We start from the raw sequence: 134,321 nt of genomic DNA, 5'->3' as shown, positions 1-134,321 counted from the left end.
AGATATCGCCATGCCAAATGGTTTTAATTTATCGTATCCGTTTACATACAACAAATAATTGGGACCCATGGAATGGTACGAACCTACGGCCTGTCCGTGACAAGGTTCCGCATGATTTGAGTTTGCAAAGCATCCGCATTACCGTGTCCCCTTTGACACACAGGCCATGTTTCTGTTTTAAGGTCAGCCACATTGTTCTGCACCCAAACAGCTGTCCAGCTCTGATGCAATGACCCTCCTGACTTCAGTTGGTGATGAGCAGCGGCCCCTAAATCTTTCAGTCGTGCCTTCAGAGTTCCACGGGACATTTTATTGTCATGATGGGTCGAGAGCATATCACGAATTACATCATATGTATGTCCTTTGTTAAAATACTCTCTTATTAATTCAAGCTCCTTTTCCATCGTTTCAAACTGGGTTTAAAATTCACACAAGGATGCTGCTGAGAGTAACAGGAAATGACATGTCGCCAGACTTTGGTTCATTCAATCACAAACAAGAAGTGTTGTCCCTATGGTCCCTACTCTTTCCGCAATCTGAAATGTTTTCTGTTTTCTGAAATGTTTTTGTGCTTTCTGAAATGTTGTTGTGCTTTGACCCTAAGGGCCACCGTAGATAAGGAATGTTTTCTGTGAAAATTTATTAAAATAATTTTTTTAAGTAGTGGCATGGGGGAGGTGGACTTGGGTTAGGGATTGTGGTCCTGTGACCTTTAGGGTAAGGGCAAATGAAATGAGGAGGTATATAAAGGAAGAAATGGTAAATCTGTTTGGGATGAAAAAGTGTTTTCATAAAGAATTATGAGAATTATTGCAAGCAATTTTTCTTATTAAGGCTTATAAAATTGTTGAATTGGAGCCTTGTTGTCTTATCTAGTTTGGCTGCAAATCAGTGGAAAGATCTGTTCAGCTTCTTAATAATCTCTGGTGTAAATACTTAGTTGATCCACAAGTGTAAAAAGTAATAACTATCTTGTAAAAGTGAATTATTTGAACTGAAATTACACTCAACGGTAATCAAGGAGTACATCTCAAATACTGAACAAATATTGTTCTGAGCATGGTACTTGAAAGATAGTAATCCAGTCTTTTAAAAAATAATACTTTTTTTTTTTTATTAAAAAAATATGAAGAATTATGAAAGTGGAAAAGTAATGTTCAAGTAAGGTCAAGATGTTAGAAATGTGTATGGCAAATAATACCTCTAAAACACTTAAGCGCTTTATTAAATGTTATTTCTTTAGTTGGGAAATAATGGCCATTTTAGGATCGAAGTTAAGTGACCATTTAGGAAAAATTGCTTTTAAAGCTGACACGCTAATTATTAACATGCACTGCCAATGCTTTAAATGCAATATATTGAAGGCAATGCAATGGAATCTAAATAAAATTTACATCTGTAACTAAAGTGTTTTCAACAATGACAAGTGTAAATAATTAATACTAAATGAACTCATCTAACATTTCCACATGGAAATTATTATTTTTTCTTTCTTGTGAGTATTACCTTTGTCGGCAGACAAATTGCACTTCTTTCTGGCGACGAACAATATATCAGTGCTGTTTGTGATTTTGTGTATGGCAAATAATACCTCTAAAACACTTAAGTTGGCTTTATTAAACAGTCTTAATGAATGATTTTATCACTGAGCACACCCTGGATTTTATGTTTTTAACTGAAACTTGGTTGGAACAAAATAACAGTGCTGCTGTTCTCATTGAGTCGACCCCTCCTGGTTACAGTTTTATCAGCGAGGCCAGAGTGAGCAGGAGAGGAGGAGGGGTCGCAGTCTTATTCAATGAATCATTTCAATGTAAGCAGTTATCTCCTGGAAGTTTTCAGTCCTTTGAATATACGGCTATACAGCTGAAGGCCTCACCCAGAGTCCTGTTTCTGAATGTTTACAGGCCCCCCCAAAAGCTGTGCAGATTTTTCTGATGACCTCAGTGAACTGCTGTCTCTGATCTGTCTTGATTTTGACTGTGTAATTATTGTTAGTGATTTTAACATCCATATGGACAACCCTCAGGACAGAGGGACTAAAGACCTGAGTATCACTCTGGACAACTTTAGGCTGACTCAGCATGTAACAGAGCCCACGCACAATAGGGGGCACACTCTGGACTTACTGATCTCTAAGGGTCTGAGCATTTCAAAGATTACTGTCTCTTATGTGGGCCTGTCTGACCATTCCTGTGTTTTCTTTGAGAGAACAATTTCAGTGCACACAAATGTCTCAACAGCAGTGGTCTCAAAACAGTGTATAACTGTAAACAGTAGTGAGCGCTTTAACCAGGTCTTCTCTTTAACACCTGCTCTGTCCGGGGGTTCAGTCAGTGAGCTCGTCAGTAGCTTCAATACTAAAATGTTAAATGTTGTGGATACTATTGCTCCCATTAAGGTGAAGGTTATCTCTGGAAGGAAGAAGTCTTGTCATGTCAGTTAACGATCAGTACGGTCTGCTGGTTCTTGTATAGTAACTATTTAGTAATAAAACAAAAATGGGAAAGTGATATCCAAGTAAAATCTGAATGGTATAAAAGGACATGAGCCTAATAAGTGTTCATATCTGACAAAATGGTACCTAAGTATTAAAAAGTCTACCCATTGTTAAGGCGAAAAGTACTATTCAAGTCTACAAAATATATATTTAGGGTACAGGGTTATTACCTTAGGGTAAGTAAGGTAATAAAAAGTGTAAATAACTGCCCAGATTCTTGCAAGTATAAGGTGCAGTGACCCAGTTGATCCACTAGTGTGCAAAGTAGTAGAGTGATTTTATTAAACTTAATTCTTCAACTTCAAATAAATTTTTCAGTCAGTAAATCAGAATCAGAATGGTCTTTATTCACATTGCACTGTGGAAGCAAAAAGGAAGTTGAAGGTGTTAGAGTCAACCCTAACCCCAGTGAACCCCTGTGAAGTTGCTGTGCTGAATGTCTTTTCATTTAGAAAGTATGTTGGATTTGTGGACATGGGGTGTGACGCAGGCTTACGCTCCACTTTCAGCCAATGATATGCCTGAGTTTGATAAAGCAAAGAAAACTCAATTTCTCCTTTATTTTGTCTTAACACACATTTGTCTAGAGGACTCTGAAACCACAACTTGTTAAGATATGAAGGTTAAAGAGATGACATCAACGTATGATATAAAGAACTCTATCTATCTAATAATAATATCCATCCATCCATTTTCTATACCGTCAATCCGTCGGTCGGGTAGCGGGTGGGCTGGAGCCTATCCCAGCAGTCATCGGGCGAAAGGTGGGGTACACCCTGGACAGGTCGCCAGTCCATCACAGGGCCACATAAAGACAAACGAGACAAACAACCATGCACGCTCACACTCACTCCTACGGAAAATTTAGGGTCACCAATTAACCTGACATGCATGTTTTTGGACGGTGGGAGGAAGCCGGAGTACCCGGAGAGAACCCACGCATACACAGGGAGAACATGCAGACTCCACACAGAAAGGCCCCAGGCAGGGATCGAACCTGGAACCCTCTTGCTCTAATAATAATATCTATCTAATAATAATATAACATAGATAATGATTGTGGATCTCAAATTCAGGTGGATATCTGTAAAGTTATGACATATGAATAACAAACCAAACAATGTTATCTTCCTGTGTTAAACATGGAATACAAGGAGAAACATCAGGAAACATCGGTTAACAGTTGCATTACTTCATAATGTCCAGTTACTGAATTAATTTAGATTTAACTATTCAATACCACAGACCACTAGGGGGCAATGTGGATCCATAGGCAGGTTTATCATTTTCCTAAATAATGGTTTCTTTGTTATTTTACCAAGTACTATCGTGAAAAAGGTCTTAAAATGCAGCTCGTGATTTTACTGAGAACCTGAAATAAAATGTACAAAGGTATAAAGCACATTTAATACAGTTTTAAGATTCAACTGAAAGTGGATCTGAGAAAAGTAATTTCCATGAGAGTTCCATGAGGAATGAGCAGGTGTCACCTTTGATTTACTTTAGCCAGATAAGGAAGGAAGCCCAGTTAGTTTAGTGATTCTCCAATTGTCTCCAAAAAAGGGTTCTTTGTTCGTTCAACTTAGTTAGCTTTATCCAAAGCTCAGGTAAGCTGGCTGCCACTTGTTAGCTCTCCATCAATGACGACTGCATGTTGCAACACACCAGATCTGAGACCTGCCAGACCATGCAATGACTTATTAACACTTCAAAAATATTTTTCATTTGATGTATGATAAATATAAGCTGATCTGAGCTCAGAAGTCTATGATGATTTAGAACCATCAATGTCTTATTCAACATGAGAGAACCACATTTAACAAGTATATTGTGAATCCTGAGGACAGTCTCAAATACATTCTGTTAGGCTAAATCAAAAGTCAGCTATGTGCTAAAATCAGGGCTTTTTTCATTTTTGGATTTTAATATTTTTAATCATGTTTAATATCATGAAATATGCTTACATCTGCTCAGATGACTGTGGCGCCCACTGTCCGACAACTCCATAGCACCAAGTACCATATGAGGATGATGATTCAGAGGAGCTCATAATAAAGAAGAAATGCACACAAAGTCGTTCATTTTGGGACTGTGAGCTTAGTTAAGAATTTCAAATGATGAACTATGAGCATGGACTATATTTATTATGGGTGCCCAATGCCAAAGGCAGGGCACACATATTACTATTGCTCATTATGGGTGCCAATGCCAAAGGCAGGGCACACATATTACTATTGCTCATACTTATTATTCTCCCGCTTCCGTCACGTTTTTCGGCGCGCTACTCCTCCCGCAGCGAAGGTCCGACTAAAATAAAATACACATGGCTGCGTGCACGTCGATGGGGAGAGGTGTGCTATTACTTTTCTCTCTCATTACTCGAAAGGAATAGCGGATAAATGGGAAAAAGCGGGCAAATTGTCAATGGGAAAATGAATGGAGAAGGCCCCTTGGAGGCCTCATAACTCAGCCATACAGCGTCACACACACATCATTCAAAGTTTGTGTGTGTCAGGAAAGACTCAGCTTTAACTGTGGTAAAGGGCTTGTCAATAGCTTATACAGCTTTGACACAACGGCAGTTTACGTTTTATGGAGCCAGAGGACCGCGTCTCATGAGGCGCACACTCTAATCCTCACTCTAAAAATCTTTTCAAACAAATTTCTCGAACAAATTCCTCTCACGTCCAAAATATCTGCCTGATGTGGATAAATTATACATCAATACGTAGGTATTTTAGTTGTCTTTCACCCAATGTGACTGTCATTGAGCTTGGCCTCACAGATTTCTCACAAATCCCCTCTGAGCGAAGAGATGGAACATTCCATCCCATTATAAAACGGCCGAGCCCTGAAATCAGTCGGAAAAATCATTTTAAAACTGCCATAATAAAGGAGCCACGGGGGGTAGAAGAATAAAAATGACACCGCTGGCTTCCCCCGTCCCTTCTGGCACTCACGGTGAAAGAATTATTTGGATACGACTTCTACTTTTCGAACAGCGACCGTTTGTTCCAGACTTGCCTCAATATGAAAACCCCATGATTTTAAGGGGACAAAGTGAGGTGCAGATTTGGCAGTTGGCAGTTGGCAGGCACAGCTGTTGCCCATAGCAACTAATGCTGACCACACCCAAGATGGCTGCCCTGTTCTATCACAGCTGATTAGGGCAGAGCCAAGATGGCGGATGAGGGCAGAGCCAAGATGGCTGATGAGGGCAGAGTAAACATAGCAGCAGGAGGGCAGCAGGAGGGCAGGAGCAGGAGGGCAGGAGGAGGGCAGCAGGAGGGCAGCATTAGGGCAGGAGCAAGGCAGGAGGGCAGCATTAGGGCAGCAGGAGGGCAGCAGGAGGGCAGGAACAGGGCAGGAGCAGGGCAGCATTAGGGCAGCAGGAGGGCAGCATTAGGGCAGCATTAGGGCAGGAGGAGGGCAGCAAGAGGGCAGGAGCAAGGCAGGAGGTCAGCATTAGGGCAGCAGGAGGGCAACATTAGGGCAGTATTAGGGCAGTATTAGGGCAGGAGCAGGGAAGGAGGGCAGCAGGAGGGAAGCATTAGGGCAGGAGCAGGGCAGGAGGGCAGCATTAGGGCAGCATTAGGGCAGCATTAGGGCAGCATTAGGGCAGGAGCAGGGCAGGAGCAGGAGGGCAGCAGGAGCAAGGCAGGAGCAGGAGGGCAGGAGCAGAAGAGCAGGGCAGGAGCAGAAGAGCAGGAGGGCAGGAGCAGGGCAGAAGAAGGGCAGGAGCAGGGCAGGAGCATCAGGGCAGCATTAGGGCAGCAGAAGGGCAGGAGCAGGGCAGGAGCAGAAGGGCAGCAGAAGGGTAGGAGCAGGGCAGCAGAAGGGCAGCATAAGGGCAGCAGCAGAAGGGCAGCAGCTGGAGGGCAGCAGCGGGGCAGCAGCAGGGCAGCAGCAGGGCAGCCAACATGGTTAAACAGCTTCATGCCAGCTGCTCGTGAGACAAATGCGCGCGATAGCGCGCACTAACTCATAAATTTCCATTAATCTGAACAGATTAACAGGTTCATGGCAGCTGTTGACGAGACAAATGCGCGCGATTGCGCGCACTAACTCATAAATTTCCATTAATCTGAACAGATTAACAGGTTCATGCCAGCTGCTGACGAGAAAAATGCGCGCGACAGCGCGCACTAACTCATAAATTTTCATTAATCTGAACAGATTAACAGGTTCATGGCAGCTGTTGACGAGACAAATGCGCGCGATTGCGCGCACTAACTCATAAATTTCCATTAATCTGAACAGATTAACAGGTTCATGCCAGCTGCTGAGGAGACAAATGCGCGCGATAGCGCACACTAACTCATGTTTCCATTACTTTCAACACATCAGTTGTGATAATAGGTTCATGCCAGCCGCTGACTCATATGTTTTCCATTATTCTGAACAGATCAACTGGGCCTTATGTGTCGAAAGCAGGCAGATTTCACCAGAACAAGCCACAATCTCATATTTAAGACTGGATTTGAAGTATCTGGCAACTAGCAGCTCTCTCAGTCTCTCTGTGTCTGTGTGTGGACGGGCAGAGGACGGGCAGCAGCTTGGCACCCATCAAAATTTCTTCAGAAATTTTCTAGTTTTATTTTAATCTGTGTTTATTTTTATCTATCTGTATGAACTATTATTTGCTGCTTGGGGCATTTTTTCATAGATAAAGCACAAGACAAAGATACTATAGAGGGCCTAAAAAACAAAACACTTAAATCATGATCATAGAGAATGGGTTGTAGTGAAATGCTACAGACAATATTTCACTTACACAATAGGACTGGAGGCATCATTCAGTTCAGTGGACATGAGAGCAATATTTATCTATCTACTATACAGTGCGACAGCAGAGGAATCAGTGTGGATGGATGAAAAAAAAATAAATGCACTTTGTACACATCTCTCTATCTCAGCTGACTGTATAAGAATTCCCAGAAGAACATCAAATGTCGGTCATGTCCAGTTGAGCACCATGAAAACGAAGACAATCCTCATACCAAGCAGCCGACATTAAGTCCCCTGTTATGTTCTCTGGTGTGTTCTCATGTGAATACCACACATTAATCTGGCCTTTCAAAGATGATTTTTTTGTGAAATTTCTGCTTCATTATTAGTTATTTGCATAACAGGGCAGAGTTAGGTTATGTATACAACTACAACTTAAAGCATTTAGCATTAGAATTATTGTGTGCCTGGACAGCCTGGTACAATACAGACTCCTGACATTGAGTGAGCAGCTGAACTCTTCTGAATCCGCCTTTCTATTTTAGTATTTTATGACATGTTTCATTTCAAACATTTGCAGAGCACAAAGGTGAAATATTTTCCCATGTTCAAAGTAAGTAATCTTCTTATTACTTATGAGAATTAAATGTGTAATATATTACATATATTTTATGAACAGTAATAAAATAATTGTTTTTAATTAGAAGTACTGCAGCAAGCAGTTAATCATTCTCATAATCTACAGAACTGCAATAAAATATGGTTGCAAGCTAACATTTTTTAATTAGTTTTTCAAGGGGATCCCTGGTTTACATCGTCATCTAAAATTGTTGTTAAACACTTAGAATTGCATTGCTGACTGTAGGACATATTTACTGTACTTAGGTTTTTAAAGCTCTAATGATTTCTGCAAAATGTGGTCAAATAGATTTAGATTACCCTAAAAATGCAGCATGTGAAGCTGTGCTTGGTATGCAGATTTGAAGTTTTAGCACTGAGTTTAGAAGAAACGTTAACTTTGAGAGAGCAAGGGTGCAATGATCTGAATTAGTTAAGCAAGAAATGGAGAAGCAATTAATTGATTTGAAATATTTCTATATGCACATTTACTAACAAGTAGGTAACAACATGACAACAAAACTATACACTACAAAAAAAATAATCGACATGATAAAAGACCAGGATGCAGTTGTAGTCTTATACACTTCTTCACACCTGCTGCTACCCCCCAAAACCCCATAATGACTGTCTGCTCGCACACCACCCAACTTAAATAAATCAATAAACACAAAAGGAAAAAATCCTAAAAATCTAGAAAAATGAAAACTAAAACTTTAACTGAACAAAAACAAAAACTATTAAATGTGGTTTGCTGAATATTAGATCTCTCCTTTCAAAGTCTCTGTTAGTGAATGATTTGATCTGTGATCATCATATTGATATATTTTGTCTTCCAGAAACCTGGCTGCAGCAGGAGGATCATGTTAGCATTAATGAATCAACTCCCTCTGACTATTTAAATGTTCACGTTCCTCCAACCACAGGCAGAGGAGGAGGAGTGGCAGCTATCTTCAGAACAGGGTTACTAATCAGTCCTTGACCCAAGATTAGTTTTTGTTAAGGGCTGGAGAGGACTTGATCCAAAAGCGAACAGGAGACAGAAGGTAGAGGTCAAAAGCATTTATTCAGGGAGGGGGAAATAAGGATTTCAGGAAGCGAGGAGAATGAACCAGGGTCCGAGGCACCGTGTCTGGGTGACTCTGCGCAAGGCTCGTGAGATGAGTAGTTCCCATGTTCCGATGATCTTGTGTAGGAGCTTGTGAAGACAGGCTCGGATACGGGCTGCGGGATGGCTCAGTGGCAGGCTGGGCTGGGTACAGATCTCTGGCTGGGCGTATACAACTGGCATGCATGTTCGTCCGACGTGAGACAATAATCCGACACCGCGGGCCAGGAGTGAGCAGGCTTTAACTGGTGCCAGATTGGTAACAGGACACAGGTGGGAAGGGTGAGAGCGCTCCTCCCAGCCGTCCAGCCCAGCCTGAAAAAACAACACAAGACGACCAGCCAGCACCCAGGTACAAACATAACTTAAGGAAGGCAACAAAGATAATAATCACCACAGTACCCCTCTCTCAACGGACGCCTCCTGGCGTTCTCCCGGGTCTGCCCGGATTAGCCTCGTTAAAATCCCGGAGGAGCGTCGGGTCCAGGATTAGGCGGCGCGAGAACCAGGAGCGCTCCTCAGGACCATATCCCTCCCTATCAACCAGATACTGGAAACCCCGCCCTCGGGGCCTGACGTCCAGTATCCTGGAAACCATAAATGCTGGGTGATTGTCGATGAGCCGGGGGGGTGTGGGGGTAACGACCGGAGGGCTGAGGCACTGGTGGAGACAGGCTTGAGCAGGGAAACATGGAATGTGGGATGAATCTTCATTGAATCCGGGAGGATAAGACGGACAGAGGAAGGGTTTATTAGTCAGGAAATTGTGAAGGGCCCCACATAACGGGGAGCCAGCTTACGTGACTCCATTTGGAGTTGAAGATCTCGGGAACAGAGCCACACTTTTTGCCTGACCTCATACTCAGGGGCCGGAGGGGCCTGCTAGCCGCTTGTTGTTCTCAGCGTAGCGATTGAGCGCTGCCCTCACGTTCCTCCAAACCTCCCGAATCCTCCGGAGATGCTCCTCCACGGAAGGAACTGCCACCTCCTCTTGGACTGGGAACAATGGGGGTTGAAAGCCGTAACAAGCCATGAATGGGGACATACCTGTGGCGGAGCATGAGAGGGAGTTGTGTGCGTACTCAATCCAGGGCAGGAAGGAGCTCCAGGAGACCGGGTGATGAGCGGTCACACAGTGTACTGCTGCTTCCAGGTCCTAATTGGCTCGTTCTGTCTGGCTGTTTGTCTGGGGATGATAACCTGAGGAAAGACTGGCTGCTGCGCCCACCGCTTTACAGAAAGCGCTCCACACTCGGGAGGCAAACTGCGGTCCGCGATCAGACACAGTATCAATGGGAATCCCGTGGAGCTTAAACACATGCTTGGACAGAAGATCTGCAGTCTCCAAGGCAGTGGGTAATTTGGGGAGGGGAACATAATGCACAGCTTTGGAGAAACGATCAATGATGGTGACTGTGTTACCTTCAGATGGGGGTAACCCGGTGACGAAATCCATGGCAATATGTGACCAAGGGCGGCTGGGGATGGGTAAAGGACGCAGCAGACCTGCAGGAGGCCGATGGGAAGCTTTTCTTCTGGCACAGACAGAACATGCAGCCACAAACTCACAAATATCCCTGGCCATCCCCGGCCACCAGAAGCGATGGTGGAGAAAGACTAAGGTACGGTGGGTTCCTGGATGACACGTCAGTTTAGACGAATGTCCCCACTGAAGAAACTGTGACCAGACTGCTGGGGGAACAAACAAACGATTAGGAGGACCACAGCCAGGGTCCGGAACGTTCCTCTGAGCTTCCTTCACCACCGACTCAATCTCCCACGATGCCGCCCCCACCACACAGGTGGAGGGAATAATAGGATCCATATCCTGGGGACTTGAGGGTGAATAAATGCGGGAGAGCGAGTCCAGTTTTCCATTACGACTGCCGGGACGATAAGACAGCATATAATTGAACCTGCTGAGGAACAGCAACCAGCGGGCTTGACGTGGATTGAGCCGGCGAGCAGAGCGGAGGTAAGAGAGGTTCTTGTGGTCTGTCCATATAAGAAATGCTTGCTTGCAGCCCTCGAGCCAGTGCCTCCACTCCTGAAGAGCCAGAACCACTGCCAGCAACTCACGGTTACCCATGTCGTAGTTACTTTCGGCTGGGCTGAGTTGACGGGAGAAGAAAGCACAAGGGTGCAGTTTATGAGTGGAAGGATCTCTTTGTGACAGCACCGCTCCCACTCCTGTATCAGAGGCGTCAACCTCCACCACAAACTGGAGGGAAGGATCTGGATGCTTAAGGATGGGAGCACTCGTGAACAGAGACTTAAGCTTGGAGAAGGCGCAGTTGGACTCAGGGGTCCACTGGAAGGTGATCTTGGTGGAGGTCAGACGAGTAAGTGGGGCGGCTACTTTAGTGTAATCCCTGATGAAGCGGCGGTAGAAGTTGGCGAAACCCAGGAAGCACTGTAGCTCCTTGAGGTTGTCGGGAGGAGGCCAGTCGGCGACGGCTCTTATTTTGACAGGGTCAGGCTCCAGCTGGCCTTGAGCGATGATGTAACCAAGGAAGTTGACGAAGGGGGCGTGGAACTCGCTTATTTTGAACCAGACGCTGGAGAACTAACCTCACATGCTGACGGTGTTCCTTGAGAGACCGAGAGAAGATGAGGATGTCATCTAAGTAGATGAAAACAAAATGGTTCAGCATATCCCGGAAGAGGTCGTTCATGAGGGTCTGGAAAACGGCGGGGGCATTAGTGAGTCCAAAGGTCATGACAAGGTATTCAAACTGTCCAAGGGATGTGTTGAACGCGGTCTTCCATTCATCTCCTTCTCAAATCCTGATGAGGTGATAGGCGTTCTGGAGGTCCAATTTGGAAAAGACTTGGCCGTGGCATAACGGCTCGAATGAGGGATCGATGAGTGGCAGAGTCTTATTCTTAGCGGTGATCTGATTGAGACCCCGGTAATCAATGCAGGGGTGTAAAGATTCATCCTTTTTCTCGACAAAAAAGAAGCCCGTCCACAGAGGGGAAGGTATCGCATACAGCTGTATAGCCTAGTAGCTAAAGCAATCAACTGCTCGAGAGAGGTCGAGTCATCTCGGTAGGCCAGTTCATCCTTTAATTCTTTGGACAAATTCCTGGCAAACAAGGTCATAAGTGCAGACTCATACCATCCACATTCTGCAGCCAAAATACGAAACTCAACGGAAAAGCTGGCTACTGATCCAGACCCTTGTTTTAACGAAAATAGCCGGAGCCACTTTATTTCTTAATAAATTAACACAAAACGCTATCTTGGCTTTGTCAGTGGAGTAACTAGAGGTCTGAAGGTCAAAGACTAAAGTGCAATTTACCAAAAATCTACTGCATGAACCTGGTTCACCAGCGTAAGGTTCTGGAGAGGGAACCATGGGTTCCTGTACAAGAGCCGAGGGTAAGGTGACAGGTGGGTTGTTAACTGGTGGAGGCGGAACGGAGCTAGCCGCTGACAGCTGAGAAACTTGAGCGGCTAACTGCTGCACGTTCTGGGAAAGCGATTGCAATGTTCCCATAACTCCACTCAACAGCTGATTATGTTTATCGATCAGAATGCCTTGTGTGCTGGCTTCCTGGAGGGCGTCTGGATTCGCTGGATCCATATTTCTTGGTCGGATTATTCTGTTAAGGGCTGGAGAGGACTTGATCCAAAAGTGAACGGGAGACAGAAGGTAGAGGTCAAAAGGATTTATTCAGGGAGGGGGAAATAAGGATTTCAGGAAGCGAGGAGAATGAACCAGGGTCCGAGTTAGGTGGAAGGAGACTGGGTGTCTGGGTGTCTGGGTGACTCCGTGCAAGGCTCGTGAGATGAGTAGTTCCCGTGTTCCGATGATCTTGTGTAGGAGCTCGTGAAGACAGAATCGGATACGGGGCTGCGGGATGGCTCAGTGGCAGGCTGGGCTGGGTACAGATCTCTGGCTGGGCGTATACAACTGGCATGCATGTTCGTCCGACGTGAGACAATAATCCGACACCGCGGGCCAGGAGTGAGCAGGCTTTAACTGGTGCCAGATTGGTAACAGGACACAGGTGGGAATGGTGAGAGCGCTTCTCCCAGCCGTCCAGCCCAGCCTGAAAAACAACACAAGACAACCAGCCAGCACCCAGGTACAAACATAACTTAAGGAAGTCAACAAAGGTAATAATCACCACAGTTTTAGCTCTTTTGAATCTCTGATTCTCAGTTTAACCCACCCAAGGTGGAAATCACAAAAACCTCTTGTGTTTGTTGCTGTGTATCGTCCACCTGGCCCATATTCTGAGTTTCTGTCTGAATTCTCAGAGTTTTTATCCCAGTTAGTGCTGAGTACAGATAAAGTCATTGTAGTGGGTGACTTTAATATTCATGTAGATGTTGAAAATGACAGCCTAAATATTAACTTTAATTCTATATTAGACTCAATTGGATTTTCTCAAAGTGTTCACAGACCTACTCACTGCCTTAATCATACCCTTGACCTTGTGCTGACTTATGGCATTGAGAGTGAACAGTTAACAGTGTTCCCTCTGTCTTGTCTGACCATTTGTTAATAACTTTTGAATTTACATTACTTGACTACACGGTTTCTGAGAAGAATTCTACATATAGAAGGTGTCTATCAGAGAATGCTGTAACCAGATTTAAAGAGTTGATTTCATCATCCTTTTCTTCACTGCCATGTGCAGATATGACAGAGGACGGCTACCTAAATTTTACTCCAGTAGAACTTGACTCTCTTGTTGACAGCACTATAGCTTCAATGCGTACAACACTGGACAACGTTGCCCCTCTGAAAAGAAAGGTAATCAGTCAGAAGAGGTTGGCTCCTTGGTATAATTCACAGCTGCGTGCGTTAAAGCAGACTGCAAGAAAGCTGGAGAGACAGTGGCGTTCCTCTAATTTAGAAGAGTCTCAATTAGTCTGGAAAGATAGTTTAATAACGTATAAGAAAGCCCTTCGTAAAGCTAGAACTGCTTATTACTCAATATTGATAGAAGAGAATAAGAATAATCCCAGGTTTCTTTTCAGCACTGTTGCCAGGCTGACAAAGAGTCCGAGCTCTGTTGAGCCATGTATTCCTTTAACTCTCAGCAGTGATGATTTCATGAGATTCTTTATCAATAAAATAGTTTCTATCAGAGAGAAGATTAATGGAATCCTTCCCACTATTATCACTGATGTATCATCAAGTAGAGCAGCTTTAGAAGTATCTTTAGAACCTGATTTGTATTTAGACGGCTTCTGCCCAGTTGATGTCTCTGAGCTAACAACACCAATAGTCTCTTCTAAACCATCAACTCGTATTTTAGACCCAATCCCAACCAGACTGTTCAAGGAGGTTTTCCCCTTAATTGACACTTCCATATTGGATTTGATCAATCAGTCTTTGTTGACAGGATATAGAATCGAATCGAATCGAATAGAATAGAATAGAATAGAATAGAATAGAATAGAATAGAATAGAAAAATACTTTCTTCATCCCCCTGTGAGGGAAATTCAAATTAGTCAAGTAGCTCAATTTTTTTGCTATTTACAATGATTGTATATTAGACAACAACAAAAAAAAATAAAACAATAATAATAAATGACTAAATACATAAATAAATTTGAGAAGAACATGTCAGCAGTCACTGTTAAAAAGCCTTATGGCTGTGGGGACAAAGGACCTCCTGAACCTCTCAGTCCTGCAGCCTCTCACTGCAGCTGCTCCTCTGACCTGCCAGGATGCTGTGGAGAGGATGTCTATTATTCTCAGAATAGCATAGAACAGTGCACAGTGAACAGTGTCTTTTTTTTTTTTTTACAATAAACCTAATTTGTTCACTTCAACTGAGACTCATTTGATTTACTGGTTGTCGTGTTATTGTCTGCCAACTGGTTTCACCAAGTGGGCGTAACATGTGATAAAACATACATATCATATCACTACAGACATTAAAGGACCTGAGCCGTCTCAGGAAGAAGAGACGGCTCTGGCCCCTCCTGTACACTGCTTCTATGTTGGCAGACCACTCCAGTTTATTATCCAGCACCACCCCCAGGTATTTGGCCTGAACAGTCTATCTCCCCTCCATCAATGCAGACTAACTGGTATGGAGTTTTAGATCTCCTGAAGTCCACCACCAGCTCTTTGGTCTTGGTAGTGTTCAGGTGCAAAAAAGTTACCAAGAAGCTTGAACCCATATCTGATTAAAAAACAGGATAATACCCCCGCCTTTCCGTTCGTACTCCGGTCACGATCTGCTCGTATGGCTGTGAAGCCGGGTATGCCCACACATGAGTCTGGTGTGTTGTCGTTCAGCCAGGACTCAGACAGACAGATCAAACTGCTTTCCTTTCCGCACAGGCGCATCTAGCTCATCACAGAATTAATATTTCCCATAATCACCGAGGGCAGAAAAGGCTTGTTTTTGCTCCAGCTCTGCAGCTTTCTTAGCTCAGTCAGAATTGGATGATCCTTGACAGGGCCAACAGTTCTTTTCTACTGGTAGCAGTGCACATCCATCCATTTTCTATACCCACTCAATCCGTCGGTCAGATCACGGGGGGTCCGGAGCCTATTGCAGCGGCAAGAGGCGGGGTACACAGGTCCATCACAGGACCACACAGAGACAAACAACAATTTTAGAGACACCAATTAACCTAACTTTTTTGGACAGTGGGAAGAAGCTGGAGTACCCACCATGCAGCCCTGGTAGCAGTGCACATTGTCAAATAAAATAAAAATGAAAGAAAATGTAAATAAAAAGTAAATCACTAAAAATGTTTTGATAAAAGAAATGACATATAATTCTAAAAACGACAAACAAAATTGAGAGCTACACAGACTTGCTGCCAATAAGGCTAGTGCATTGCAATCATTTGTACCTCAGACTTTTAACGTTTCTGTAATTAAACCTTCACTTAAAAACCTACTCTTGATTATGAAATGTTGGCTGTTTATCAACCTATATCCAATCTCCCTTTTTTGTCTAAAGTTCTTGAAAAAATAGTTGCAGTTCAACTTTGTGATCATTTACACACAAATAATCTGTTTGAAGAGTTTCAGTCAGGATTCAGAGTGCATCATAGCACAGAAACAGCACTGGTGAAAGTTACCAATGATCTCCGCTTAGCCTCTGATAGCGGACTTGTTTCTGTGCTTGTCCTGTTGGATCTCAGTGCTGCATTTGATACGATCGATCACAGCATTCTGTTACAGAGACTTGAACATGTTACTGGGATTAAAGGAACTGCATTAGGCTGGTTTAAGTCATATTTATCTGATAGATTCCAGTTTGTTCTTGTAAATGAAGAATCTTCCTCACACACCAGAGTAAGTCATGAAGTTCCTCAGGGTTCTGTGCTTGGACCGATTCTTTTTACTTTGTACATGCTTCCATTAGGTGACATTATTAGACAGCATGGCATAACTTTCCAGTGTTATGCTGATGATACTCAGCTGTACTAATCTATGAAACCAGATGAAACCAATGGGTTGGTCAGACTACAAGCCTGTCTTAAAGACATAAAGACCTGGATGACTCAGAACTGTCTGCTTCTAAATTCAGACAAAACTGAAGTTGTTCTCTTTGGACCTGAGCGCTTCAGGGAGAAATTGTCTAGTAATATAGTTACTCTATATGGTATTTCCTTGGCTTCTAGTTCTACAGTGGGGAACCTTGGAGTTATTTTTGACCAGAATTTATAATTTGACGCACATATAAAACTGGTTTCTAGGACTGCCTTCTTTCACCTTCGTAATATTACTAAAATCAGGAACATCCTGTCTCAGGGTGATGCAGATAAACTGCTGCATGCATTTGTTACTTCAGGATTAGACTACTGTAATTCCTTATTATTGGGCTGTCCCACATATTCTCTGAAAAGCCTCCAGCTGATCCAAAATGCTGCAGCCAGAGTTCTGATGAGAACTAACAGGAGAGATCATGTTTCTCCAGTTTTAGCTTCTCTTTATTTACTCCCTGTTAAATTCAGAATAGAATTTAAGATTATTCTCCTCACATATAAAGCTCTTAATGACGAGCTCCATCATATCTTAAAGATGTCATAGTTGGATATTTTCCCAACAGAGCACTTTGCTCGCAAACTGCAGGTTTGCTTGTGGTTCCCAGAGTTTCTAAAAGTAGAATGGGAGGCAGAGCCTTCAGTTATCAGGCCCCTCTCTGTGGAACCTGCTGCCAGCTTGGATTCAGGAAGCAGACACCCTCTCTACCTTTAAGATTTGGCTTAAACCTTTCCTTTTTAATAAAGGTTATAGTCAGAGGTGGGACCAAGTTTTTGCAAATTACAAGAAAGTCTCAGGTCTCTATAGTCAAGTCTAGAGTCAAGTTCCGAGTCAAGTCACAAATCAAGACTGAGAAGTCCAGCTTAATTCAAGTCCTAAACATTGAGTTTCAAGTCACAGCCAAGTCATCACAAGCTCTTCATCAAATACAGTTTTCTTTTTAAATAAATATTGAAATATTACGTTTATTGCCATTCATTCCATTTATGCAATTTATTATTTCACCAGTTAACATATAAAAAGCTGATATTTTGTTACTAAATTAATGGCCAACAACTTATACAAATCATACCTATAATAGTTCAGATTTGTACAAATAAGCAATCAAAAGATTCATTTTTGATCAAGATTACTAGTAGCATTACTGGCATTGGCTTTGAGGTGCGATACACTCTTGATCTGCAAACAGAGCCAAACAACCATTGGCACTCCGCCTGCAGCAATTGAAATCACATATCAACCTAACATGCATGTCTTTGGGGTTCAATATATTTGTAACGTTAAGTTACTGTCAGCAGTGACCGTGTTAACCATCAAGTGACAAGTGGTAAACTAACTGCTAGACATTTCTGATTAGTGTATAGAATAAAATAATTTCTGCTGTCAACTTTTAAGGAGCGTTATCAAGTACTTCGAAGTGAATAGGCTGAAGTCAAAGTAAAGTCACGAGTCATTTCAGTGAAAGTCAACGTCGAGTTACAAGTCTTTTATCATTTTGTCAAGTCAATTCTGAAGTCATTAAATTCATGACTTGAGTCTAACACGAGTCTAAGTCATTTGACTTGAGTCCACAGCCGTGGGATGAGTTAGGGATGGTTCAGGTAATCCTGAAACATCCCATAGTTAAGATTCTATAGGCTTAGACTGCTGGGGGACAACATCTGTCACACCTTTCCTCATTTTGCTCTCTTTTTCCCCCTGTTTTCTGTCTTCTCAAACTCCAGCTGGTCGAGGCAGATGGCCACCCTTCTGAGTCTGGTTCTGCCAGATGTTTCTTCCTGGTTCTGGTTCTGCCAGAGATTTCTTCCTGTTAAAAGGGAGTCGTTCCTTTCCACAGTCGCCTCAGGCTCAGGACGGGAGATTGGACTGAAGACAAGTTTCAGAGAAATCTGTTGTTTTCTTTAGCTAGGAAATTGTTTTTTAATTGAATCTATATGAATGAACTGAATTAATTATTTTGAATTGAACTAACTAAATTTTATTGGATTATGATTTCAATGAATTGGACTCTAATTGGCTAGAATTGGACTGTATCATTGAAGTGCCTTGAGATGACATTTGTTTTAATTTGGTGCTATACAGATCAAACTGAATTCAATTGAATTTAAAAGAAAGAGAGAGAAAGCATGAGAGACAAAAAATAAATTGTCAAAAACATTTTAAATTTTTTAAATTTCTTTTAAAGTTTTTAATTTTTCTGGGGTATTTCAGTGACAATGACAGATGCAGTAAGGGGTCTGGTGGTATATGGATGTGTTAAGAGGCCTTCTGGAGCAGGTCAAAAGATTGAATAACTAGAGAGGAGCCTTTTCTATCAGCCACATAAAACTTCACTGATCTTTAAAGGAATTTTGCAGGCGTTCCAGTTATTCAGAAACATGTAGATACCTTAATTGAATTATACATATGGTGCTTTCAAATATCTTTTTCAAATATCAGTTGTTTTTTCATATACTTCCGAGAGTCTTAATCTCAGTGAGACAATTTCTGGCTCTATAAATATCTATGCAAATTTATGGATCTAAATTCCTAAATTGTTTTTGTTTTTGCATTTTTGTGATTTATATATTGCTTGTTACCACAAACAGCTAATCAGCCAGTCGCTTGGCAGCGACTCACTGCATTTAGGCATATAGAGGTGGTCAAGACAACACGTTGAAGTTCAAACCGAGCATCAGAATGGGGAAGAAAGAGGATTTAAGTGACATTGAACGTGACATGGTTGTTGGTGCCAGACGGGCTGGTCTGAGTATTTCAGAAACAGCTGATCTGCTGGGATTTTCACCCACAACCATCTCTGGGTTTATAGAGAAAGGTCGGAAAAAGAGAAAATATCCAGTCAAAATGCCTTGTTGGTGTGAGAGGTCAGAGGAGAATGGGCAGAATGGTTCCAGATCGGAAGGCAACAGGAACTCAAATAAGCACTCGTTACAACCAAGGAATGCAGAATACCATCTCTGAACGCACAACATGTGGAACCTTGAGTAGGATTTGGGCTACAGCAGCAGAAGACTACACCGGGTGCCACTCCTGTCAGCTAACAACAAGAAACAGACTACAATTCACACAGGCTCGCCAAAACTGGACAATAGAAGATTGGAAAAAGGTTGCCTGGTCTGATTTCTCGATTTCAGCTGCGACATTCAGACGGTTGGGTCAAAATTTGGCGTAAACAACATGAAAGCAAGGTTCCATCCTGCTTTGTATCATTGGTTCAGGCTGTTGGTGGTGGTGTAATGGTGTGGGGGATATTTTCTTGGCACACTTTGGGCCCCTTAGTACCAATTGATCATTGTTTGAATCTGAATTTGAGGTATTCAAGATCCACACCCGTTATCCATATTATTTTAGTCAGAGTATGTTGTTTATTTTATGCCTTCTTATTTTATATATTTATTCCATGTCTTTACCTTTATATCCTAACAAGGTGTGGTGTTTTCAAAATCCTCTGAAAAAAATGTGTGTAAAGGCAAAATAATGGAGGGAATTGAGTTTTTTTTAGCTTTTAGTTTTTTAAAACCAAAATCACAACTTCTACTTTACACGCTCACAACACCATAATGGTTTCAGGCATATTATTGGCTGAAAGTTGGAAACTTGGAAAACTGCCAGATAGTAAAAAAGAGTAAGAAAGAGAAAAGAGAGCGAAAGAAAGCAGAATGAAGTAGTATATACATTTTTTCTTCTTTTTCGCTTGTCCGTCGTTTTATCTTGTCTCCATGTCTTTCGTTGTTCGTTACACATTTTACCCTTTGCTTCTGCATAAGTTACTACATTCCAATAAATGTCTGTACTCAAATGTACAAAATGCCCCAGAAAATTTACTGAGAAACTGGGCAAGTATGAAATTTTGTGTTGGAACTAAAATTTGTTGGAACCCAGGAGGTCTCTCCTTTAATTTGACAATAACTCTGTGCCCAGGTATGAAATTGCTGTCATGAGAATTGTAGCGTACTCAAGGACACCTGAAAAGGGGGGAGACCCAGAAAACCGTTTTGGTCTCTGCTATTGGTTTCAAAAACACAGAACACCTAATTTACAGTCGTGAGAAAGGGGGTGGAAAAGCATTCTCACCCAACCTTTCACCTTTGCTGCTCGCCCGGCAATAGCTCGGTTTGAACACACAAAGACTCACCTTTTGGTACCAAGCGGGGGAGAGGAATTCATACCAAGAAAGGACTAAAAATTAGACGTGACACCTACCAGACAGGTAAAAAACGCAGGCTTGGCCAAACCATTTCCATACTCCTGGAAAATAAGAAAACCTTCAGAGTCCAACTTCAGACGGATTAATGTAACTCTGATAAACATGTTTCTTACCTGCCTACCAGTTGTGAAACATAATCACGGACAGCTCAAGCTTCATTTTAAGACTTTTCACAACGTTGTACATGGTACACCAGGAAAGTGATAATTCCGTTTTGGTCTCGGCTGAGTGCCGTGGAGCCACAGTGCCATCTAGAGGTCGGTGGTACCGAACCTTTGAATTAGAATCACTGTATTTAAATACTCCGATAACACATGGACTCAATTCTATGACTTTGAATCACCCAAATACATATATATATATATATATATATATATACACACACACACATACATACAGCATGCAAGCAACTGCAGCAACTATTAGTATATATATATATATATATATATATATATATATATATAAGGTAAGCCTGACTTAAGGTAAGAATGACTTAAATTCATAAGTTTTGTCAGAAAATAATTTTATTATATATATATAATAAAAGTATTTTCTGACTTATGAAACTTATGAATTTAAGTCATTCTTACCTTCTCTTTAATTGGTATTTCTACAGTCAGAAAATTTATTTAACCAAGACATTCAACAAGGTTGAAATTCTTTTGAAATGTTGATAGTGCAGTGATTTAAAGTAATTTTGAGGCAGAAAATGTGTTAGGTTACAAAGAAGGAGCTGTGACCACGTTTTGGCAAGTGGAAATGTAAATTTTATGGGTTGTGTTAGTCATAACTTCAAAAAGTTGAGTGGTTGAGGTGGTGATCTGTCACATTAGAATCAGATCAGAATAGTGTTTATTGCTTACTTTGCAGTCACAACGAAATTGTGGAGTTGTTGGAAGTAAAAGCCAGTGTGAGGTGTAATGTGAGGTGATAATCTGTCACATATGATACTTCAGGATCAAGACCAGTCATTTTAAGGCAGAATACATCGAAGGAAGGAGCTGCAATCAATTTTTGGCAGGTGAAAATGCCAAATTTGTATTGTAATGGACCTTTAAAAGAATTTCAAGCTGTCTTGTGAGCTCAGATCGTTATATTATGAAGCTTATGAATGAGATCAAGTTACATATAGGTAGAAAACACCTTTCATTAACAGTATTTGGCCTTCAATCAACATTTGGCAGGTGAAAAAGCCCATTGTCTATTGTAATGGTCCTTTAAATGAATTTCAAACTGTCCTGTGAGCTCTACTGTTATATTATGAAGCTCTAGAATGAGATCAAGTCATATTCAGGCAGAAATAACCTCTCAGTGACTATACTATGCCTTCAATCAGTTTTTGACAGGTGAAACTGATTGAAAACTGCAAAACACATCCAAACATGGCAAGCAAATACTATGAAGGGCCCAGATTAGATAAAAACAATGCAGAATCGCAAGGATCTTTATTGAAAACCCACCAATACATCAGATCCATTGTAGTCTAATTTCCAAAGACAGGGCTGCACAAAGTCATCAGACATATCAAGCACATAGAGACATATCACATAATTGCTGTTACGTGATAAACGGTAAACTTTCGAAGTTTGCTGTAATTAGGCCTAAATTATAATGCAGTTGCATGTATCTGCATATTATGACCATCTAATCCAGAGAAAAGCAGACCGCTCAACGGGCTGCTGTGCACGCTCCCACGGGCAGAAATCAGATTCTGGCAGACAATCACTTTTTGGCACGACACCGGGTTAAAATAACCAATACTTTATCCACCATAACAAACTCCTACCTGTATTTAGCCAGAGACCGTGATAAGGATTAAAACTCAGACCAAAACTAAGTCCCCATATTGCTCTAGTCCCTGTCCTTTGCTATAAGTCCGACACTGTGGTATTAAATCATTATCACTATATGTCCTGAGCGAATATATGTCCTACTATATATGTCCACTATATGTCTCTTAAGGTTTAATGTTTAATGTCAAATAAATAACCCATATTTAGTCACTAGCCGTGTTTCATATTTTTTGTGGTAATTACGGTCACTTCAGATGAAAACTCTACTTCAGTAACAAACTCCCTAGTTTGCAACTTCTGATCCTGTTTCCTCTCAAAATTGTGCCTCCACAAAGATAATTGAATATTAAATTAATTTAATGTTCATGGTTACCCCAGCTGGCCTGTGGGAAATTGTTTGGAGCACCAGTTTAAACAGTTCACCAGCACTCGAATGAGATCTTCAGCAGTAGTACTGAAGCCGATCTTCGTGGCCAGCGTTCTAAAATTGTCTGAAACGGAAATTATTATGATCTCATTTACGGATATTAAAAATTCTACTTGTTGAACCACTGAATTCTCGTATTTATTTCACAGGATAGTGTTTGCAAGGCTCGACCAAGAGACTGATGGGAACAATGTGGGTCAATGTGACAAACAGAAAATAGTGATGTTGTGTGCTTATACTGTATGTTCACAATATAGCTGTAAAGAGATTCAATGACTTACACATACTGCCCCTCTGTAAGTCCTCCACTCACATAAAAATAACCAGGCTATCTAAATATGAAAAATAAACACTATAAGATTTGAACTTGAAACAAATAATCTACCAGTGAGGAAGTTTCCTCATAAAGACATGGTCATCATGGTGACTTCTGTTCCTGACAAGATCATTGTTTCTTCCAGAATTGTCTCTGAGGTCACAGAAAAGGAAAGTCCCCAAAAGCTCTTTTACAATATAAACCCAAATACAGGTATTCTTCATTCTTGAATTCAACGTCCAGCTTATGAGCTCATCCAAAATCCATGCCAAATAATGGTGTAAAGATTAACTGGTATGAATCAAAACCTGGTTTTATCAATAAAAATGTAATTACATCATCGTACGAACCCCTGGGCCAAACAAGATGTACCATAAACTGGTCAATGGCCCAGCTCTACAGTTTAAACTTGTCCGACGAAGGTTTTGCTGCAGATCTTGCAGAGTCAGTGTCAGGTTATTGTATCAATGTAAATCACATTTACCACACCAGTGCACATCCTTGAAACAGCTGTCCACGCGCTGAATGACACACTCATTGTATATGTCCATCATCATTGCTTGCGAGTATAAAGCAAATATAAAACAAATCCCAACATCTAAGTATTAATGTAAATACACATACCACCCATCCACCAACAGATGGTGACACAGTTTACAACACACCATTAAATCTATTTTCTATTATTATCTATCTATCAACACTGAGCAACGGCAAACCTAAACACTCACCTGATGAGAAATCATGGTGAATCTTTGGATGCTACTATAGCAAGCTCAATAACACATGAAGAAAAGTCATAGATTAAGATCAAGAGAATTTATTGTCATGTTGATGCATGTAAATACACAAAATTACTCCTCCTCTTAACCCATCCAGGTTGGCGCTGTCACGGTTTATGTTCTGTTTCATGTCTTGTCTTGTCATTTCCTGTTTTATTTTGAAAGCACTAACTGTCTCCTCTTGTTTCAGGTATCTTGCCCTTCCTCCCGTGTTAAGTGTCTGATTGTCTTCCCTGATTCTCAAGTGTTTCCACCTGTTCCCCTTGGTCCTTCATATGTTCAAATAGTTTCCCTTGTCTTGTGCCAGTATGTTGTCTCTCCCCATGAGCATCATTGCCAGCCATTTGTCTAGAACCTCGATCCACAGTTCCACGAGCCTGCAGTGAGTGATCCTCCTGCAGTGCTTTCTTGATTTGTAATTTATTCTTATTCATAGCCTTAGTTTATTTATTCTAAACGGTAAGTTTCATAGCTTTGTTTTTTTCCTCTGTTTTCAAGGAGTGATTTTTGTTGTAACCATTCATAGTCGCCTAGTTTTAAGTTAATCGTTAAAGGTCATAGAGCCTCTGTTCTGTAAAGAGTGCGTCTTTTGTTTTATTCCGCCTCGTTAGGAGAGCGTGTCTTTGTTTAGTTAAGTGTTCATAGCTTTTTGTTTTCCTCCCAGTTTGGAGAGATTTGTTTCTTAACTTTCATAGCTGCGCTCCTCCTCCGCCATAGTTACAGAGAAGAGCGCTGAGGTTTTTTCATAGCCATTACTTTGCTCTGCCGGGAGATCGCCCTGCCTTGCTGTGTGGTTCGTTAAATAATAAAAACCCTCTTGGAATCCAAAACGACCCTGCGTCTGTGTCCTGAGCCCCCTGGTACCTGACAGGCGCCTGTTGAATGCACACGGTCACACACTCAGAGACAGATGCTACACAGTGAAGCGGTGGGCAGCCATTCACAGTGGGAGCATGGGGGTATGGTGCCTTTGCTCAAGGGCACCTCGAACCGCCAACCGTCCAGTTATTGGATGACCTACTCTAACCACTGAGCGACGGCTGCCTCGGAGGGTTTTTATTAGGATTTTTTTTTTCAACCGAAATATGGATACAAGTCAGTAATGTCAAAGGTAATCGCAGAATCTATTGTCGTATTTACTGCTAAAGATTTTTTATCTCTCTGTGTGGTTGAAAGTGACTGCTGTCATGACTCGATACTTGCAGCTTTGGTAAAAGATACCAATTGAATTTCATCAACAAATCTGTGTCAAATGTTGAATATCAAAGTCAAGAACTACCAAATGTATTTTTCCTATGCTATGAAGTAACAAAAATGCTGTGATTACCTGGTCTTTCCATCTACTTGATGGCAGATGTGATGGTAAATTTGGTCTCGGGACTAACAGACTCTCCAATCCACATGGACCATTTGTCTCACCCAGACACACTAATGATTTTAAACCATTTGTCTCTTGATCAACACCCAGACAAGATAATTCTTTTAACCACCTGTCTCTGAAGCATCAACAGGAGCACATCCTGCATCCTGCCCACCCTTGCAGGTGTGGTTACACACCAAAAGAACAAAGTCCCCTCCTCAGGTATAAATGCTCTGTATTCCTTTTGTTTGTATCTTTTCATACCATTACCACTGAATGGTGTGGACTGATCTTTTCCCTTGCAACGAAAAATTCAACTTAGCCGGCCGGCAGAAATAAGAAAAGTTCTCTATTTCATTGCTCATCAGAGGTATTAGGAAGGAAGCGTGAAAAACTTCCATAACAACGATTACCTGGCAGGGTCCATGGTATTTGTTGTCCCTCTTCCCCCTTTTTGCCTCTTCTATGTTTTGTTCCTGCTTCCCTGTGGGTGTGGAAAATGGTGGTGCCCTGATTATTAGTCCAACTCACCTGTGGCTGATACTGCTGTTCCATTTGGAGGCTTCAGTGTTCTCTCCTCTCGTTGCCAGTTTGTCTGTCCACCTAAGTGGTACAGCTCCAGCCAAGATTATGTGTTTCAAGTTCAGTAAAGTCAGTATTAATTCTTGTTACGAATTGCCTTTGTCTATATTCAGGAAATCAGTCACCCAGACCAATTAACCCAACCATCATTATCTTCCAGGAATATTGCCATACATTGTGTCACAGTAGTCTCATGTCAGGTCATCACTATACTACAATTCATATCAGTTTGCCAAGTGCACTGTGGTTGTGTAAAACATAGTGTTGGTGGATGGAAACAACTAAGAACATTTTTCAACGTGTTAAAACTTTTTGAGTGGTCAATTTTATTCTGTGAGGGTTTCACTGTCTCACAACCCGGAATTAGATTTAGCGGGTTTAGAAAACGGATAGATGGAAGGGTTTCACTGCACAACAGAAACAGCTTACCACAATCATTGACTCAACCAAATGTCAATATTACTGTCACTGCTGTTAGTCACATTGGTCATACTGAGAATAAAATAGACAAAGGGATTGTGATTGACAAGTGGTTAACATACAATAATTGGTCTGCACTTATGTAGCATCTTTTAACCTTAGCTTAGGTTAACAAAGTGGTTCAAAATAGGTTTCACAGTTACCAGTTTACAGATAACAGCCATCCAATATCCCAGCCATGCAAATTACTGCCGTTGGGAATAACTTGGAGCTCAGTAACTTCTCCAAATGGAAGGGTTGCAGACTTTGCAATTAGTGGTCAACCTGCTCATACACCTGAGTCAAAGCTACCCACATTGGGGGTATTTATAAGAGAGGCGGGGGCAGAGTACATGGCAGAGTTTTCTTATTTTAGTTTGTTATGTTAGTTTGAATCGGAAACCGTCAGTAGTCCTGTTTTGTCGTTTTTGTTTTCGGTTATATTCGGTTTTCCTCAGTAAGCGGGGAAAACGCAGGGTGCCACGGCTGGCCCTGTGTTTCCACTTTTTGTTCCTTTTGGCCAGGGTCTCTTTTTGGTTCATAACTTTATGGGTTAATCTTTAACTTTTTTCCCCTTTTCCCTTCCAAATGGTAATTTTTCAATAAAGAATTTTTTTTCTTTTGCAGACCTTGTGTGGCATCCTTACATGTTGTGGTCTCATTGAGCCGATGTGTTAATTTAATTTTATGAGGCAGTAACAATTTTTCAAAGAGTAGAAGAAGGGGAAATAGTCTGGAAACAAATCCATCCATCCATTTTCTATACCTGCTTTGTCTCATTTAGTTTTTTAGAGGGGCAGCCTATCCCCGCTGCTACTGGGCAAAAGGCGGGGTACACCCTGGACGGGGTCCATGGCAGGGCCACACAGAGACAAACAAAAAAAACCTTGCGCACTCACATTCCCTCCCTACAGTCAATTTGGAATTATTAATCTCACATGCATATTTTTGGACTGTGAGAGGAAGATGGAATACCCAGATAGAAATCAGCATACAGAAAGGCTCCAGTTGAGATTCAAAGCTCATCTTATTGCTGTAAGGTGACAGTATTCCACCACAACACTGTTCAGCCGTCAGGAAAATGCTTGTCTTTCTAAATTATTTTAATTTAGCCACACATGGAAACATTCCATACCTTTTTACAAACTTGGAAAATCCAAAAAGTAGGTACCCTAGAACTTGTTGAATCAATAATGGCCCACCTCTATTTCAAATGTAATTAAAAATTCAACAATTTAAGATGCAAAATTCTTTTTAAAAAGTTTCTGTACTTCAGTGTGTGCTTCTGTGTTGCAAATCAGTGCTTCCATGGTTGGATCCATCCTGCAATGTTTGTGAAAACCCCTTATAAATACATTTACTTGCAGAAAATATGGTCAAGGAGAACTTACTCCATCCTATCATCCATCCATCCATAACTTATTTAAATCAAGTACACCTTCCTACCTTCACAAAAAGGAAGAAGGAGCAAGTGGTAGAACCAAAGAAGATAATTGGAATTTTGGGCCAATCTCTCCACAAAAACGACTCCAGGGTATAAATGTATATTGACAAAATAATGAATTGCATAGTCTTCTAGGCTTAGTTTTCTCTTCATCACAACAGACACTGTCTGTCAGTGCAAATCTTGCATTCATCCACCTGATAGTGTCCAATGACATTATTCCTTCGCTTGTAAACAAGACCCTGACATATTCACATTCTTCCTCTTGAGACAATAACTTTTTCCCAACTAAGAGCAGTTAATCCTTTTTCGACAAGAAGAGACACCGTTGCCCAGTTTTAATGCTGTAATGCAAAGATGTGCCAAACAGAACATCCCAAATACATCCCAGTACGTTAAAGAAGTCACCTCATCTACCCAAGGGCCCTGTGACTGAAGAGATTTTAACCACCTCAGCCCAAGAGATGGTTAGGTCCCACAAACTGTCCACTTTATTAAAGCCATTACAATAATTAAATGATTGTGACTAAGATTACCAAAGTCTTCAAGTCACCTGAAATCAACCAATTGCATTTATCATTGATAAAGTCATCTTAAATTAGATTCAAGGGCATAGTCCAAATATATAAAAGGTTGCTAATTAGCATAGGCCCTTGTTTGGGATGAAATTGTTTTACTCAAACCAGATACTCCAGAAAACAAAGAAACATGGTGTTCAGGAGGGCTTACAGACATAAAAAATAATTAATTAGATAATGGATAATGATGAAAGACATTTGGACAAGAACTATTTTCTTTTCTTGTGAGAACTGATGTGAAAAGTTTAAGATAAGAAAATACGCCCAAAAATATTTAGTTTGGCTTCCTCCCCCTACCTGTGCTGCTTTGGATGGTCCTGACAGTGGTGGCAGATGTGCGTGGTGGTGAGGATGGTAGCAGCAGCAATGGTCTCCCTCCTTCTCCTTCTTCCTCCCCAGCACAGCCCTGGTCAATCGCCCTCACATAACTATGGCTTCGCATACGAAAGCATCCTGGCATGGGCAGGGTGTCCATTGTATCCAAACTGTCCATGGCAGCTTCCATAGCCTGAGACTGCATCTCACTATAGACCTGTTCGCACACTTGTTCAATCTGCCCATTCACCTCCACCTCACTTAGCTGCAGAACAGGACATCAGATGGGGAACAGGCAGACAAAGGGAAACAAAGAATTAAGAATGAAAAGGAGGGGAAAACTCCGGACTATAAATGAAATTATCTCACTTTTTGAAGTAACACAGTTCTGTATGCAGGTAAACAGTGTAATATTGAGTTTTTTTCTTCATGTCAGAACATCTTTCTTGCAGAAAGTTTGTGTGACTTATGACGGATGTTTTGAAAGGGTTTATTTTAATCCAAACAATATTTTCCAGAAACTAACCAGGTAGTTTTTGTGCCAAACCCTAACCAAAGAGCAATTTAGAATAAAAAATAATGAATTAAGATTTTAGCCATGGTCTACCAGACAGGTAACAAACTGCTGTTGTCACTGGTTGAGGTTAATAACTCAAATAAATAATTTGCCATAGCTGGCAAAGGCTGAGCAACAAACCATCATCGCAGGGTTGTTGTCACATGGAGTGGGAGATCTGGCGACCACAGTTGATCACTTTAAAAGTAGAATGGGAGGCAGAGCCTTCAGTTATCAGGCCCCTCTCTTGTGGAATAAGCTGCCAGTAAATGTCCAGGAAGCAGACACCCCTTCCACTTATAAGATTAGGCTTAAAACTTTCCTTTTTGATAAAGCTTATAGTTAGGGATGTCTCAGGTGAGCCTGAAACATCCCATAGTTCTGCTGCTATAGGCCCAGCCTGCTGGGGGAGCTCCCATGATGCACCTCTCCTCCCTCCATGTACATATGACATCATTGTTGTCATTAACTTGTGTTTCTCTCTCTCAGCAGGTATCTCTGGCCTGGTGTTACGGTGCTTATTGTCCCCTCTTTCCTGTCCTCTCAGCCCCCAGCTGGTTGAGGCAGATGGACCCTTCCTGGTTCTGGTTCTGATGGAGGTTTCTTCCTGTTAAAAGAGTTTTTTCTCTCCACAGTACACACTCAGGACCGGAGATTGGATCAAAGTGAAGTTTCGATGAAATCAGTTGGATTCCTTAACTAGGCTACTTTTATTTTTAAATTGGCTTTGTGTGAATCGGATCTTAATTTAAATCTTTGGATTATGATTGCATTACAGTGAATTGTATTCTAATTGTCTTTAACTGGACTGTTTTCAAGTGACTTGAGATGAAATTTGTTGTGATTTGGAGCTTTATGAATAAAACTTTACAGAATTTTATTTAATCAAGCTTGCTCCTGCTACAATGGCTCAGGGATTAAACCAATACAGGGCTGTGACAACCACTCTGAGTGAAGCTGCAGCCTTTGTTACTAAATTTGTATGTGGTGCTGATGGGGATGAATTCTGCCCATTTGGAGGACTCGATGTGTAGTGCCACCCAAAGTTTCTGTTACTGGGGGCCTAAAGGCCAAAACACACCACATGTTATAATACACACTCCTATTATTTTTTTAAATCACAGTTAAGGTCATCTCACGGCACTTCAAAGAACAGTCAAATTAAAGACAATTAAAATCAAATTAATTCTAATCCAATCAAATCCTATTAATTCAATTCCAAATTAGTCCAATTCATACAGAGCCAATTAAAAAAATGGCTAGTTAAGGAAACCAACAGATTGCACCAAAACTTCTCTTTGATCCAATCCCCCTGTCTTGAGCGCGCACGAGGTGACTGTGGAGTGAAAAACTTTTAACAAGAAGAAACCTCCATCAGAACTCGAACCAGGAAGGGCAGCCATCTGCCTTGACCAGCTGGGGGCTGAGAGGACAGGAAAGAGGGGAACACAAGCTCCAGGCGCTTCCAGTCACAGGCACCTCTGATTTGAATTTGTCCCCTACGTCTTTGTGACTCTGAATATTCTGACTTTATGGGCTCAACATCTCAAACTCATTCATCTTGGTTAGAGGGCTGCACTCCTTTGGTTAGTGTGGGCTGAATCCAGTTGGATTGTTGTTGGCTCACCGTCTGACACTGCAGCTACACCAACATTCAACATGATGAATGATCTGCTCTTGTGGGTGCATGATGGTTCATATGATATCAAACGAGTTAAACACAGCTTTGCACAGTGATAACGTCTGGGTCATGTTAATTGTCTCAGATGACAAAATTGGAAAAATACTAAATGTAATCGAAGATGTTGTCAGATTTTCCATTTTTGATCTGGATACAAAATCAGGAAACAGATGTCAGTTCATTAACAGATTTTTCATTTTGGTTTAGGAATGAAAATTGAAAATACAAGTGTTAATCTATTTCTTGTTTAATTTTGAAACAGGATTGAATAAATGATACACAGATTTGCACAAAAAATAAATGAATCACCAAGGAGACGATGCTGGAACTTTAGTTTGGTCCAATGAAACAGAGAAAGATGACTGGCTGAAGAAAACCAGCGCATTTCCACCATCTCTGATGATACAGGGCTGATGTCAGGTAAAGGACCAGCAGAGATAACCGTCATTCCCTCTACAGGAGAATGACACTGATATTTTGGACACCTTTTTTTATTCCATCAATTGAAAGGGGTTTTGGGGACCTTGGGGTTTTCAGCTGTCTCAGATAACACTTTCTTTTCATATTAAAAGATGAGAAACAGCAAAGACTTGCAGATTAGGATTTTAAATGAGCTATACAATAAATCTTCCTATAATCAGAGAGCAGGAGGATTTAAACACACATAACCTTCCCTGTACATACAGCACAGGCATAAGAACAACTGGTCATTTTGTAAATCCTGCCCTTGATTGGTTATGTGGTCTTAGAGTACAGAGCTAAATAAGATGTAACGGTATCAAATCAGTGAGGGATCTTTGCTGCCACCCACAAAATCCACTTCAAAAGTAAATCCATCCAAACCTTAGCCTCTCTTTGGTGGCAATATATATATATATATATATATATATATATATATATATATATATATGGTGTGATATTATAAATATAAATGCAGCTGTTTTGGCAACCAACCTGACTGATGGTGCTCATGGCTCTCATGTAGCTTTCATTGCGTGAACGGTATTGGGGTGAGGACAGCAGCGATTTGGGGTTGAGCAGGGTTTTCGGGTCCAGGGTATCCAGGCTTCTATTGATTGACACCTCACTCACTGCACGCAGGTAACTGTGACTCCTGATCTGCAGTTTGGGGGAGTGCTCCGTGGAAATCCTGACAGATAGATAACAAAGATGTAGAGTTGTACATCAGGTTATCTCTGAAACATTTTCATTCACATTTAGTTATTCAGCAGATGCTTTGTCCAAAAAAACCTACTGATGAGAAAACAACGTTTAAGATTTAATGCTGTAAAAGATTCTGGACTAATCATTGAGTGCTAAATTCAATTAAATCAATATAAATGACAGAATATAAGTAGAACAAGTACAGAAGTGCAAGTAAAAGCAGGCTAGGTGTTTCAGGATGTTAGAGGTATTAGGAGAGGAAGTGTTCTCTGAAGGTATGAGTCTTCAAGAGATTCTTGAAGGTAAAGAGCCCCTGCTTTGAAAGAATCATGTTGCTAGTTCCACCATTGTGGAACCACAAATAAGGACAATCTTAATCTGAATGAAGCTGTTAGGATTTCTGGATTTTGGTTTAGTTTTTTTTCTGGTATCTGTTATTTAGTCATTTGTTTTTTTCTGTTTGCATTTCTCTAGTCTTAATTTGTGTTTTTGTTCATAGTCTCCCTGGTTGCTACTTGGTTTTTGTTTTAGCTCATTTTTTTGTGTTGAAATATTGGTTTGTTTTCAGGTTTTGGCCATCTGTTGTAGTCCAGTCTTTAGTTGTCTTTTACAGTTGCATTCATGCATGTTTGGTCTTAGTTACTTTTGGCCAGTTAGTTTTGTCCTCTCAGTTCCATTTTGTTTCTTGTTTCATATACTCACTCACAGTTTCCACAGTATTCATGCTTAGGTCACTCGCTCCACTACTCACCTGTGTTAAATTGTCTCAGCTTGTCTCTATTCACCAATCGGTTCTCCTCTGTGTTTAAGATCCCTTGGTTTCCATAGTTGTTGTCAGAGCCTCGCTGTCGCTTGTTCCAGTTCTTGTTTCTGATAGGTCTTGTCTCTTCATGTTTTGTCAGAATTTTTCTTTTTGTTTCATCTCCAGTTTGTTTTTATGTATTTCCGGTTTGGCTGCACTTTTTCTTTGTTAAGGATTAAATTAGTTCACTTCATCTTGAACCTCCTGTTGTCATTTGGTCATCTGCTGGTCTGCATTTGGGTCCTTCATCAACGCTCTTCATAGCAAACCATAAAACAAGCCACCACATTCTGGTCCATTTGTAGGAATTTCGCTGTGCAGGCAGGGAGAACTCCTTAAAGAGCACAACAGTAGTCAAGGCAAGAGGCAACCATGGTCTGTACCAAGAGCTGGGTCAGATATGGCCTCACCTTTCTGTTGCAGTGAAAAGTGACATGATCAAGAGACCAATGCAGCATGGTCAGAGACGGATAGCTGTTCATCCATCATGACAACCAGGTTTCTTACAGTCTTTCTTGGAGGAATAGTTGATGAATTTGATGTTGATATTCTTGGCTGGAATGTTGGCTGAGATGACCAATAGCTCAGTCTCAAAGAGGTTTACTTTAAGATGGAATTCCTTTATTCATACATATATCAAAGAGACAGCCTGAGATTCATGCTGAAGCCATCGCCTGGTGTGAATGAAAGGCACAAGGACTTTTTCTAGCTAATCTGACCACTAAAAACACTTTCATATTCACCCTTTCACTCACACAGCACGCTACACAGACAGAGGCATCTCAGTTGAGCGACCACTCTCAAAGCCAGAATAATTTAGATACAGATAACATAAGATAAGATAACGCTTTATTAGTCCCACAGCCAGGAAATTAACATTATTACAGCAGCAACATACAGTATAGCAGGCAATGGGAATCAAGAGAAAAAACCATAAGGGCACAATAATATATTCAAGGGCTATCAACAACAAAAATATAAATCAAACAGTAGCATATTACGACGGAGTATTAGGGCCATATTAAAAAAATTGGGGAATTAATTATGAGAATAACATCTTAGATATTCTATCAGGGAGCAGAACCGTTTAAATAACGTTTAACGTGTAGCCTATAGCATTACATTAACCTTATATGCTAACTGTTGCACTCTCGCCTTTTCCGTTTTAAGTAGAACAACCTACTAAATACAACTTTATTCTCGCCATATTTAATGACTTTAATATCGTAATAAATTCCAAAAATAATTTTTCTAATTTTTTTTTTAATATGGCCCTAATACTCCGTCGTAGCATATAGACAATATGTACTATATATATATATACACTGCTCAAAAAATAAAGGGAACACTAAAATAACACTTTCTAGATCTCAATGGACGAAATATTCCAGTTGGAAATTATTATTCACTACTAGTGGAATGCGTTGAGAACAAAATAACAAAAATGATTATCCCATGGAGGTCAGGATTTGGAATCCTACTCAAAATAAAAGTGGAAAATCACATTACAGGCTGATCCAACTTGAGTGGAAATTCCTCAAGACATGTCAAAATGAGGCTCAGTAGTGTGTGTGGCCTCCACCTGCCTGTAGGACCTCCCTACAACGCCTGGGCATGCTCCTTATGAGGCGGCGGATGTTCTCCTGAGGGATCTCCTCCCAGACCTGGATTAAAGCGTCAGTCAACTCCTGGACAGTCCGTGGTGTTGGTGGATGGAACGAGTCAGGTCTGGGGAACAGGCAGGCCAGTCCATAGCATCAGTGCCTTCATCATGCAGGAACTGCTGACACACTTCAGCCACATGAAGGTTAGCATTGTCATGCATCAGAAGGAACCCAGGGCCCACTGCACCAGCATATGGTCTCACAACGGGTCTGAGGATCTCATCCCGGTACCTAATGGCAGTCAGGGTACCTCACATGGAGGGCTGTGCAGCCCTCCAAAGAAATGCCTCCCCACACCATTACTGACCCACTGCCAAACCAGTCATGCTGGGGGATGTTGCAGGCAGCAGAACCTTCTCCACGGCGTCTCCAGACTCTGTCACATCTGTCACATGTGCTCAGTGTGAACCTGCTCTCATCCATGAACAGCACAGGCCAATGGCGAATCTGCCAATCTTTGTGCTCTCTGGCAAATGCCAGTCGCCCTGCATGGTGTTGGGCTGTCAGCACAAGCCTCACTTATGGACGTCGGGTCCTCATACCACCCCCCTTGGAGTCTGTTTCTGACAGTTTGAACAGAAACATGCATATTTGTGGCCTGCTGGAGGTCATTTTGCAGGGCTCTGGCAGAGCTCCTCCTGTTCCTCCTTACACAAAGGAGGAGGTAGCTGCTGCTGGATTGTTGCCCTCCTACGGCCCCCTCCATGTCTCCTGGTGTACTTGCCTGTCTCCTGGTGTACTGGCCTGTCTCCTGGTGTTCTTGCCTGTCTCCTGGTGTACTGGCCTGTCTCCTGGTGTACTGGCCTGTCTCCTGGTGTTCTTGCCTGTCTCCTGGTGTTCTTGCCTGTCTCCTGGTGTACTTGCCTGTCTCCTGGTGTACTGGCCTGTCTCCTGGTGTACTGGCCTGTCTCCTGGTGTACTGGCCTGTCTCCTGGTGTTCTTGCCCGTCTCCTGGTGTACTGGCCCGTCTCCTGGTGTACTGGCCCGTCTCCTGGTGTACTGGCCCGTCTCCTGGTGTACTGGCCCGTCTCCTGGTGCACTGGCCTGTCTCCTGGTGTACTGGCCTGTCTCTAGGTGTAATGGCCTGTCTCCTGGTATCTCCTCCATGCTCTGGACTCTGTGGTGGGACACAGCAAACCTTCTTGCCACAGATGCATTGATGTGCCATCCTGGATGAGCTGCACTACCTGAGCAACTTCTGTGGGTTGTAGACACCGCCTCATGCTACGTCTAGGGGTGAGGGCACTGACAAAATGCTAAAGTGACCAAAACATCAGCCAGAAAGGATGAGAACAGAGAAATGGTTTTTGATCACCACCTGCAAAACTAGTCCTTTATAGGGTTGTCTTGCTAATTGTCTCTCATTTCCACCTGTTGTCTGTTCCATTTGCACAACAGCAGGTGAAACTGATTCACAATCTGTGTTGCTTCATAACTGGATAGGTTGATTTCACAGAAGTGTGATTGACTTGGAGCTACATTGTGACCACAGCAGGGACAAAGGACAATACCTCTCCTTCACAGACTTGAGGTGATGGAGCCTATCACTGAAGGACCTGGGGCCTCATGTAAAAAGGGTACGTACGCACAAAAAAGTGGCGTACACACTTTTTCACGTCAACGATCAGATATATCAAGAGCGAAATGACCGTGGAAATTTGCGTGCCTCACGCAAATTGCAGGGCTGTCGTACACACTTTTCCACAGCTGTTGATTCTTTGGCGACACTTAGAGGTGATGTTGGGAAACTGTTATAATAAATAAATGTGAACACAATTTGTCCTCAGACTGAGTGATGTGCACATCTGAGACACATGAACAATTAATACACGTGTCTGCAATTACACAAGTGGATATAAAAGCATGCGCAAAGTGTTGCAATACATACCATTAAAAACAATGGCAGCTTTAGCGGTATTAGAAGAAGTGCAATTAGAAAATATCGTGTTTTAAGAGACTGAGAGGATTTGCTGGCACATGATGACAACTGGCTCATCAGCCGTTTTGAGGACAATCCTCCTGGAACTGTGAGCAGAGCTGCGGCCGGTGTTCCGTCGAGCCGCGTTTCCCCGTCAGATACGGTTTCCCCTGCATCTCTTCGCCGCTCCGCGCTGCACACGCGGCAAATAGCGCGCGTGCCTGTTCAGCGCTCGTAACCAGCGAGACGTGCTTGCGCGCTCGTACTTTTTTGCACTTGCGCTGTCATCCAAAACATTCAAACACATACATATATATTCATATAAGCTATTTTTTATATATATCCTTCATATGTGTGTATATACGATAGATAGATGGATGGATAGATAGATAGATAGATAGATAGATAGATAGATAGATAGATAGATAGATAGATAGATAGATAGACAGATAGATAGATAGATAGATAGATAGATGGCCTGATGACCAAATAACAACCGTCAGATACTGTTCCCCTTGTGATAAAGTGAGGAAACGCATCCTGATGGCCAAATAACACCCATCAGATACTGTTCCCCCTGTGATAAAGTGGGGGAACGGTATCTGACAGCCAAATAACACCCGTCAGATACTGTTCCCCCTGTGATAAAGTGGGGGAACGGTATCTGATGGCTTTATTTCACCCGTCAGATACTGTTCCCCCCGTGTTAAAGTGGGGGAACACATCCTGACAGCCAAATAAAACCCATCAGATACTGTTCCCCCTGTGATAAAGTGGGGGAACGGTATCTGACAGCCAAATAACACCCGTCAGAAACTGTTCCCCCTGTGATAAAGTGGGGGAACGGTATCTGATGGCTTTATTTCACCCGTCAGATACTGTTCCCCCCGTGTTAAAGTGGGGGAACACATCCTGACAGCCAAATAACACCCATCAGATACCGTTCCCCCTGTGATAAAGTGGGGGAACGGTATCTGACAGCCAAATAACACCCGTCAGATACTGTTCCCTCTGTGATAAAGTGGGGGAACGGTATCTGACAGCCAAATAACACCCGTCAGATACTGTTCCCTCTGTGATAAAGTGGGGGAACGGTATCCGATGGCTTTATTTCACCCGTCAGATACTGTTCCCCCCGTGTTAAAGTTGGGGAACACATCCTGACAGCCAAATAACACCCATCAGATACTGTTCCCCCTGTGATAAAGTGGGGGAACGGTATCTGACAGCCAAATAACACCCGTCAGATACTGTTCCCTCTGTGATAAAGTGGGGGAACGGTATCCGATGGCTTTATTTCACCCGTCAGATACTGTTCCCCCTGTGTTAAAGTGGGGGAACGCATCCTGACAGCCAAATAACACCCGTCAGATACTGTTCCCCCTGTGTTAAAGTGGGAGAACGCATCCTGACGGCCAAATAACACCCGTCAGATACTGTTCCCCCTGTGATAAAGTGAGGGAACGGTATCTGATGGCCAAATAACACCCGTCAGATACTGTTCCCCCTGTGTTAAAGTAGGGGAACGGTATATGACGCGCACGTCCAGTTTGTTGCAAATAAAATACGCTGAGATCCACATATATGTTTTCGTGGCTTTATTGCATGTAACATCGCGAATAAAGGAGATGATCCTTAACCAGAAATCGGCATTTTCTTTTGTTTTGACCATATAGCTGTGTGAAAAAAGGCATTTTTCGATATCAGAATGTTCAATTGTTAACATAGAGTTAATTTTACAAATTAACAAAAGTGTTTATTCTCCTTTGAAAGTACCCAGTATATTACATTTTCAAACAGTAACTTTGTTATGCGTGACCTTAGGAGTCATAGTTCATTACTTTTCATTTCTCAATTAGAATATAAAACGTTTATAGCCCCTCTGTTTTTCAGAGGAAAGGAGAAACAAGAGCCTAACCAGTACAAACGGAGCTAAAAAGTAGACCACTTTGATTTGTTTTGGAGCAAGAAAGATCTATCTTTGGGATGGTGACGTCATGCATGACCGACATTATCGGCCGAAATTATAATTCATATCTCAGAAACCAAAGCAGCACAAACGACAGTTTTAACGGCACAAACCTGCACAAACGGAGCACTAACCATTTAATCTATTTGCTGGAATTTTTCACGTGAGTGGGGTGTCAGCTTCACTCAGCTGTGCCACAGGTGAGGGCAAGCCTTTACTCTCACACGCCTAATCCACGTGATCCCCTGCCTCAGCACCAACCACAAACAATCAAGCGCCACATGCACCTCATTAATACACACCGTGGCCCATGTCCCCTACATAGATAGGCCCCACAGATATCGAGGTACAGATACTGATAGACAGATGGTAGAAAAATGGACCCGTTAACATTTAGCAATATTAGGAGATATCTATCCCTTGGAAGCTACCCCGAAGGCTCTTCTAAGAGTCAAAAATATACCATAAGGCGGACTTTGCCGTTGATGGTGAGTATATGTTTTCAAAGGCCTCTAGTCTTTCCCCTACCTAATATATATAGCGATAAGTAATTTCTGGTATATAGAATTGTATCGTTCCTATAGCCGTATTTCCTTTTTTTTTTTTACACTACATTGGAATTATCAGCAAGACCATTTAGCCACAATAATATACCAATTGAATAATTACTTCAAGGTATTTAGCCTGTCGCACTAAGCAATTAAGAAATTAATGGCATTTAAAATCTGTATGTGGGTTAGAAAATTACTAACCACATCACGACCTCCCCATTAACATACATTCATATTGAAAATGGTAGTTCCTTATGTTTTTAATTATTTTTGTTTAATTAAGCAATGTATAAGCTTTGTTTTAATTTTTATTATCAACTTGTGATATTTTGACAGATGGAGTATTATATTACTGCAAAGGAAGCAGCCAGTCAAACTGCAAAGTTGTGACTGCAAAAGAGGAAGCCCAACAAATCTTTAAGGAGTTTCATGCCAGTGCTTTTGGTGCCCACTGTGGCATAGTTAAAACCAGAGACGCTATAACCAGAAGGTTTTACTGGCCAGGCATGTCCAAAGACATTGATAAGTGGGTATGTATTTCTTATAAATCAAGGAAACCATTGTGTCTGGTACATTATTATAGTACAGTATTTTACAGGGTACATTGTTCTTTAAAAATGTAATTGTCAAGTTAATAGATGGTGTGGTACACCAAAGCTATGGGTTGAAGCGACAAGTAGTTATTTGGTGGAATTTTTACCATAAATGATAACTTGCATACCAGGAGATGACAGCGAGAACAAGGAGCAAACAGGGACTGGTTACATGGAGAATAACTGGAGGGTTATGTGAGAATCGAATCAAGGAGAGTTGCTTAAATACTGGAGGTTGAATGCTGATACAATGGACCAGTGATACTAAGAAAAGAAGGTGCAGGTGTGAGGGGAGAGCTGAGGGAGAAAGAGATTGAACAGTGGAGCAAGGAGGACCAACACTAGCAGGGAAATAGGAAACATAAATGCAAATGTAACTAACAATAACTAAATGCAGGGAATAAATAAACATAATGAAACATAAATAAGTTTGATTTAATCAAAACAAATACTATTTTGGGCAAAACACAAATAACAAATTATGAAAACTATAAACACAGAAAAACCAGAAAACAAATTTAAATCCCATAACATATTATTGAACTTATTTATATTATGTCCAAAAGGGATGTTTTTTCAAAATTCAAGTTCTTTGAGTAATGCATGTATTGTATCTGTATTCATTTATGTATTGTTTTAGCTTATAACAGCTTTGTGATGGTTAAAATTTTATTTAAAGAAATTGTGGTTCTTTAGGTCAGTCAATGTGTGCAATGCCAGCAAGGTGCACTGACAATAAAGCAGGAGACAAAACCCATCCCAACTGAAGTAAGTGACACACATTTCAAAACACGACATGAAGGATATTTTATTATCCCTGGTCAAAAGTGCTATTCTCTGTTTTCTTTTCCTTTTTCAGGTGAGTCAACCATTTGAACTAGTTGGGATGGACCTTATAGGAAAGGCTGTTAAAACAGAGGCTGGGAACGAATACATTGCAGTCATGGTTGACTATTTCACAAAATGGTCCGAAGCCTATCCTCTGCCGTCCAAAACAGCAGCAAATGTTGCACAGTGTATCATAAAGTTCTTTTATCGCTTCGGGGCTCCAAAGCGAATCCTGACCGACCAGGGGAAAGAATTTGTCAATGAGGTGTGTTCCTAAATACTTTAGTGTTATGGACTGGAGTGTGATGCTATATAAAACAGTTCAGTTAAGTTAGAAATTTAGTGATAAAAATGTTTTCTTTTTGATAATTATCTGTTAAAGCTTTTATTTGTTTTTGACTTACAGTTGAACAGGGAGCTTTGCCAAAGGCTGGACATTGAGCGCAGCCTTTGTGCTCCCTATCATCCTCAAACCAATGGGCTGGTAGAAAAGCTCAGTGGGACAATTCAAAGGTAATTACAATTTTAGAATTCATATGTAATTATTCAAAGTTTTTTTTTTTTTTTTTTTACTTTAGTGCAGGCTTTTCAACATTCTGCATGAACATTACGCCAGTACAAACTTTGTCCTCTTTGACAATGTGGTACTAATCAGCCTGTGTGCTGGGAGTGACAGATGTCATCCATCATGTACAGAAACATAGAATGGCTTTTGATACGTTTCTCTCCAGCAAGTGTTGATGCCATTATTTTCTGTGCTGTTGCAAATTTTCATATTATCATGGTGTGATCTTGTGCTGCCCTGGAGTTAATGGCCAGCTGCATTGGAATCCCTTTTGTGTGCCCCTGCCCCTTTTTGTGACACGGAATTGGTTATCAATATCTTTTGGTCGAATACTCCCAGCACTGGCTTGGTAAATTTGTTCACATTTATGTAGTGGCTGGCAGCTTCTTTCAGTTAATTTAGCAAGAAAATGATGAGATATTTCTTTTCAGAGCACTTTGCAAACTTGTGAGTGAGCGACCAAACACTTGGGACACCTATTTGGATGCGGTGATGTTTGGACTTAGAACAAAAAAACAGTACACCACCAAGTTTTCACCGTACTTCCTCCTCTTTGGAACAGAGGCTCGTCTGCCATGTCAGGTTCCAGAGAACATGATGGTGAGACATGATTTAATCTGTCTTTATTACATTCTACATGAAGAGCCCTGTAGATGGAAAGACATTACTTTAGGTCATGTTTATTCTTGACTCTTGATCGAAATTTTTAGATATTTGAAATTAACACTGCAGTATCTCTGGTGGTAAAACATTACATTACGAATGGACAAGAAAATTGCTATTATGATTTAGATTTTAGTAAAAGAAATTTCCAATAATTCACACTTCGTGTACCAAGTTCATCCACCTGTTTATAATGCTTCCTTCAGTCCTAAAAAACATGAAATGTTATTCTAATTTGTTGTGGTTATGGATTACCACCATGTTTTCACTTCAGAAAAAACTAATATTTGAGAGTGAACACCTTCTTAAGGTATTTGAAATTTACACATCTTTTTTTTTTCTTTTGCCCCAGATTGACAGCAAGATTGAGGACACTCTGGGGCAGGAGTCGGTGGGACACCATTTACAAAATCGTTCAAGAAAACATGAAGAAAGCTCATAACAAATACAAGAGCCCAAATAAAAAATCACAAACTTTCAAGGTTGGAGACAAAGTTGTACGGCTCAACATAAGAAGCCAACAGCGCAAAGGTGGAAAAATGGAAAGAAACTGGACCAGACCTTACAATATAGTTCACCTTGTCGGCAAAAGCGCAGATCTACAATCCCCAACCGCTTTTTTCCCCAAAGTTAACACAGACCAGCTTCAAATTTTTAAGAACAACCCATTATCCCTCAGAACATTAAAAAAGTTGAAAAACCTGCTTCCACCCTTCCACCTGCTGAGGAGCCATCCTCCACCCTTCCACCTGCTGAGGAGCCAGCCCCCACCCTTCCACCTGCTGAGGAGCCAGCCTCCACCCCTCCACCTGCTGAGGAGCCAGTCCCCACCCTTCCACTTGCAGAGGAGCCAGCCTCCACCCCTCCACCTGCCGAGGAGCCAGCCTCCACCCTTCAAGGTGTTAAAGCTGAAAGGGATACTGCTGTGCCACCATTTTCAGGCTCTACAAAAGTAGAGAAGTGTATGTTTTGGAAACTTTTCTTAGTAAATATAATGAACGTGTATTGTAAGACTTTCACATCCAAAAACTCTTAATTCTTTTCTTTTTTATTTTAGATATCCAGAAAGTCTGGGATGGCACGACATCAGCTGTTATTCTTTCAAAAATTGGGCCTTATAAGCTCTTTTACCAAGACATTTTCCGTACAGCACCAGGAAGGGAACTCGAGAGCGAGGTGAAACACAGTGTTTCTGTAAACAATTTAGAAATGTTATTGCAATGGATGGGCATTACAATAATTTAACAAGCAAAGATCTTTTTTGCTTTGGCACAGAAAAATGTTTGCCTGTGATGAAGCGTTATAGATGGGTAGGGTCTGAAAGTGTATTGTAGTAAGCTTACATCAACTCTGATGTTGTCAGGGTACATAATCTCCAGATATGTCTTGAAGAAAACAATAAACACACAAGTAAGTTGCTGTGACCGGGACTTTCTCCCAAAGGGCCACAAAGGAGCTCTTGTAGAAGATACAGATCTTTATGGGTGAGGCCTTGCATCAGTCAACTACGAGAGGAAGTAAACTGATGATTAACTGACTTGACCTATTATTACATGTCCATTATCATCATTTTTATATTTAGGAATGATAATAGCAATCCTAAAGAAAGTGCAGAAAAAAGTATCCTACAGGGGAGGGGCAAAATAACAATTTAAGAATGATACTTGTAAAAATTTTGGGTACAATAGAAATCTGTCTGCCTTTATACAATAGGCACACTAGAATTAAACCTTGTTAAACACTGTTCATCTTGCATATAGATCCTAAGATCAAATGTTTTACACTCTTAGGCAATAATAATTTTTAAAACATACGCTATGTGTTATCGACATGAAAGATGAAATTGTACAATAAATCTAGATCTTTTTGTTCTGCAGATATCCTGTGATGTGTGTGGGAGGTGGTTTCACCATGTCTGCTCTGGATGTCCAGACACATCAGATGATTTTATTTGTGTAGCCTGTTGAGGGAAGAGGAGATGTGGAAATTTTACGATTGTAATAATGCAAATTGTTGTTATTGTTTTATTTATTTTAGATTTCAAAAGAAGCATATTTTTATTTATGTGACATTGTTATGTTACTTGATATACCTATGTTTACACCTGTTAAGTTTTAAAATCACTATTGTTCCTGTCATTTTGTTTTAAGTTTGTTTTAATTGTTGTCCAGCCAATATGTCTTTCAATGTTGTTATGTTGTTATAGTACACATATATAATATCTGGACCAAATTAAAGTATGTTCAAAAGCTTTACTCTTCTCGTAAAAGGTGTGATCATTCATTTCTAATAGGAAAGAAGGGAGAAGAAACGTAATGTTAAATTAGGGGACATTAATAGTAAAAAACTGCGACGTTTCTATGAAATAATATTACGGTCCAAGTGATGGTGCTACTACTTCAAAGTGATGGCGCCATCAACAAGTTTAACACAGGGAGAACAGTATCTGACGGGTGTTATTTGGCTGTCAGGATGCGTTTCCTCACTTTATCACAGGGGGAACAGTATCTTACGGGTGAAATAAAGCCATCAGATACCGTTTCCTCACTTTATCACAGGGGGAACAGTATCTGACGGGTGTTATTTGGCCATCAGGATGCGTTTCCTCACTTTAACACAGGGGGAACAGTATCTGATGGGTGTTATTTGGCTGTCAGGATGCGTTCCCTCACTTTAACACAGGGAGAACAGTATCTGATGGGTGAAATAAAGCCATCGGATACCGTTTCCTCACTTTAACACAGGGGGAACGGTATCTGACGGGTGAAATAAAGCCATCAGATACCGTTTCCTCACTTTATCACAGGGGGAATAGTATCTGATGGGTGTTATTTGGCCGTCAGGATGCGTTTCCTCACTTTATCACAGGGGGAACAGTATCTTACAGGTGAAATAGAGCCATGAGATACCGTTCCCTCACTTTATCACAGGGGGAACAGTATCTGATGGTTGTTATTTAGCCATCCATCCATCCATCCATCCATCTATCTATCTATCGTATATACACACATATGAAGGCTGTATATAAAAATAACCTATATGAATATCTATGTATGTGTTTGAATGTTTTGGATGACAGCGCAAGTGCAAAAAAGTACGACAACTACACTGAAAGACGTTGTTTTAGCTTTCACGGTGTCTGTAGTTGTCTAGCGCGCAAGCACGTCTCGCTGGTTACGAGCGCTGAACAGGCACGCGCGCTATTTGCCGCGTGTGCAGCGCGGAGCGGCGAAGAGATGCAAGGGAAACCGTATCTGACGGGGAAACGCGGCTTGACGGAACACCGGCGTTGGAGCGCAACACAGCGAGGAGCCATGCGCTGCTTGTGTCACAGGTGACGTGCACACTGGGGTTTAAGCAACCGGCGCATTCCAGAGGGAGCTGGCCAACCGATTGGGACTGTGCCAGTCGACCCTGAGCCGAGCCATGCCAGCGGAGTGGGATGGGATTATCTGCATCTCAGCAGGTATATCAAATTCCCACAATGCAGTTGAACAGGCCAACATTGAAGCGCAATTTGAAGCGAGAGCCGGTTTTCCTAATGTAATCGGAGCAATCGACTGCACACACAGTGCTATAAAAGCGCCATCACATGATGAATTTGTATATCAACAGGAAACATTTTCATTCCATCAATGTGCAGATCGTATGTGATGCGCAAATGCTTTGTGGGGGTGGCCTGGTTCAACGCACGATTCATACATTCAGTAACAGAATTGTTGGGAACAGACTACAAGCTGGCACAGTGCGCGATGGGTGGCTTCTTGGTGAGTAACTTTATTCGTGTAATTGTCCTAATATTATTCCCCGTGACGTGCATTGAGCATGTGCGCCCCCAATTTCTATCCCGTCTTCACAGCATCATAGTTGGTGGTTAAAGTTAGTAACTTGTTGTTTTTTGCTGGTTAAACAACATCTTAAGATCTTTCTAACAAGCCCCTGATCGTCTCTGTGTGCAAATGTTAATAACCTCGTACGTAAAGTGTGAAGTGTCATAATTAGCTTCACCTTTTCCCCTGCCCACTTCTGCTCTGGTTACTGATGAAGATGGACCACTAAATCGAAAGTGTTGTTGGCCTCAAATTTGAAAGAGCTGACTCTCATCCCAACTGCTTCACGCTGAGCTGCAAAATGCTACAATTGACTTCTTCAAGCCATGACCTTCAGTGCGTAGGTCATGGCTTGAAGAAGTCAATAGAACCCACTCATCTGTGAAAAGCACAGCTGCAACCCTAAGGTTCCCAAACCAGACACCCTCCTTTTTCAAAACTATACCTTAAATTCTGTCCATGAAAATCACAAAAAAGGTTTAGTGACAAGGGGCAGCCTTGGCGTAGTCCAACATACACCATAAACAAGCTAGACTTTGTGCCAAGACTATGAAAAGTTCTTGCTTTGGTTACACAGGGACCGAATAGCCTGCATAAGCAACTGTGACCCCGTACGCCCATAGAATCCCCCACAGAATCCTTTGGGCGAAATGGTCATAAGTCCACAAAACATATGTAGACTGGATTGTCAAGCTCCCATGACCCACGTTCATGCTTGACTGTGGGGACGGTATTCTTCGCGTCATAAGCCTAGCATTTCCCACGCCAGACATACTGCTGATCCATATGTCCAAACAGTTCTAGTTTGGTTTTATCAGTTCATAAAACTGTCATCCAAAACTCCTCCTGGCATATTCTAGTTGACTTTTATTGTTCCTTTTGGTCAAGAGTGGAGTGTATGTTGAAGTCCTTCTGTATTCAGTGCATGTCTTACAGTTGTCACTGAAGCACTTGTACCAGCCTCCGTCAGGTCATCCTGTAGGTGTCTTGCAGTAACAAGGGTTTCTTTCAGTTGTCCTAACTAAGTTGCCAAGGGCCCTTGATGATATTTTGAGCATTCTGCCACAGTCAGGAAAGTTTGCAGCTGTTCCATAGGTTTTAAACCTCCTAATAATGCTCCCAATGGTGTCTCCTGGAGTGTTCATTTTTTTGGAAATCTTCTCATACCCAAAGCCTTTCAGGTGTGATGAAATAATCTCCTCTCTCAGCTTTTGTGGAAGCTCCTTCGTCTTTCCTATGATTGCAACTCACCTTGAATACCTTCATGGGTGGGGTTTTATTATGCATCACAGCTAAAGCAAATAAAGGATCATTATAGAGTTTCCAAAGGCCTAATTATGTTTAAACTTCACTTTAGACGATAAAAACTGTCAGAAAGCTTTCTAAACAACAATATTATGACTGTGAACATGGCTATGTTAACAAAATATACTGTTACACAAAAATACAACGTCATACCTTTTCTGTGTTAATTTCATTTATCACTCAGCTCATAAAGAAGCAATCCAAAGCAGAATCATGCTCTTTGAAAAAACTTAAACCTATGGGGAGTTGAATGTTTCTGATTACAAATGTATGTATACATATATGTGTTGATGTGTGTGTGTGTGTGCGTGTGTGTGTGAAATAAAAATCAAAATCTCACCGAGGGAAATACATTATACTTATATATACATACATATATAAAATTATTTCTATTTTATCAGAAAATATAATGAAACCTAGTTGGTCTACATCAATAATTTAAGTTATAACATGCAAACAAGGAGTTTTCTAAGAAAATAACTGACTTGCAAAATGATAAATTCTAGTGATATAAACATATGCATTTCAAATGTCTGCAACAAGATGGGTTACGTGAGCAAAAAAAACTCATAATCTCAAAATTTGCCATGCATAAAAAGTCCTCTATTGTTGACTCATTGCAAGTGGTTTAACAATGTTTGAGGAAGGAGAACTGCAGCCCAGCAGCAGATCCAAGAGGGCCACAGACTCATTTGAGTATTCATACATCTGTGCATACCAAATAAGGTAAAGGTATACATTTGCATTTAAAAGCATAAATACGAAAACAGGAACTTCTGCTCTCTAGATATAATACAAAATCGGGATTATAACGTGATCGATGCAAAGCCTTGTAAACTCCCAGAACTCCACTTTGAACTTCAACATTGGCTCTTTTTTTATTTATTATTAAGTTTTATTATTCAGTGCTAATTGCTGAGTTCACAGCTGAATCTGAGTGTTTAATGTAAAGCTGCTCTTACTATACAAGAATCAAATTGGTTGGAGTTGGCTATAAAATCATATAGAAACACTTGAAGAAAAAAATAATACATCTCAATCTTAATAATAGCTGAAGATTGAAGTTCATTGATGATGAACATCAGGATAGAATCAAATCTTACTGTAAAGTGGTCATCTCAGTCAGTGACGGCTGCGTGGCTTTCAGGTAGCTGGCCCGGCGTGCCTGGATCTTTGGCGAGGGCTTGGGACTCCCATCAGAGTCTCCGCTGTCATCTTCAGCCATGGCCTTGACATAGCTGCCACTCCTCATCCTCCGACAGGGAATATCATCCTCCTTCCCCAGAGGAGAGAAACCGCTCCACTCATCTTGAGGTACCTGATGACCAGGTGGAGAGGAAAGAGAAACACTGTCAGGTTGATCCACTTCAGTGCTCTCTGAGTCCCTGTCACCAAACTGACAAACCAAACTTCCCTCGTGATTCAAGGAACCCATGAAAAATAGAGCTGACATGCAGTACAACAATAAACACAACACAGAATAAGGTATGCTATCTGAAACACAGACCCAACTCAACCAAGATATGGCAGGCATATCTCTCACACACATGTCCATGCACAGCTGCCACACTGCAGTCAGACTGCTGGCTAATTAGCGTGGAACAGTATGTATAGGGGCCACTTGGAAATTTCTCTCTGGCTAGTTCAAGCATCTGCTTTGCAGGAGTAACTTCAGTTCACAGAAACAGAGATAAGTCCACAACAGAGAACTGCAGCATGTGTAGAAACAAACCAAATAATAAAAATAAGTTTCTGTATTTCTGCTTCATATTGCTTGTCACATGCATTTAAATTAACCTGTTAATAACAACAAAGAATAAAAGAGACAAACAGCATGAGAAATGCACCACTACCCTAATTCTTTAAGAATCAGTGAGAGAACTGATCAGCTGCGCTAAATGTCTCTCTCCTTTCCTCTGCATATGTGTGATGTCAAAGAGACACAAATGAGCAGTTTGTCTATAAAAAGAGAATGCGGGGAAAGGACCAGCTGCAGTATCATCAGCAGCGCCTCTCACCCACGCACTGGCTTCACATCCGCAGCAGCTCCTGAAAAACGGAGCACAGCTACTGTCTGCAGATATCAGGGTCATTATTTCAGATTCTTTTTGTTGGTGATTTGATGCATTTCCATCCATGTTTGAGGAGAATATGACAGTGTACGCGTCACATACACAGAAACTTTGTGTCTATCATATGTCACAAGCATCTACTGTGGATTTTACACTACAGAATGTAGACTGTTTCCTTGGCAACACTGTTTTGATGGCTTAAGGGAGCAGCATTAGAAATAACAGGTAACGTTGCAGTGAGAAGCCATGCAGCTGAGATGCTGAAGATAATCATTTTCAGACTGAGAATTTAAAGCACAGGGGAAAGAGTATAGCTGTATGTGCTGCTCACAGCTGATAGCTGTCACAATCAAAGATGCTGTGACTCCATTACTTTCCATCAAGTATCCTATTTAGCCTTCTAATTTTGTATTAATGTTCAGCTTATTATAATAATGATAATAACAATATAATAATGATTAGCCCCGATCTATCCAGGTTGTACCCTGCCTCTCAGCTGATGGTACAGGGTGTAGCCAGCCGGGATACACTCCAGTCCCACCACCCTGAACAGGATTAAGCCAGTACGGAAAACGAATGGATGGCTAAATAGACAGTGAGACCTGTCTATCGTGCTATTTTAACATTAATCAGAAAAATCACCTGTGATGTCACTCATTCAAGTACAACAGAAAATTCAGTTCAGTGCCACATCAAAAGTCATCTCAGGGCACTTCAAAGACTATTCCTTTTTTGCTGGCTTATATAAGTGAAACTCCTTTAAGATTGTTCAATAGATCTTTGTCAAGGCAACAAATATAAATAATGGCACAAAAACTATAATGTAGCAGGACAGTGGAACAAATGGAAAATGAGCCTTTAAGTCAGCTATGTGACTCAGTAATGTGAGTCAGGAGCTATATTTATCTTAAGTTTAACATGAGCCACTGTATTGGTCATATCAGACCAAGCAGTACTGAAGCAACAAAACCTTGGTGTGTGACAAAGAAGAAAAATATACCATGCTTTGCTGGACCAGTAAGGAAAAAGGCTATACCACGTGTGAAATGTTGGTGACTACATGACACATTCAGTCATTCAAATGAGGAATTTCCCGATTGGCTGCAACCTCGCTCACAACTTACAAACTCAATGAGAGGTAGAGCTCTCTTACCACATAGACCTGACTCATGATAATTATATAGGGACCTAAATTTTCAAAACTTAGGTTCTACCACACAACAGCTGAGACTGACATTGTTGTTGCCCATATTTGCTGTAATGCTGGTAAGACAATAAACAGTTCCAATCTGTGGATAACTCGAGAAAGCGCACCTCATAGAGGCTAAACTTCCGTCAAGGAGTTGCAGTGTTGAAATCTCCTCTGCTGTCACTATGGATGGATCCAACATGATTTGCACCATTACTGCCACGGAAATGGACCAGTAGTTGCCTTAATGTGACTAAGGCCTTTCCTTGATCATAATTCATCAGTGCTGTACAGCAGGTACGAAAAGTTTCCCAACTTTGTTTTTGGTATTATGCATATTCACTTCTACATCTCCTCTGATGCACTTAACTGAGTGAAGGCTGTAGGCAACTGTCAGGGAATCTCTAGCAGAAGACACGTTAAAGAGAAGGGAGAAAGATTTCGTCATATTCAAAGATTTTCTCATGTGATTTTATCTACTAAAAGTGAAACAAAACCACACGTTTAAACAGTGCACAAAATGACAGACTTCATGGCCGCAACTCAACAGGCTGACTCAACAACTTTTTAGTGTTTACGAAACCGTACTTCTACAGCTGGGATAGGCTTCAGCCTCTCCGCAACTCTAAATTGGATTAAGCGGTTACAGAAAATGGATGGATGGATGGATGGAAAACCATTGTTCTGTTGCTGAGTAAGAATTATATCAGATCAATGCATTCACAGTTGGTATGAGGTGTTTGTGCTGATATGCTGTGTTTGGTTTCCTCCAAACGTGCTGCTGTGCATTATGACCAAACATCTCCACTTTGGTCTGGTCTGTCCAAAGGACATTGTTCCAGAAGTCTTGTGCTTTGTTCAGATGCAGCTTTGCAAACCTAAGCTGTGCTGCCATGTTCTTTTTAGAGAGAAGAGGCTTTATCCTGCAGCCCTTCCAAACAAGCCATCCTTTTTCAGTCTTTTTCTAACTGTGCTGTCATGAACTTTAACCTTTAACATGCTAACTGAGGCCTGTAGAGTCTGAGATGTAGCTCTTGGCTTTTTCACCTTGGGTGAACTTGCTGGGACGTCCACTCCTGGGAAGATTGACAGCTGTCCTGAATGTTTTCCACTTGTGAATAATCTTTCTCTCTGTAGAACGATGGACTCCAGATAGTTTGGAAATGGCCTTATAACCCTTCCCAGATTAATGGGCAGCAACAGTTGCTTCTCTAAGATCATTGCTGATCTCTTTCCTCCTTGGCATCGTGTTAACACACACCTGAATGCTGCAGAGCAGCAAACTGACAGAACTTCTGCTTTTATAAAGCTGCTCACACTGACTGATGATCAGTTAATCAGAGCATTGATCAGCTGCTCCTGGCTGCTACTTACCCTCTTAGTTCCTGTGGAAGCAGGAAGGGTTCACTTAGTTTTTCACTCACTGCTTCTGTGTTTTGTCTCAGTTTCTGTTCAGTAAATGATGACACAGTGTAATATGTCATATGTTGTTGTTAATCTGAGGTGGTACTTATTAAAATGACCACAAATCCTGTAGGAGTGGGGTAAAGAAAACAGTCCGGCACAGGACTGAGGATACTAATCTGTATCCATCGATACCGAGCTGAGACAAACAAACAAAAAGACACAGCCACATGGAAAGTAATACAGAAGTGTCTGTTTCCATACCACCAAACCTGAGAGCATTTTCTTTTTTCAGAATGGAAGACAAATTGACTATATAAATGACTGTTTTGTGAACTCCAAAGGGTCTACAAAATGTCAGTGGGAAGTTTTGTCGGTAAACGTTTGTCACCCTTGACTTTTAGGTGTGTTCTGCATCTTCTTGACTGTTGGACTCCGTCTGTGTTGGCTCTGTCAGTGAAAAAGATCACTCTGATTGGGTGTTTAGCATGTTTATGTTTATGTATTTAGCAGACGCTTTTATCCAAAGCGACTTACAACTTACAAGCTAACAATAAACTACATAGAAGGAACTGGTCTCCCAGCCTGTACTATGAAACCTCTGCAGATGGTCCAGAACGCGGTGGCGCGTCTGGTCTTCGGTCAGCCTAAAAGAACACGTCACCCCTCTGTTCATTGAGCTCCACTGGCTGCCCTTAGCCGCCCGCATCAAATTCAAGTCACTAATGTTAGCTACAAAGTGCTTAATGGAACGGCTCCCATCTACTTGAATGCTCTCGCAAAGGCTTATGTCACAACTTGGTCCCTCCGTTCGTCCCAGGATTGTCGTCTAGCAGCTCCTACACCACGCCTAAGACAATCCAAACTCTTTTCATGTGTCGTCCCACGATGGTGGAATGACCTACCGAGTGCTACCAGAACAGGGGCGTCCCTGTCTGTCTTCAAGAAACTCTTGAAAACCCAGCTCTTTGCACTTTATCTTTCTGCACTTCCTTCTATGCCTGCACCCTATCTCTACTCTGTCACCTCTGACAGAGTCGGACTCGTGGGTTCCTTCTATGTAGTTTATTGTTAGCTTTTTGTATAGCTGTTATATCTTCATTTGTAAGACGCTTTGGATAAAAGCGTCTGCTAAATGCATAAACAGAAACATAAAATCACACTGCTCCACTACAGTTACAGATTCTAAAAGTGGGGTCTACCACCCCAGTCAGCTACTCCAAGGACATTATTCTACATTGACATTGAAGAGACATGCCAGCCAAGATAGACCCACAATGTAAAGAGCCTTCAGCATTCTTGAGCCAAATCTCATAAATCCCTGTCGCCCTAATGCCAAGAAACTTTTGTAAGCTTTAGAAGTTAACTGTTATTTTCTGATGCATAGAACTTAATTACCAGTCCATATGTGTTAGTTAAACTGAAACGCAGGTTTTTCTGTAGTTCTTACACATGAAACACAACTAAAACCACCAATAAGCCAATTATGCCAGTATCAGAAGAGTAATGTTGAATATTTGGCTGTTGTACATTGTGTGCTCAGCATAACTCTGCAGGACCACATGCTATTGTAGGTTAGCAACTGCTTTCAGCTTGCACCATGAAATACTAAACTAACACGCACACTCAAACTTTAATCCCACGGTACAAACTACACTCTGTTGTCTAGTATTGCAAAAAGCACGGTTTTGTGCTGACTGTGAAGGTATGACAGTGTGGTGTTTTTCCTCAAACACATGGCCCATATGAAGAAGTTAAGGTTTATTTTGCCCGCAATTTTAATGTAAAATGTCTACTAATAACATAATTTTGTGGATACGGTCATATCATTTGAAACTGCAAGAACTTTTTAAAATGTCACATAGTTGCAAGCAAATAGTAAAAACTGAGCTGACAACTGCCGAGTTTCATGCATTTTTTCCCTTATGAAGCACTAAAGTACTCCTTAATACTAAAAGCCAGAAACTTGGTTCCACTTATAAAATATGAAGCATGACAATGGGCTCTATTTAAAGAGTAAACAGTTTGGCCAAGTTCAAGTTATTGGATTTTAACAAAAATTCAGCTCAACATAGCACTTTACAACACAGCACAGCACAGCACAACAACAAACCATCAAGACAAAACAGTGAGAAAGACGATGTAACTGGAAGAGAGACAGGACGGGGGACTACTAAACCAAAAATGAGGTCTGTAAATAGGAAAGGATGTTATTCTACATGAGTTTATGTGATTACCTAGCATTTAGAGAGTAAGGCTGCTACTGACTGCACTTACTTCTCTCTTCAACTGAAAAGGAGGAAAGAGGAGGAAAAAGGGAAAGAAGAGGGAGGCTGTCCAAACTAAGGAAGTAAAGGAGGTGGGTCGGTGGGTGGCAGGATGCTGGGTGGATAAGAAGCCTGGAGGTGAAGTGGGTGACTGGAGGAAAAGCAGGGGGTCAGAGTAATAATAGATTGGTGCTGGGGAGGAATGTACCAATGTACCCTCCAGATCTGTGGACAAACTACAACATTACCTGACAGAGGACATATAGCAGTTCAAAGTGTGACCAGAATGCTTGCTTGGTGCCGTGATACACTGTTTATCAGCAGTACGGATGATTCTCAGTCCTTTTATTATCTGGAAAACATCCAAAACCGGTCTGCTCAAAATCAAGACTCTTGGTGAAGTACTTGTATAATTACCTACCCTTATCTGGTTCATGGTCTCTGGTCGGGGTGGCCATTTTGTCTTTGTTTCGAGCAAGATGGACTTTAGTCACAAAATAAATGACACTTTGATAGCGCCTTTTTAACCTTCTCAAGGTTCTAAAAGCTACTTTACATATGTTTCTCCTTCATCCATTCACACAGACCCTCACAGTTTCCTTAGCTATGTATGAATGTATGTATGAATTGGACTCATTTTGAATTTAATTAATTGGATTATGATTTCAATGAATTGGCTCCAACTCTAATTAGCTTGAATTGGACTGTATTATTTAAGTGCCTTGAGATGACATTTGTTGTGATTTGGTGCTATAGAAATAAAACTGAATTGAAGTGAATGTGATGCTTGTCACATATAGTGTTTTTTTTTCTCTACATTCACACACCAATTAATATATCTGGGGAAATGTAGTGTTCAGTGTCTTACCCAAGGACACTTCAACATGTGGACGAATCAATCGCTGACCAGCTGACCCATGGATGCCCCATGAAGATGTTTTTTTGCAATGGTGTGTACTCTTCACGGTCCATACAGAAAAGTTTCAAAACCCTAAAGTTTTCCACATTTTTTGTTTCAGACTGATCTTAAACAAGGTTCAGTATATCTATTATTATTTTAAAATCAGTCTACACACAATACTCTACATAACCCCTAGTTATGATATTCCCTACTGAGCTCTGGTGCATCCTGCTCCCATCAGATGTTTCTACATCTTGGCTGGAGCTTTCCTGCACCTTAAATTCATTAGCCATAGTCAACAGCACACACTTGTCTATAAAAAGTCTCACAACTGATTAAGTATGTCCGAGTGAATACAAGTCATGATTTCTAAAGAACTGTCTGTAGACCCACAGGAGAGGAAAATGTCAGGGCACAGATCTGGGAATGTATCCAGAAATGTTCTGCTAAGTTCAATGTGCCCAAGAGCATGATAGTCTCCATCATTTGTATTTAGTATTAAATGCTTTGCTCATAGAATCCAATTGTCATGATGAAGGAGATCCAGAGTACATTTGCAGTACCAATCCAGCCTTCATGGTAGAATGACGAGAAAGAAGCTATTTGTCACTAAATTGAAATTGATTGCTGGACAGTTGAAAGTTTAGCAAAGGGAATTATACAATAATTCACAGGATGACTAACTGTTGTTGCTGTCAAATTTGCTTTAGCCATGTACTATCAGAAAATCCAGTTTTATAAACTAATGCAAACAAAAGTCAAACAACTTGTTTTTGCCATGTCATTGTGGAGTAGTCTATTCTAATGATAAGGAAATACTCTGAATCCAGTTCAAGATGAGTCTAAAATTCCAAAAAATACCTGGTCCTATCCTGGTCTTTTTAAAAGTTAAAAAACAAAAATAAAATTACTCAAAAGTTCTGCTGATTTTCTTCTAACATATCAGTTTGACACAGGTTGCTACAGTAAATGCATTACTTACTTCTCTCCATCAAATGGTTGGTTAGCAAAATGAATTAAAATATTTATCCATTTTAACTGATTTTTTCCAAAGGCCTTGTTCGTGTTAAAGGAATTAGTTAATACATTGATTACACAGTGAATGTAAAAGATGATCAACTATTATGAGACTTGATATAAAGTTGGCTCCTTTCTTCTCTTCAACATCCAAGGGTACACTAGGTTCTATGATCCAACTTAATGTCCAGAATATGTTCATCTGGACAAAGTTAACATGTTATTGTATTTTTTAAACATTCTAAGAATGACTCAAAGTTGTATATAAATTGAGTAAATCATGGCAAAAGCCCTCATATCATAAGCTGCAGAGTGGCCCAGCCTTAGCAGGTGATATGAAAGAAGATTAATAGCAAAATGTCCCGTGAATGTCCAAATGTCTAATTTCAAAGAAGGATTTTCTGACATACAGACATCCAAAACACACTGCAGAAGCTCGCTGTAACTTGTTGCCAATTTAGAAAACCCACAGCTCATATTTGTCCTCTTACTTTATTACACCACTGTCTGTGACTATAAGAAAAGAAAACCCAATAACTTTTCATAAAGAACGAAATCTGATGTACACATAATGGAAAAATAGAAATAAGAATAAAAAATTATAGTTGCCATGAAAAAAAAATAGGGGCAATACAGGTGAATTCTTACCTGAAAGACACGATGATAAAACTTCCCTCACTGATCGGTTACATTCAAACATTTATTTGAAGTGCAAATCTTCTGAAATTCTATATTCAAATGGTGCATATTTTTAGTGTCTGACAGAAATATTGTTGAGATGTATAAAACCTTTCTAAATCTTAAAGGCCAAGCACCAATCTGTTTCTAGAAGTAAGATAATAGCCATACAATATTTCTAATGGACATTTTCTCACTTGTAAACTTGATCAGTTATTTCAATTCAAAACTCCTAAATCTGACATACATTCTACTTACTTAATCAGCTATTTTTCCTTTGCTCTTATATTTTCTATTTCATCATTCACCTTTCAAAAGAAAAAATAGAACACAATTGAAGTGTTAAACATAGACTTGACACAGCATAGCCATCATGTAAAAATATGAAATAAGCCTCTGTAGTAAGTCCAAAATTTTGTAAAGATTACTTTTTGTGAAAGTGGAAGCATAAAGAATCCAAACTGGCAACTTACTTCTTCCACAGGAACTTAAGTTACCAACCATATCTGGACATTCATTTTGTAGAAATAGAAGATCCACTGCAAAATACTTTTAACAAATTACTTCTTGAGCTCACTATCTGGTAATTATAGTAGATCATATTTGGCTGTTGTACATTGTCTGCTCAGAATCACTCTAAAGGACCAAATGGTACTATAGGTTAGTAATATCTGCCTTTAGCTTGCATCATAATCCAATGGGAGCTATCTCTATCACTGAGATCTGGGCGTTTGACAGCAGGAGGCATTTTATATAGGTTAATCTCAAATTCTATATAACGTTAAATTATGAATGACAGCTGTGGTAGTTTTTCAATTCAGGCATTTATGTCTATTCTGTGAGTGCAGCATCCTTCAATTCCTAAAGACATCTGTAATTAAATCTGGACTGGCAGAGATTTTTTTCCTACCTGACTCTAGTTCATAATTTCAATAATTCTATATTGGAAGCCTGATCAGTCTTCGATCAAGCTCTTGGTCACCTGCCTTTGATTAGGAACGATCAGTCATAAAGTGCCTGACTAACCAAGCCCATTTATCATTAATTTCATAAGAGCAATAATGCAAATTGAATTACAGCTCGTGCGAAACCATTCATAAAGAGTTTACTTACGGTGCTCAGAAATTATTTAGGTATTGGGATAAACATAAACCTTTAAATCTTGCCACACTAACACCTAATTTAGTAACTTTATACACAAACTATGCATGTCATAAAACAAGTAGCTGGACTCTTAAAAACTTTACAATGTTCCGCTGTTCACTCCAGTTTTGCCCTTCTCAAAAAGAACATTATGTCTTAGTTAAATAATAGTAGTATCTTTTTTTTTTAACAATAACTAAGTTTGAATAATCTAAAGCCTGACAAGACTGGACACCACTGACTTGGAGGGAACATTGGTGAGAAAATAAGTGGTGGAAAAAAGGGAGTCAAAAGAGGGGATAGGGGTGAACTGTCTGATTTTGGATGGGAGTCAGGGAGGAATTATTTACCTGTAAGAAATGGCAAGAGCGCTCCTGCTGCTGACTGCCCTTAGATTTGACTAGAGCTCTATCTAGGTTTAGGTTACCGGATCCTGCGCTGGCTCGTAGCTGGTTGTGGCTGGTGTTGTTGGTGTAGACCTCTTGGGCCCTGCTCACCGTTAGGCTTGATGACCATGCCCCTTTCTTCACGAGTGGCCCATCCACAAGACCCAGTGGCAGCAAGGGGCCACTTCCTCCACCGATACCGCCACCGCTGTTATTGGTGTTACCACTAACTGGCACACATGTCGACGATGCTGAGTATTTCACATCGCTGTTGCTCCGGGAGGCTTTGAGTGCTGAATTGTGGTGAGTGTGGCCATGGCGTGCATGGGTGTGTGTGTGCTCATTGAGTGTGCCATATGGGTCCATCAGGAAGTATTGCTGGGATTGTGAAGAGGAGAGACTTGGGAGGGGACTCTGGGGGAACTTGTCAGGGTTACTGTCAGGGAACCGGCCCATAGTCATGGCAATAGGTGAGGGGGATATGGAGGGGGAGGGGGAGGGAGGGGGTGGAGGTTGGTGGTGATGAGGGTGGTAGAGACACAGCTCCCGTTCCAGGTTGTCATCTGAGCTCCAATATCCAGAGCCTGGAGCAGATGCTGAGCCGTGGAGCTGGGGGTGGTGGTGGTGGTGGTAGCTTCGGTGCTTGGGCTCAGCTGATCGACAGCGCTCACGACTCTTGCTGCGCTTCTGATGGCGCACTCCCATTGGAGGAGTTGCATCATCTGGACTGGCCCTTGAACCACCACCACCTCCACCACCACCACCATTAATGCTCCCATTATTGGCCCCTTTAGTTGGCTGTGTATGGTGTGGCCCCTCCAGTGAATGTGACTTTGTGAAGAGTTTCTGGACTGAGTGGACCAGGTGTCGAATTCGCCCAGGGCTGTCGTTGTTGTCATTGGTCCCCATCCCCCCAGTGTGGGCCAGCACTCCTCGCTTGTACTGCAATGTATGATAGCCATCTCTGGAAAATGGTGGCTGATGCTCAAATGGGTCCGCAAAGTTTACTGGTACCTGAGTTTGTGTTTTAACCCCATAGCCTCCTCCACCTCTTCCTCCTCCTCCTACATATGGTACCATGGCCATACACTCATCCTTTACCTCAGGATGGTGAGATGAGGAGGTGGAGTGGCACCTCCTTGGGAAGGTTCCATATGGGACAATGCTGTTGCTGTCAGAGGGATACAAGGTACGCTGAGCATTGTAGTAGGGCAACTCAGCTGGATGTGGCATGGCAATGGGTATCGGCATGTCCATCTGACTGATTAAATATGGCTCGCGGTCAACATGGTGACCAAGTGGATCATATGTTGGTTCATAGGAGACCATATGATGGTGACTCCGACTACCTGACAGGCCTTTCATGACAGGGCAAAAGATGGATGAATGGGAAGAGGAATGAATGACTGAAAGATGCCAGGCTCCGTTATCAGAAAGAAGCTGCAGAAGACTGTCCCTGAGAGGGGAGCTGCAGACTCTGGAAGACAAAGGGAGAGGAACAATAAAACATCAGTTAATGCAAAGCAGGCCCATCATAATATAAAGAGCTAAGAAAAAATAATGAGACAGAACTGTCTTGTTGTGAATACATTTTATTGGTGTTGTGGATGTTTAGATGTTCAACTTAACTTTTAACCTTTTTAGTAGTAATCTCATGTGCCTGGCAGTCACTCTGTAGTAGAAAAAGTCTTACGTTCTTTCCTTCAGAGTTGGTCACAATAAGAGTATGCTAACATCCCTTCCTACTACAGAAAAGCAAAGTTTTCAGAATCTGTAGAAAACTGAGAGATGTATCTCAAATAAATTGTGTTAGGATAATTCTAAAGAAGATATATATTTATACACACACACACACACATACATATATATATATATATATATATATATATATATATAAGGGCTCTAAATTAACTTTTTTGATCACCAGCCTAAGTTTCTAAAGTTACCAGCCAATCGGGATTTCCACTAGCCACATTTTTCCCATGCAAAAAAAACTATGAGAGCCACTGAATTCATTTGATCATTTTATTAACTAAAGCTTTAAATTAATTTTACAGTGAAGTTGGGAATGTATATCCAATTAAAATAGTTACATTAAAATGAAACGTAAGTACATACAAAAATTATCCTAACATTTCATTACTCCGGGTCTAATTTGACCAATTTTTTGTACATTGAAATTATTAGTCCCTACCATGAAATGATTTGTTTTGTGTTTTTCTTTAGCATACATTTGGCAATCCTGACAGAACATACGTTGTTTTTGTGATCATACACAAGCCACTCACGACCAGTTAGCCATTTACAGTTAAATTTCAGTTTTTTTGTTTCGCAAGGTCCAATATCCTCCTCCTATCCTACCTCTTTGGTAGGCATATCCTTTCTCCTCACGGCCGGCAGTCCCAACCATCGCCATATCTTGTTTGTGTTTGTATTTGTACCGGCGTCTATCGTTTTTCCAACCCAAGAGTGACCTATGCCCAATCCCCTAGTACGGTAGCCTAGAAACTGTGCTCACGTGTCCCACAAAATAGTTAGTAAAGTTACTTATTTATCACCGGCCAAGCCGGTTAGTGAGTTTTTAACACTAGTTAAGTGTTAGTGGGTATTAATTTAGAGTCATGATATGTGTACATAAATATAAATATACATCTATATATAGATACATACTAGGGCTGCCATGATTAGTCGACTAGTCACGATTATGTCGACGTGTGGGTTTTTTTTTTGGTTTTTTTCAAACTTTGTTTTTCTCTCAAAACTGCTGCGGCACCTTCCACTGCTGCGTCTGCCTTTCTGTCCTTGACACACATGCACAGGAGTGCTAACCGGGGTCAGCCGTGATGTTACAGGAAGTTAAGCCAGACGGGCTCTGGTATCATGGCTCCCTGGCGGGTGGCAACACCCATTCCGACATCCCACCATTCCGACATCTCACCATTCCAACATGCAAACGTCCCACCATTCCGACATCCCGCTATTCCGACATTCAAATATCCCACCATTCCGACAAGGCTTTCCATATAAGGAAATGTACGTTACTCAACAGCTGAGTCCCTTCTTTCTGTTCATGCAATTTATATGTTTAACACATGTTTACAGATAAGCGTTATTAAAAACACAAAGTCTCGGCAACTGGAGGAGGAGAAGCAGACCGCGGTGGTTTTCAATCACACACTCCAATGCCACTTGTTTCAACTTCCGAAAATTTAATCCAGGAAAAAAAGGCTTACAAACATGGACCGAAACGGCTCCATAACACGCACAAGAATCCAAAAGAAACGAAAGTTAACCAGAAGAAAGCAAATAAACAGCATGAAGTGGTCAAAATTGGTTTTACACATGCCTATGTGCGTCTGGCACATGCGTCTTCGGGCTCTCCCACGTTGGTTTGTGGATGAAAGCTATGTGTTCAGCTGTAATGTCATGTAAAAACAATCTCTACATGACATTTACTCCCAGGTGTGACCAGTTAGGTCCTTAAGATATCAACAGGCTGTTTAAAGCCTTGCGCAACGGCTGTGTGTTTGTGCCAAATGCGCAAAGCCCGTCCGCGCTTCCCAAAATTGGAGGGAGTACTCATAAATCACGTGAATAACATGAATAAACGTTTTTACTGCATTTTGTTTTATACGTTCTATGCTGTCATTTCTCTCCTCTCCTATTGGCAAGGCAAGGCAGAGTGCTCGCAACTGTGTCCTGTGCAGTGGCCGTGATATCTGTAATTGCAATTATTACTTTTGCATATGACAACAGCGTGCAAAAGACGCATGGGCTCTGTGGAGAGCTCCGCTCCAGCTGGCTGCTGTGACAGGTCACTGATACTGTATTTCTGCTTAATCAGTTTCAGTCTCGCCAGAGTTACATTAATATCTGTATTTTTATATTTGGAATTTCAGGGGATTTTGATAATAGATTATTAAAGTTTGTTTACGAGGCTGTGGCCTCTGCATGTGCAGAGTTTGTGCGCCAAACTTTAGGGCGTATTTGCGCCGGCATATCATTAGTGCTAAATGTTTTGGGTAAAAAATAGGCTATTAAAAGGAACTGTCGGAATGGCGGTATGTTAAAAAGAAAAAAACATACCGCCATTCCGACCATAGGAGGAAAAAAGTGTCGGAATGACGGGACGTTTGATAAAAAATTAAGTGTCGCCATTCTGACAATTGGAGACCCATGTCGGAATGGCGAGATGTCGGAATGGCAGCATGTAACCCTCCCTGGCAACGAAGCTCAAAAGTGTGGGAGCATTTTAAGAAGACTAAAGACAAATGTGTGGAATGCAATATCCGTAAGGCTTGCCTTCCACAGCAGCATAGCGACGATGCACGAGCACCTGAAAAGGAAGCATGTTGTTGTGGCTGATTGTGAAGAGGGACTGTCATCTTGGTAAGCTAACTGACTAGTGTGATGGTAAATTTTATGTCTCAGGACTGACAGACCCTCCAATCCACATTAACCATTTGTATCACCCAGACACGCTAATTGTTTTAAATCATTTACTTCTTAATTAACACTCAGACAAGATAATTGTTTTAACCTCCTGTTTCTTAATCATCAAGACTGCATCCTGCCCCCCTCTAGAGATGTAGTTACACACCTAAAGAACAAAGCCCCCCATCTCAGGTATAAATGCTCTGTATTCCTTTTGTTTGTATCTTTTCATACCATTGCCGCTGAATGGTGTGGACTGATCTTTTTCCTTGCAACGAAGAATAAAAACTTAGCCGGCCGGCAGAAATAGTAAGTTTCTCTATTTCATTGCTCATCAGAGGTATTAGGAAGGAAGCGATTGAAAACTTCCATAACACTAGTTAGCTGCTAAAATTAGCGTAAACAGAGAGTTAACTTGCTACTTACTCATATTGATAGCTGTAAACGTTAACATTAGCGATGACGATTTGATTAATTAGCCTTAGCACACATATTTCATGTGTTTTCTGTAACGTTATAACAGTGATGTGTTTGAATAGGAACGCCAATGTTTTCTAACGTTCCGTTTCAGTGCTAAAAAAAGTATGTTCATCTTCAATGGACGGCTTTGTCTCAAAGTTAGCTACATGCACACCTCAGCAAGCAAATGTCCTGACTGAGTCTGTACTGAACATGTTGGTGTTATATTTGAGTCATTGAGACCAAACCTTTTTGTGAATAATTCCTTAGTTTCAGGTGCCTGCCTCATTTGATTTAAATGCAGCTATGTTTGATGCCAGAGACAAATGAACGAAAGAAAAACCAAAAAACCTTAAATATTTATTTTTGTGTGTTTGCTACACAGTTAAATAATTGTTCAACAAGCTGCATATTTCATTAAAGGGTTAATGAACTATGATATTAATTGTCTTTTTTTTGTTAGCATATACCTTAAACACTCTGATTTACATATGATCCGATTAGACGACTTATGGAAAAAAATAATCGGTGATTAGTCGACTTTTAAAATAATCGTTTGTTGCAGCCCTAATACATACACACACACTACTCATAAAAAGTTAGGGATAATTGGCTTTTGGGTGAAATTTCAGAATGAATCTAAAATGCATTATAACCTTTACAGGTAAACTTAATTTGACCTTCTGTAAACGTTTGAATGCACATGTCCAACTTTTCAATGTCTCAGTGCTTTTTGCAAAAGTTACTTTTCTCTAACAAGGAGCTTAACTGCAAAATTCACAACAGGTGTTTGATCCATGACTTGATCGATAAATTTCCTGGTTCAATTTTCTCTGGACCCCTGCCAAATCTGACCAGTGATGACATGTTTAGCCGCATGTCCTCATTCAATCGCTGGTTGTCTAGATGGTGTCCAGCAAACAACGTGGGCTACATAGATAATTGGCAATCTTTCTGGAGAAAACCTGGTCTGATGAGGAAAGACGGCATCCATCCCACTTTGGAAGGAGCGGCTCTCATTTCTAGAAATATGGACGAATTTATTAGTCATCCAAAAACATGACAACCCAGGGTTGAGACCAGGATGCAGAGTTGAAGTCTTACACACTTCTCTGTGGCTTACCACCTGATGCTGCCCCCCCCCCCTCAATCAAAAAACACAAAAGGAGCAAATCTTCTTGTGCAAAAAAAATTTAAAACAAAAACTTTAACTGGACAAAAACATCAAACTATTAAATGTGGTTTGCTGAATATTAGATCTCTCCCTTCGAAGTCTATGTTAGTGAATGATTTGATCTGTGATCATCATATTGATATATTTAATCTTACAGAAACCTGGCTGCAGCAGGAGGATCATGTTGGCATTAATGAATCAACTCCCTCTGACTATTTAAATGTTCACGTTCCTCCAACCACAGGCAGAGGAGGAGGAGTGGTAGCTATCTTCAGATCAGGGTTACTAATCAGTCCTTGACCCAAGATTAGTTTTAGCTCTTTTGAATCTCTGATTCTCAGTTTTTCCCACCCAAAGTGGAAATCACAAAAACCTTGTTTGTTGTTGTGTATCGTCCACCTGGCCCACCTGAGTTTTTATCACAGTTAGTGCTGAGTACAGATAAAGTCATTGCAGTGGGTGACTTTAATATTCATGTAGATGTTGAAAATGACAGCCTAAATATTAACTTTAATTCTATATTAGACTCTATTGGATTTTCTCAAAGTGTTCACAGACCTACTCACTGCCTTAATCATACCCTTGACCTTGTACTGACTTAGAGTTATGAGGGAACACTGTTAACTGTTCACTCAATGCCATGTCTTGTTTGACCATTTTTTAATAACTTTTGAATTTACATTACTTGACTTTACGGCTTCTAAGAAGAATTTTACATATAGAAGGTGTCTATCAGAGAATGCTGTAACCAGATTTAAAGAGTTGATTTCATGATCCTTTTCTTCACTACCATGTGCAGATATGACAGAGGACGGCTACCTACATTTTACTCCAGTAGAACTTGACTTTCTTGTTGACAGCACTATAGTTTCAATGCATACAAAACTGAATAATGTTACCCCTCTGAAAAGGAAGGTAATCAGTCAAGAAGAGGTTGGCTCCTTGGTATAATTCACAGCTGCGTGCGTTAAAGCAGACTTCAAGAAAGCTGGAGAGACAGTGGCGTTCCTCTAATTTAGAAGAGTCTCAATTAGTCTGGAAAGATAGTTTGATAACGTATAAGAAAGCCCTTCGTAAAGCTAGAACTGCTTATTATTCATCATTGATAGAAGAGAAAAAGAACAATCCCAGGTGTCTTTTCAGCACTGCAGCCAGGCTGACAAAGAGTCCAAGCTCTGTTGAGCCATGTATTCCTTTAACTCTCAGCAGTGATGATTTCATGAGATTCTTTATCAATAAAATTGTTTCTATCAGAGAGAAGATTAATGGAATCCTTCCCACTATTATCACTGATGTATCATCACTGATGTAGAGCAGCTTTAGAAGTATCTTTCGAACCTGATTTGTATTTAGACGGCTTCTGCCCAGTTGATCTCTCTGAGCTAACAACAGCAATAGTCTCTTCTAAACCATCAACTTGTATGTTAGACCCAATCCCAACCAGACTGTTCAAGGAGGTTTTCCCCTTAATTGACACTTCCATACTGGATTTGATCAATCGGTCTTTGTTGACAGGATATGTACCTCAGACTTTTAAAGTTGCTGTAATTAAACCTTTACTTAAAAAACCTACTCTTGATTTAGAAGTGTTGGCTAATTATCGACCTATATCCAATCTCCCTTTTTTGTCTAAAGTTCTTGAAAAAATAGTTGCATCTCAACTTTGTGATCATTTACATAGATTGGGATTAAATTGGGATTGGGATTAAAGGAACTGCATTAGGCTGGTTTAAGTCATATTTATCTGATAAATTCCAGTTTGTTCTTGTAAATGAAGAATCTTCCTCACCACCAGAGTAAGTCATGGAGTTCCTCAGGGTTCTGTGCTTGGACCGATTCTTTTTACTTTATACATGCTTCCATTAGGTAACATTATTAGACAGCATGGCATAAATTTCCATTGCTATGCTGATGATACTCAGCTGTACTTATCTATGAAACCAGATGAAACCAATAGGCTGGTCAGACTATAAGCCTGTCTTAAAGACATAAAGACCTGGATGACTCAGAACTGTCTGCTTCTAAATTCAGACAAAACTGAAGTTGTTCTCTTTGGACCTGAGCGTTTCAGGGAGAAATTGTCTAGTTATATAGTTACTTTAGATGGTATTTCCTTGGATTCTAGTTCTACAGTGAGGGACCTTGGAGTTATTTTTTACCAGAATTTATCATTTGACGCACATATAAAACTGGTTTCTAGGACTGCCTTTTTTCACCTTCGTAATATTGCTAAAATCAGGAACATCTTGTCTCAGGGTGATGCAGAGAAACTAGTTCATGCATTTGTTACTTCACGATTGGACTACCTTAATTCTTAAGTATTGGGCTGTCCCACATATTCTCTGAAAAGCCTCCAGCGGATCCAAAATGCTGCAGCCAGAGTTCTGATGAGAACTAACAGGAGATATCATGTTTCTCCAGTTTTAGCTTCTCTTCATTGGCTCCCTGTTGAATTCAGAATAGAATTTAAGATTCTTCTCCTCACATATAAAGCTCTTAATGACCGAGCTCCATCATATCTTAAAGATCTCATTGTAAGATATTTTCCTAACAGAGCACTTTGCTTCCAAACTGCAAGTTTACTTGTTGTTCCAGAGTTTCTAAAAGTAGAATGGGAGGTAGAGCCTTCAGTTATCAGGGCCCTCTCTGTGGAACCAGCTGCAAGTTTGGCTTCAGGAAGCCTCTCTGTCTTTAACATCAAGCTTAAAACTTTCCTTTTTAAAAAAGCTTATAGTTAGAGATGGCTCAGCTGAGGGAAATTCTGAGTGTCATTTTGAACTGAACCTACTGAATAAGAAGTTCAACTCCGACTTTCAACAATCTGATCTCCCTTTTCTATTAAGCCTGTGATGTATTTCATTCCTGACCACACATTATTGTAATCATGATATACATGATATATTGGAGCTTTTTTTGTAGCTTTTACTGTACACCCCCTTGCTCTCTTGTTTTCTTTTTCAGCCTTTTCTGAACACTCTTCAACAGTTCCTTCCTTCCTCTTTCCTAAAGGCCACTTTCACAGGTGATCCTGAAGTGATTACTGAAGAAGCGCTGATGAAGATTCTCCACACAGAAGTTGAGATGAGATGGATTAGATGATATGAGATGAGAACTTTCTTGATCTTTGACATAGTCTTTTATTTACAAATAATAACTTAAACTAAAACAACTAGATAAACCAATAGATAAACACCAACAGCCTATATACATACATACACATATATGCTTAAGTTATTCTCCAACTGAACCACATAATTCACTTCCAATACCCCAAACTAAGACAGATCTCTCTGGTTCTGAGGTAGTTTTATAGTAAGTAAATTTGACCTTCAGACACGCTGCCACAAGACCTTTGAACATAAACTCTAAGACTGTAAATCCCGTTCCCTTCATTTCATTTTGCCCTGAAAGCCAGATGTTCGTCTTTGCATGACCAAACAAACAAAAAAACTAAATGAATAGTTTTACAGTGCAGTGCAGCGTATTTGGGACCAAAAATAAAGAGACTGTCCTTTATATTGAGTCGCATGCCATGGAGCCAAACTTTAAGGGGTTTCCTCCGCTTGACAGAAGACACAATGACTTTCTGCTCTTGGAGCTGTATGTGCCACATGTTCGTAGCCACAGCCCTGTGCACCACCCCCCACTGGAGACCTGCATGTGTTTCTCTACAGGAGGTTTAAACAGGGACCTCTTGCTGCCCCTGGTCGATGAACACAGTGGCAACAAACCAAGCCACCTCGACTCATTGACACCAGCCAAAGATGGTGTATCTAAAACCTTCACAGCTACATTGTACAGGCTCTTTCTGGATGCGCCAGACAGGTCTCCAAATTCTGGCATCCGACAGGACAGCAGTGCCCGATCTTCTTCCTCTCGTTCTTCCACTGGAATGGATGGATATACACAGGAGTACTTTCGGGTCAAGAGGCTGGTCTTCATCAGATTTTCTCCACAGAATGTCTCTAAAAATGCGTTTGTACATCCCAATCAACGTGGAATTGAGCGCACATGTCGGAGTACCCGATTCCTCCCTGTCCACACCCCTACTTAAATATGCAAATCATATTTAAATGAGACCTGTCCCGCCTTTCGCTCGATGACTGCTGGGATAGGCTCCAGCCCACCCGCTACCCGATTAACGGATTGACGGTATAGAAAATGGATGGATATTTAAATGAACCCTGCACCTGCGATTCCTCTCTCTGCACGATCAGAAAATAAAGAAAAAAGAATGAGTAAGATGGGAAAAAAAGAATAACAAATAATAAAGATGGAGGTGCTACTTTCTGAAGTGGAGGCCCGCAAAAAAGTGCTCTTTGGCACGCTGTCCTACAATATAAGCAGCAAACGTAAGAGGAGTGGGTGGGAGAGAGCGAGGCCTTTAATGCTGTGGGGTCTGAGAAGCACACACAATCAGAGGTGAAGAAGAAGTGGTCCGATATTAAGGTGGATGTGAAGCAGAGACTGGCTGCCCACCACCAAAGTGTGGCCAAACAGGCGGGGGAGGCTGTTAGAACAGAGAGTCAGCACAAAAATGGGTGACACTGCTCTCTCAGGGGTGGTGGGTGTGGGAGTGTGGGTGACTCTGATTACCCCCAAGGTAAATATCTATGTATTTGTGTAACTCACAACAAACTTGTTCATACAGTAACCTATAGTGCAGAAGTGCACCGGGGAAAAGGTGAGGATGATTAAGACATTTCCCACTTTACGCACGGAGTTATTAACATTTGCAAACAGAGACGATCAGGGGCTTGTTAGAAAGATCTTAAGCTGAAGTTTAATCAACGAAAAAACGAAAGTTACAAACTTTGACCACCAACTTTAACCACCAACTATGATGCTGGGAAGACGGGATAGAAATGATAGCACATGCTCAATGCATGTCACGGGGAATGGACAATTAGGACAATTACACGAATAAAGTTACTCACCAAGAAGCCACCCATCGCGCACAGTGCCAGCTTGTAGTCTGTTCCCAACAATCAAATTCCTGAATGTATGAATCGTGCACTGAACCAGGCCACCCCAACAAAGCATTTGCGCATCACATACAATCTGTACATTGATGGAATGAAAATGTTTCCTGTTGATATTCAAATTCATCATGTGATGCACTGTGTGTGCAGTCGATAGCTCCGATTACATTAGGAAAACTGTTTTTTGCTGCAAATTGCGCTTCAATGTTGGCCTGTTTAACTGCATTGTGGGAATTTGTTATATCTGGCTGAGATGCAGATAATTTCATCCCACTCGGCTGCCATGGCTAGGCTCAGGGTCGACTGGCACAGTCCCAATCGGTTGGCCAGTTCCCTCTGGAATGCCCCGGTTGCTTAAACCCCAGTGTGCACGTCACCTGTGGCACAAGCAGCTTATGGTTCCTCGCTGTGTGGCGCTCGGGTCCTCGCTGTGTTGTGCTCCAGCGCCAGCCGCTGCTCTGCGCATAGTTCCAGGAGGATTGCCCTCAAAACAGCTGATGAGCCAGTTGTCATCATGTGCCAGCAAATCCTGTCGGTCTCTTAACACACGCTCTCTTCCAATTGCACCATTTACAATGTCTTCCAATACTGCTAAAGCAGCCATTGTATTTAATAGTATGCATTGCAACACTTTGCGCATGCTTTTATATCCACTCGTGTAAATTGCAGACATATGGGTGTGTTAATTGTTCATCAGTGTTAATTGTTCATGTGTCTCAAATGTGCACATCACTCAGTCTGAGGAAAAATTGTGTTCATATTTATTTATTATAACAGTTTCCCAACATCACCTCTAAGTGTCGCCAAAGAATCAACAGTTGTAGAAAAGTGCATACGCCAGCCCTGAAGTTGGCGTGAGGCACCACATATTTCCATGGTCATTTCGCTCTTAATACATCTGATCGTTGACGTGAAAAAGTCAACGTACATGAGGCCCCTGGAAGGCTATTTTTCAACAGTCTCTCTATGAGATGAAGAAAAGCGATTCTTGTTTCTTTGAGAGCAAGATATCTTTGCTCTCAAAACAGTACAACGAGCTGGTGCCAGAGCATAGAGGCTGCCAGTTGTTAAAAATCAAAGCCCTCCTGCTGTAGGACAATTGGGGCTGGACCCACGTATACAGAGACAATCAGGTACTAATGTTTGCACTTAGACCCTCCCAGTTCCTATTCTAGAAGTCATTATGACCCAAAAATTGAATTCCCTCTCTGTTCCACAACATCCCAGAGGGTAAAGTTGGCTGTTCTCTAGTGCCACTCAACAAGGAGAAGACCCTCATACTTTAACCAATTTACCCTTGCAGAGGAAGCTTTTTCATATTAGGTCAGTTTTTCTTTCAAGACTTGGATGGTCACTGTTCCTAGTAATGAAGGCTGTGATGTCTCTGCATTGGCTGACAAGGTGATTCTTCGCTCTACAAGGGAGAGGCCTGTAAGTCTCTATCAGAGTTGATTTAGTAAAGGCTCGATGACTATAGTATAAAGCATACCAGACAATGGAAATCCTTGTCCGATTCCTCTATTAATGGGGATTGGTCGGCTAATTCCTCCCCCTACCTTCAACAATACAGTAGCACTAGTTAACTTACAGTAACTTCACCCATGAAATAAAATTTTGTTAAAACCAAAGGCTTCAAAAGTTTTCAACAAGTATATATGGTCAACTCTATCAAAAGCTTTCTCCTGGTCAATGGTGAAAAGGCCAACATTTAGGTTTTGAGGATTTGATAAATCCAAAATGTCCCATATCAAAAACAAATTGGCCATCCTTGTACATCCAGGTACACAGTAGGTTTGGCTAGGGTATACTATGACATCCATAAAATGTTTCAGCCTATTTGGAATGCATTTAGCAAATATTTTATAATCAGTGAAAAGCAGAAAGACTGTTCTCCAGTTCTTCAACAGGCTCAAGTCTCCTTTTTCAGCAGTAGGGTCAGGACTGCTCTCACTGGAGCACAAAAACAACAACAAAAAAAACAGAATTCAAACATTCTTGGAACACTTGTTCTTGTATAGAAGTCTTCTCCTCACGTCGGAGGAGGCAAGCCTAAAGGCGCTAGCATAAACAGTGTAAAAGCCGTTTTCAAAATTTAATTTGAATGACACTTCTAACATCTGAGAGGGATTGCTCAGGTACATGAACGCCTGCCTCCGAAGAGACAGAACATGCAGCAACTTTGCATCTTTGCAACCCAGGCAAACTGTTATGAACCCGCTGGCGAATTTTCCGAAGTGAACCAGATCTTTTTCCAACAGGTCACTGGGAATATGAACAGGGGGAACACCTGACACAATGACCCGTGCAGCAGACACAAATAGTGGTGACACTTTCACATACAGATCGTCAAATACAAGACCCGTCTCAAGTGTGTGAACCAACTTTTCCTTGCTGACAAAGGCCACAATGGCTTTCTTCATTCTGGATTAATAAACAATGTTCTCATGAACAATGTGTTTGCCTATGGCCGAAAGCACCTGTTCCACACAGTACTATGGATTAGCCACCACTCTAACTCCATGTCTAATAGACAGGGGAGGCGAACCCTCAACAGGGAGGGTCGCCGTTAGTCTGTGAATTTGAATTCTGTGTTAACTATTAAAGACGTTTCTTGTATCAACTCTGAAAATTAATCAAATAAACCTCTCCTACCTTTTCATTATAGAAAAGAAGAAAAGCTTGAAATGTAGAAAATTACAGTTCAGATGTTCCCAACTCTCTCAATAGCTCCACGCACCACACAAATGCTCACATGCCAAAACTCCCAGTATGAAGGGAGGAGAGGAGAGGTTTTGGTTTGCAAAGTTCATTTATTGGACTACAACAAGGTGAAAACAAAGCCGATAACATTGCCATACAGGAAAAAAACAACCAAAAAAACATTACATGCTTTCACAACTCAAAAATTGACGATTAATTCCCCATCTTTTCCCATAGAACACAAAACTTCTCCAACAGCCCACACACATGTGAAATCTTGAATGTTTTCCATAATTTCGTAATAAGTGTGTTCATCCCTTAGATGAGCCTTTAATAGGCCCACGAAGAACCATCATCGGATTTGTGCTTCCAGAGTTTTGGTTCCTGTATCTGCATGTCAGCCAAAAATCCAACTTGGCAGACCCTGATGAAAAGTTCAGCAATGTTAAATCATATTTCTTCTTTGTAGAATACCTGGGACCAAAAATAAATAGTTCAAATAAAAAGGTCTCCCCAAGACCCTAAAGCATCTTTTTTAATAACTCGAATAAAGAAGCAAGCCCTGGACACTCAAAGATGTGAGGAATGGTTTCAGTTTTGGCACAAAACAAACAATCTACCTAAACCACAGGATCAATGTGTGCTCTGTATCTGTTTGTAGCTATTGCTCCATGTACAGTCCTCCACTGGAGGTCAGCTTGTACAGAGGCAGCCAGCTGTCACACCTCACCTCTGACACAAAAAAAATCATCCCTCTATGTAAACTCTTCGCACCACAGCAAGTTGAATCAGTACAAGCTCTTCACCGAGCGAGTACGCCATTGAGCTACAGCAGCAGAGCGATATAGTCAGTATTAGCTTGTATTTCTTTCAAATAATCGCACAATGTTCACTAAAAGGTTTACCTACAAAGAAGCGGTGGGTCTTCTGTTTGCTGATCCTGATTCTGAAGGGGAAAATCTACCTTCAGAAGATGACGGTCTGCTGTCCGCTAGTCCCGGCGCAAGTGGCAACGCGTTCCCGCCTCACGTCCCTGCCTCACCAGCAGTCGGACAAAGTGTTTCCCTACACCAAACACCAACTTCAGATCCTTTGCCCAGCAATGTAGGTGGTGAGGAAAAAGTTTCACGGGGCTCGAAGTTTGCATCGAGGAGTTAGCAGGCGTGGTAGTACTGGAGGGAACGAGGCTGGGAGTAATGTGGATGTCCAGCGCCAAGTGAACGCAGTGCTTTCTGACACGGTGCCTTTACAAAGTGAGTGTCCGGGATCAAGCAGCCAGTAGCTTGACAAATCTCAATGGATATGTCAGACGTGGTCGAAGTGTCAGTGGGAGAGCTGGGGGGAAACGTAGCGGCGCAGTTTATGCACGTAGCAGCAGCCATGCTGTGTCTGTTCACTCAGCCGGAGTGCATGTTAGCGCACTTGGTGGAGACATGAGAGGAGCGCAAGGTGGCACAAGTGGTGCATTTAGAGGCAGATGCGCTGTCACAAAGTGCAGAGCTAAGTCAGCCAACATGCGTCTCATTAAGCCAGGTTATGGAAATGCAGGCTTTGAGTATTTGACTGATGAGGTGGCGTATCAAAATTGGATAAAGTCATTTGATGAAACAGTTGGATATCAGGGGGACAGACAACGCTACAATGCTGATTCGGCCCTAGATTTTTTGTCACTTTTTGTCAATGATGATTTCTGGAATTTATTGACTGTAGAAACTAATTGTTATGCCCATCAGTTTTTAGCCTCCCATGAAATCAAGCCACATTCAAGATTTCCCAAGTGGTCTGATGTAACTGTCAGTGAAATCAAAGCCTTCATGTCTCTGCATTTGAGTATGGGTTTGGTAGAAAAGGCAGAGTTAGAAGATTATTGGGTAGATTATTGGCCAACAGCAACACCTAGATTTGGCAAGGTGATGTCCAGGAGTAGATTTGAAATGATACTGTTTTTCCTTCATTTTGCCAATGACAATTATCTTGAGAGAGGTCAGGCCGGCTATGACAGGCTATTCAAAATTCACCCAAAAATGTATTTGGTCATCCCACAGTTTTCAGCAGTGTATGGTCCATCTAAGCAGCTGTCACTGGATGAAATGACCATTGCATTCAAGGGAAAGTCAACACTCAAACAGTACAATCCAAACAAGGTATTTGTTTTAAGTGAAGCTATATCAGGCTATGTGCTGCAATGGTTCATGTACACTGGACAATATAGTGTGAACACAGAGTTTGGTGCTACACACCTTATTGTCCAGGACCTTATGGCCCAGTACACTGGGAAAGGTCATGAGGTGTACATGGACAGCTACTACACCACACCAGCCATAGCAAATGAGCTGGCAAGCAAGGACACAGGTCTGTGTGGCACTGTCAGCAGTAAGCGGAAGGGTATGCCAAAGGGCCTCACCAAAGAGGGATTGCCCTTGAGAAAGGGAGATGATCCTGTGTTCATGCAGAATGGGAAAATGTTGGCTTGTGCTTGGCATGACATAAAGCATCTCACACTGCTTTCCACACTCCATGGTAACACATGTGTCCGAAAATGCATCAGGACAAAACACACTACTTGTGGGTACAGAGGAATAAATAGACCTGTGTGTGTTGATGTTTATAATTCATTCATGGGGTGCGTTGACACTGCAGATAAAAGAATGAAGACCAACCTCTTTCCCCACACATCAAGAAAGTGGTATAACAGAATTTTCAATGCTATTCTTTGCATAGGTATGGTGAATGCTCACATAATTTACTGCAGCTGTACTCTGGCCCCTCACAAATCTCTGAAGGTCTTTGTGCAAGACGTGGTAACTGGTTACTGGAAGGCTACTCCAGGAAAGAGAGCCATAAAGAGAGGAAGAAGTAATCAGGAGAAATGCCACAGAGACTCACAGAACGTCACTTTCTGTATAAGGCTGATGACCACCCAGATTGTGTCGTATGTTCGGACCGAACCCGGCCTAAAGGCCGCCTTGAGACAAAATACAGGTGTAGGCAGTGTGGAGTGGGTCTTTGTGTGGTACCATGCAATGAGAGGTATCACACCATAAAAAACCACAAACAGTGTCACCTGGATGGATAGGCATAGGCCTATGTTGACCTCTGCAGGCAAATGTGAGGTTATCGCTCATGTGCATTTTTTCGGCCATTTATTAGAAATAATTTACAGTGTTAGTTTACTCTTTGCTATTTCCCTGAACATTTTACATTGTATAGCACATTGAATAGAGAATATTGAATATAGCACATAAATATGCCCCTATTAATATATGCCCCTATTAATATAGGGGCATATTTGGGGGAAAAGGCTGCATTTCATCATTGAAACATGAATATTTCAAAGAAATTCTATAATCCAAGATGGCCGCCACCCCATGACTTCATAATATGCAAATTAGTTGTGTAAATTTGCTTCCTACATAAACTCTGGGTCATCCTCAACATTTCTCTAATTTACAGAAAGTCTCCATCTCTTATCAGTTTTAAGATATAGCCTTTTGAAATTCATTTCTCAAAATCAAGGATTTTTTTTTAAAAACCCTGAAGGGTTAAGATGGTATTAGAAAACAAAGGTTCCTCAAAAACTCACATACCTGGAATCTCACTAGGTGTACACGAAGACTTAAGAATTTGCTATGCCTGTAGTATAGAGTGCTATAAAGATGGAAGTCCTGTAAAGTTCACATTGTCAGACTGCATCAAGAAGAGCTGCTTGTCATATCCCAAACGGCTTAAATCTACACAGCTTAGACCACATTCATAAAGGAGTCTTTGTGCTGTCTTCAGTCTGATCCATTTTTGAATGGACAGCCTTGTCTCAGTCCACGCTGTTCAGAAAATATCTGGCTCAGCCCTGCTCCCATCTTCACCAGACACTACGTTGTTATATAGTAAATCAAGCCAAGACAAAAACATCACCAAAACCAATAGTCCTGACTGCAGAAAAAAAAGGAATTATCCATCCTGTCAAATGCTTTTTCTTGATCTAAAGAAACAATCCCGGAACTTACATCATAACATTTACAGACATCAATAATGTCTCCAATGAAAAAAATCCATCCATCCATCGTCTACTGCTTCTCTGGGGATCGGGTCGCGGGGGCAGCAGCTTGAGCAAAGAAACCCAGACGTCCCTGTCCCCGGCCACATCCTCCAGCTCTCCCGGGGGGACCCCGAGGTATTCCCAGGTCAGCCAAGAGATAGTCTCTCCAACGTGTCCTGGGACTTCCCCGGGGTCTCCTCCCAGTGGGATGTGCCCGGAACACCTGACCAGGGAGGTGTCCAGGAGGCATCCTTACCAGATGTCCGAGCCACCTCATCTGACTCCTCTCAATGCGGAGGAGCAGTGGTTCTATTCTGAGCCCCTCCCGGATGACTGAGCTTCTCACCCTATCTCTAAGGGAGAGCCCAGACACCCTGCGGAGGAAACCCATTTCGGCCGCTTGTATCCGCGATCTCGTTCTTTCGGTCACTACCCACAGCTCGTGACCATAGGTGAGGATGGAAACGTAGATTGACCAGTAAATAGAGAGCTTCGCTTTCTGGCTCAGCTCCTTCTTCACAACGATGGATCAGTGCAGAGCCCGCAAAACTGCAGACGCCGCACCGATCCGCCCGTCAATCTCCCGTTCCATTCGTCCCTCACTTGTGAACAAGACCCCGAGACACTCCTCAACTTGGGGAAGGATCTCATTCCTGACCCGGAGAGAGCATTCCACCTTTTTCCGGCTGAGGACCATGGTCTCAGATTTGGAGGTGCTGATTCTCATCCCAGCTGCTTCACACTCGGCTGCGAATCGCTCCAGTGAGAGCTGAAGGTCACGGCCTGACGATGCTAACAGAACCACATCATCCGCAAAAAGCAGAGACCTGATTCTGCGGTCACCAAATCGGCCCCCCTCAATGCCCTGACTGTGCCTACAAACATAAAAATAATTAACAGAATCTGTGACAAAGGGCAGCCCTGACGGAGTCCAACCCTCACCGGAAACACGTCCGACTTACTGCCGGCAATGCAGACCAAACTCTGACACATACAGAGACCGAATAGCCCCTATCAAGGGGTCCGGCACTCGGTTGGGCACAGTCTGAAAACGTAATGTGGGTCCCCCTTCTGACAGGCTCAACACCCATGGGAGGGGCCAAGGGGGCCGGGTGCAATGCGAGCTGGGTAGCAGCCAAAGGTGGAGATTGATGGTCTGATCCCCGGCTACTGAAGCTGGCTCTTGGGAATGAAAAAAAATGTTATCCATAATAGTCCTGTCCAGAATGCCATGGCTCTGATCCCTGTGTGCAATGCTCTCAATAACTTCCTTCAGTCTATTTGCCAAAACTCTTGAGAGTATTTTATAGTCAGTACAATGTAATGCAACTGACCTCCAATTTTTTATTGAAGCCAAATCACCTTTATTAGGCAACAGAGTTAGTATTGCTCTTTGACAGGACACTGGCAGAGTTCCTGTCCTGCAACACCAACACGTCGTGCAGATCCTGACCCAGAATATTCCAGAAGTGCTTGAAGAAGTCTGTGGATAGTTCATCAATCTTAGGTGCTCGCCCTGAAGTCATAAGATTAGTCACAGTTAGTTCCTTCAGATCACGATCAAGAGAAGCTTTTTCTTCTGTGCTGAGCTAAGGAAGTTTCTCCAGGAGATTCATACTGCACGATTCTGCTCCAAATAGGTCTGCATAGAAAGTCATTGCATTGGATCTCATCTTGGCTGGATTGGTAGTTACTCTACCCCTGGAAGCTTTAGGCATGTCATCAATTTTTTTTTTGTGCTGCTGATTTCTCCAGATTGAAAAAGAATGAGCATGGAGCATCCATGTATATAAACTGAAGGAAACGACAGAACAAGGGCACCTTTCACTCTCTCCTGCAGGAAAGAGCTTAATTCTAACTTTTTCCCTTCAGAAACAGACCAGTAACGACATCAGAGTTATTATTTAATCCTTTTTCAATGTTCCTAATTTCAGACTCAAGCTTTGTGATAGCTGTTTTTACCCTGGCAGAAGAGTGGGACGTGTACTGCTGACAGAAAACATGAATCTGAGTTTTGCCAAAATCCCACCACAACTTAGGCTAACTAAAAACAGGCTAAAAACATTTGTTCCAAAAGTTTTGTCTTGCAATAACTTGTTATTGAAATGCCAGCTGGACTTGACTAATATAAGTTCTTCCAATACCAAATGATGATCTGAAAAACCAACTGGGGGTATAATACAGTGAAGTAATCTGGAGCTGAGGGTTTCTGAGATGTAAAACCTGTCTAGTCTACCTGCACGCACCTGATTATTACATATTCTGACCCATGTGACTTGTCAGGATTGTGGATGTTTTATGATATAAGATTCAAACAGATCAAAGTGTGATATGACAGTATTAACAGTTTGGGACGTTTGGGTGGGGTTTGTCACCTATCCTATCTACAGTTAAATCTAGAGTACAGCTGAAATCGCCACTAATGACAATATACTCTTGATTGTAATTTAGTAATTCATTGTTTAAAAGTGTGAAGAAAAACTACACTTTGAGATCCACTATTTGGAGCATAGATGTTAACAAAGCAGAAAATAAAATCTTTTATCTCTGCTCGAACAATTAACAACTGTCCCTGGACCACTTCAGAACAGGATCAAATATTTGCATTCAGAGATGTTGTAAAAAGAATAACTACCCCTGCACTGAAGTTTGTTCCCTGACTAAGCTTGTAAGCTCCCTCCCACCACAGACTCCAGTCTGTCTCGTCAGAACTGGTAGTATGTGTCTCTTGCAGGAACAACACACCAATCCCTTTCTGATTTGAGGTCTCAGAGATTTAAGTTTTTTTCTGTGCGTCCCTCCCACCATTTATGTTTAAACACCCTATTTTGAGAATCTTCATGGAGAGGTCAGAAAGGAGAAAAAGACAGAAAAGAGCAGAGAACAGTGGAGAGAGGAGAACACCTTGTGAAGCATAATCATTTCTTTGTTCCTCTCTTCTTTGCAGTTTGCTCTTTTAGATAGAAGTGTTTTTTCTCAACTAGAAGATCAAACCCAACATGTTACCTGACCGAGTGAATTTTTCAGTTTCACTAAAATAGTCATTCACTCTCCAGAGAATACACCCTCACAACAAGCCTGGCTACTGAACATCTGTCCTTCTATGGTGTCCACCTTTTTACAATGTGAACTTATGGAAGCCATTTTTTTATTGTTAAATAAGTGGTGAGTGCCGCAAGCTCTTCCATGTCAGGGAGAGATCTTATGCTCCCCATAATAACAGATGGATTGCTTGGCTTGTATCGTCTCTGTTTTCTTAGCATGTCGCTCCAGCTCGGCATTCTCTATGCCGCTTCTGCACAGCAAATGTGCCAGTGTTATTTTTTTAGTGTTGGTGTAAATTAACAGGGGTTACTATTCATTTTACTCAGAATTTAGCAAAATTAACTCCCCCTTCCTGATAGTGTAAAGCTTAATTTATACTCTTCCATAACGTCGACGATGTCGATGTGACGTCGTCATTGAGCATTCAAAATTCTACGCCGAGGGAACATGTTGCTCTGCAATTCACCGCCATGACGCTAGGGGGCTGTGGCTGTGTGTTTGTGTGGTTTCAGGGGTTATAGCCGAATCCTTGCTTTTTCTTCCGGTCACAGTTAACAACAGTAAACAATGGCAACCGAGGTGGAGCAGCTGTATTTGCAGTTGGAGCTTATCAATATTGAACAACAAATGCTTATATTACAAATGTTGAAGCGCAGGCGACAGAGCAGACGTTTGTGGAGGTGGTCGGTACGACCACTAAACCGGTCGAGGCTGGAAACGAGTGAATTTGCAACATTGGTTCACCCACTGAGAGACCTGGATGAACAAATGCACTTTCGAAACTTTCGGATGTCAACAGGCCAATTTAACGAGCTTCTTTGCCCTATACAGCCATTAATAACGTACCAGACGACGCACAGCATGCCTGTTGATGTCGTCCAGAGACTGGTGGTGACACTGAGAATTTTAGCCTCAGGTGGAAGCCACCAAGCTGTGGTGGCTAGCTATAAACTGGCGTTGAGCACTGTGTCCAGCATTTTGTCGGAGGTCTGCAAAGTATTGTGGACAGCGCTTCAGCACGAGTTTCTGCCATGTCCTTTCGACCAGACAATGGAAAGCCATGGCAGTAGATTACTGGCAGCTGTGGAACTTCCCAAACTGTGTTGGAAGTCTAGATGGTAAAGACGTTACCATAAAAGCACGACCAAATGCAGGAAGCGACAACTAGAACTACAAAGGGACGCACTCCATTGTGCTGATGTCAACATGCGATTCCCTGTGTTATACCTGTGTACAAACCCACAGTAAAAAAAATAACAACACTAATAACATGCATTTCATTGTCGCCTTTACAGATACAATTTCACAGTGGTGGATGTGGGAGGATATGGAAGAGAGAGCGATGGTGGCATTTTCAAGGAGAGCAAGTTAGGGTCGATGCTGCTCGTTCACAAACTCAATCTGCCCCCACCAGCTGAACTTCCAGGGACCGGAGTCCAGATCCCTCATGTTATCATTGCTGATGCTGTCTTTCCCCTGCACTGCAACTTGATGCGTCCCTTTCCAGGCATGTATCAGTATTACATACATCTATCCATCTATATATATGCAGAGCTGCAAAAGACAACAAAATAATTTGAGGATGCCATTGACAGACTTTTTCATAGTTCACAGTATGGGCAACAAATACATGTTCATAAATATATATATAGTTTACATATTATTAGAGCTGCACCGATTAATCGATTAGTTGTCAACCATTAAAGTTACACAGTACATCATGGCTTCTCAAGTGTTTGTAAAATCCATGGTATAGTAGTGTGGTCATTAATATTGTGCTTTCCTATACAGGAGTAGGCATGATCATGGACAAGCAGGTCTACAACTACCACCACTCCAGGGCCAGGCGGGTAATTGAAAATGCATTCAGCATCATGGTTGCGCGGTGGAGAATTCTTGGGAGACCAATAGAGTTTATGTCACGGTTCGGAGAGGTAGGACCCAGATGCAGTTCTTTTTGTTCACAAAAAGGGTTTATTCCACAAGTAGGGAGCAAAAGACAAGAACAAAAGGCGCGGCAGGGCCGGATCAAAATACTTAACTATGACAAAAAAACCAAGACTGTGAAATACAAAACAAGACTATGAATAAACAAAGAAACAGGACTCTGAGGCATAACCAGACTTATCTCTGTGGTGAAGCATGGAGGGATAGTGAGGTAAGGATTCTGCAATGACTGAAAGGAAACCAGAAGACTAAATACTGTGGAGGGAGTGATCAGTGAATGAGGTGCAGCTGTGAACAATGAGCCAGGTGACCTGAGTGAACCGAGGTGGCAGGGGAAAAACATGACTAGAACATAACTGAAAACATGATTAAACATAAACTGTGACAGTTTAGGCCTGAAAAAGCTGTGGATGTTGTCCAAGCCTGTGTGGTCCTACACAATTACCTCACCTACACAAATGAGGTGAGCACCCCAGACAGCAGATACATCCCACCCAATTTTGTGGACACTGACAGTTCTGGATCAGTGCAGCCTGGTGAGTGGAGAAGAGTGGTGGCCAATGATTCAAACTTTGAATCTGTGCATCCCACACAGATGTCCAGGGCTCATTCCACCAGAGCGGCATCGGCTGTTCGTAATGACCTGATGGCTGTCTTTCACTCACCTCAAGGAACCGTGCCATAGCAAAACGAGAAGTGTGCTCAATCAGTGATGTCATTGAACACAGTTCAATGTAAATGTAAATAAATAGACTATGCATGGTGTGTATGTGTGCATGTGTTGTGCGGTGTGTCTTGAAAATAAAAAGGATTCCTCTAACGTGGAAGTGGATTCGTATTTTATTTTATTCGTACATCTTTGATGAACGCTTGAAGTCATCTGGGGTGTCTTTCAAGGCCGAAGAATGTGATGGTAAAGGACTGCAGGCTTATATTTTTAATTTTTAAGAATTTGAGCCTGTTTTCTACAAAAGGTAAATTGAGCTGTAACTTTTTTCCTGTCGTGGTCAATTGTGTCATTTACAATGCAAGGCTGTGTGTTTTCTTAGGTAGCAATGTAGAGGTGGAGTTCTCAGAGGGCTCATCTTTATCAGACTGTTCACCATCACAATCACGTGGAGCCCGAGAGTCATCATCAGGTTCTGGCTCAACGCTGATACTGGAATCTACCAAAGTTTGGAAAAGACAGCTGGTTGAAGGATAGCAATGTTGCAAGAGATGTAAGTTAACCACCTGGTATTGGCCCTGATGTTAATTAGACCGATGTCAAACCATCAATCCATCCATTTTCTATACCCGCTTAATCCGTCAGTCGGGTCGCGAGGGGCTGGAGCATATCCCAGCAGTCATTGGGCTAGAGGCGGGGTACACCCTGGACAGATCACCAGTCCATCACAGGGCCACACAGAGACGAGACAAACAACCACATGCTCACGACAGTGCTAACCACCACCAATGTCAAATTGTACATTCAAATTTCACGATATAACAATAACAAAGTATATTAGTACTGGAGCTTCAGTAGGTATCGGACTGAAGACCCAGAGCTCCGTTATGTTGGCTAATTCTCATTTATCATGCAGCCCCTAACCAACTGTTACATCAGCCTGAAATACCTTTTGTACCTGCCGTGTGAATGTTATGCAATTGTCATTTCAGAACGTTTTTATTTAGCTATTCAATTTGCTTTTTTGTTTCAGTTCAGTTTTAGTTCGCTCAACAAGTGATGAAGAAGTTTAAGTTTAGTTTTTATTTTGAGGAACTGACTAGTTTTTATTTGGTCTCAATTTTAGTTTTTCAGGTTTTAGGAGAAAGCCTCTGTGAAACCTCTGAAGATGAACTTTTTCCCTTTTAGTTGCATCCCATAATGTTTCCATCAGTCACATTTCCATTCACTCTTATCTACCTGTGGGTCGTACTCTAAGTTGTACCATATTGAGGCCTTTTCTTTCTGCAACGTTAGCATTTCTAACTAGAATTAAGCTGATGTTATCTGACATTCACTTTAACTTTAGTTTTTGTGTATTATTGTAGTTTTTATTTAGTTCTCATTTTTGGAAAAAATGGCCTTTTTATTTTAAATTACTGTTTACTAAATTATTTTTTCACTCCTAGTTTTAGTTTTAGTTAATTATAATAACTCAAGTGCACACAAATAAAATTTGCAGTTTTTGGAGGAATGATCTATCTCTTTTCAGGACAGTCTCTCCGGTGAATGTGAGGATCCTCTATGCACTTGGGATTACAACACTGTTCCCTAAATTGAAGGACCCGGATTCCAAGAATGGCTATGTGAGTATAAACAGTAATGCATTCCCATACATTGTATGTTGTAAACTGTTTTTGACTGTATATAACATCTATTGCAAATCTGCCAGTCCTGGGTGAGGGATCCCTCCTCTGTTGCTTTGAGGTTTCTCCAATTTTTTCCCTGTTAAAGCGTTTTCCTGGTGTTTTTCCTCAGTTGATGTGAGTCTGTTGAGCGGAACTCTGTTCAAGACAGCAAGAAATCCAGGACCACTTTCCAAGAGGCCCCCAAGACTCCATGCAGTATCCGTTCAGATGAGAAGCAATTGACTGGTGATGAATGCAGGGAAGCCATATTGGTGATGAAACAGTCAAGTGATATGACCCTTGTCAAAGATGAAGGCAACATTCCAGCACAGGCAAAAGGTGGTTCAAGACCCGGATACTGCCTCTACTGTCCTGGATCTCTTGCCCAGATTCTTGGATACACCTGGCTTGGTAAACATAAATTGAATTACTGACGACTTTGTGATTGCCTTATTTTGCTTGACGCCCATAGTGCCATTACAATGGTGTTCTCATTCACACACACACACAAACGTTTTCTGTTTAAGATCGACCAAGACTTCACAATGATCTTTGGTGAGGAGGTGTCTGGTAAATTCCTCTCCAAGTGGCCAACATTTTTCAAACCAAGAGTCATCGTAGGTCGTTGCAAGAATCTTACCCCGAGTCGGCATGTGGCTGAGCTACTTCTGTCTACACAACAGGAGTCTGATGATGGTGGTAAGAGTTAATTGAATAGGGGACACAATATATTGCACATGCCTTTAGTGTGCACAACAAAAGAGGACATTCTTGTGTTCTTACATGTTTTTGGCCCCTATATTACAAATCACATACTGCACCTTACACCAGTGAATGTGGATCCTCCTGTGAGGGTCACTTCACATGTTCCAGTTGAAAAGAAGAATATACTGGACATGTGCAGCTCTGTTATTGCTCAGGTTCAAGTCTCAGGTATACTGGGAGTACTGTGGAGTGTTTCGTTGACTCAGTGGAGGAACTGGTTAATGTCATCCATGCTCACACAAAGGAAGCTGTTGTTAATTGTTTGTCTTCTGATGCATCTAGAAAAACTTTGGATAGAGTTGAGAGTTGTTTTGATCAACTAGAAAACCCATTTTCATGTCTTAACACAGAATCTAAAAGGATGAGGCATTTTGAAAAGAAATGGAATATAGTAGAACCTGTAGAGCATGTTCTGGGTGTCCGTAGGATAACAGGCGCGTATAGTTCCGGTCAATGATAAGTTCATGTATGTACCTATCCGGGGGTCTCTCTCATCTATGTTTAGTAACAGTGAACTCTGTAACTGTTTCCAAGAAGTAAAACCCCACCAGGAGGTATTTTACAGATATATAAGTGATGGTCCTACTTTAAAAATCATTATTATTTATTTTCTCAGAAAGAACCCGCTCTTTAAATCCAGTTCTTCTAGGACGATTTTGAAACTGCCAATCCATTGGGCTCAAAAAAGGGAGTGCACAAACGTGGATGTGTTTATTTTGGTTTTGTTGAGTCATTCAGTACGACGTACTGCTGTAGGTTATGTTTAACTGATAAAAGTGAATATCAGTAGGTTTTAAGTGAAGCTCACCCAGGTTTAACTCTAAATTCAAAAGACCTTCATGTTGAGCATGTTCATGTCATCCAGGAAAATCTTGCTTTGAAATCAACATTTGGTGTCAAACGAGACTGTCCACTCAATTCCCTCCATTTTTTACATTCGTCAAACAATTACGCTGTAGACATAATGCATGACCTGCTAGAAGGAGTGGTGCAATATGGGTTAAAGTTTATGTTTAAGTGTTTCAGTATTTGATCAAGAATTCAATATCCCTGAGTTCATTGTCTGAAAGAATTGTTATCTTTAATTATGGATACACAGAGAGAAAGAACAGGCCAGGTGGGCTTAAGCTGGATGACAACAGCAAAACATTTTGGACTTAATGCTATTCAGTCTTCGTGCCTCTTACTCAATGCCCCACTGATATTTAGAGATTTAGTGAAAAGAGAGGATACCTGTTGGCAATTGTTACTTTCAATTCAAATTGTAAACATTGTGATGTGGAACATAACCAACTATAACTTATGGTAGGACTTGTCATTTGAAACATTTAACTTTTGATCACAAACCTTTTAAATCCATCTTCCCAGAGCACAATCTCATTCCAAAACATCGCCGTATGATCCATTACCAAAGCTGTATTAGAAGAATTGGACCACTCATACGCATTTGGTGCATGCGATTTGAAGGAAAACATCATTTCTTCCAGAAATCTGTGAAAAACTTCAAAAATATTGCTAAGACTCTGGTTAAGAAACATCAGGCTCACTTAGCATTTCATTTTGGGAACTTTTGTTTCCAAAGATTACAGTTTGGTCCGATCTCCAAAGTCCTGGTCAGCTGTATAGAGGGTGGAGAGGTGCTGAATGAAGCTTTTGATGTGTCACCACTTCCTGGGTCAAAAACTATGGCACAGAGTTTCAAGTTGGGATGTATGTGTTTACTGGAGTTAAAAATTAGATGCCTTTGTTCAACAGGATTGACAGTATAATTGTTAAAGACAACAATGCCTATCTTTTGATTTGTAAAGTCTCAAATATTTGTTTTGATGATCATTTAAATGCATTTGGCTTTGAGGAGAAAAATGTGGTTTTTCACAATGATCTGTGTAAAGGACCTATTATATTACAGACATTGTGATAGGCAATTTTCACATGACACGGATGACCAAGTGTACCTTGTTCCATACTGTAATTATATTTGAGTCCATGCAGACTGCCAATTGTTAATGTGGTGTGGTGGCCATTTTATAATTCAAAATAAGTATTTGCCTTGTGTATTTTTTGTGATAGGTTTGGCGGGTGGTTGTGGTGGTTAAGGATGGGTGGGTTTATTGGCAGTCAAATTTTACACCCATTGGTCTGAATGCGTTGGTAGTAGTGTAGCATTTTCAACCACAGTCAATGTAACATTTTATTGAAATGACACCAGTGTAGAGTACTATTGATACTACACATACTAGCTAGTGTTAATTTTGAACTCGCTACAGTGTTGAAATATCTATAGCTGAGTGTAAAAGCATAAACACTAGTGTTAGTGTTAAATTAACACTGAAAAGAGTGGACGCATATACACACTTTTTTGGTGTTAAATTTAACACTCTCAGGGTTGATTTAACACTGGCTTTTTTGCTGTGTGTAGCTCCAGAGGGATTTCACGTCTCTCCATGGGGAGCACCCTCTAGTATGCAAGGCCAACAGCTGATCCCGAGTGTAATACTGTCATCATATCCATAGGCACAGTTACACAGCCAAGAGTAACTGTGAAAAAACACGCAGAAATAATGGAGCTGCTGTAACTAGCTGCCACTCGTGCAACACCATCTATGCAAAAATGTTACTTATAGCCTTTTACACACACAGTCATAGAAATGATATAATCTTCATATGGCTCACAGAGTGCATTCCAGTTTGACATCTCAAAGCACTGCCCTCTGAGTTTTTTCAGCTTCCTGTGACCACCTCCTCATAGTTCTTTTTGTCACATTACTGCTTAAAATGGGCCTGAAGGTGGAGGAGAGGAGTACCAGATTATAATCTGATTTCTTTACCAGAGGACAGACAGAGGAGCTGTCTGCATGCATGCTTGCTTTTTAGACTTTGTCTGTTTCTCAGCAGAAAAGATACTCAGTGTAGCCCATTGGGAAACCACCTATACCCACCACCCCCACCAGTCTTAGTCAGGACTTTAATTACACTCCAGAAAAAATATTCTGAGATATAATACCAATTCCACAGGGCACTACCTACTCAGAATACTATCAAAAGCACATATTTCTCAGCACCGACGAATATTCAGCTGGCCCACAATGCCAATGTCTGTAGGAGAAGTAGAAGAGGAATGAGAGTAAAGGAATTGACAGAAACAACCCTAAGAGATAATAAAGAATGAATAAAAGAGAGATAAGAGATTGACAGCTTAATCCCCTCACCAGTGTTTTATCACCAACTCCTGCTGCATATTTTAGAGCCATATGTGCTGGGCATGCTGGGTTGATGCTGTGTGTGTAGGCGGAAGGAGAAATGAAAATAGGGCTGAGATCAAGTTATTTTAGGCTAAATGGAAGCTGGCAAACCAAAAGCCTTTGAGTCACACTCTGAGGTTTGATACCAGAACTGGAGACAGACAGGATACTTTGTAGCCTGTTGGGAAAGTAATCTTATACTAACAAAATGGATGAGTATTAAGTTGTGCAAAGTAACAATAGTCTGTCTTTTTTTACAAGAATGTCTGTGCTTATTCTGATGTCCTACACTTCTTAAAAGGCTTTGTTGAGACTCCCTATCAGTCTCTCTGCTTGAGAGAAAGTGTGCAAGAGCCAAGCATAATCCAATCAAATGCACAACTTCACAGTCAGTCGACCTTTTGGTTTAACACTGCTGTTGTTTTCCTGGCTTGTATCAAAGTCTTCTACAGTATAGCCAGATCTTAGAACATGTTTTTACTAACTATTAACTCCAGTCTCTACATTTTTTCTCCTGTGGACTGTCTTGAAGAGAAAATTACAACATTGCTGACAAGCGAATGCTGGAAAAATGACATCACATGTTTAGGAGAGCCCAAACCTATCCTGTCGCAGCTATGAGCTTAGCCAACTCACAAAATGACTCAATAGCAGACAGAGATATAACAGCATTTATTTACAGGAACTTGGTGTAGGATGCTAAAGGGAGGATCCGGGTTTTGGTGGAGCGGGGCGAGCAGGCAGGTAAGGTGTCAGGAATCCAACAATGAATGCCCGTCCTGGTATGGGATACCAAAGCACGGAGAGTGGACGGCAGAAACGGTACTGCAGGAGATATAAAAGGCAAGGTGAGTACTTGAAGTTTAACTCGCTATGGAACAAAGGAGTCGGCCTAATTACCAATAAAGCAGTCAGTGCGGTCACATGCCATCGGATCAGATTAATGGCTAAATTACAATAAGATTGAGTTATTCAGCTCATGTAGACACCTTAATCTGACAAGAAATCGACTTGGATTGGGTTACTTGCGATCGAATTAAGACCCCGAGATAACTTGATCCAAATGTACAACGAACATGCAAGTAGACAGCAGTGGATCGGATCGAGCGTTCATGCTCGAGATTTTTTCCCATGATCGTCACCCGGAAGTCGAAGGAGACGATATTGCTGTTGTTGTTGCCGCCGTCGGAAACAAACAACGCGATGGAGAATGCGCCGTTGTGCATTACGTTTGTGCCATAACCAGCTCATCACAAATGTAGAGGGACGTAGCTTCATCTTGCTCTTCGTTCGCCATCTTTCTCGAATGCCTGGGTTTTTTGTTGTTGGTGGTGAAGACGTCAAAAGGAAGTGGCTCTATCAGCGATAGTTGAAATGGGTACAGCGCCACCTATCGTACCGGGTATGACATGCTTTGTGACAGTATTTCAATTAATTCGCCGCCATATATCCAAGGATAATTACCCTTGCTCAGATAAGGAGCATAACCTAACCATAGTTATAAACGAGTTAATCTCATCATATAAACCCACTGAGTAAGACAATCTGACGAAGACTGGTTGCTCATGCAGCGCCTTCAAAGAATGCCCTGATGAGGGCAGATGAGGAACAGGTGTGAAAACAGGAGCAACTCAGACTCCGCCCAAGGCTCCCAGGAAGCCTGCCCAACCAACCTAAGACTCAGAAACCAACGAAACAACACAGCCAAGCATGATCGTAACAACTTCTTTGTTTGGACTGATGATAAAAATCTCTTATATATCAAGTCAGCTAAGAGGATAATTCTCTTAAAATAACTTTGGAGTACTTAATCTTTGTCACACAGTATTCCTTTCCAAAAAGAGACCCACCATATTGGAGCAACCACTGCTGTTCCCTGAGTAAAAAACAAACTGAGGAGCTCAGCATCACATTATCAAGTTCAAGTTCTATAGCATCAATAAGTTATTATTATGCAATCAGCTGGGTGACAACAGTGTTGTTTGTAAGAATAGTTTGCTAAACCACAGTGTCTCCAGCTGAACACATGAGTAAATTCAGCTTAGTTACAACTAGCTCAATGGAATTTCAGTGGCACATCAACTTTCACCTCCAAATCCATCTTGGTACTTACAAACAGGACACTGATGCATAATGAAGGTACGCATTTCTTATGGCAGTGGTACTATTGTTGAGAGTGACTTTCTCCAGCATGAATATACGCCCTGCTCCATCATAAGACAGTTAAGGAACATATGACTTGCAAAATGAATTATGGACTTCGCCCTTATGTAACTCTATATAAATATATTTGTAAGCACTTTTCACAGATCTTGAAAATAATGATGCAAATCTTGAAAGCAAAGGGCACACAAGAATCCCTCCAGGTTTCAAAAGGAGAATGTTGTATCAGGTCTAAATAAGTTAACTTGTGGTCATTTATACTGAATGCCAACATGGAACAGAGATGGTCTGTTCCATGTTGGCATGTGTAGAGCTTTGATTTAAAATGGCAGCAAAAAGGGCCCACTGTTCACTTTTTTTCCTGATAATATTCTCCATGAGCAATACAGATTTAATACATATGAATGCAAACATGTTGATTTGTTACACTGCCATCAGACCCTACATGCATTCAAAATGCATAAACATCTTTTCATGTTTGGTCCTCATTGGTTGTCAGGTTTATCAGTTTATTGGTATTTTTCCAAAGAGAATATTTAATCACTAATTGGCTGACAGGGATGGTGTTTCCCATTCTTAGGAAAGGGGACTGGTGGGGTGCTAGTTAGCTCGATGGGTTGCGCAGGTGTACAGAGGCTTAAGCTCCTCGATGTAGCTGTCCCTGGTATGAGGCCTGGCTTGGGGCCCCAATGCTGCATGTCCATCCCCTCTCTCTCACTCTCTGCCCCATTTCCTGTCAAGCAACTTTCCAATAAAGGCCACTAATCCTTCAAAAAAGAAAGAAAAAAGAAAGGGGACCTGAGAGACTCATCCAACTACAGGGGAATCACGCTATTCAGCCTCCCTCGGAAATTTTACTCCAGGGTGTTTGTAGACCCGAGTCCCCCGGGGGACTCTGTTTGGGCTGCTATGAGAGTATGTGGCACCAGAGTTAGTTTTTCAAGCTATCCAGGCCCTGTATAACCAAAGCAAGAGCTGTGTCTGCATTCTTGACACTGACAAACTCATTTACAGTGAGTGTTGGACTCCATTGTGTAGGGCTACCCATTGTCACGATCCTGTTTGGGATTTTCAGAATCTCGTAGTAGTTGGAGAGAGGAGGACGTGTAACCTCAGGGTGAGGAGCTCAACCATCTGGAGGTAACTCTTATTAGAGTTACTCTAATAGAGTATTCACCAATTTGGCATTTTTCCTGATAAATAGAATAGAATAGAATAGAATAGAAAAGAAAAATACTTCATCTCCCAGTGGGGGAAATTCAAATTAGTCAAGTATCTCAAAAAAATGCCTTACAATGTAAACTATAAATACATTTTACTCCATAAATGATGCCTTCGACTTTGAAAATGCAAAACATTTTAAATCATGAAATAAAACAGTGCATTAAGTATTCTCAGGTTGATGAGATTGTTAGGTTTTCTTTGATGTTCCAAAAATTAACTGTTAAACTCACCTGAAAAGAGTACCTTTTTCAAATTTGGACAGTCTCCAAGATGGATTGAAATAAAGGTTTCCTTTTTATCCCTTGTTCTTCTTTAACATCAGTTTTCACTTTTCTGTACTGCTGAGATTTGTGTGTGTGTAGCTTCAAGAGGCCTAATGAACAAAAAAAAATTTCTGTGGAGTTGCGCAGCCCCTTTACCTTTGGGCTATTTCTTAACTCTCCAGTTTTTAAGTTGTTGTTGTTGTTGAAACTTTATTGTCATGCAGGGTACACAAAACTACTCCTCCGCATTTTATCTATCCAGGTTGGCACCTGTTGAACACTGTAACAAACTCAAGTGTGGAATTGAATTCAAACTTAAGACTTTGGAAATCTCCCACATTCCGGTGTGGATATGTTCCTGCGTAAAGACCAGAGATCTTCAAACTTACAACAACTTTTCCCATGAAAGCATTTTGGGGGAGTTTTCTCAGCCCCTCTTTCCACAGACCTGTGCCATAAATTTAGGTGAATGCATTAATAGCTTAGTGCTAACGAAGCTGAACAAACAACGGACCCTCTCAGGAGAGTATTGGGGAAAACCAGAACAGGACCCTTCTGACCCTGTATGGGTCAAAGTAAACAATGGTGACAGTTTGCCCTGACTCTGACTCAAGCCAGAGACAGCCGCTGCATGGACCTTTCAAAAGGATCTCACCCAGAATCACTTTCAGCTGAATCTTGAAACTGTATTAAATGTGCTTTGTATCTTTGTACAAGTTCTTTCATGTTCTCAGTGATATCACAAGCTGCATTTTAATACCTTTTTCATGATAGTACGTGGAAGGATACGGAAGATATTATTATTTTGGAAAATGACTAATCAGCTTATGGAGCCACATTGCCCCCGAGTGGTTCGTAGAACTGAATAGTTAAACCCAAAACTAAGTCAACAACTTGAATATGACATGGGACATTTATATGAAATAATGCAACTGTTAACCAATGCTTCAGCTGTTTCTTATTGTATTCTGTGTTTAACACAGGAAAATAACATTGTTTGGTTCGTTATTCATACGTCATAATTATTAATAATCATTACCTATGTTATGTTATGTTGTTTTTTATGTCTTTATATCCTAAGTTTATGCTATATCTTTACCCTTTATATCTTAACAAGTTATGGTGTTTTTATCCTCTGAACAAATTTATTGTTCAGAGTTTATGAGACGGAGGAATGCAGGAGTCGAGTTGCTTTGAGGCACCCTCGTTGCAGGTCGCCTTACAAAATACGCCCAGGCAGACGTCACAACAGTTTCAGGCATACCATTGGCTGAAAGTGTAGCGTAAGCCTACGTCATGCCCCGCCTCCGCGAATCAAACTCCGGAAACCGCAAGGAAAAGTCAGAATATTGAAAGTTCAGCTGTCCAGATCAGTAAAGAAGATGAAGAGCAGAGAGTTCTGAAATGATGGAATGAGAGTCTGGCGGAGAGTCTTTGAAAATGGCAGGAGAGGAAGATGAGATGGAAGGTGCATTACATACATTAGGTGTGAGCCCAACAAAACGAGAATTCACGAGTAGCGACTATATGAGACTGGAATTTATTAATTATTAACTAATAATTGATTATTAATTTAACATACCAGAATCGTAAGATTCTGTCTTTTTCCTTCGATTGAAGGTGGTGCCCACCAACGAGGTTAAATAAGGCTTATTCAGATAGTGAGAACTTTTGGATAAATCCTTATATCTGATCACATCACGCTACGTATGTCCGCTATATCTATCTATCTATATATATATAGATATATATATATATCTATATATATATCTATATATATATATATATATATATATATATATATATATATATATATATATATATTTTGTTGGTGCCTCGTGTGCCGGCTATATATATAATTTGGCTACAACACGCACATGCACAGGGTCACACACTCATGGAGACAGATGCCATTATTCACTGAAGCGGTGGGCAGCCATTCACTGCCTGGGGAGCAGATGTGTGGGGGTACAGTGCCTTGCTCAAGGGCACCTCGGCGTGGCAAGGAGGTGGACTGCCAGTTGTTGCTCTTGTTGCTTGTTCCCAGCGTTTTGGTGGTCCATCTTTTCTTGGCAGATATGTTGTGGCACCATATGTGTTCCATTATCTAATGATGAATTTAATGGTACTACACAGGCTATTTACCAGGAAGCTCAGTAGTGGAAGCACAACCACTTTCACTTTTTACTGATTAGACTTTAAAATTCTTTTTGTTTTGTCTGACCTTTGGATAACAGCCCACAAAAAGAAAGATAGAGGAGGAGGGGAGTCCAGGTGAAAGAGCCAGAGAGAGCAGGTGAGAAAGAGGACCGAAAGATATAGATGATACCGAGGCAGCTTCTCTTTCTGTCATGATCTGACTTGGTTTGGAGGTGTGTCTTGAGTTTCAGGCTGGGTGAGCAGGTTTCCCCAGTTACCTGGGCAGAGTCTGGTGGCTGCCTGCTGGCACACCTGTTGTGCATCTACCATCATCAAGAGCCCTTCTTAAGGAGCAGCAGGAGCACCAGTCTTTGCCAGATTGTTTTGCCATCTTTGTGGTAACTTGGCCAGCTCTCACAAGAGGTTTGATTATCTAGGAAAAGTACTTTGCACTTATCTTGTCTCCTCGTTCCAGCCTTGTTCCTCCCGAGTCTGACGGATCCCCTGGCTCCCCTTCTCATCTTACCTACTTTCCTGCCTTACCTGGATCTGCCTCACCACCTGCCTGCTAACCCGCCGCCACTCTGGAAAGCACCCTCCAGCCAGTCAGTTGCTGCCTCTCCCTCCAGTCACATTTTCATCAGATCACAGTAAGGCAACCTCATAGCTTTTTGGAACATTTACCCACTTTGACTCTCCTGCTGAATAACCTCTACATCCAGTTGCTCCTGCCGCCCGGACCCTTGTGCTTACCTGTTTCCTCCAGCGTTTCCCAGGCCACGAATTCAGCGCTGCTTATCCAGATTCCACTTCTGTCAAAATAAAACTTTTTATTTCATTTTTTTATTTATTATCCATTGAATGCAGCTATTGTGTCATACCTTTGTTTTGGCTGTCACCCTATGACACTTTCACACGTTCAGTGCAGGGGATTCCACAATTTCACAGAACTAGTCAGCAGATTGAAATATTGTAAACTATATGAACTGATGGAAGCCATAGTTCCTGAGATTCTGTTGTTTGGGTGTTGCCAGGAAGAGGAGCAGAATGCATTACGGGGAGAAGGAGGAGGACAGAGGAATCTGATGAAATGTCAGGGAAAAAGCCAAGAGATGGGTGAAACCACCTCCCAGAGGTGAGACCAAAGGAGCAGTTGCCACAGTAACAGAAAATCACTCATTTTTGCAGCTGTATAACCTTTTTGCTTTTATGGCTAAAATGTATCAATGCTCATAACCTACAGTCACCAGTTGTTTAAGTTTCAGCAGCAGCTGTATGTCAGCAGAAATACTGGACTTAGTGAAAGAAGTTTAACATACTGTGTTGCACATCTCATACCTGTAGTAGGCCTTCACACTAACAAGGTGATTTGGTAATGGGGGGCCTGTGCCTCTGAGCATTGTGTCATGTGACACTCCTGAGCTCAGCCGTAGAAGCTGGAACAGATCCTGATGCTGCGTGAACATGGCAGAAAATATTGGTTGTTCTGACAATTCCTTAACAGCGTGACAGTTTCCATCCCCCTTTTTATTCACGCATGCTTTTGCTTAAACTATACAGAAAGATTCAGATACTGGGTTGAAATGACTATAATCCTGAAGTAAGATACTAAATAAGTATCTTGGGATGAAAAACTTACGGTAAACCAACAGCCTCTATGGAGCAGACAGTACAGGTGTTGTCAGGGAAAATAGCCTAAATTCTCACCTTTTCATGTATGATCATAGTTTACCTTGTCATGCTATCATAACTTACCACTGTTTATTCTACTATTACTGTCGATCAGAATACCTCACATAAGGAGCTTGGCCCTACAAAATGAGACATATTGGACATTGTCATTGTTTTTGAGGATTTCAGTTCTGATAAATTTGCAGATGTGCTGATGAGTAGCAGCAATGGTAAAAGTGGTGCTGTGAGCACTTTCTTAGCAGGAGAGCAAATATGAACTTGATTAACTGTTTTTTGATCCACCAGGCATCCTGCATTTGGTTCAGCTAATTCTGAGCAATATTACTGCAAACCAGTTTCACCCAGGAAACCAGGTCATCATCTGAAAATATCCTGTTAACCGATCAACCAATGATGGGATGTCAGAGTAGACTAGACTCTTGAGAAAGGTCAGCAGTATACCTCAGAGAGGGATTACCTGTCCGTGCTGGGCAAGGACAACATCCAGGGCAAATACTCTTTGATGATCTTCAATCTAGTTGTGGAAAATTGAGCCACACAGGCAGTGGTAGGTGGTACAGGGATAAACAGATATCCAATATTTTTGGATTCCCCAGAAGCCACATCCATAAAGCTGTTCAAGTAAGAAAACTTCCTCTACAATTCATAAGAATGCTGTCTGATGTCCTCCTTACGGTCAAAAATATTTTTCTTTTTTGAGTAGTTCAAAGGTTGTACAAATACAATGGTCCAAATTAGCTCCAGGCGGCAAGATTTGGTGAAAGTGAATAGTTAGTCTAACTGCTTGTCCCACAGTTGATGGAAAATTAAAGGTAGTACCGCAGGTCATTTGGTTAGAAATTAACTAAGCTGGCCACTGGCTGTGCTATACCAGAATAAGATATGGAGCCACTTCAGACTAATGCAGAGTGGTTGGACAACTTGTAAACGTGTGAAAGACGTCACGGTGTTGTGCCGGTCATATATAGTGGCACAAGTTGATGCACCAGTAGTTGCAATCTTCACCTGAACAGAGGTGTCACTACTGCATGAAGGTTCTCGCTAACTACTCTACAACGATGAAAGTGGAGAAGAAAACAACGCCCCTGTCAAGAGTAGGAAGAGTAGCACTGTCATCAATGATGATGCTGTTGTATCTGGAAGATGAACTGCTGCTTAGAACCTTGCCGGTGAAAAGGCGACGAAGAGAAACACTTTTTGAAATTTAGGATGTCTGCACACGTTTTCGGTGTCTCTGTGTTTCACGAAGTTGACCTCTTCTTTGCTTTTACGCATCTGTCCCGTAGCTTCTTCCACACACTCTTACAGAAGTTCTGATGTGGTCCTTATGTTATTTCAGTGCAGTGTCGTACAGGTGCCTGTACAGACGCACTTCCTTGCTGAGTCTGGATTGGAATTGGTCCGTCCTGTTTGTCATTCTCTGGGCGTCCCAAGTGACAAATTTTGACTGGTGCACGACTACGCGCCGCGCCACCTTTTCATGGCACGTGCCAGGTGGAAATACATAATTTTGACATCACGCGCCGTGAGCAACACGGCAACCAAAAAACAAGCTTAAGGTATGGCATTTGTCTCCATGAGTGTATGACCCTGTGCATGTCTATGTGCGTGTTCAACAGGTGCCAACCTGGATGGGTTAAATGTTAGAGCCATATGAACCAACTGGGACTCTGAGAATCTCAGAGTCAGGACTAAATAAGGTGAGGCTGCGTTTCAGTTTTATGCTCCAAAAATCTGGAACAGTCTTCCAGAAGATGTGAGACAGGCCTCCACTCTGACAATGTTTAAATCCAGGCTGAAAACAGTTTATTTAGCTGTGAATATGACAACTGAAAGTATTTTATCTGCCCTCTAAGCTTTTAATTTAATTAATTCATTAATTAATTATTATTTTTTATGTTTTTGGAATGATTGTATTTGCCTTCTTGTGATTGTATGTAGCTGTAAAGGACTTTGAATTGCCTTGTGTACGAATTGTGCTCTACAAATAAACTTGCCTTGTCTTAAATGCGGAGGAGAAATTTTGTGTATTTCCCTGTCCCTGAGATTGGGAAGAAAATAGGTAATCACATCTATTCGTGTACATATTTAATAAAATCGCAGCATTCTGCAGTCATATACTCGAACAGACTAATATTGCAATTGCGACTACAATTATATTAGTCACGTAGCTATGATCACAGTTATTTTCAATACTTAGGTTCACGCCACCACAAAATAGATCATTTTCACTATAACTTGTCTTCTGCAAATGGGGTTAAAGAACCAAAAACAGCATACCCCTTAGATTGTTCCACATATTTCTAGCACTGCTCCAAATGTCAGTACCATACCAACAATTATGGACTCTGACAGGACATTATCGGTGAAAGCAATAATCTTTGCTTCAACAGTTTCCACTTTTACTCACAGTGAAGGTTTGGGGAAGCAGCCAGACAGTAGATGGATGGATCTGCTATGCCTCAGCCTACGATATGTGATCAGTTGACGTAAATTAAATTCAGTGAATTTCAAGGCACTATAGAGAAAAATTAAACACAATAATCCAAGGGCAAGTGAATGCAGTGAATTTCAATCCAATTTAAAATCTAATTCTAGTATGTTTTAATCCAGTCCATAACATTCTTGCTCCTGGACAGGATGGCTTGGGTAACAGAGGTTTACTATTAAACTTTTCATGGACTACTTTGGCCAACCATTCTATCTTTTTTGTAAAGGAAAAAAACAGTAATAAATAATAAAATGAATCTAATCCAGGCATGATATGCCTGGATGTCATCATTTATTGAACAAAAACTAAGACAAACTCCAGAAGCAGTGTGTGAAAAACTAAGTCCATCCTTGATGCTTCCACAGGAATTAAGAGGGTAACGAGCAGGTGCTTCTACTCAATGCACTTAAATAATTGATTATCAGCAAGTGTGAGCACCTCTGTCAGTTTGCTGCTCTGCAGCATTCAGGTGTGTGTTAACACAATGCCAAGGAGGAAAGACATCAGCAATGATCTTAGAGAAGCAACTGCTGCTGCCCATCAATCTGGGAAGGGTTATAAGGCCATTTCCAAACTATCTGGAGTCCATCATTCTACAGAGAGAAAGATTATTCACAAGTGGAAAACATTCAGGACAGCTGTCAATCTTCCCAGGAGTGGACGTCCCAGCAAGTTCACTCCAAGGTGAAAAAGCCAAGAGCTACATCTCAGACTCTACAGGCCTCAGTTAGCATGTTAAAGGTTTGCTTTCTATATTTTCTGCTTTATCTGCACCATGAAAATAATGTATTATCACCTTAAACATCACCAAAACCAGAAAAAAAGAGGTGTACGCCCTCATATGGAAGGAAGTTGTTTTATCCAGTACTATCAAACTGTAGCTTTTGAGACTTTTTTCTACAACCTTTCCACTTTTCACTTAAAGCAACAGTCGACAGTCAAGTTTCTGAACTTAAAAGTATGTTATTGCACATTCCTGGGCTTGAACCTGTCCAGGAGCGCCATGGGGTGGAAAAAATGGTCATGATGTCACAACCAGGCCCGTAAGGTAATTACAATAGCAGAAACACAGCTAATTGCAATTATTATTATCAATTTTTAAAATGCATCTTTATTCATTCAACTTAACCAACTGTGTTGGCTTTAAATGTTAAGATTAAAATTTCAGATAAAGGGTATAAAATGTTCATGTTGCTCAGATTTAAAATCGTGTGAGAGTGAGTGCTCTGTTCTTTAGTTGCTTTAAATGTGTTTTGTGCGAGTTTTTCCATGGTATCCTTAATCGAGCTCAGAGAGATGGTTGTGTCATTCATGTTATTTCCTATGCTTTTACCTCGGAAAATATTTATCTGTAAGTAAGACAGTGAACAATTATTGAATGCTTGTCTTTTTTTGTAATGTTTTAATAAAGATTTACAGGACATGTGTTCTGCTAGCTTATGATAGGTCCTAATTCTGTCAATTATTATGATAATCAATGTTTGATGGAAATGTATTTATGCACTGCTGATTATGATTCTGTTTTGTAACACTTTTCAGTTTTACATAAAAGACGAACAAACAAAGGATACTTCATTAAACAACGAGAAAAGTAATCAAATCCAGAGAGATGTGAGACCAAGGCCGGCCAGGGACCTCCAGGTGTTGTAATAGACCAGACAGCTGGCGGTTGATAATCTTACTCCGAGCACACAGAAATAGTGGAAGCGAAACGTACCCCCTACACTGAAAAATGGAAGGAGGGTTGTTCAATTTACATGTATGCATTTTGTATATGCTACATAATTGATTTATATTTCTCTCCAAAACGTGATTAAATCTTTAAAAAGTATTTCAATACTGAAATAACCTGAATTTTAAACCTACATGTCTCTGTCATTTTAAGAAGAAAGAAAAAAGTTGTTATCAGCCAGAAGTTGAAATAAAGTCGTAATTGGTAGGTTGTTCTACTTAAAACAAAAAAGGCGAGAGTGCAACAGTTAGCATGTAAGGTTAATATAATGCAATAGACTACACGTTAAACATTAATTAAACGGTTCTGCTGACTGATTGAATATTTAAGACTCTTTTCTCGTAATTAATTCTCACCATATTTAATAACAGCTTTAATCTCGTAATTAATTCTCACTATATTTAATAACAACCTTAATCTCGTAATTAATTCTCGCCATATTTAATAACAACCTTAATCTCGTAATTAATTCTCGCCATATTTAATAACAACCTTAATCTCGTAATTAATTCACGCCATATTTAATAACAACCTTAATCTCGTAATTAATTCTCACCATATTTAATAACAACTTTAATCTCGTAACTAATTCTCGTCATATTTAATAATGACTTTAATCTCGTAATTCATTCTCACCATATTTAATAACAACTTTAATCTCGTAACAAATTCTCGCCATATTTAATAACAACCTTAATCTCGTAATTCATTCTCACCATATTTAATAACAACTTTAATCTCGTAACAAATTCTCGCCATATTTAATAACAACCTTAATCTCGTAATTCATTCTCACCATATTTAATAACAACTTTAATCTCGTAATTAATTCTCGCCATATTTAATAACAACCTTAATCTCGTAATTAATTCTCGCCATATTTAATAACAACTTTAATCTCGTAATTCTCGCCATATTTAATAACAACCTTAATCTCGTAACTAATTCTCGCCATATTTAATAACAACTTTAATCTCGTAACTAATTCTCACCATATTTAATAACAACTTTAATCTCGTCATTAATTCTCGCCATATTTAATAACAACCTTAATCTCGTAATTAATTCTCGCCATATTTAATAACAACCTTAATCTCGTTATTAATTCTTGCATTATTTAATTACAACCTTAATCTCGTAATTAACTCTCGCCATATTTAATAACAACTTTAATCTCGTAATTCTCGCCATATTTAATAACAACTTTAATCTCGTAACTAATTCTCACCATATTTAATAACAACCTTGATCTCGTAATTAATTCCAAAAAATTTTTTTAATGTGGCCCTAATACTCCGTCGTACTCACTGTGATATTTTCTGTGGATTTGGGCTGCTCCAGACACAATAAAGGTAATAAAAAACGTATCAAAGATGAACCAGAGATAGAAGTTGAGTGTTTAAAATCAAGGTCTGAAAACGTTTAGCTTTTTATTTGACCCAGTAATGTCGAGTAAAACCGAGTTAGTCTCGGTGCTAACTTTTTGGTCATTAACTGTTCTGCTGATGGCAGTGGTCACGGGGGCCATCCTTAAATATCTTTTCATTAGTTTTTATTTCTGGCAAGGTAATGTGTGCACGGCAACTGATTTTTATGTGAAAATTCATAGAATATAGGTCTATTCTCTTTTCAAATTGCCACTCGGAAGTTAATGTAAGTGGGGGATGGATAACTCTGACATTGGCTTTGGCGAAACGAAAGTAACTACTTTCATATCGGCGATATGAAAGTAGTAGCCACCTACAACATTGCAATTACGCCTAACAAATAGGGTCATTTAACCGTACCCTGACGAAACTCTGTACACGCCTTCGTCATGCCCAGACACACAAAAAAGGCTATGGACACCATGGTGCCAGATCCACAGGAAGTCAACCATTTTGAGTGGAACATGCGTTTTGGCGCCATTTTTGATCGAACTCCTCCAACACATTTCATGCTACAGGCTTCAAACTTGGCCATGTTACTCTTAAGCCATGGGGGACTAAAAGTTATGGAAAGCTTTCTCAAACCTTAAAGGGTGTGGCCGTGGTGAAACCTCAAATTTTGACAACTGGCCATTGCTCGCCATGAAAAACAAAGAAACTTTTAACTCCCACATACATTAACCAATCTACCCTAAACTTCATAGGCTGCACTTGGGCTCCACCCAGAACGCATACATATGACCAAACTTACACATGCTTATAGCACCACCTGCTGGTGGCCATAAACGTCACTTTTTACATCCGGCGGTACTACGCCTGACTGGGATTCTCACATCCTGCTCTACACTTGATGGCTGTGCGGTACGCATTGGACAGAGTCCAGCGCATACCCCGCACGTGCTCAGGCCCGATCAACGCTGCTTGCAGCTTTAATTATTCATTTGTGTCTTGTCAAGATAGCCCTTTTACAGCTGTTTTTAGTGGCTCTGGAAACACACCTGACGTTAAGGACAAGTTCACGATCAGTAACAGGTCTGACTCCAAAATCTTTGAGACCCCTTTGAAAAAATCTGTTGGCAGGATGTCTAAACGGCAAGAGGAGGAGTTCAGGTGATGTAAGATGTCCTCCAGGTCTTTACTGTTAATGGGTTGAAATAATGTCATGGTGTTTAAACCGGTTTTCGGTGGACACGGTACATATGCTGAACCTGCTGCTGATGTACCAACTGCTTGTCTAATATTTTGGACTTTGTCTGTGAAGAATTTGGCAAAGTCATTGCAGGCCATGGTGGAATGAAGTTCAGTTGCCACTGACACAGGAGGGTTTGTTAGCCTGTCAACTGTAGCAAATAAGTCTTGAGCATTATGTTTTTGGTGATGATGTCAGAGAAGTAGGACTTACTTGCATTCCTCAGTTGTAAATTATAAGAGTGAAGTTTGTCTTTAAAGATGTCATAATGAATCTGGAGGTTTGTTTTTCTCCATCTGCGCTCAGCTTTCCGACACTCTCTTTTCCCATTTTTCACCAGTGTGGAATTTCGCCATGGAGACTTCTTCCTTCCAGAGATAACCTTCACCTTAATGGGAGCAATAGTATCCACAACATTTAATATTTTAGCATTGAAGCTACTGACGAGCTCACCAGTCATGTTTCCATCCAAAAGTGATTCGAATCATTGGGAAATGCGCATGAAAAGAAATTTGAATCATGTGTGTTTCCATCAAAAGTATGGACTTTGGTAAAAACTACTAACTTGCGGGAGCCTGTAAACGTTTTACTGGTTTCCCAACTCAGAGTGTATCACCATAGAGAGAGGACTTGAACCTTTATTAAGAATCGGGCAAGTGGTATTGGAGCTCTGCCCAGTTAGACCTGGCGATTAGAGGGGCTGTCATGAGGAGAAGGCGGCAAGAGGTGTTGTTTAATGCCCTTAATTGCCAAAGCAGAGATCGGGGTGAAAGTGTGCTACATCAGACTTGATATGAACACAGCTGTTTCCATCCCTTTCGAATCAACCAAAACCCGGCACTAGTTAACGTATTTTCATTTGTGCGAATCAGGGATTTTAATTTAAATTATGGCGTTTCCATCATAATTTTCCGATGCAATGCTTCTTGATGCGCATCCAGACAGGCTGATGGAAATGCACCTACTGACTGAACCCCTGGACAGGGCAGGTGTTAAAGAGAAGACCTGGTTAAAGAGCTCACTACTGTTTTCAGTTATACACCGTTTTGAGATCACTGCTGTTGAGACATTTGTGTGCACTGAAATCGTTCTCTCAAAGAAAACACAGGAATGGTCAGACAGGCCCATATCTGATAGTAATCTTTGAAATACTCAGACCCTTAGAGATCAATAAGTCTAGAGTGGGCCTCCTATTGTGCGTGGGCTCTGTTACATGCTGAGTCAGCCTAAAGTTGTCCAGAGTGTTACTCAGGTCTTTAGTCCCTCTGTCCTGAGGGTTGTCCATATGGATGTTAAAATCACTAACAATAATTACACAGTCAAAATCAACACAGATCAGAGACAGCAGTTCACTGAGGTCATCAGAAAAATCTGCATAGCATTTAGGGGGCCTGTAAACATTCAGAAACAGGACTCTGGGTGAGGCCTTCAACTGTATAGCCATATATTCAAAGTACTGAAAACTTCCAGGAGATAACTGCTTACATTGAAAAGATTCATTGAATAAAACTTTTGCTTTGATCTGTGAGGAGTGGTTTCAAAACAACAAAACCACCTAATTTACAATCATGAAAAACGGGGTGAAAAAACATTCCAACCGAGGACCTTCCACCTTGGCCCATGACCACGGGGAGCACTGCCACAGAGACAGCCCCAACCCAGGCAGACAAGAGGCCCCACACCAAGGTGCAGAGTCCTCCAGTCACCTGGGCCAGAGCAGTCCACAGGACAGCACCCCCGCCAGTGGACCAAAAGCAGTTCCCAGTGTGGTAAGCCCCCCATGAGGAAACACTGGAGCTAAAAACTGAAAGACTAAAACAGTTGAATAATATAAAAGGGTGTAAAATGAACAAAATAGATAAAAAGCTTTTCAGCTCATATAATTAAAATGTCTAACTAAAACATGGAGTTTAAAACATATAATCAAAATAATATAGAACAAAAATTAAATATGATAACAAATTTGATTAAAAGTAATAAATAGAATCAATAAAATCAAATACAAGCCTGATTTAAAAAGGTGAGTCTTGAGCCTCTTTTTAAAAACATCAACAGTCTCTGCGGCCCTGAGGTTCTCCGGCAGGTTGTTCCACAATCAGGGGCCATAATAACTAAAAGCCGGCTCCCCGTGTGTTTTCAATTGAACACGTGGTATTATTAAAAGGTCAGTGTCGGAAGACATCAGGGTCTGTGAGGGTTGATATGGTAAAAGTAAGTCTGATAAATAAGGCCCAAGACCGTTAAGACATCTAAAAACGAGTAGAAGAACCTTGAAATTGATCCTACGTACGGGGAGCCAATGGAGTGATTCTAAAACTGGTGTAATGTGCTCCTGCCCTCTGGTCCTCGTCAGCACTCGTGCGGCTGAATTCTAGGAGCTGAAGATTAAAAATACTCTTTTTTTGGAAGACCAGAGAGCAGGGCATTACAGGAATCTAAACGACAAGAGATAAAAGCATGCATCAGCACCTCCGTGCTGGCAAGAGAGAGAAACGGGCAGACTGGCTATATTCTTAAGATGGTAAAAACCTATCTTTGTTATGTTTTTGATATGTGGAATAAAACTAAGCTCAGAGTAAAAAATCAAGCCCAGATTTTTTACAGTTTTAGATGGTTTAAGATTTTGTAATTTTGTTAATAGTTTCTGTCAGGAACCATTGACAAATTTTGTTTTGAACCATGTCTTGTCTCGTCATTTCCCGTTTTATTTTGAAGAATCACTGACCTTCTCCTCTCGTTTCAGGTATCTTGCCCTTCCTCCCGTGCCAAGCGTCTCATTGTCTTCCCTGATTCCCAAGTGTTTCCACCTGTTCCCCTTGGTCCCTCATGTGCTCAAATAGTCTGCGTTTCCCTTGTCTTGGGCCAGTGTGTCGCAACCTTCAGTGTTCTTCACCCTAGCGTCTTGATACTCATAGCCTTGAATCTACGTCCCTGTAGTCGAGCGTTCCTCCTACAGAGTGATCTTTTGTTTGTTAATGTTTTCATCCATAGTCATAGTTTAGACCTCGTAAGTTTCATAGTCTGTTTTGTTTTCTCCGTTAAGGAGTGAGTTTCTGTTCTTGCTAAAGAACATAGATCATAGATCCTCCAATAGAGGAGTATTGCATTTTGATTTCTTGTTAAAGTTTCATAGTGCCTCCATTAGAAGGAGTGAGTTTTGGTTTGATAACGTTTCATAGCGCCTCCCTTAGTGGAGAGATTCTGAGTTTATTTGTGATCGTGCCTCCGTTCACCAGGAGACCGTTCTTTGTTATTCCGCCTCTTTCAAGAGAGCGTGAAGAGTTTATTTGTTACCTTTTACAGCCCTTTCTGTTTTCCTCCTGGAGTGGAGTGAGTTTTGTTTTGATTAAGTTTTATAGTCACACTAGCCTCAGGTATAGATATTGAGGTTAGTGTATTAGGATTTCGCAGCCTCTTGATTTGCTCTGCTCAGGAGAACCATAAGTTGTTTATTATAAATAAACTGACTTATTTTGAAACCCTGCATCTGAGTCCTGTGTCCTGCCGGTCCTTGACAGTTTCTCTCTCTAGCCTTCAGGACCAATGACTAAAACCTCAGTTTTGTCCTGGTTGAGCTGTAGGAAGTTCGCTGCCATCCATGACGTGATATCTAAAATGCAGTTAAAAAGGGCATCAAGTGGCCCAGTGTCATCAGGAGACACGGCAGTGTACAGTTGCGTATCATCAGCATAATTATGAAAGCTGATGCCGTGCCTCCTGATGACATCCCCGCGGGGAAGCATGTACAGATTAAAGAAGTATCGATCTGTGAGGTAAGAAGCAAACCAGTTAAAAACAGTACCAGAGAGCCCGACCAAGTTCCCCAGTCTGTTTAATAAAATGTGATGGTCTACTGTATCGAAGGCGGCGGTAAGATCCAGTAGTACCAGGACTGTGAGTTTATGGTTATCTAAATTGCCCCTGGTATCATTTAAAATCTTTAAAAGGGCTGTCTCAGTACTGTGGTTCCTCCTAAAAACCAGACTGATACTTCTCTAAAATGTTTAAAAAATAATTTACTTGGTTAAAAAACAGTTTTTCTAGTATTTTACTTAAAAATGGTAAGTTGGATACAGGCCTGTAATTGTTGAGAATGTTTTGGTCTAAACTGCTCTTCTTCAAAAAGGGCTTCACCACCGCTGTTTGATGTGGGGAAGACACCCGTCTGGAGAGGACAATTCACAATGTTTAAAAGCTGTTCCTCAAAGAATCCATAAAATGTTTTAAAAAAACGTGTGGGAATTGGGTCTAAAAGGCAGGTTGTAGGGTTTACCTGGGAGAAGACTCGACCAAGTGTCCTCTCATCAACCAGGGCAAAACTCTCAAGTGTTTCCTCAGGTAAAAGCAATGATCCAGGTGTGGTGATGGCTAAAAACTATTGAGATAAAAGACTGGATGTGACGTCATCAATTTGGTCTGCAAAGTCCTCACTCATCTGTTTTTGTTTTATGGGATCTGCTAAAATTACTGTTTACTGTACACTAGAGATGACGATGACCTAATGATTGCTGCTAGTGAGTCTCGGATGTAGAGCTCTGTGGACTCGCGTTCAGGGTGAGAGAGAGCTGAAAGGTAAAGGCTGGGTCCAGGAGATTCCGCTCAACACCTGAGTAAACCAACACAGAGAGCTCCTTCGTTGTGTTGCCAGTCTGGATGGTTACAGGTCATGTGAGCCGTGGAGAATTTCTTTTAACAGTACCGCCCACCAATACTCCTGCCTTTACTGGTAGGCTCTGTCTTTTGGTCGAATAGGGCAAATAGCAATAAAATGATTATCAGCACTGCAATAGATGCACTCGTTTGCTCTCAAGCGATGTAGACGTTCCTCAGGAGAAAGTCTGGTCCAACCCATCTGCATGGGCTCAGAGGATTCTTCTGTAGATGGAGTCTTAGGAAGGGTAGGTCAAGAGGTAGGAGAGGGTTGAGCGACGGGCGCTGAATAGGTGGTTGTTGGGAGCAAGAGTTCCTCTCCCTCCTATGCTAGGCTAACCAGTTAACAATACGAATGGCTGGAGAAACTAAGTACATAAATACATAAACATAAATCCTCGAAAGAGAACGGCTCATCCCTCGAGGCTAACTGATCCTTCATCTGATCATTCAGTACGGTTACATGCGGGCAATCGGATCGGCTTAATGGCTAAATTACAATAAAATTGAGTTATTCAGCTCATGTAACAAGCTCAATCCGACAAGAAATTGAATCAGATTGGGTTACTTGCGATCGAATTAAGATCCCGGGATAACGAGCATTTTGTGCATGCTCGATATTTTTTCCCACGATCGTCACCCGGAAGTCGAAGGAGACGATATTACTGTTGTTGTCGCCGCCGTCAGAAAGAAACAAACAATGCGATGGAGAATGCGCCGTTGTGCATCGCGTTTGTGCCATAACCAGCTCATCACAAATGTAGAGGGACGCAGCTTCATCTCGCTCTGCGTTCGCCATCTTTCTGAATGCCTGAGTTTTGTTGTTGGTGGTGAAGATATTAACAGGAAGTGGCTCTTATGAGTTAATCTCATCATGTAAACCCACTGATTGAGTGCATTCAAAAGAACTCCCTGGAGATTTTTAGTATTACTCAGCCATCCTGTTTTAGCTGCGAGTCCGGAATTCAATGATGAATTTGGCCACTGACTGGCTGCCTTTTTTTAAGTTCAAAAGCCTTTTAGCCACATTCACCTCATGAAGGGGATGGTCAAAGTTCCTTTTAAACTCCTCCTGAAAGGCAGAGAAGGAATATGAGTCAATAGTGTGTTGTTGGAAGAAAGCTAGTGCCCAGTCAAGTGCTCTCCACTTTAAAAGTGCTACGATGAATGAAATCTTAGCTGAGTCCATGGAAAAAGAGCATGGGGAATGGGCAAAAGCTAGCGAGCACTGGAGCAGGATGCCTCCACATCTGCTGATACCTCCAGAGAAATAGTCTGGGGTGGGAAAGGAGGTATCTCATCTTAGAAAACTGTTTCGAGTGTAGCTCCATGGCTGGTTGAAGGTGGAGTCGGTGAACTGGCTTGAGACATAACTGGAGAGGAATCAGACAAACGGTCATGACTGCCTTTTAATAGTTCAAAGACTTGGTTGAGACGTTGTTTTATTTGAACCTCGTTGTTCGTTCAATAAATGCAGAGCTTTCTCGTGCTCCCCAAACATGACTCCCTGGCCAAGGGCTGACCGAAAAGCGTCTGCTGTGTCCATTCTCTTGGCCAGATTGCGCTGTCACGGCTAGAAGCCGAGCCGTCAAATAAACACGGACTGAAGTGCAGACACAGAACTCGAGAGGAGAGTAGGGAGAAGTTTAGAGGTATTTCCAGGTTGGGTTAAAGTCCAAAAATGATTGGTTTGTCCTTGCTTATTTCCAGAGGGAATCCAAGGTGGAGGGGAGGATGCTGGCTGTGGTGCAAGGTTCCTGAGTTGGCAGCAGGGAGAGCAGGCAGGTAAATGAAACAGGCTGATGAAAGGAATCCAACTGTGGATGTCAATACTGGCGTGAGAAAACCAGAGCACAGAGAGTGGACGAGGATAAACTCGCAATGACCAAAAAACGGCCTAATTGCCACTATGATAATGAGACAATCTGGCAACTGGCAAAGGTTGCTCATGTAGCTCCTGAAAAGGTGTCCTGATGAAGGAAGATGAGAAGCAGGTCTGACAGCAGGAGCAATCCAGACTCCGCCCCGGACACCAGGGAAACCTGCCCAGCCCCACTTAAGACTCAAAAACCAAAGCAACAAAAAATCTTACTTAAGTGTCTTGGCGACATAAAGGCCTGGATGGCTCTGAACTTTTTAAATTTTAATGATAAAAAAGACAGAAGGGAGGGCTTTTGGTGGCACCACTGGAACCCCCCTTGTAGATCTGGGTTCCCTGGCCCCGGTGGTCAAACCCACCGTCACTAATCTGGAGTTTAAAGTGGACTCTGATCTTAAGCTCAACAACCAGATCAGGTTAGTTGTTAAATCGAGCTTTTTCCAGTTGAGGCAGCTGGCTAAAATAAAGCCAATCCTTCCAAGGCAGCTTACAGCTGGACTACTGTAACGCACTCCATGTGGGGGTTAGTGCATCCTCCATTGCACGTCTTCAGATGGTTCAAAACACTGCTGCACATCTTTTAACTGACACACGCAAATATGAGCCCATTTCCCACATTTTAGCCTCACTCCACTGGCTGCCCGTACACTCCAGGATCCATTTTGAAATGATTTCAATTGTTTTTAAATCCCTCAGTGACCTTGCCCCGCCCTACCCCTCTAAGCTTCTTCACCCTTATGCACCTTCCCACACTCTCAGGTCTGATCAGCTGCTCGTGATTGTGCCAAAAACCAAGAGGAAGCTCAGAAGGACTCATGTTTTCTTAGTTGCAGCTACAAAACTTTGGAACAATCCCCCTCTGCACATCAGACAGGCCTCTTCTCTGTCTGTTTTTAAATCCCTTCTTAAAACTCATCTTTTTTCCTTGGCTTTTAACACTTTATTTAATTTATTTTATTTTGTTGCAATTTCTTGTGAACCTTTTATTTATTATGTCTTTATTTATCCTGTACAGCACTTTGCTCCACTGTGGTTCTTTTAAAGTGCTAAACAAATAAAGTTGGATTGAATTGGTAGCTTGAAGCTGTACCACTGATTTCAAAAGAGGCAAACCCTGCAAAGGAGAGGAGTGCAGCATCTCACTCCTGCTGCTAAAACTTTGAACTCTGCCAAATTGGTTTAGCGGACTCCTGTGCTGCTTTGACCAAAACATGTCACAAGCATTTAATCAAAATCTATGGGTGCTCAGATCAAGATGGAGCAGGACATCACATAGCATAGTTGAGATGTGATGTATAACATAACTTTCTAGTGTAGCATTTTAATAACGTTATATGATAAGTAATAAATTATTGAATGACAATGCTTTGACAGCAGGTGGTTTTTCATTAAGTAACACGCGCATCATATCATTCTTTAAAATACAGCAGCCTTTTCTGGTAATAGCTAAGATCTTTATAAAAGTTTAGTTTTGTAGTGGTATAGAATAAGTCATTTGTTTTTAAATGTAAATTAGATTAAAGGTTGGAGAAGAAAAACGCATCAAGTTAACTATAAATCATGTCAGGGCAATAAAACGAAAGCATTTCCCTGTGGCCTAATCATTTTTCTATTTAGATTTTTTAAGTTTTGTCCTCGTGTAAGCCAGGAGTCTCCAACCACCGGGTCACAGTGCATTTCTTACGGAGTCGTGAGTTTTCCAGCAAAATGAAAACAAGCAAGAAAACAAAGAAAACCCTGAAATAAGCATTTGTTACCAAATGATAATTGTTCCAGAATTATATTGAATTATATCGAATACATTGTTTGTTACTGGAACATGCTGCTGGGTTGATGTTGTTACCGGTAATATTAGTGAGAGATGTTTTATTCGCTGTATTATCAATGACATAACACTATGCTACATTGGTTGAGAAACTTAGCCAAGTGCTAATTACAGTACTATGAAAATCTGCCTGCTGCTGGTGGTGCTCAAAAAGATATGTATGAATGTAACACTAAAATAACTCTTCCTAGATTTATATTTTTAATACAAAAGTGACTTGAATATTTATATTTATATTTGTACTTTCACATGTATGTATATGTGTACCGTATTTTTAGGACCATAAGCCTTTAATGTTCTCAAAATTTGATAGTGCACCTTAAAATGCGGTGCGCCTAATGTATGAATTCATTCTGGTTGTACTTTCTGACCTAGAACCGATTTTATGTGGTACACAGTGCTCAAAACTCTGTCAAAATGTTTTAGCACAGCCTCGGTAAGCTACGAAGCGGCACTGCTTGATGAGCCGATTTCAAACTCAACCCTATCAGTCACGCAGTACAACAAGTGAGTTGAATAAAGTTTGACTTCCCTGAGTTTTGTTTAATTTAATGCGTCTTATAACCCGGTGCGCTTTATGTATGAAAAATACAGTACTATTTTAGGGGTGTGATGAGATTAAACTCGATATTTCTCATCGCGTTAAAAATCTGTCTCGTGAGATTTGTGAGCTATCCAAACTTCTATTTGTGACCTGTGGGGGCAGTAATGCGCCTTTGCTACGTCTAGCCTGCCAGAATCTGAAGAAGGAGAAAGAAAAGAAGAAGAGGAGGACAAGCAGCAAGCAGGCAGAATGACATCAGAAAATACCGATATTACCATTGAAGATGCCCCCGCCAAGTGAGCGCATATTTTCAACAGCAGGAGACATAGTAAATGCGCAAAGATCCCAACTGCTGCCAGAGAATGTGGGTATGATAATATTCTTAAAAAAGAACATGGCAGTGTATTTGCAGCAAGTTGTCAGTGACACACTTGGTCAGGCTCTGTTTGCACTCTGTATTGACAGAGTAGAACTTTGATTTGGTTTTGCACATGATATTGTTTGCACTTGAAAAAAAAAAGAAATTATTTATTTTATCGTTTATAAATTTCAGTTTTAGTTTAAATTTGTGAAAGAAGAAGTTTATTAAAGCTCATGCTTACATCATGCATTTAAAGAGTTAAATAAAAGTCTTTTGGTCCAGTCATATATTTTGTCATTGTAGTATTCTTAAAATCTCGTCTCGTCTCGTGAGCCGAATGTATCGTCACAGCCCTAGTTGTTTGGGAACATTAGGGTTCCTACTTTGCTTTTTGAGGATGATATGGTTCTATTGGCTTCTTCAAGCAAAAACCTTCAGCGTGCACTGGAGCAGTTCACAGATGAATGTCAAACGACTGGGATTAAAGGCAGTTCTTCCAAATCTGAGGCCAAAAATGCAAGGAATGCTCCCTCTGAGTCGGGGATGAGTCCCTCCCTCTAGTAGAACAGTTTAAGTATCTCAGAATCTTGTTCACGTGTGATAGCAAGTTGGAGCAAGAGATGGACAGACAGACTGGGGCTTAATCAGCAGTAATGAGGGCACCACTTTGGTCCTTGGTGGTAAAGAGGGAACTGAGCCCTAAGGCAAAGCTTTCAATTTACTGGTCCATCTTAACTCTAACTCTTTCCTATGGTCACAAGATCTGGAAAGAATGAGGTTGTGGAAACAAGTGGATGAAATTGACTTCCTTTGGAGGATGGCTTTGTTCAGCCTTAGAGATAGGGTGAGAAGCTTGGCCATCTGGAGGGAAGTCGGAGCCAAGCCGCTGTCCATCTGCTTCAAAAGGAGTCAGATGAAGTACTTCGGGCATCTGGTTAGGATAATTCCTGGTTGCTTTCCTTTGGAGGTTTTCTGGGTATGCCCAACTGGGAGAAGGCCCCAGGGCAGATCCGGAACTCGCTGGAGGGATTATATATCCCATCTGGTCTGGAAGATCTTGGGGTCCCCCAGGAAAAGCTGAAGAGTATTGCTGAGGAGAGAGATTTCTCTCCTGAACCTCTGCGACTTGACCTTAGATAAGCAGAAGACAATGGCTGGATGGATTTAATTTTTTTTTTTAAGGGAATAAGTGACCACATATTTTGTTTGTGCTTTAGAGTTGTCTTAAAAAAATGTGTTTTTGGTTGTGAGGGCAATTTAACCCTTTTCAGCTTAATCAAAGACTCAGCAATTGTAGATCATTGGATGTGGTTCACTTTTCCCGGAGAGAAACAGAGTTGGGAAAAGGTTTGGATTTTTTTTCAGTGTTTCACAGATAACAGTTTATGAACAAGAATAAGTACAAGACTCACTTTGCAGGGAGACTGAAGCTAAAAACACTTTGTGTTACTAAATTCATACCTAAGACAACTGAACACATCAATTTGTTGCTTTTACAACCATCAAGAAATACAAAGTTACTGGCACAAGCAACTGTACAATTACAAGTACTAAGGATATCTACCAAACAGACATATGCTGCTGTAATCTTTGCTGTGGTGGTTCATCATGCTGCACACTGGAATATTCGGGATCCGATTCTGGCTCCAACACATAAATCTGGATAATATATGATAATACTGCGTGTTCATGAGTCACCATCGTCCCCTTTCCTGTCCCCTCAGCAAACCTCCAGGATTGCAGCCAATCAGAAAATACTTGGCTTCCCCCAAAAGAAAGCTTTAACAGGTCCTTTCTACGTGAGTGTTGCTTTTCTTTGACAACACAGTTCTTCAGAAAAATCCCAGATCAGTTTAAGACATTTAGAAGAGGGTTACCCTAACATTGGGCCAGACATAGAAATAGTCACATCTTGACTGACCAGGAAAAAATAATTAGTTAATTAATTAGAAATAATGACTATTTCTATCCTGGGGGAAAAGGAGGGCATGGTGGAGGACTAGTAACACCTGAATGTTCACCTGGAGACAGACAGGAAACAGACTGAACTGGAAATTCAACACTGATGCTTTCTAAAAGAAGGGACAGTACAGCCTGTACTTCTTAAAGGTCCTTGACATTTTGCACAAAGATGTTTCATAACTTCTATAAGTCTGTGGTGAAGGGTACAATCTGCTTTGCAGCATCTGTTGGGGCAGCAGCCTCAGACGCAGAGATTCAAGAAAACTCAAAAAACTGAAAGCTGGATCTGTGCTGGGGACTGCTCAGGAGCTTGTTCAGCTGATTGTACAAAGAGTAATGTTGACAAGAATGATCAAGACAGAAGACAACACTACACACCATGTACACTGGTGATTCCCAACCTAGGGTCCCAGCCTTGCTTAAAGGGATGCCAAGGATCCCAGAGGGTGTGTGTGATCTTCAGTCCACAGAGGCTGCAAAAATTAGATTTGCTCATGTAAAAAGTTATACCACATTACCTGGACTATCAAAAAGTCTGTCTGAGGATATAATGTATTAAGCACAGACATATGTTGTGAGTGCACCTATAACTCCATAAACACTTGAGTTCACCTCAAGGACACATTCACTTACAATGAGAACAACCATCTGATTTGGGCTCCTGAATCAAACAACATGCAGTTCAAATGGGTGCAAACTGGAGTGCAGAGTTAGAAAAATTTGAGAGGAGGAGCTGCAACAATATCCACGTGAAATACTCCAGTCGCACTGTGTGTGTGTCTTTCTAGACTGATTTGTGTACCCATTTATTCCGCATGTAAACATGTTTTATGAAGGAGAAGAAAGAAAGGTTTCCAGAAAAGAAAAAAGAATGGTGATCACTGCTATACATAATACTGTGATAAAACAGCACTGTCACTACCTTTCTATCCATCTTTGAATGGGTGTGCACATTTTACGCAGTTAGCACATTAGCAGCTGCTACAGGAGAGGAGTGCTGTTTCCACATTGGGGATGTGATATGACAAGTGGAAAGTATTAAAGTAACATCCATATGATTGGTACGATGCACGTTTCCCCAGGAGAAAATTGCATTGTAACATGAGCAGAGTTACTCTCTTTACCTGTAAGTGGTTATAAAGTTGTTGACCTGTGTATGTCATCCATTCTTACTGAAGCTCTGTTCAAATACACCCTTTCTTTCTGTATGCTGACCAGTAATAATGGATCTTTAACATGATGCACCTGGTTGCTTAAGAGTTGGAGGTGTTAGAAAGCCTTATGAGCTATCTAAAAATCCAAAATGAGTCTTGCAAGACAGAACCATTAGCTTGGCCTTTTAAATCACATAACATCCTCCAGCTCAGTTTGCTTAAATTCTCTGAAAATTTCCTTTAAGAGAAAAGTATTCATTGCAAGGATTGAACCATTTGCAATAAACAGATAACTCCTTGACGTGGTCCCGATTGAACTCTACTGATGCACAGAGGAAGTTGTACTGACTTCATACAGCTGTATAACTGAAGAGACAAAACTACCTTTAAATACCACAGTGAGAGGGAGACAATAAGAAATGCTGGGGGCCATTAACAATTCCCTTCATTGCCTAACACTATTCAAAAGGAAATGTGCGTCACTATCTGTGTGGAAAGGATTTTTCATTTCTGGCTTTTCGCCCACTTACTATTCTGATTCAACACACCCGTTAGAGCAAGGCAGAAATAAGGAGAAAAAATAAGAGCAGAGAAGAGTGTAGGCATAGCCTTCTCTTCATATCTCAGAAAAGATGAGCGCTGCAGTTCTGTTTTCCTTAGAAATTAAAGCCAGGGTTTGTGCATGCCTTTGAAGCCTACAATAGACAGACAGGCAGAAAGGAACAGCTCTGTGGTGGGATGTGCGAAGGAGGTGGGGACGGAAACAACCAGCTGACTGTGAAAGAAGCGTGAATCATGAAGCATGTCTTCAACACTCAACTCCTGTCATACAAATTCTTTAGACTGATTACTTTAGATTGAATGTATTTGACAATAAAGCCTCTGTAACTACACTCTGTATGAGTATCAAAAGGAAATCATGGCTTTCACAAGAGGGAGAATATTACTATGGATGTACGAATACATAACACAGTCTTCTTTAAAATCACACTCAAGGGCTTTTAAGTTACATTTTTTTAAGTATGCAGGGACATTAATTTAAACTAGTCTGCACTACTTGCTAATGGGATCATTTGAGTCTGTTTTATCTTGAGTGATTATGATTGTGGTGTATGATTATGATGATTATGGGTTTTGGCTACATTGTCCTTCATGTTTTGTTTCAGTAAATCATTCTATGTTATATTTACGGTTCAACTGCTCAACTGCAAAGCCTGGACACAAGCTTCTCCAGTGATTACACACTGAATGACGACACAGTGGTGAAGAAGTGAAACATATCAATGAAAATGATCAATTTAATATCAATTTGATTATCAATTTAATTTAGAATTTCCCTTTGGGATTGATGAAGAACATTTGAATTTCCTCTTATTTCATTATCACTCAGGGCTTTGAAGAATAGTACACATAAAGAGGATTGTTTCCAGTTTTGCGCTTGAAAAAAACACTTGCTGTATGGATCTTGTGAAAAAATTGAAGTAGAACAATAATGCTTTTTTAGTATTTTATCTGATCTACTATGGCACAGAAATTTAGTGTTTCCTTGATTACAAACGGTCACAAGCAACCACTGTCACGTTTTAGGTTTTGATTCATGTCTTGTCTTGTCATTTCCTGTTTTATTTTGAAATCACTAACTTCAATCTCGTTTCAGGTACCTTGCCCTTCCTCTTGTGTCAAGTGTCTGATTGTCTTCCCTGATTCCAAAGTGTTTCCACCTGTTCCCCTTGGCTCCTCTTGTGCTCAGATAGTCTGCGTCTCCCTTATCGTATGCCAGTGTTTTGTAACCTGTCTCGTTCCTCACTCTAGCGCCTTGTCCCACAGTATCAACAGCCTTGAACCCATGAGCCTGTAGTCGAGCGATCCTCCTACAGTGCTATCTTTTGTTGCAAGTTTTTCCATAGCCTTAGTTTAGCCTCGATAAGTTTTCAGTCTGTTTTGTTCCTCCGTTTTTTGGAGTGATTTTGATTTGTTAATTTTTCATAGAAACCTCCGTTAGAGGAGTGTTGCGTCAATTAAGTTTCATAGTTCCTCTTCTAGTGGAATGATTTTGTGTTTGAGTTTTAGTATATCCTGTTTGCCTCCATTAAAGGAGAGCTTAGTGATAATTATTAAGTTTGATAGTGCCTCCCTTCGTGGTGAGTTTTTTGTTCTGTAGCGTTTGTGCCCTGTTTATTAGGTGAGCGTCTTTTGTTTAAGTCCGCCTCATTAGGAGAGTGTGAAAGTTTATTTTGTAATCTTTCATAGCCTGTTCTGTTTTCCTCCTGGCGTGGAGAGAGTTTTGTTTGATCATTTTCTTAGCTGCACTCTCCTTCAAACATAGTTATTGAGGGGAGTGTCTTAGGAGTTTCACTGCCCTTTTGTTTTTGCTCTGTCTGGAGATCCTCAACTTGTTTATTTCAAATAAACCTTCTTGCCTTGAAATCGACCCTGCATCTGTGTCCTGTTTCCCGTGACAACCATATGGGAAGATATATGTTCCAACATTACACATTACTAATACACAACTAATTCTAATTAAGACCTGTCTAAGTCTTCAAACTAGAGATATTCCTCTCTTCTTTCACAAGCTGACAACAACTTCCTGGGGTCATAATAAGGGTGCTCAAGTCAATGAGGCACTGAACCTTATCTGCCGATATTTGTCCAAAATAATTGACGGTCACGAAAAAGCCTGATCAGACCAACATTATCATTTTAAATGAAGCAGCCCTCTTGGAGGGTACAGTAAGTGCTTAGGACTGCAGTTAAATCAACACAAGCCAAGCTTTCTTTGTGTTAGCTGGCTCAACAAACCCTGAACCTCCACTAACAAATTCTATGTCAATAGTTCTTACCTTTCTTTATAAACTCAAATTTTCCTTTAGCCGATCTGTGCACACTCACATGACATGTCTGTATTACGCATCATTTGAGCGTCGATGCCCGACGTCCATAAGTGGGGCTTTTGCTGACAGCCCAACACCGTGCGGGGCAATTGGCATTTGCAAGAGAACACCAAGACTGGCAGATTCGCCATTGGCCTGTGCTGTTCATGGATGAGAGCAGGTTCACACTGAGCACATGTGACAGATGTGTCAGAGTCTGGAGACGCCGTGGAGAACGCTCTGCTGCCTGCAACATCCTCCAGCATGACTGGTTTGGCAGTGGGTCAGTAATGGTGTGGGGAGGCATTTCTTTGGAGGGCTGCACAGCCCTCCATGTGAGGTACCCTGACTGCCATTAGGTACCGGGATGAGATCCTCAGACCCACTATGAGACCATATGCTGGTGCAGTGGGCCCTGGGTTCCTTCTGATGCATGACAATGCTAACCTACATGTGGCTGAAGTGTGTCAGCAGTTCCTGCATGATGAAGGCACTGATGCTATGGACTGGCCTGCCTGTTCCCCAGACCTGACTCGTTCCATCCACCAACACCACGTTGCATCACGGACTGTCCAGGAGTTGACTGACGCTTTAATCCAGGTCTGGGAGGAGATCCCTCAGGAGAACATCCGCCACCTACAATGCCTGAACAGGAGCATGCTCAGGCATTGTAGGAAGGTCCTACAGGCAGGTGGAGGCCACACACTCTACTGAGCCTCATTTTGACTTGTCTTGAGGAATTTCCACTCAAGTTGGATCAGCCTGTAATGTGATTTTCCACTTTTATTTTGAGTATGATTCCAAATCCAGACCATGGGCTAATGATTTTGATTTACATTGATAATTTTTATGTTATTTTGTTCTCAACGCATTCCACTCTGTAATGAATAATCTTCCTCTGAGCTTCCTCTTGTTTTTTGGCACATTCAGGAGCAGCTGATCAGCTGACCTGAGAGTGTGGGAGGGTGCATAAATAAGGGTGAAAAAGCTCAGAGAGGTAGGGCGGGGCAAGGCCACTGAGGGATTTAAAAACAATTAAAATCATTTCAAAATGGATCCTGGAGTGTACGGGCAGCCAGTGGAGTGAGGCTAAAATGGGGGAAATGTGCCCATATTTACGTACATGTACATGTTTATGAATTTGGCAGACGCTTTTATCCAAAGCGACATACAAGTGGGCAGATAGGGTAAGGGGATCTTGCCTAAGGACCCCTACTGGAGGTAGTTCCTTTAATGCAGAGGATTTGAATGAACCCAGGTCTCCCACACAAAAGGTGGCAATCATACATTTTGAACCATCTGAAGACGGGTGATGGAGGATGCACTAACCCCCACATGGAGTGTGTTACAGTTGTCCAGCCAAGTAGTAAGCTGCCTTGGAAAGATTGGCTGCCTCAACTGGAAAAAGCTTGATTTAACAACTGACCTGATCTGGTTGTTGAGCTTAAGATCAGAGTCCACTTTAAACCCCAGATTAGTGATGGTGGGTTTGACCACCGGGGCCAGGGAACCCAGATCTACAAGGGGGGTCTCTCAGTGGTGCCACCAAAAGCCCTCACTTCTGTCTTTTTATCATTAAAGTTTAAAGGTTTAGAGCCATCCAGGCCTTTATGTCGCCAAAACACTTCAGTAGGATTTTAAAAGAGTATGTGTCATTCTTTTTAAGCGGCACATAAGTCTGGCAATCATTTGCATACCACACTTCCTAAGTATGGAGCCAAGCGGAAACAAGTAGAGAGAGAAGAAAAGGGGGGGCAGAACTGTGCCCTGTGGGACACCACAGGTGAGAGGAGCCAAGGAGGATAGAGAGTCACTAAGGCTGACACAGAAGGTATGGTCAGCCAAAATTTTCAGGGACTACACCTGAGGACAAACTTCTATGACAGATGGCCCTATAGTGGGGAAAACCTCTTTAAATAGTCGAGGAGGGACAGCATCATCTGGAGAACCTGAGGACTTAAAACGACCAACAATCTCCTGTGAAAAGGACAGAGTAACTGGCTCAAACTAGTTAAAAACAGCAGAGCAGTGAACAGAGATTGAAGGGTCGTAAGCAGGAGGATAGATAAGAGCTCTAGTAAAAGAGACCTTATCAATAAAAAAGTGCAGAAAGTTCTCACAAACAGTAGTGGAGGCCTCAATACACAGTCTGCAAGGCATTAAAGAACGACTTTATGATCTTAAACAGAACACGGGGCTTGTGACAGTTTGACAGGATAATGTCAGAGAAACATTTTCTTTTAGCATCTTTCACTATTCGCTGATTATGACTCCTTTGAAAAGACACCCGCAGTTTGTCCTTCCTCCATTTGCATTCAGCTCTACGGCACTTGCGTCTGACAGTCAGTGTGGTTACATGCGGGCAATCGGATCGGATTAATGGCTAAATCACAATAAGAAGCTTAATCCGACAAGAAATTGAATCGGATCGGGTTACTTGCGATCGAATTAAGACCCCGAGATAACTCGATCCGATTGCCCACTTAACGTGCCTGCAGACGAAAGTGGATGGGATCGAGCATTCTGCGCATGCTCCAGATTTTTTCTCACGAACGTCACCCGGAAGTCAAAGGAGACGATATTACTGTTGTTGTCACCGCCATCAGAAAGAAACAAACAACGCGATGGAGAATGCGCCGTTGTGCATCGCGTTTGTGCCATAACCATGCACATCACAGATGTAGAGGGACGCAGCTTCATCTCGCTCTTCGTTCGCCATCTTTCTGAATGCCTTAGTTTTGTTGTTGTTGTTGGTGGTGAAGACGTCAACAGGAAATGGCTCTATTAGCGATAGCTGAAATGGGTACAGCGCCACTTATCTACTGTGGTTGCATGCTTTGTGCCAGTGATTTGATAAATTCACCGCCATGTAACGAAGGATAATTACCCTCAGATAAGGAGCATAACCCAACTATAGCTATAATCGAGTTAATCTCATCATGTAAACCCACTGACTATGAGGCGTGTCATTTAGCCAGGTTTCAGGTTTAGCTTTAGGCTGCCAAACAAAGGTCACAAATTACACTTAATGACTCAATAAATATATCATCACAATGAACTGGCTATAGTCTGTAAAACACCTAACCACCTATAGGAATGCTGAAGTAAGCTGTCACTTGAGTTAATTTAGAAAATCCACTTCTGGGTAGCTTTAGCGCATCAACTGGGAAAGCTCTGTTTCTCCAAACAGAGAGCATTCTGGCCACATTTTACCTTGAAGCACCAGTTCTACCCATCTCAACCCATAGGCAAACCCTGCCAATGATGCCGTCTCACATCAAAATGGCCCAGTTTGACCCATGGGTAACTGTCAGGTAAACAGCCTTGGTTGCTAGCCTGAAGGGAGCTCCACTTAAGCGGAAGTGACAGTGGAAACACTAGGCCCTGGTACGCACTAGCTCGCTTTTGCCCTGATGGCACAGATGCAGCTAAATTCATGAAGGTGGCTCTTTTAAAACCCTGCAATTTCACAGGAACAAAGAGAAGGCATGAAGACTGCCTCAGGGTGTCAAATAAATATTTCAATTTACAGTTATTTAGTATATTATTATAGTTATTTTCAGCATTATTCTCTTATACTACTTGTAGCAACAGTGCTACTTTTTCATTTTTTTTCTTTAAATTCTCTGTAGCTTTCCATGACCTTTGAATAAGGTAGGTGTCATCCCATTTGTCACGACTATAGTTTTTTCATGTTTTAGGGTTCTGTTAAGTCATTAGTTTTGCCATGTTTTCCCTCAGTCACTCTTGGTCATCAGCTTCACTCACTTCACCTGTGCTTTCCCCCTCAGCTGCACTCCATCACTAATCACCTCCCTTCAGTATTTAGTTTCCAGATTCCCCAATGCACTCTGCCAGATCCTCACTGTCACTCATGAGTCATGTTGTCAGGTTTGTCCGTGTTTTCCATGTCATGTTTTTCACAGTTCAAGTCAGGTTTTTGCTTTGTCAATTTTCATAGTCAAGTTCTTTAATACTGGCTCAGCTGTGCTTTCTGTTGTTTCTTTTAAATAAATCAAGTTTTACTTTGAAATATCTGCATCCAGGTTCTAAACTTCCACTACGCATCGCACCCAACCTCACCAAATGTGACACCATTAGTCTGAGGCATTATTAGACACTAAGACAAAACACAGCTATGGTCATCCTGGAATGTTGACTTATTAACAAGAGACAAGATCCTTACAAGGGATGGAGAAATGTTACAAGAGCCACCAACATGACACATGATGTTTTTATATGTAAATAAACTAGGGTCCACATCCACACATGACCACATCCATTATAGCAGGGATGTAAAACTCCGGTCCTCAAGGGCCGTTGTCCTGCAGGTTTTAGATATTTCCCTGCTCCAACACACCTGATTGAGATCAATGCCTCATTAGCTGGTTTGTGCAGAATGTAACAATCTTTTGAAGAGATTAATTTAATCTGAATCAGGTGCGTTGAAGCAGGGAAACATCTAAAACTTGCAGGACAGTGGCACCTCGAGGACCAGAGTTTGACATCCCTGCATTATAGCTATCAATGGGAATGGAAATCTGGTTTGTGCATCGTGTGCAGTTTCACAATAATTAATATTCATAAAAGACAACCATACAAACAGAGTGATACCAATCAGACAGCATGGGCCAATCAAAAGGAGGACCTTAATGGTAAATGAGGCACTGAAACATTAAAAGCATTAAAACAGGGCATTGAAAACAGAGTTACAATCTAAAATACAAGCTAAATAAATAATGTGATTTGAAAATCAAATGCAAATCTCTTCAAGCAAACACAAAATGTATAAACTCAGGCTATTTAAGACTACTTTTCATTGGCTGACAGGCTTTATTGTATCTTGGTGTATATGCACACATACACACACCACAAGAAGCTAAGTAATATCTTGCAAATAAGCTATTTATGACTCCTCTGTTTCACAGATTAATTTGTTAACCAGCGCAGATCTGTTTGACATCTACTGGCTAAAGATGACACCCAGAGGTCTCATTATTTTACTCCCCTGGTGGAAACCTTATTAAGGTGTTTGCTAAAAACAGCTTAATTGAAAATATTCAGCTTTTGTAGATAGAGTTAAAATGGGAGATGTGTATAACTATGTATAACTATAGTTCTACACTGATGAAAAGAGCAGAGTGATACTGCTCCTAAAACAGATGCTGTAGGAGAGTTAACTATTTTTTTTTAATTATTAAAGCACCAGTTTTGTCATTTTAGAATATATTGTAGTTTTCTTGAAGTAAGATTGAGTCTACCCTTTTTCAGTCACTGGATCCATGATTTGAACTAGTGCTATTGAGCGTATAACCTGTGAATGGAAGTTTATTTGTAGGGCTCATTTCATCACAAATAAACTTAATGGAGTTTACATTGAAATACATGGTGTCTAAACATATAAGCACAAGAAAAACAAGCATATTCACAGTAAACACACGACATTCGGTGTAGGCAGTGTACATGAAAAATCCAACAAGTCAATAATACCCCAGTGACAAATTCAAATACACGCAGTTGTTGAATATGTACAACGCAATATAATAACCAAAAAAAGTTATAAGTTACAGAGGGCCAAAATAAACATGTCCTGAATGGACTAATAGCAGGATTTTGAAAGGAATTCTACACTCAACACAGAGTACTAGAGTAATATGTTCAAATATATGTGTTCATGTAAGAATTCTGGCTGCTGCATTCTAAACTGAAGTGGTCTTATTGGCTGTTTAGCTAATTCTGCATATAAAAGAGTTACCGTACTCTAATCTTCTCAATATGAATGCATGGACCAATTTCTCAGAGCCTCTTTAAAATAAAAACATATTACCTTGTTAAATATTTGAGGGATAGAGAGCAATCCGGGTGTGATATTGGTAATGTGGCTTTCAAAACTGAGATCAGTATCAAAGAAAGATTTTTGACTTGTCAAAGAATGTAGTGACAGATGTGCACTGTTATGATCCGTGGTTAATTGTGTATTGATTTTCTTGACTTTTGACTTCTGGTCTTTTCATGGTTTGATCATTTCTTGGTTAATTGTTTCCTCTTATTTTATGTTCTTAGTTGACATTTTGTTTAGGTTTAGGAGTTATTGGTTTGTTATCAGGATTTCTTCGGTTTGTATTAGTCCCGTCTTTAGTTGTTTCTCTCATGGTTGTTTTTGTTTTTACATGGGTCAGTAGTCTTGTCTTGCCTCAGCTCTGATTAATTTCTTGATCCACCTTCTCACCTGTAGTTTTCCTCAGTTTACCCTGGTTGGTCAATAGCTCCGCTGCCTTCAGCTGTAATCACTCGCTAATCAGTTCCACCAACCTGTATTTATGCTTCTTGGTTTGTCACAGTCCTCATGGATCTTCCCTGTACGGCTCTGTCATTGTGTGTCAGTTTTTGCCATTTGGTTTGTTTTGTATTTAGTTTTAGAGGCATCATGGCATTAAATTATTTTCAAGAATGGTAGAACTTTGAGAATTAATCAGCACTGCTTACATTAACATGACATTTATCAATAAATCTGTTGATGTTTGAACAGAATTGCATTTTGCTTAAAAAAAATAGGCACTCGTGATCAGTACTGACAAAATCTATAAAACTTGTGGCTGTAGTATCATGATCTTTACAAAAGACAGGTCAAGCATGTGTGTAATGATAATAGGACACAAAACAAACAACTAGGATTGCAAACATTTTGCTAAAAGCTAGTTTGATGACATCACGAAATACTGAGTCAAACTCAAATGCTGACTTGCTTGGTTTTTTGGTTGCTTCAGGAGTGAGACATGATAACAGGTTAACCTAATAGAATAGAAAAATACTTTATTCATCCCCCAGTGGGGGAAATTCAAAAATAATAATAACCTGATTGTAATGTTTCGGTGTATCACTAAATATACAATATATAGACAGCTTAAGCTAATTTTTATGAATGTTTGCTGAAGTGAAACGAAATCCTTAAAAAGAAGGGAATGAAAAATAGTTTTATTTTCTAGCAAATCATTTCAGCAGCAACAAATATCAAATCTTAGGAACAGAGTTAATCTTATAGAAGGAATTCTGTCCTCTTTATATTATACTGACCCATGAGTCGATTGCAAAGTACAGTTGGTGAAAATGGCCCACAATTTTCAAAAAGTGAATCTTGCACGGTTGTCTTACTAAGAAAGTATAAAATACATACTGCAGTATATGCTTGTGTTTTGAAAGTTACACTTTAATGTATTTTTCTAGACAAAATTCCTTGAACTAGTTGGCCATGTGTAAAATACAGTGTTTTATTTGCATGAAAAAAAATTATTTTGATTTTGGGAAGAGGACAGTTTTACACCAGTGTCCAAAACCACAGGATCAAAAATTAAAAAGAGATGAGAAATCTAGCATGACAGAGAGAGGAATTATGTAATGAGAGTCTTGTTCTCTGATGTATTAGTTTGTCTTTCTTGATTAATTCTGCCTCTCTCACTCCGATGTCTCTGGCAGGCACAGTGAAACTTGGCATTGCTTTCTTATGCAGTGTGTAATAAGACCTTCCTCCAGCTGATTGTTGGGCATTAGCTTTTGTTTTGCGTCCTGTTTATTATTCCAACAATAAATGACCACTCTATCCATTTGAAAATACTTTGAAATGTCATAGCAAGCTTTACATTGCTTTAGATGGGTGGCAGTAGCTCAGGTGGAAAAGCAGTTGCCTACCAATTAGAAGGTCGGTGGTTTGACTGCCGGCTTCCCAGGGCCACGTGTCAAAGTGTCCTTGGGCAAGACACTGAACCCCACATTGCCTGTCCATCTATGTGAATATGTAGAAGAAAGCACTGTATAGCTTGTATATAGACATGCTGATTGAGTGAGTGAGTGAGTGAGTGAGTGAGTGAATGTGGCATATACTGTCAGAGCACTTTGAGTGGTCAGCCAGACCAGAAAACTGCAATACAAATACAGTCCATTCTTGAGCTTTTTGCGCAATACTTAAAATAAAATATAAAAAATGGTTAGAGTACAGTGAAGAGCAGGGTGTTATGGTGAAACACACACTAATAACACAATATTACTTTGTGTTCAATAAATACGCTTTTTCAAGAGACTGTGCTGCATTAACTCACCCAGCACACCATCTCACGTCTTCACTGGCTGTCTACTTCTCATTACATTTTCTGTGATAGACATCATGTCTCCCTTGGCTTTTTCTTTCCTGGTCTCACTGACACCTATCAGTCTTGAATTATCAGGCTGTGTTCTGTCATTTGTCTGTATATTTACAATTTTGATTTCTTCAACTTAGACGATATCCTATGCAAATCCTTACTTTGTATTGTTAAACTGGTCCTAGCTTGGTTGTAGAGCACTGCTTGGGACTGCTTTCAAAATCCTGCACCCACCAGATTTCTGACCATAACTGCCTGGTCCCAGATAGTCTGTTCTTCTCCCGCCTGCTCCCCTGGTATTTGTAACCATTTCCACCTACTCCTGGGGTAGGTGGACAACATTATGGCGCCCACCGAGGCGGACGTGTTTGCTCGCTCTGTCACAGAATACAGACTTTTTCTTCTTTTTTCCTTTAATTTTTTTCCACTGTGCACAAATGCAACGCACTGCTAACCTACAACGGACAAACACTGTTGGACATAGAAACCTTCTTAAAAGGCCTAATCTTGACCCCTCAATGTTATCAAATTTTAGACCTGTTTCCAATCTGCCCTTTCTTTCTAAGGTTTTAGAAAAAGTTGTTTTTATACAAATACAGTCCTTTCTTGAGGATAACTCTGTTCTTGAGAAGTTCCAATCTGGATTTAGGTGCACAATGATATTGCTCTGTCTGTGGATGCCAAGTGCCCTGTTGGCTCAGTGCTGCTTGATCTCACAGCAGCCTTTGACACGGTGGACCGTGCAGTCCTCCTATTACGTCTAAGTAATTATGTTGGCATCCACGGCACTGCATTGAAGTGGTTTACATCTTACTTATACAGTAGAACCTTCTCCGTTATGGTTGGTGACCTGTCCTCTTCCATTGCTCCTCTCTCCTGTGGAGTCCCACAAGGATCTGTTCTTGACCCTATCCTCTTCTCATTATACATGTTACCACTTGGGTCATTTATAGCCAGGCACAACCTTTCTTTTCACTGTTATGCAGATGATTTACAAATCTATCTGCCAGTGAAGCCAAATAGTAAAGGTGCACAATGTTCTTTGCTATGTATTGTATTGCTGACATTAAGCAGTGGTTGGCCCAACATTTTCTACATTTAAATGATGATAAAACTGAATGTATTGTGTTTGGGGATACTGTGAAGGCTGACTTTAGCACCTTGACTTCAAAGCTCAGTTCAACCGTCAGAAATCTGGGAGTGACCTTTGAAAGTCATCTGAGGTTTGACAAACAAATTAAGAATGTTGTCATGACTATTTTTTTCCAGTCGCGTCTCCTGGCCAAAGTTAAAATGTTTTTAAGCCGTCACAACCTTGAGAAAGCCATCCAAGCCCTAATAAGTTCAAGGTTAGACTACTACAATGCACTTTATGTCGGCGTCTCCCAGACTTCTCTCAGTCGCCTTCAACTTGTCCAAAATGCGTGTGTTTGTGAACGACTCATGGTGTAGGGATATACGGACTGTTCATAATGTCACAGCCCTTTTGGTGTCTTACAGGTCCTTATGGGGGTGTGTATCTTTCCCTCTCTCTCTCCTCAGATCCTGAGCTGACTGGAACATTGGGCTCTGATTAGTGCAACTCAGTACACCTGGCAAGTGTGCTGTGAAGTGGTGATTAGAGCTCTCTCTTTTCAATTGGCTTCTCTTGCTCCCTGAGGACAGCAGCGTATTTTGGGTTCTGTTGGCATTACCTTTTGGTTCTTAAGTCTTGCACCATACAACACACTTGCAGCACATTTTCCACTTACAACATCACTGCACTACTGACAACTGATTGCCACTCCTCACATTTATTCTTTTGTTGCAGATTCAGTTTAGTTCTTGGATTACTTTAATAAATCAAATACTTGCTTTGCAAATCTTTAAACCGTTTGCTTCCTCATTTTTAACATGGCCTTTGAGCTAGGCCGTGTCAATAAACACTGTTCACCTGATGTGGAGCTTTTGCTGCTGGAATGCCGAGTCTACTATTTACCGCTGTAATTTACTGCTGTGTTTTTGGCCTCTGTTTACATCCCCCCTGCGCGCTAACTCCACAGCAGCTCTCAGCAAGCTCCATGACGTCATCATCTCATTAGAGACGGCTCATCTGGACACAGTTTTTATTGTTGCCGGTGATATCAACCATTGCAACTTAGAGACTGTATTTCCCAAGTATCATCAGCATGTGGATATTCCCATCCGTGAGAAGAGCACGCTGGCTCACATATACAGCAACATATGTGGCGCATACAGGGCTGCAACCTGCCCCACTTCGAACTCTCATACCACATCTCTCTGTTCCCGTACCCAGCCTACAGACATAGACTCAAACAGACAAACCCTGTCACCAGACAGGTTAAACTTTGGACACCATTGACTGAGAGCACCCTGCAGGACTGTTTTGCCCTGACAGACTGGGATGTGTTCAAAGCTGCAGCCATACATAAGGACTCTTCTGTCAGCATACAGAACTAAGCAGAGTATGTCACTGGGTACATCAGCACTTGTGTTGACAAGACCTTACCTGATCAATAGTCAGGTAAGGTGCATGCTGCGTGCTTGCTCCACTGCATTTAAATCTGGCAATGATACGGAGTACAAAGCTGCGAAGTACGGACTGAGGAAAGCCATCACAGTGACCAACAGGCAGTACAGAGAGAAGCTGGACAGCTTCTATTCTTCTGCCGACTGCAGGCGGATGTGGCGTGCAGCAGATCACAGAATACAGGAACACCACCAGCATCATCAGCTCCTCAGACAGCCTGCCTTGTGACCTCATTAGCTTCTACACCCGCTTTGAGACCACCAGCGACATCACAGGGGAAAGGCCCACCCAACCCCCTGCCTCTCCTCCATCAACAGTATCCTCAGTCCAGGTACTTAAAACCCTGAAGAGGCTCAACCCCCGCAAGGCAGCAGGGACGGACAACATCACTGGGTGGGCCCTCACCGTCCCCTCCTGCTTCAAGACCACAACCATCACCCCCCCCCCCACCCCCCCCACCCCCCACCCCCAAGAAGAGCCCACCCACCCTAACCCTAACCCCCACAAGCTCACCCATAAACTGTCTGCTCTTGGCCTGAACCCCACCCTCTGTGAGTGGCTCCTGGACTTTCTGACTGACAGGCCCCAGCCTGTCAGGATCGGCAACAGGACTTCAGCCAGTATCATCACAAACGTGGGCACCCCACAGGGGTGCGTCCTCAGACACCGTAGTAATAGAACGTATCATCGGCAAAGATCAAGCGGCCTACAGGAGGGAGGTGGCAAATCTGGTGTCATGGTGTGAGAACAACAACCTCACCCTCAACACGAACAAGCCGAAGGAGATGATAGTGGACAAGAGGAAGGAGAGGAGACCTCATCAGCCACTATTCATTCGAGAGCTTTCGGGGGAGAAGGTGAGCAACTTCAAATACCTGGGGGTGCACATCAACGAGGACCTCACCTGGACAGTAAACACCACAAAGCTGGTGAAGAAGGCTCAACAACGGCTGTATTTTCTGAGGAGGCTCAGGAAGTTTGGTATGTTGACTGAGATCCTCTGGAATTCCTACAGCTGCGTTGTTGAGAACATCTTGACCAGTTGCATCACTGAGTGGTACGGCAGTGCCACTGTCATGGGCCGCAAATGCCTGCAGAGTGTGGTAAAGACAGCTGAGAGGATCATCAGGTCTCCACTCCCCTCTCTGCAGAGCATCTACAACAACAGAGTCCACAGGAGAGTTGCCTCCATCATCAAAGACCCCATCCACCCCCAACATGGACTGTTCACACTTCTCCCCTCAGGCCGTAGGTACAGAAGTGTGAAATGCACGACCACCAGGCTCAAAAACTCTTTTTTTCCCCACTGCCATCAGACTCCATAACATCTACTAAACTGCAGTACCAATAAACTGTTTACATTGATTTTTGTACTTTTCAGTGTATATATATGTTATTTATTTATATGTTCATTATTTTCTTATTTTCTTATTCTTTTGTTTATTTGTATTTTTTATGTCACATTTTTTTACTCCTTTGACTGGCATTCTTGCTTTTTTATTTGTATTTTTTATTTATATTGTACAGGGAAACGTGTTTCTACTGAACGTATGACAATAAAAACTTTGAATATTTGAGACTCTGGTTGAAGGGACACTTTAAGCCACTGAGGAAGTTAACCTGCAAGCGTACTTCAAGACAACAATAATTTGCATTTGCTTTAAGTTAAACTTAAAAACCAAGCGTTGAAATGACCCAAGTAAAATCATCACACATTGTTATGTGCTGATCATTTCCTGGCATCTCTACAACATAAGTAGACAGGTTGAAATGAACCAGTTATTCTTTCAGCCTGACTGAGATTATTTCAGCTGTGAAAGCAAAAACAAAGATATACAAATTGATAACCCTCTTCATCTCATGCTCTCTTTTTCCCAGACTTCAACTATTTCTTTAGCAAACAATGTCATTTTAAAATATAACAAAACAAAAACAAATCAAGAAACCAGTCTTTGATCTACATTTTCAATAAGGACCAAAACTCTGATACTGGGAAACTGTAAGGAGGATTGATTATCTCAACTCAAATAAAAACAAAAAGAGAGCACAACACTAACACTTTAATGATGCTTCATTAGTGATGCACTAACAGTATTCCGGGTATTTTTTTAGTCCTGGGACATACACTTTGTCCATTAAGACAGCATTTTTCTGTATATGTTTGCATGTCCGTGTCCTTGGTTCCAGATCACATCAGAAATCACAGTGTTTTGTGTTTGAGGCTGTGGCGGAGTGTAAAAGCGAGAAATCAGCTTCAGACTGCTGTGCTTTGGGGAGCTAATCATCTCAGTGGTTAAATATTATAATCCATTAAACCCCTTTGATCCCTGCTCTAAGCCACAACATCCACATAAAGAAAGATCCAGTGTCACAAGCACACAAACGGCCAACACACTCAATTTTAAACTTCACAGAGGGCATCACTATGGAGACAATAAAAAGCTACACAAAAAAAACTTTGTAAGAAACACTTCAGTTTATGCTAAATCCCATACTTACCCCTGCCACCATTAGTTTTTTCAGGCTTTTATGAAATCTAGGCTGAGGTATCCATACAAGAACACATACACACAGCAGTAGTATAGATTAAAATCACTTTGTGTTTTGAACTGTTGGACATTTAAAGATGTTTGTGATAATCAACAAATAAGAAAAAGACTTGGATGTTTTGTGCCCTTTTCAATTTTTTTTCTTAAGTAAAACACCAACTTTTATGATTGTCCTGTGAGGTATTCATTCATTTTCTTTTCAAGTTACCAGCACATTGTTTGAGATTACATCAAAAGTCCAGTATTGATTAGCTCTATCACTTGTCAGTTCAATGGTTCACGAAAGTGACAGCCGATTTGTTTGACAACAATGTTGACCCTATGAATGTCTGGGAATTTTTCAAGTTTAAAGTTAGACTGGAAGCCATTAAAGGAGGTAAATAAATCAAAAAGGAAAAAAATAGATTAATCTGTGCTAATGAATAAATTGAACCATCTTAAAAAATTAACAAATTTATTCCAACAACTGATGAACAACTCAGACCTTCCTGTGACACAAATCTCTTCACCATTGAATTAAAATTTGAATTAAGACTCCTTCTTCACTGAAAAAAGATAACCACCCTGGCATTGACGGTCTTTCAGGTAAATTTAATCTGCACTTCTGGGATATCCTCCAGGAAGCCCTAAACTACTAAATGCATCAACCGTGGGGAAATGACTCCTACAATAAAGCATAATTTCTCTTCTTCCAAAACCAAGACAAAGATCCTCTTTTCATTGATAACCGGCATCTCATTACTCTTGTGGCTATTAATTAGAAACTGCTAGCTTTAGTTTATGCAAACATATTGAGAAAAGGCCTAGACCATATTATATCAGAGACCCAGACAGGCTTCATAAAAAATAAACACCATAGCTGTAATATAAGACTCATCCTGGACCTCCCTAAATTATGCTCATAATGTGATACCAAAGGCCCTGATTTTATTTTTAGATTTCCACCAGGCATTTGACAGAATGGATCATTAATTTCTCTGTCTTACCGAAAAAGTCTTTGGCTTTGGCATCTTGTTTGACACAACACAACTACATAAGCAGCTCAATCACAGTCAGTCTGGAAACCTCCAATAGATTCTCTATTAAAAGAGGAGTCAGACAGGGCTGCCCTATCTATTCATTCTAGCAACGAAATTGTTGGCAATATCATTTATGAAAGATAATCTCTTATATCAGTTTTTAGCAAAAAGTAAAAAAAAACATCTCAACTGGCTGATGATATTTTTTTTTCTTAAAAGATAAAGATCTGCTTGACTATTCTACTAGCCTCATAAAGCTTCACTGTGAAATACCTTGGTTTTTATCTAACTGCCAGACAGCAGCTAAACATTTTGAACATAGATGAAAATCCATATCAACTGAGGTCAATAAAGTTTTCCTGCACTTTATTTGGAAAAACAAACCAAGAAAAAAAGTGTTTAACAATTGCAAAGCTGAGTGGTTCTTTGAAGTCCTGGATTTTATTGATACTGTTAATTATTGGCTTAAAGGATGTCTTAGTAACATAGAGTCTATTTGATATTTTATCCCAAATCACATCTTTAACCAAATTGGAGGAATTTCTTTTGATAGATCTAGAAATTCAGCCTTTGAGGAGGTATACAGTCATTACATCGCATTACTGATGTAGCAAGGGGGAGACTATGCCTTGATTTTAACTCTGAAGATCACAAGATCAAGATATGCAAAAGCACTGAAAGTATGCTGCTTGCGTTTTCATTCTGGGGAGAGTTCAGCACTGTGTTAGCATTGAGCAAACTACTGGCTTGCTATGAAGCTGTGCAGCAACAGTGGCTGCACAACACAGCCAATATTAGAAAAAAACATCAACAGAGGTAAGGAGTCTAGATCATGTATTCATTTTTATTTCACTACTTCACCAGGACACACACATCTGAGTATGGACTTTATTTTTATACATAATTCTTCTTTGCATGGAGGAGTCTCTGTGACACATTAAACTGATTTAAACTACAGTCAAATAATGTGAGCAGATAACTAACCCTAACCCTAACCTACAGTAAAAACACTTGTGAATAACTCAGTCAATCAGTGTACCTGCATTTTGTGCCATTTAACATCTTGGAGCAAATTGTTGGATTTAGCTTTCCTTTAAAAATGTAAAAAACAAATAACTCCAAAATTCTGCAAATGAAGTCCTCTCTGTCAGGACATTATTTCATCAGTACAAAAAGCACTTTAAACACTCAAAAGTAACTAAAATCCTCAACATTATTATCCGTGTCTCCACAGTGATAAAAATAGTACATTAGTTATCAGAAGAATAAGTTCACCGCTTGTGGTCTGGTTGAAGATCAGATAGTCAGATCCAGCAGTTCTGGGGGAGCAGAATCTTCCTGGGGACACACCACTTTTGCTATTAGTGTGGATGTCATATGTGTGCCAAGTGATCATCTTGGCTCATTTGCTAAGTGTTTATGGGATTAAAAATAATGATAAGCATCCTATAAACTTTCATAAATGTAGCTAAATTAATGGAAATGTTGAGTGAGTGTGGTGTTTTTTACCTTTGTAAATCTTTCAGACCCTTTTCAATGCAGAATAGAAAGTCCCCCACTCTCAATAACTATACAGAAGATAGATATAACCTCCTCATATAACATCAGCCATGTCTCTGGATACTGTGTGGAAATAAGAAACGGAGAAAGGAAAGATCTGACACCCACACTTTTCTCTCTTACCAGCAGCAGAATTAGAAACATGCTGATGTCCTCTCATTCTCAGCCACAGGCGACACGACGCAAGCTTCTTTAAGATCACAACTTCTCACTGAAGCGGAATAAATAGCCTATACAGTATCCACATCACCGCCGAAAATCAGGCGACCTCAACATCCAACACATCACAATCAGACAATGAGAGCAATGTTACCGGTAAAACCTGTGTCTGTCCTCCACATCATCCCTCCATCCAGCTGCGCAAGTGCGCTCTCGAAATGCACAATTAACCGAACAGCTTCAAGGAGGTATGACAGCGCGTGCTGGGGATCTCCTCTGCTTCGCTGTCTTTATGGGATGGAGCGAATGACACAGAACATATTCCATCATCTGCGAGCTTTAGAGGCCACTTCAGAAAAAGCCCGCATCTTAGGGATATTCATGACCTTGTAAAAGAAAATCCTTCCTAATTCCACCACACACAGCAACACAGTGCCCGCGCTGGTAGTCGCACCTCCTCGGCTCATCTAATTTCTACCACTAAATATCTACCTGAAACTTTAACTTGTGCTCAGAATAATGGTGCGTGGGCTGTGAGCTAAATATAGAAATAGATCATCTGTCCAATAATGATAAGATAGATTTTTAGGACTTACATGGAGATTTTTTGTCATCTTGTTTGAAGCATTGAGTAGGATTGGCGTTGCAAATGAGAAAGGCATAAACCAGAGAAATGGAATTCGACAGCTGTGGATTTCCGCACGCGCGAGAATGGCATACATCTGAGCTGATGCTGGAATCTCCTTTAACGCCAGTGCGGCTGAGAGCAGCCTGCAAGCGAAGCGTCGGCTGTCACAGTCCGCCACCGGTGTGACTCATTTAGCTACAGAAACCGATGGAGAAAAATGAGCAGCTGGATCTGATCCGCGCTCCAAACCGTACATGTCTGTAAACGTGCCCAGCTTACCTCCAGAAGCTCCTCACACCATCGCTGTCCACAGACACCGCTGCCTAATCCACAGTTCCTGCTGCTGCGCGCGAGTCTAAGAGAGCGTGCAGTGGATGTGCGGGTACAGGTCGCACAAGCCTGTGGTCTGCAACAACTGCGGCAGCAAGTTCACCCCAGCCAGTCAGAATTCCACCGGAAGACGGGTGGGGGGGGGGGGGGGGGGTACAGAATAAAAGTACGTTTCATGTGCAACGTTTCGGCCTCAGTATTGTTCCAATTTAAAATCTGTCTCAGCGTTAACAGAGAACTTATATGATATGTCAGCATGAACAGGCCTTCAAAGCTGGCGCAGTACCCCTTTCATTTAGTCTCTCTAGCCTCATATTTTCTGCAAAATCTGCCTTTACGGCAACTGTACATGTTGCACATTTGTGTAAGGCGCAGCTCATGTTCAAGTGTTCATGCTCTCATCAACACATGTGACCTTCGACTAAATGTTTCCAAACTTCATTTTTAACCTGCAACACAGTACAGCATTACCGAGGCCATAACACCTAAATAATCTAATCACTTATGATAACTTAGCTCAGAGTGCCAAAAGGGTATTGTGTCTTGAAGATAAAATTTAACTTATTGAATTCTTGCATCAACTCCCATCATGACCACTTCTAAGGTGATATCACTTTGAGGATGTATTGCCTACTGTTGAGGTCTCTAACAAGTGTCTCTAACTAAGACTATATCTGGGCCATATGGATTCAATAAAAACACACACCAGGTTGGCTGCTTTGATACCATTCAGATCATACACACTTTCCTCCTCTGTGACAATAGCTGAAACTTTGAAATCTGAATTAAGTTCTCATTATTGAACTTTCTTGAGCAAAAGCTCATCCATTCGAAAAAATCTGAGATATCTCAATGTTTATTATTAAAGAAACATAGACCAAGCAACACC

General features: G+C 41.1%; 1 protein-coding gene across 1 annotated transcript; it reads right to left on the bottom strand.

The window, feature by feature from the left end:
- Positions 1-12,690: 12,690 nt before the first annotated feature.
- LOC140268234 (disks large-associated protein 1-like) lies at positions 12,691-133,485 on the bottom strand. The gene is made up of 8 exons (XM_072363000.1): positions 133,382-133,485; positions 57,804-59,316; positions 47,886-48,100; positions 31,885-32,080; positions 28,676-28,958; positions 24,769-24,830; positions 12,917-13,013; positions 12,691-12,860 (listed from the first exon to the last, which is right to left on the bottom strand). Exons 2-8 carry the CDS (start codon positions 59,202-59,204, stop codon positions 12,691-12,693), a joined length of 2,424 nt encoding a protein of 807 aa, XP_072219101.1. The 5' UTR covers positions 59,205-59,316; positions 133,382-133,485.
- Positions 133,486-134,321: the final 836 nt, after the last annotated feature.

This window comes from Leuresthes tenuis, unplaced genomic scaffold, assembly GCF_036924035.1.
Source record: "Leuresthes tenuis unplaced genomic scaffold, fLeuTen1.0.hap1 SCAF_14, whole genome shotgun sequence".
Classification (NCBI taxonomy): domain Eukaryota; kingdom Metazoa; phylum Chordata; class Actinopteri; order Atheriniformes; family Atherinopsidae; genus Leuresthes; species Leuresthes tenuis.
This window is presented reverse-complemented; position numbering and strand designations above follow the sequence as displayed.

Excerpts from the sequence above, each read along its gene's own strand:
- LOC140268234 (XM_072363000.1), bottom strand. The coding sequence starts at position 59,204 with ATGAAAGGCCTGTCAGGTAGTCGGAGTCACCATCATATGGTCTCCTAT. Across the intron at positions 48,101-57,803 it reads GCTCTTGCCATTTCTTACAG|GTACCTCAAGATGAGTGGAG; the intron begins GTAAATAATTCC and ends CCTGGTCATCAG. Across the intron at positions 32,081-47,885 it reads ACTGAGATGACCACTTTACA|GATTTCCACGGAGCACTCCC; the intron begins GTAAGATTTGAT and ends TCTATCTGTCAG.